Genomic DNA, 136,421 nt, shown 5'->3' with positions numbered 1-136,421 from the left:
AAACCACTGGTCAAACTGCCGAACTTACCTTAGACACCAACCGGTTCATTAGTTTTAATTTGATCAACTTAGTAAATAGGGTTCCACCGCATAGCCATGAATTAAGTCCATCTTGGTCTAGTTAAAGACATGGACCCATTCAACTACAACTATTGGAGTAGAGTCTAGAGTGTCTTTGACCTAATCTAATTTAATTTTTGATTAGATTTGACCAATTACTCTAATTTAGTCTATTTCTTTAAGCTAACCTTAGGTCTAACCCAATTATGGACCTAATCCATCTAACCCATTGACCCACAAGTTTATGCAATTGTCTTAGGTCTTAATTCATAATTCTAGACCAACTAGACAATACTTAATTCTTTTAATTAAGTATTTGGGCTGATGGGTCAGGGTTTGATATTTCAAAAATAATTTTTAAATTTGAAAGATTTTATTTTCTGTTCACCAAATGTGATGACTCATTTCACAAACAGATCAGCACATTTCATAAACAACAATCCTATTGCTAATAATAGAAAATAACTCAATCAAATAAATCATAAATATTCCTTTAGATCTAATCTAACACATTCATGATAAATTTCACAATTGAACCTTTACAATTAATTTTTTTTACTGCTTCATCTGCATGGGATATAATTATAGCGGCACCCCTACCGCCATAGGAAAACCCCATCGAATGGGAGGAAGGGCTTTTAAACCCTATTTTTCTCCTATGACCGGACGACCATGGCAACCAACCCAATTAGACTACTTGCTACTTGGATCAAGTATATCTAAATATACCAATTTCAAAATTTAAATTTTAAATTTTAAATTTCAAATTTTGAATTTTAAATTTCAAACAAATTTTAAATTTTAAATTTCAAATTTCAAATTTTTGAATTTGAAATTTGAAATTTTAAATTTTGAATTTCAAATTTGAAATTTTAATCAAATTTTAAATTTCAAATTTTAAATTTTTAAATTTTGAATTTTGAATTTCAAATTTCAAAATTCAAATTTTGAATTTCAAATTTTTGAATTTTGAATTTTGAACAAATTTTAAAATTTAAATTTTAAATTTTAAATTTTAAATTTTAAATTTAAACTTTTAGATTACAACTTAATCTACGCATGCAAATATATATCATATTTTAGAACCTTGCTCTAATACCATTTGTGGAAAAAACAGTGCAGGGGTAAAATGATAATTTTAAAACTTTTTCAAAATTACAATTTTACAGTGAAAATTATTAATTAATCTAATTAATTAACATAAATTAATCCTACATAAGGATCTAAATATGATATAATAGTATGCATTTAAATTTGAATTTGAATTCTCTATAGTAAATATTTTACTGTTATGTGTTCAGAACACATTACCTTTGTGCGGGTAGTTGATCGTCGCAATCTGATCACCATCGGAAGGGTCTGATCATTGCAATCTAGTCACACAGTGTGTCTGGCCTCTGTGGATCATCCACACAAATCTTTTAGTCTGATCGGCTCCTCATGAATGCTAGTTCGTTGCAGAGCCCTTTTGACGGCCGATGTTGATCGAACTCCTTCGATCTTGATCTACCGACTCTTCGGATGCTTTGAATCATCAGCAGATATACTTGGTGGGCTCACGACACTCGTAGCTCACCTTCTCACTCTCCGAACCCTAGGCCAAAACCCTAGGGTACTCACTGAAAAAACTTGCGCCCACTTTGTTTCTTTCTTTTCTCTCTTTTTCTTTTCTTTTCTCACGCAGGAAAGCTCTCTCACGCCACCCTTTTCTCACAGATGTCTTGTGTGCATGTCCTATCTTATCTCCTTTTTAAAATGATGTAAGACCACATCTTTGCAGCGATTTTATCGCGTGAGAGGATAAAGATAAGTGGTTGCTCATTTGAATTCAAATCGAATTTGAATTCAAATGCTAACCAACTCATTCCTATCCACTCTACGCATGAGAAGAGAGGGGCGTGGGCTCTCTTGTGCATAGAGAGTTTACACGAGAAACTCTTTCTCGTGTATAATAAGTGGTGCACAAGATGGATAAGGCAAGTTGGCGCATGGAGTTGGTTGCACCATTCAAATTCAAACTTCATTTGAATTTGAATGGCTAACCAACCATTTTTATCCAGATAAATGGTGCACAAGAGAGGGTGTGGGAAGGCTTCTACTTGGGAGAAAATTCACGAGAAGTTGTTTCTCATGAATTCAAATGGGCGCAGAGAAGTGAGGTGGCGCAGGGGGAAAAGGTCAAAGTGGTTTCAACCTAATTGAGCCAACCTAATCAAAATAGGTTAGGCACAATTAGACTAAGTTAAGCCCAACTAAATTAGGCTCAATAAAATTCTAATCAAATCAAAAATTGACTAAGTCCAACCCCTGATCAAATCAGGGACCAAACCACTTCGACGATTAGGTCAACACTTAACCTAATCGAGTCAAATCCGACTGAATCCAATTTAATTGGACTTGATCTAAAAATAATTACTCAATCAAATTGAGTTAATTAGCAATAAATCACTAATTAAATCTTTCATAAATATTGAATCAAAATCCGATGGATAATCGGGCATCAAAGTCCATCGATATGAAATCTTCATCAAAAAATCCCAAACCAGTGGAACTCTTGATCCCGGTACCCAAAATGTGTGGAACTCGTGATTAGAGAATCCTGATTCTCGATCACAGAGTTTCAGACATGTAGGACTCAAAGTTCACGAGCATTAGGACTCTTCACTAGCCATTAGATCAGATAGGAACCTCTAATGTGTGTGACCCCGCAAGTTCGAACCTAAGTCGGTAGCACAGAAATCAATTCCTGTACTAATCGAAGTGACCATCTAGTAATAGTACCTGATATCTGGATAGATCGAATAATCGCAATCGCAACACTCAGAACCTATATGAATATGGTTACTGTATAATTCATCCCTTTTGACCCCTGTGTTTAGGATGACTCAGGGTTAAACTTTCAACCCTGATTAGATCATCCGAATCGTGCTCAACTCAAACAGTTCTATGACTCCTCACTAGGACTACCCTGGTCAAGATTTTGCTAAATTAAAATATGACTGTACACAGCTCCAGAACTAGAGTGGTCAATCCCATCTTAACACACGCACCGACAAGTCAAGTACTTGACTACACCCAGCATCCTTCCATCACTGAATTAGAAATTCAGGTAGTCCAGTGCCTAAGTGCAGTGAGTTGCTTGCAAGTCACCGTGGTGGTCTCAGGTCGGAGCGATATTTATACCCATATCCCATCGGAGCAAATCTTGACAGTAAAAATTGCTCCGGAGTCGGTCACATTCAGTGTAGATGTACCCTTATATCTCACCTGTATGCCATACCAGTGTCTCCACACTCCTTGGTTAAAAGGACAAGCAACCCATATGGCATACAATGACCTATGCTTGATAAACGTTATCGTCCTTCGTAACAACGTATCATTTGATCACGAACAGGTTTAAGGACTAAATGACAAATCCTCCTTTGTCGAGTCTAAATAGTCCTAAGGACTTCACTACAACACAGGAGTTCATTAGAAGATGAAATAATTTGTGATGAAAAATATCAAAATAACTTTTATTAATTTATAATTCATATACTAATACAAAAAAGAGCACAACCATCAATAGGCTGACGATTGGCTTTGAGACACTATTCCCAACACCCAGGGCTCCAACCGAACTTTCCTAAGGAAAGAACAGATCTCCCTGATGGTTTTTGGGCCCTCTACGTGGATGGTTCCTCCAACCTGTCAGGCATGGGTGCGGGCTTGATCTTGATCAATCCGAAAAAAATTATCGTGAAGTATGCACGCGTTTCAAATTTTCTGCGATAAATAATAGAGCAGAATATTAAGCTCTAATTGCAGGACTAAAGATCGTCAAAGAATTAGAAGCAGATTGGCTCCAAGTCTACAGTGACTCTCAATTAGTGGTGGAACAAGTCAGCGAGAACTATGAAGCTCGAGAGGACAGTATGGTCAAGTATCTCGAAAAGGTAAAAGAGATCATCCCTGCCTTTGGCAGCTTTGACATTAAGCAGATTTCAAAAGCAAAAAATACCAGGGCCGATCTTCTCTCCAAGTTGGCTACACTGACTCCGGCTGAACTACCCAAGAAAGTCTTCTTTGAAGTTCTGAAGTATCCAAGTACGGAAGAATCGCAGCTTGTAATGGAGATCAGCCATGAACCCAACTGGATTGACCCACTAGTTGCATACCTCAAAGACAGGGTTCTTCCTCATGATGCAAAAGAAGCTCGGAAGCTTAGAAACCAGGCCTCCCGATATATCCTTTATGAGGGCAAGCTATACAAGAGGTTGTTGCTCCTAGATTGATTTTGATGATTACAAAGCAGATTGAAGGGATACCAATACTTTTATTTGAAAAAGTCTTTGTGCTCTTCAGGGGCAAAATTGTAATTTTACCAAAACTCTGATTTAATAGTATCATTTGGTAGAGCAAAAGATTTGTGATCTATTGGTAAAAATTTCATTATTTTTGGACTTGTATTTTTGAAGTTATGCATGTTTGAAATCCATGAGTCGACTCATGAGTCAGCTCATGGCACAATGAGCAGCTTGGCACGCTGGATTTTTGGCTTGGCATGGCCTGTGAGTCGACTCATGAGTCGACCCATAAGGCATGAGTCGACTTCTGCAGTTTTAGGCCAAAATTTCCAGAAACCCATTTTTGGTTGTTGCAACAGAGGTCGACTCATGAGTCGACCCCTGAGGCATGAGTCGACTCATGAGTCGACCCCTGCAACGGGATTTATCCGCAACGGCTAGTTTTTAACCCATTTTAGGTGCTTTTAATGCTCATTTAATGTGCTCTAACGGCTCTTTTTCTGCCTAGAATATTTTTCTCTATTTCTTAAAGCTATAAAAGGTTTCAAAAGGTGAAAAACAAGCAAGAGATTGAAAGGGATAAGCAAGACATTAAGAAGAGAAAGAAAGAGATTTGAAGAGCATTCAAGAGAGCATTCAAGAGCATTCAAAAGAGAGGGTTTCTCAAGCCTACTTTTCAGCCCTAATCAAGAGCTCATTTAAAGCCTTCAAGAAGCCAACAATCAAAGCTCACCAACTCCTCAAGCTCTCAATCAATTCCCATCCAACTTTGAGGAAATCCAAAAAGGGCTTCTTCACTTGAGTAAAGTGTATTTAAAGTTATATTCGCTCATTAAAGGAGCTTTTCTTGTACTTATTTGTGCTATAAACTGTTTTACTCTTTGTGAGTGATTGTTTTTGTTTTGGAGGGGTTTCAAAATAAGGGAAGGTTGATTCGAACCTAGAATCGGAGTGTATTGGGTTGGCTTGTACCCGAAAAACAAGTGGACTAGCTTGGGACAGCTAGTGTCGGAGTTTCCGACGTTTGTATTCGGGTTGAATACAAGTTTAGTGGATTGGAATTCCCAAGTAGGAGCTTGGAGAGTGGATGTAGGTGCAAGGTTGGCACCGAACCACTATAAATCCTTGTGTTTGTGGTGTGCATAATTGTTTCTCTTTAACTCTTCATTATTTCCTTGCATTCTTGCTTTAGGCAATTAATCTTGAACTAAGATTATTCTCCTCATTCATTTAGCTATCGACAAACATCTTTCATAAGTCATTAGTTAAGTTTAAAATTTTTATAAACCCAATTCACCCCCCCTCTTGGGTTGCATAGCTGGGCAACAAGTGGTATCAGAGCCCGGTGCTCTAGCCCTTCTTTGATCTAAACAATCAAAGAGCCAAAGATATATGGCAACCCATGTCGGTATTTCTCTAGCCGAGGGGCAATCCACCAACCGACCTCCACTTTTCAATGGGTCTAATTACACCTATTGGAAAGCTCGGATGAAAATATTCATTCAAGCACTCGACTATGATATATGGAGTATCATAGTGAACGGTCCTCACACACCCACTAAAATTATAGATGGTGAGGAGTCAACCAAACCCGAGAAAGAATGGGATGAGGTTGATAAGAAATTGGCACAATTAAATGCTAAAGCAATGAATGTACTTTATTGTGCTCTTGATGCTAACGAATTTAATCATTTCTACTTGTTCATTTGCTAAAGAAATATGGGATAGGTTAGAAGTAACCCATGAGGGAACAAATCAAGTAAAAGAGTCTAAAATAAACATGCTTGTGCATAAATATGAATTGTTTAAAATGGAGCATGATGAGTCCATAACTGCAATGTTTACTCGCTTTACTGATATAATTAATGGTTTGAAGAGTCTTGGCAAGTCCTATACTAACAGTGAGCTTGTAAGAAAGATTCTCAGGTCATTGCAAGAACTTGGGAAGCCAAGGTGACTGCCATCCAAGAAGCGAAGGACTTGAACACTCTACCTCTAGAAGAGCTTCTTGGATCCTTGATGACTCATGAGCTAAGCATGAAGCAACATCAAGAGGAAGAAATCAAAAAGAAAAGAACCATTGCCCTCAAATCCACAGCTCATCCTGATGAGAAAACTGATGACACTGAAGATGAAGAACAGGATGAAGAGATGGCACTCATCACCCGGAGATTCAAGAAATTTCTAAGAAAAAGGAAACAGGGGATGAGAAAGAGGCCATTCACAAAAGGGGAACAAAGCAAAGAGAAAAGATCAACCCCTTATCTGCTACGAGTGCAAGAAGCCAGGATATTTCAAATCCGAATGTCCACAACTGAAGAAAGGTCCCAAAAAGTTCAAGAAAAAGGCAATGATGGCCACATGGAGTGCGAGTGATGACTCAAGCTCCGATGAGGAAACCTCAACCGAACAAGCCAACCTGTGCCTTATGGCACACGAAAATGAGGTAATTTCTGAAACCCCTAGCGATTTACATTTGAAGAATTGATGAAGCATTCTATGATTTAGTTGATGAATTAAAGAAACTAGGGATGAAAAACAAAGAGCTGAAATTGAAAAATCAATCCTTAGTGAAACAAGCTGAAAACTTTTCAATTGAAAAATCCACCTTGCTTCAAGAAAATCAAAGCTTAAAGAATGAAATTGACAAGCTGAAACCTATAGTAGATAAGTTCACCTTAAGTTCAAACAAACTCAATATGATTCTTGATAATCAAAAAGCGTATATGATAAGGCTGGACTTGACTATAACCCCTTAAGAAATAAAAATTTTGAAAAATATTTATATAAATCTTTAAGTAACAAGTCTACCAATATTACTTGTTTCAAATTGGTAGAGTAGGACATAAGTCATACACTTGCTTCTTTGATAAATCTGCAAACTCAACTATAAAGAAAATATGGGTTCCAAAAGGAACCATTTTGACTAACCAAAAAGGATCCAAGAAAGCTTGGATACCTAAAACAAAAATTTGACTTTTGTTTGCAGGTGTGTCTAGCATCCCAAGAGGAAACAGGAAATGGTATCTTGACAGTGGATGCTCGAGACACATGACTGGTGATGAATCACATTCATCATGCTTGATGCTAAGGATGGAGGGATGGTCACCTTTGGAGATAATGGCAAAGGAAAGATCATCGGGATAGGTAACATTGGTATCACTCCCTCCAAATACATTGAAAATATTTTGTTAGTTAAAGGTTTAAAGCATAACTTACTTAGCATTAGTCAATTTTGTGATAAAGGGTATAAAGTTATTTTTGAATCATCTGTTTGCATTGTGACTAGTCCTATTAACGATGGCATTAAATTTATTGGACATAGACATGGCAATATTTATATGGTAGATTTAAATGATTTAGCCAAAATAGACATGCAATGCCTAGTATCCTTGAATGCTAAAGTTAATGAGACTAGTTGGCTTTGGCATCGTAGACTTGCACACATTAGCATGCATTCTCTTTCAAAATTAATTAAGAAAGAATTAGTTCTTGGCTTGCCTAAACTGAATTTTAGAAAAGATAGAATTTGTGATGCATGCCAACTAGGTAAACAAACTAGAGTTTCATTTAAATCCAAAAATATTGTTTCAACTTCTAGACCTTTAGAGCTTTTGCATATGGACTTATTTGGACCAACTAGAACAACTAGTCTAGGAGGAAAACGATATGGTTTTGTAATTATAGATGATTACTCTCGTTTTACTTGGATTTTCTTTTTGGCACACAAAGATGAAACTTTTCATATTTTCACTAAATTTTACCGAAAAGTCACCAATGAAAAAGGTTTTCAATTCAAAATATTAGAAGTGATCATGGAACTGAATTTGAAAATCAAGATTTTGAAAATTTTTGTGATGAAAATGGAATTGGCCATAACTTCTCTGCTCCTAAGACACCCCAACAAAATGGGGTAGTTGAAAGGAAAAACAGAACCTTAGAAGAAATGGCCCGTACCATGCTTTGTGAAAGCAACCTTCCAAGATATTTTTGGACGGAAGCAATTAACACAGCATGTTACATTTTAAATCGTGCTTTGATTAGACAAATTTTAAAGAAAACCCCCTATGAACTTTGGAAAGGAAGAAAATCAAATATTGCATATTTTCATGTTTTTGGTTGCCGATGTTTTGTATTAAATAATGGTAAAGAAAGACTTGGTAAATTTGATGCAAAATCAGATGAAGCAATCTTTCTAGGTTACTCCTCCACTAGTAAAGCTTTTAGAGTTTTTAACAAAAGAACTTTAGTAGTTGAGGAGTCCATACATGTTGTTTTTGATGAATCTAACGATCTTCCTTCAAGGAAGAATGAGGATGTTGATGATGCAGATCCTCTAATAGAAGGTATGAAGGAGATCACTCTGAAAGATTCAGCAACTCCAGAGAACGAGGAACAAGAAGACAAACAAGATGAGAGAGGTGAAAAATTCAAGAACAACCTCAAGGTACAAATGACCTACCCAAGGAATGGAGATATGTTCACAACCACCCTAAGGAGTTAATTATTGGTGATCCTATGCATGGGGTAAAAACTCGTTCTTCACTTAGAGATGTATTTAATCATTGTGCTTTTGTATCTCAACTTGAACCAAAAACTATTGAAGAAGCTGAAAATGATCATAATTGGATTAATGCAATGCAAGAGGAACTTAATCAATTTGAAAGGAATAATGTTTGGACCTTAGTATCAAGACCTAAAAATTATTCAATAATTGGCACAAAATGGGTCTTTAGGAACAAATTAGATGAGCATGGTAATGTAATTAGAAATAAAGCAAGACTGGTTGCTAAAGGATATAATCAAGAAGAAGGAATTGATTTTGATGAAACCTTTGCACCTGTTGCTAGATTAGAAGCCATTAGACTTCTACTTGCATATGCTTGCTTTATGAAATTCAAATTATTTCAAATGGATGTTAAAAGTATATTTTTAAATGGATATATTGCTGAAGAAGTATATGTAGAACAACCCCTGGATTTGAAAATCATGCTTTTTCTAATCATGTTTTTAAATTAAATAAAGCTTTATATGGATTAAAATAAGCACCTAGAGCTTGGTATGATAGGCTAAGCAAATTTTTACTAAATAATGATTTTTCAAGAGGCAATGTAGATACAACCCTCTTTATTAAAAGAAATCAAAATGATATGTTAATTATACAAATTTATGTTGATGACATAATTTTTGGGTCTACTAATGAATCTCTTTGTCAAGATTTTGCTAAGCTCATGTAGGGGGAGTTCGAGATGAGCATGATGGGAGAACTTACCTTCTTCCTCAGACTCCAAATCAAACAAACAAAAGAGGAAATCTCCATCACCCAAAGCAAGTACACCAAGGAACTGCTCAAAAGATTTGGAATGGAGAACTCCAAACCAATTAGCACACCAATGAGCCCCTCATGTAAGCTTGACAAGGATGATGATAGTAAATGTGTAGACTTAAAATACTATAGAGGTATGATTGGCTCATTATTATATTTAACTGCAAGTAGGCCTGATATTATGTTTAGTGTTTGTTTATGTGCTAGATATCAATCTAATCCTAAAGAATCTCATTTGAATGCTGTTAAAAGAATCCTTAGATACTTGAATGGTACTCAAACTCTAGGGTTATGGTACTCTAAGGACTCACTAATTGATTTATTAGGATTTTCAGATGCTGATTTTGCTGGATGTAAATTAGATAGAAAAAGCACAAGTGGAACTTGCCAATTTCTTGGAGTTAACCTAATCTCATGGTTTAGCAAGAAACAAAATTCGGTAGCACTGTCTACGGCTGAGGCCGAATACATTGCAGCCGGAAGTTGTTGTGCTCAAATCTTGTGGATTAAGCAACAACTCGAAGACTTTGGAATCAAACTTAATGAAACACCAATAAGATGTGACAACACAAGTGCCATAAATCTATCTAAAAATCCAATTCAACACTCAAGATCTAAACATATTGAAATAAGACATCATTTTATAAGAGAACATGTTCAAAACAAAAATATAATTCTTGAATATGTTTGCACTGAAAATCAATTAGCTGATATCTTTACAAAGGCTCTTAGTGAGGATAGATTCTGTGAAATTAGGAGAAATCTAAGAATTCTTGATCCATATGCCTAAATATTTCTCAAATTCTAAAGATTTGATGTCCAAAAAAAATTCTTTGAGATCAATTTCCATCATCTATCTTGGTCCCAAAAGCTCAAGTTTATCATTCTCAAAATTTGTCTTTGAGCAAAATTCCTTCTTCCAAAATTTCAAATTTTTCTGAAATTTATTCATATTTTTTCTGAATTTCTGAGTTTCATGAGTCGACCCCCTTGAGTCGACCCCGTGGCAAACTTGTAATTTCTGCAAACTTTCCACGAGCTCCTTCTTTTTATTTGGGATCCTGTTCGTGAGCCGACTCATCTCTTCGTCTTCCTCCCTCCAAAAATCGACATCTCCATTCCCATTCTCTCCAAAACCAAGGATCTAGCTCAAGGTTCTTCTCCCTTCTCCTCTCCACCATAAATCGCCACCTAGGAAAGGGGATTTTTGTGCTTTTTCCCTTTGATTGAAACGGTTGGAGCGTGCCCTAGCACTCCACCGTTCTTCTCAAATCTGCCTCTTCTCCCCACCAAAATCCCTCTTCATTCTTTTGTAATCCTTCTTCCACTCATCCACTTGATCCTCCAAGTCTCTCTGCCTGCTACTGTGGTGAGAATGGCTCCGAAGATGAAGCTCCCATAAAGAAGAAAGTCGGTCCGTGAGCTAGAAGAAAATGTCCGGAGAAAAAGGCAAGCTGCTCAGTCCTCCACTGCTCCCACTCCGGCTTCTGTGTCAGCTCAAGGTCCTTCTCAATCATCCCTAAGCCCCAGTAAGAACCCTCTATCTGATAGGAAAGTTGAAACCGGTAAAAATATGGATTTTTGGTTTTTTGAAAAAGAGGGTTTTACATTTGGAACAAAAATTAAGAACCAGGGATGGGGTTTCTACTGCTCCCTTAAGGAAGTCACTTTTGTAGACCTAGTCAGAGAATTCTATCAGAATCTACATTATGGAAATGGGTAAGTGACTTCAACAGTCAAGGATGTTGATATTTGTTTGGATCTTAGTATTTTGGGAGAAATACTACATTTGCCCAGTGAGGGTTACTCTTATATGGAACTCCCAGTAAAGGAAGAGGGGATCAGTGTTATTCTAGGGGGAATCTACACAGGGAGTTTGAATAAATTGGAAGCAAAGATTTTATCTATTGAGATGAGGATCCTACATCAGTTGGTGACGAAGCTCTTCTTCCCTAGGAGTGGTAGGCATGATCTACTTTCCAGCAGAGACATTTGTATTATGTTTCATGTTATCACTCAAACCCCCCTGAACCTCCCTGCACTAATGATAGAGGCCATGAGAGAGACATTGAACAGATCTAAGGCACATTTGCCTTTTGGTATGGCCCTTACTCGAGTTTTTAGGAGGTTTGGAGTTAGCTTTGAGGGGGAGGCATCTACTAAGCTCTCTCATGTAGACACCTTCAACCAACACACCCTGCACCGTATAGGTTTTACAAAGACTGATGGTGGTTGGATCAAGGGTTCTGAGGAGAGAGCTGAGGACAGAGTAGAAGACAGAGCTGAAGAAGAAGGTCCATCATCTCCTATCCATGACTTCAGGGCAGCTTCACTAGATATCCAGTTTATTCCAGATCCAGAGGCTGGCCCTTCAGAGTTCACCAGGAGGCCCACACCAGTACATCAGCCTGAGAGCAGTGCACCTTCTTCAGAGTTCAGACTGGCTGATGATCAGATCGAGCAGATATCACAGCATGTAGCTTCCTTACTATCTAGACAGTGGAGCACTTCTACATTTACACCAGGGGCCACTTCATCTAATCAGACTTTGACTTCCCACATCTCCACTGTGTTTCAGTTGATCTCAGATCAGTGTATCCGGATTCAGCAGCTTGAGGACACTGTTTGGAGACTGACTGGGAGAGTTCTTGACTTGCAGGGGCAAGTCCTAGCTTTGGCCCATCCTCAGCCACAGGAATCCACTATTGAGGTCATAGACCTTACTGCAGAGGCTGGCAGGCTCAGAGGTGCACTGGAGGGTGGATATGAGTTACTGAGGAGAGAGATCCGAGGCTCGAGTGAGCATGCATCCACTCAGTTCACTGCTCTACTTCAGTCTGTTTTCAGAGCACTGAACGTACTTGATTCCATCAGACTCACTCTTTCTATCCAGTCCTTGGCCTCGCAGCGTTCTCAGCCTCCCAGTTCATCTCGCTCACCTGCTCGTGCCAGAGGCAGACGGGGTAGAGGACGTTCTTCTGGTCGAGATCCATCAGCTCCTCATCCTATCTCTGATGACTCCGATCCTTCTAGTCATGATCTTTACTAGATCTTAGGTGTTAGTGTCTTGTTCTTTCTAGGATCTGTATTTTGGGGCCATGTAATGACATTAGCTAGTTGACTTTTATGTTATGGAATTTGTATTGAAACAATTATGGTTTTAATCATCTTTTGCTTATATATCTACTCTTTGTAATGATGTCAATCATCTTTTGGTTATATATCTTCTCTTTGTTGATGATTGCTGTTAATAATTGCTGTATTGAGGGGGAGCAAACATCAATGATTAGCACTAAAAGTATTAAAGAGAAAACGTATTCAAAAAAAGAGGGGGAGTTAACCATGTTTGATGATGTCAAAAAGGGGGAGAAATTAAAGAAAAAGCAACCCATCAAAAGCAAAACTACAAATTATGAGAAATTAAAAGCCAAAATTATACATTATTTGAGAAATATAATGAATGAATTGGAGAATTTAAAGAATAATATTAAAAGTAAAATTATTACATAACTTAAAAATACAATGAGTAAATTGCTTCTTTAAATATGCTCTGATTTGCTTTAAAAATTTAAATATGCTCTGATAAGCTTTAAAATCCTTACTTGCTCTGATACATCTTAAAAAATTTAACTTGCTCTGATATATCTTAAAATTCTTAACTTGCTCTGATACATTGTAAAATTCTTACTTGCTCTGATACATCTTAAATTTAAAATGCTCTGATACACTTTCCAAATTAACTCTTAGACATGCATTGGCACACCTAATTATTTTTGCTCTGATACTAAAATTAAAATCAAATGAGAATGAGCAAATTTTCAAGATACAGCTTGCTCTGATAACAAAAATAAATTTTCTGCTCTAACACTAACTTCACATAATCCAATGAGCAAATTTTCAAATCTTTAAGTAAATGGGCAAACTATTTATGCATATGACCATTTGTATCACATGCCAAAAGAATCAATACTCTTTTCAAGCATATGCACCTATAATGCATCCTTTTGAAATTCATGATTCACATAAATGCTTTTGTTCAAGTATTTTGTCATCATCAAAAAGGGGGAGATTGTTGCTCCTAGATTGATTTTGATGATTACAAAGCAGATTGAAGGAATACCAATACTTTTATTTGAAAAAGTCTTTGTGCTCTTCAAGGGCAAAATCATAATTTTACCAAAACCCTGATTTAATAGTATCATTTGGTAGAGCAAAAGATTTGTGATCTATTGGTGAAAATTTCATTGTTATTGGACTTGTATTTTTGAAGTTATGCATGTTTGAAATCCATGAGTCTACTCATGAGTCAGCTCATGGCACAATGAGCAGCTTGGCACGCTGAATTTTAGCTTGGCACGCTAGATTTTTGGCTTGGCACGGCCTGTGAGTCGACTCATGAGTCGACCCACAAGGCATGAGTCGACTCATGAGTCGACTTCTGCAGTTTTAGGCCAAAATTTCCAGAAACTCATTTTCTGGTTGTTGCAACAGAGGTCGACTCATGAGTCGACCTCTGAGGCATGAGTCGACTCATGAGTCGACCCCTGCGACGGGATTTGTCCGCAACGGCTAGTTTTTAACCCATTTTAGGTGCTTGTAATGCTCATTTAATGTGCTCTAACGGCTCTTTTTCTGCCTAGAATATTTTTCTCTATTTCTTAAAGCTATAAAAGGTTTCAAAAGGTGGAAAACAAGCAAGAGATTGAAAGGGATAAGCAAGACATTAAGAAGAGAAAGAAAGAGATTTGAAGAGCATTCAAGAGAGCATTCAAGAGCATTCAAAAGAGAGGGTTTCTCAAGCCTACTTTTCAGCCCTAATCAAGAGCTCATTTAAAGCCTTCAAGAAGCCAACAATCAAAGCTCACCAACTCCTCAAGCTCTCAATCAATTCCCATCCAACTTTGAGGAAATCCAAAAAGGGGCTTCTTCACTTGAGTAAAGTGTATTTAAAGTTATATTCGCTCATTAAAGGAGCTTTTCTTGTACTTATTTGTGCTATAAACTGTTTTACTCTTTGTGAGTGATTGTTTTTGTTTTGGAGGGGTTCCAAAATAAGGGAAGGTTGATCCGAACCTAGAATCGGAGTGTATTGGGTTGGCTTGTACCCGGAAAATAAGTGGACTAGCTTGGGACAGCTAGTGTCGGAGTTTCCGACGTTTGTATTCGGGTTGAACACAAGTTTAGTGGATTGAAATTTTCAAGTAGGAGCTTGGGGAGTGGATGTAGGTGCAAGGTTGGCACCGAACCACTATAAATCCTTGTGTTTGTGGTGTGCATAATTGTTTCTCTTTAACTCTTCATTATTTCCTTGCATTCTTGCTTTAGGCAATTAATCTAGAACTAAGGTTATTCTCCTCATTCATTTAGCTATCGACAAACATCTTTCATAAGTCATTAGTTAAGTTTAAAATTTTTATAAACCCAATTCACCCTCCCTCTTGGGTTGCATAGCTGGGCAACATGTTGGTAGCCATCTGAAGATACTGATAGCTGATATGATGTTAATATACTAATGGTATGATTTTGATATATTTTAATGCTCTCTCTATTTTTATTGTCAGACTGAGTGGTAGATTCATTTTTTTCCTTTTATCAAGGTTTGTACTTTGTAATCACTGTTAGAAAAATGCCTGATGGTATTGATAATCAATCCAATACTGTCAATTCCACATCCCACCAGATATAAATACTTTGCTTAACCTTATGCATCTTGAATGATGTGCTGAGGGGTATCTATCACAGCAAGTCAAAGTTCCATCCATTTTACAAAGCTTGCATTCATCATTACTTTCATCGGAAGTAATATTTAGCATCCGAATATAGTTCTACTTTTACTTTAGAGTTTGGAAGTCATATATTTGGTCCGACAGACATGGAATCAGGAGAGCCGACCTTGAATCAGGCAATCGACGTAGAATCAGGGGAGTAAATTCGAATGTCCCAACAATTGACCCCCACTCCCAAGTCTAAGGTGACTTGATGCGTCGGATGACGGAAGTCAGCGAATCTTCTGTTATGATTTTGAATCCCAATTTTATGGTCATTTCAGTTGATAATGAAAGAAATTTTTCTTTTGTTATCGGATCTTGGTCTGATTTTATAGCCTTTAGTTCGTAGTGAAAGAAATTTTTTTTGATGTTGGCTTTTTGGATGTGATCATCATTCGTCATAGATAACTATTGAATATTTTTGACTGATCAGAGTCAAGTTGATATATTCTTCCGACCGATCATAATCAAGTCGGCATATTATTCCGTCCAATTGTAGTCGAGTCGGTATATTATTCTGTCCGACCGTAGTTGAGTCGGCATATTATTCTGCTCAACCATGATTGAGTCGACGTATTGTTTCACTCAGCCATAACTGAGTTGACATATGTAGTTGTCCGACCTATGTCGATATGCAGACTCGTTCAATCGAAATTGGGTTGGCATATACATTGGATGATGAGTCATCGGTCAGACATCATATTTGTAGATAGCCGAATATCTCGAGCTGAAGCTCATATTTGTCGTCGAAGTGCATGGTTGTTGGATGAGCTATCTGAGTCATCATTTTTCTTTTGAGATGTGGATCCCCGAGTCAATCAGATAAAAACCGACTAATCAACATATAGATAGTTGAATATTCAATCAAAAATATTGTTCTGTTGAATCGGAATATAGTCTTCATTTGGAGGAACTCTATGAATCATAAATCACGATCGATTCATCATTTGGAGCTTTCCAAATCGTTGACCATGATCGATTCGTTGTTTGGAGGAGCTTTTCAAATCATCAATCATGATCGATTCATCATTTGGAGGAACTTTTCAAATCATCAATAATGATCGATTCATTGTTTGGTGGTGCTTTTCGAATCATCGATCGTGATCGATTCATCGTTTGGAGGAGCTTTTCAAATTGTCGATCATGATCGATTCGTTATTTGGAGGTATTTTTCAAATTATTGATCGCGATCGATTCATCGTTTGGAGGAGTTTTTCAAATCATCGATCATGATCGATTCATCATTTGGAGGAGCTTTTCAAATCATCTATCCCCTGAAGACTCGTCACTTAGTCACTTTATAGGACTTCCGCTTGTAGTTGTCTATGCACCGAGAATCTTCTCAGAAAGAGCACCCAAGAGTAGAACTTTCATTGGATGGAGGAAAAGAACATCATTGTTTCTCCTTATCAGCTTTGTGGGGGGGGGAGAATAGGTAGCGATTGACGCATTGAGAGTGATGGGCTTAGTGGTGTGGTCCATCCTGCTAATGAGACTGCCATCGAGATTGTGCCGCCATCGATTGTTAGCTGTGTCGAGATAGAGCAGTCGATGGTCGGCGACGTCGATTTGAGGGAACAATCGAAACTAGTGAGAGCTCTTTCGATTATTGCTAGAGGCTATGAACTATTCTCTGTTAGCATCTTTATTTGCTGTATGAAGGCAACGAATTACTGAGCATCCACAATGATGATCGGATGTGAAGAATTGAGCTCTGCCAGTGGAGGTAGGGGATCTTTCTGACGGAAAGATTACTGGGTGGAGCTGGTGGAAATATTCTGGGCTCTCATTTTCACCATGATAACTGAATCTTTGCCCCCTTACCTGGCATGCCAATCTATTACGATCAATCCCCTGAAGTGCCTAATATCGATGAAGAGCTACCTGCAAAAAAAAAATCTACTGGCCAGAATTGTGTCCGATGGAGACCCTCCGATGCTTAAGTCAGTAAAGAGTGGACGAACAGTAAGTTGAATATAGAAAATGACAAAGTGTTTGCCTAGAAGTGTCTTATCATTGTCTGTTCCCTTACATTTCCTTTATAGACGATTCAGGTATAACTGTCGAGCACGTGGTCCCACTTTTTATGATACTAAGAGATAGTTAACCATGATTATCGGACCATAATTATGAAGTTAGTGGGTCGTTTATGTCCATTAACAATCATGGTATGTAGTTTTACTCACGATTATAGTATCATGATTGTAAATTAGGCAATCGGTCATGAAGATACTGCTTCGATTATGACGGTCAGTTCGTCATGATGATCAGTTAGTCAATTGGCTATGATGGTCAGTCAGCCAGTCAGCTATGATGGTCAGTCAGTAGTCGGCCATGGCAGTCAGTAGTCGACTATGGCAGTCGGTCATGATGACTCTACTTCGGCTATGACGGTCAATTTTGAAAAAATCTCGAATTGATCGAAACTGTCAGAGATCAATAGCCAAAGTGGGGTCGGCTAAAATCCAATGTGGGGTCGGTAACTGACAGGAGAGGTCCGTGGGCGAGATAAGCCATCCTTTCTTGATACCAGTCGGAGATTCCTTGATGGTTTATGGTCGAGAGTGGATCGAAAACTGATGTAGTGTCGATAGCCGTCTAAAGATGCTGATAGTCGATAAGATGTTAGTGTACTGATGGTATGATTTTGATACATTTTAACACTCTCTCCATTATTATTATCAGACTGAGTGGCAGATTTGTTCTCCTCCTTTTATCAAGATTGGTACTTTGTGGTCACTATCAAGAAAATGCCTGATGGTGTTGATAATCAATAAAATATTGTCAGTTCCACATCCCATCAGATATAAATGCTTTGCTCAATTCTATTCATCTTGAATAATATGCTGAGGGGTATCCATCATAGCAAGTCAAAGTCCCATCTATTTTACAAAGCTTGCATTCATCATTACTTTCATCGAAAATAGCATCTGGCATCCAAATATGTTCTGCTTTTATTTTAGAGTTTGGAAGTCATATGCTTGGTTCGACGGGCGTGAAATCGAGAGAGTCGACCTTAAATCAGGTAGTCAACATAGAATTGGCTGAGTAATTCCGAATGTCCCAACACTAGGTTATGTGCTCAGGTAGAGAGTAGGATAAAAGCAATAATAGGTATAACATGGTTTGGTTAATCTAAAGCTCTCGTAATGCAAGAATTTTTAGCATTATTTTACTTCTTCTCTGCAATTGATCCGTCAGTTATCTCTTTTCTTATGGGATATCGATGAAGCTTTTTCTTCCAATTCCCAATCAAAGACCGGGGCAGCTTTCATGTGCCTTGGCACATTTCTTCACTTAATCTTCTTACTTGGTTGCCTCCTTCCTTTGGGAGATCGATGCTAAATTTTAATGCTGCTATGCAAGCTCAAGGAGTTGGTATTGCCTGTATTATAAGGGATGCTCATGGCACTGTATTACTTGCTCAAGGCTTGCACATCTCTCCCTATTTTGTGCCTTATGCAAAGCTCTTAGCAGCCTGGTTTGGTTTGAAAACAGCAGCTTAATTCTTTATAAATAAGGAGTTCATTGTATAAGGTGACTCCCTTGCAGTAGTTCATCGCATTACACATCCTACTTCATGTAAAATTGTAGAGCTTCCCATTTTCAAAGACATCATGCCTACTATTAGTCCGTTCCCAGCTTGCGATACTTCCCACATTTATTGGGAACAAAATCAAGCTACTAACTAGTTATCTAAACAAGCTGTTTTAAGTGACTACTCCTCCTCTTTGGGGGATTCGTTATCTTTTCACTTTGCATATATTCTGCAACACGATCAGATGCAAATGCCTCTTCATGGTCTCTATGTATTGCCATACCATTATAGATTTTCACCCTTTCAGCTACCTTGCTCCTATTGGTGCAATTGAAGGTGGTACATCTCCTGGAACATCTTTAGTGCATTAACCATTGGTACACTGTATGAGTTTCTCCCTTATTACACTATAATAGAAGCTTTGGGCCAGCAAATTCTTATGCTCTACATAAACTCTCTGGGTTTTCTAATCATCTTGATGGTTGTTAAGCTTCAGTTGCCATATTATGCTTCTCTGTTATGCAGTGCCATTGTTATTTATATTTTAGCACGTAGTTTTTGCCTTCAGTTATCTCCGCTGGCTACTCTATCACATGCTGAAACTATCTAACTGGCTTGGAAATATTTGGGTGTTAACAGTACTCTTATCTATTGATTATGCTTTTCAGTTCCAACAGAGGGCGTCGGGTTGCCTCCTCCAAAGGAGCACCTGTTGGCTTCAAACTATTCCTAATTACTTGTCTCTTGATTTTACTTCGCCTCACACTCCGGGTTCATTCTATGCATCCTTCATGAAGACGACAATGGCCTTTGCTAAGCTTATTCCCTTTCTTACATTCATTACATTGTTAGCAGGTACCGGTGGTTGCATCAACTTTTTCTCAACATGATCCTAGCTATTCCTAACTAGCTATTTTCTCAACTACAATGTCATTTTGGTGTTCTCTACTTTGTTTTGGCTTCTCGCTTTATTATGTCCCCTAGTTGAATCTTCAGCCAGTGCCAACTATTTGGGCCATCTACTGTTTCAGCGCTTCTGCTTTGTTATTTTTGCTCAATGTCAGTTTTGTACCATGATACATCGGCTGCATGCAGAAAAGATATCTATTTTGCCTCGCACTCTGCAACTTATAAGTGGCTGTTTATTTCATGGACATGTGTGCGGACTATTCTCTATCATGTATTTTGTCTTGCTCCCTGCATCCTTCTGATCTTTTCAGCTGGTGGCTATGTGTCTACCATTTCTTCTGCTTATGCACTGAAATGTTGGAATCTATTTCAGACTCTAGTCCAGTGCTATGTCATCACTTTATCATACGTCGCTATATTCTCAGATTGGGGATTACTGTTGTTCCATCTACAATACACTTTATGGTTGCCCCTGCCTGTTTTATCTTGTCTGTATTCTTCACTTTTGCTGTTGTACCTGTTGGAGGTTTGAGCTCCTTCTGTAATTGTTGATTTGTAAGGCTTCCTGTAGGGTTCTGGTTTTGGGTTTATATAGAAATTTTTTGTGCATTGTGGGTGATGTAAAAAATTCGATGTGAAATGTACCATTTTGTCCGATTGTTCTATATAGTCATCGCTTTCCAACATGCATTTAATATCTACAGGTTGATTTTTTCGTTTAAAAATTTTGTATAACAAAAATATTTCTACTTTTTGAAAAAAAATTATGACATCCTATGGCGTATTATAGTCCAAAATATCATAATATGATCTACAATATCATAATATAGAAAAAATATTTTTGTCCAACCACTTTTCAATGCGTATTTAATACTTACAGTTTTATTTTTTCGTTTAAAAATTTTGAATGACGAAAATATCTCTATCCTTTGAAAAAAATTATGACATCCTATGCATATTATGATATCATTTTATGGATAAAAATTATGATTTTCTGTATGCAGAATGTTATAATAATATGGATATGAGATATCATAATTTTATCAAAAAATATGGATATTTTCGTCGTACAAAATTTTTAAACGAAAAAATCGATATGTAGATATTAAATGTGCATTGGAAAGCGATGACTATGTGAACCAATCGGACAAGACAGTATGCTCTATGTCGGATTTTCTACACTACTTGTGGTGTACAAAAAATTTATCCTTCATTGTGTGACCTTTTATACTGTTCTCAATATAATTTCCTCAATTTTTTATTAAAAAATATATAAATTAGTTAAGTACGTCTCACCATCAAGATTTCTCTATCTTGTCCCAATTAGCATCCGTCATTAACGAGGCTGTCCATATTTGACCACGTGTTTTGGCTTTCCATTTGAGTATCATAGTCCGCTAAGCCCAGATAGGTCAAACCGTCTTGGCCAATGCCCGAATTGCTGACACCCATTCATGAACCCCAACCAGAGCACCCGCCGCAGCGGCCCCCGTTGACGCCAGCAATGCGCCAAAATGTTACGCAAGAATCCTTCTCCACGTCATCGACGAACCCACGGACGGTCCGGATCAAGATACGAGCTTACGTGGCAAGGATCTAAGTATTTTTCATAACATTTTCTATGGGACTATGCGCGTCGGACTAATGTCTGGAATGTTCTGGGATCGACGCTTTACCCATCCGAGACCGAGACCAAAACAAAAGCGTGTTCGCACGTGTCGATCACGTGACGAGGACGTGGACGAACTCGCTTCCTCCCTCCTTCCCCATCTCTCGAATTGCAATCACTATAAATAAAGAAACCCCCTGGTCTTCTCCTCTCGCGCTAGCCATCTCTCCTCCTGTCTCGGTTTTTTGGAGCCCTAGGCCGCCGATCGTCGCCGCCTTCTGCGCCGACACGCGGTGGCGCTGCCTCTCGGTACCGTTTTTCCGTTCCCTTCTTCCTTTGAATGGGTAGGTAGTGGGTGAGTGAGGAGGTTGGAGATGGAGGAAGGAACAGGATTTGAGACCTTGGCTGTCGAGATCTTCCTCGATTCTTAGGCTCGATATCATATATTCAACCTATTGAATAGATCTGGGTCTGGGTGGTGGTAGGGGATTTGTGGAATTCTGCAAGGCTTTTTTGCATACTTTAAGGCTAAAATGTTTGATTTTTATTTTCAGTTAAAGATCGTTGCAAGTAAGTGCAGCTGAATTGGAAGACAGAAAGGAAGGATTGAACGATTTGTTGGTGGATAATGGGTTCTGTTGGTGCTGCTTCTTCTTCTGTTGTTGGCCTCTGTCGCCCTCAGTAAGTTCTCAATATGTATCGTTGCTTTATGTTCTCTGTCTACTGATGGTGGTTTTCGTGTTTATTTTTGTGATTCCTAGGAATTAACAAGAGGGTGAATTTGATATTTTTCCCCCACCCTTTTCTTTGTGCTGATATAGATGTTTTAGCATTTCAGCAAGCAGAAAAATTTTGGAAAAAAAATGTATGTAGACTTAATGTTGACACAAAATCCCGTATGTTGTGATGAGTTTTCCCTCTAAAAGAAGCTGACTAATTTGGCCCTCCCTAAAATTTTGGCAAATTTTAAGCGACCATATTAGGAAACAAATCATCAACGAATCCTGACAAGTTCTGTATTTCTATCCGTCCCACATTCTCTCTGTCAATCTGTCTCTCAAGCATCTACATAAAATCACCCTCGACTCTCTCTTTCTCTCTCCATATTCAAAATTTAAGGTAATCCATGTGTTTCCTTTTGTTATAATAGAAGCTTTAACAAAATGGATTTGTTCTAATAAAAGCTGAAATCTGCAAAAAGGAAGCATCTTTTTGAATATGTAATCCTAAAAAGAAAAAAAAATCATAAGTGATCGCTTTCTAATCTAAAACATGTGAAACTTCACACATACAAGAAAAAAAGTACATATAATATGTGTTATGTGAAGGTTAGTATCTTCTTCATCTTCTCTTTTTGTTTCTTAAAATAATTTATTGTTTTAATTTTAAGAACTTTACATAAGTTGATTTTTGGTGCAAATACTTTTTATAAAATTATTATTTTTTAAATATCATAATCATGTATTATCTTTAAACTTTCAATTAATATTGTTGAATAGATTTTTCAAAACATAATGGAAGATAATATTCGACATTTTGAGCAGAGCTACTGATATAACAAAAATATGTAGTTTCTTAGTAATAAAATTTGATATACTAAAAAATTGTTGTCCTTATATTGGCACTCCCTCTCCCCAAAGAGAGATTTCCTGGCTCTGCCCCTGGTTGTCATGAGACTTGGCTGCTTTTACAGTGTCATTTTCCAATTTTATTTTTCCAGAGAAAGATGAAGCCTGAAGACAATAAGTAAGAATTTTAAAACTGAGTTTGTGAAAAACTGTCCATTTGGTTATGGTTATGCTCTTGATTCATTCTTTTGCGAAATCTTCAGTGCAATGGTAGGATTTCTTATCCTAGTTACTTGGTTGCTTGCATGAGAAGTATTGGCCCAAAATTTCCATAACTCTTGTACCAATATTGGTCTTTTATGTGAGTTGGGCCAGAACTTGTGGTGTGTTGGTGTGAGGCTGATTAGTTATGAAAATTTTAAAAAAATGCTCACTTTATGGAATGAAGTTTAACTCAATGCTTATGGTTGCTATCATATCAGTTATTGATGAATGAAGCCTGGTTGAGAGGATTTGCAATTATGCTATCACTGCAAAGAAGTTTTGATCATGCAATACCTACTCTTGGATTCCTATTCAGACATATACGTTGATAAATTATTTGTAATGGAGACTGCTCTTATTGTTCGACATGATTTTGTTAGTGTTAGTTTTAAGTTAGCCACTTATTTTTCAGTTTGATGCTTTTCTGTTAACTAAATGCATTTTTTGTAGTGCATGTAGCAACTTTGAGAAGTTCAGAAGGTTGCAATATAATCTATTTGCAACGTGCAAGAAGACTTCGAATTTTACATCAATTAGTTTGAGGAAAGCTTCATGTTTTGGTGTGAATGGAGATGCTGGTTTTGGTACTCTGCCGCTATCTAGTGATGGAGACATCCTCATGGGACAAAATACTTCAATTGGTGGGCAGGACCATCCATCTGCCAATACCATGCTTCAAGCACATGCTGTAAAACATGGAACAATTTCTGCAGATATGTCTCCTGCAATGGATGACTTTTCTGCTGATGATAATGAACCTGATTTAGACTGCCCTACAGAAGGTTTCTCTTCCATTTCAGAGGCAATTGAGGACATCCGTCAAGGCAAGGTTTGTCATTTTTGTCACATCAATTTTGCTTTGGATACTAATATTTTTCTTTTCTACTTCAATTCAATGCTGATGTAGTTAATTTTGCAGTTTGTGATTGTTGTGGATGATGAAGACCGAGAAAATGAGGGAGATCTTATAATGGCTGCATCTTTGGCAACACCAGAGGCTACGGCTTTTATAGTCAGGCATGGGACTGGAATTGTGTGTGTAAGCATGAAAGGAGAAGACCTTGAGAGGTTACAGCTTCCTCTGATGGTAACAAACAAAGAAAATGAGGAGAAGCTTTGCACGGCATTCACTGTTTCAGTGGTACGTTCTCTGTTTTCATTAATGAGATGAACAGATGATTCTTGTAATAAGAAAATTAACCTCAACTGAGAATGAGGAAAGGTAGTTGGATATTCCAGCAAGAAAGTAAGAATATTTTATTATAGAGTTCCCCTTGTTCAAGATTCCATGCAACCTTCTATGTAATTCTAAATTTTAATTTTGTTTGTTCTAAAAATTGAAGGAAGTTTGTTTAGATGCTAGTGACTTAAAAATTCTGTTGCTTTATAATATTATAATGTAGTGGTAGGTTTCAGGTATGTTAATTCACCTTTGTTCCTGTATAAGCTTTTGGTTCCAACAAAAACTAATTTATAGCATGAAAATGTTTGTGTTGTTGGCCTGCACTTACGATTCTTTCATTTTTTACGGAACTATCCTTTGCTTTCCACTTTTTTCCCACTATAACTATGTTGGATAAATACTACTAATATCCTAAGCAATTGTAATTGTTCAGTATTGACTAGGGATCTGGATATCCAAAGTGTATTTTGTTATTTGAATTTGCAAATGCAATTTAACTTTAATTGCCATATTCTCTTAATATACATAAGATCTATAACTTTGGAGGCAACTAGAGTCTAGGTTTTGGCATATTAGAGGTCCAATTGCTTAAATTGCTTGCTTTTGTTGTGTCTTGACTGATTGATATGAGCACATCTTATGTATTTCTTCCTTTGATATTTTCCCCAGTTATTGGATCTAATTGCTTACAATTTTTTTCCTAGGATGCTAAAGAGGGTACGACAACTGGGGTTTCTGCTAAAGATAGGGCAAAGACAATACTGGCTCTTGCATCTCCTACTTCACAGCCTGGAGACTTCAACCGCCCTGGTCATATTTTTCCTCTAAAGTACAGGGAGGGTGGCGTTCTAAAGAGAGCTGGACATACGGAAGCATCTGTTGATCTCGCCATGTTGGCTGGTTTACCTCCTGTTGCAGTTCTGTGTGAGATTGTTGATAATGATGATGGTTCCATGGCTAGGTTACCAAAGCTTCGTGAATTTGCAAGGAGGGAGAATCTGAAGATAATTTCAATTGCAGATTTAATTAGGTACATTATTTGCTAATGATTTGAAATTGCTGAGTTTACTATAAATTTCTTATTTCATCTACTGATAGATAAAGTCATCTTTACCCCTGAGGGTGCTATAGTCTGCTGCATGTCACAAATAACATAAAATGTTATCTTTGCATGTTTTTAGATGGTTGTCTGTTTTGATGTTGGAAAGTCATTATGACTGCGATATTACTATTCCTCTTAGAAAATGATGAAGGTTTAACATTTACCATTCAGCTGGAGTTCAATACATCACCAGCCATAACTGTAATGAATGGTCGAATTCTTCAATTCTTATTCACTAATTGATTCTAGTAAGAGCTATTTTTGTGTAGTGCCAGTTATTCTAAATTCTTTTCTCATTACTTGCATCAATAATAGCTTAGATCTTTCTTCTTGTTAATTTTTCAACAAAAACTTGACTCATTGTTGCACATGGCCATACACTTCTTTGAATGACATCGCATCACTTTGTTCACTGTTGGCAAATACTGTACTCTTTTTATTTTGTATATACCTTCCTAGTCTTACCACACGGTTGTCTCAAAATTCTCATTTTTGCCTGTCTCGTTGACCTGGGTGCTTCATGTTGTCCAACATTCTGATATGTACAGTTGCATTATAAATTGTCGTTTTATCAAATTTGGTTTGATTGGCAAGGCATGTCTCAGTCATGTGGCACCTTGGAAATACCAGTGACCCTGAGTAAGATTTCTCTTTTGAAGAAAAGTTGACTAGATTATCCAGTATGATAAATAATATGGAAAGTTCTAAATAGAAGGTCCTGTCTAACTTTATTACAGAAAAATGCTGAAAGGATTACATCAAGAATAATTTTGCATAATCCTTACTAAGCCTTGCCATGTTTGTGTTTCAGATAAAAATAACATATGAAAAGGCAGAAGCTAGGAAGGTAAGCAATTTCAATAAATGATCAAAATATAATAGGAGGAAATGCTCATAAGCTAGGTTTCTGTTTTGGATGAGACAAATTTTAATTTTGGCAGTTTTGACAGTTTTGGTAGTTTCAGCTGTTTCAGCCAAATAGGACAAAATCTGAACAATATCAGAAAAAGGGATTATAGTATAAAAGGACAAAAGAAACAGATCAACTGAATAACCATCATCATGAGGTACACTATATTTTAAGACCTTTAAATATGTCTTTTTGGCGGTTTGATGTCGAAATGAGACATATATAAGACGCATGCAAGTGTGTACAGAATTTTTTTTCACATAAATTAGTTAGTAATCTTGTTTCATATTATCTTAGTGTCATAACTTATCATTTTATTCATACAATTAAATAGAAAACTGAATATTTATAATGTTCAAGCCAATGTTTAAAGCCTTATCCACAGTGCCCTTATTGGTCAGAGAATGGGTTGTTGTGGTACAGAAATGGTACCATGCTGACACTTGGGATGCATTGGCATTCCATGCATACTTGGTGCCTATTGATTTGTTTTCCTTTCATTTTGACTCTCTCTCTCTCTCTCTCTCTCTCTCTCTCTCTCTCTCTCTCTTTTTCTTTCTTTTCCTCATTTTGTCTCCTTTCCCGTTTCTTTCTCTCTCCATTCAAAAACCAACAACAGAAAAAAGGAAAGAATAAAATACAGAGAGGGTGGGGTCCGGGTGCTTTTTCTGTGCATCCTGATTGGTGATGGTCCATACCAGCAAGTCAGTCCTGATCTTGCTTGTTTCCAATCAATAGCACAATCAAGACAGCCTTGTTGAAATGAACTGGGGTGCTGGATGTGTCCCAAGGTACCACAAAATTTCTTCTGAGACCAATATTAGCAGTAGTTCTAAATGGTCACAAACTTTAAGAACAACTTTTGGATTCAGAAGGAATAAAAAAATAACAAAAGGTTAATGTAAATTGCTTATGTGTATAATATGTTTATTCAATGAGACAATTTCAGCAAAAACTCCGGAACCAACTGCAATTTTGATTTTTTTGACCAAAACTGAAAAGTTCTGATTTTGGTTCAAGTTTGGTAGAAAATTTAAACCGTGAGAGTCTTCTTTCCTTTTGAAAGTAAATTCATGTTTATTTATTTAATGATAATATATTCTGCGGATCTACCTTGGGTATAGTTTTGATGTTCACATAGCTATCTGTGAACGGTGCACCCTACATTCTTAGAGATCACGGACTCGTGGGGAAAAAAAAGATTTACCATCCATGCTTCAGCATGTTTTGAATTGTTCCCGAGCATTATTTTTTATCAACTCAATTCTGTTATGATTCTCCTCTTTGGAGTAAGATGTCTTTTGAACCTGAGGTGTGGAGATTTAGTTAACCCGTCAGTCTTGACTGCGATGCTATAATAGATGGGTGTTACTATCCTGGAACATGACACACTCTTGAAGTTTCCTTTTAGTCCTGTCTTTTGCCATTAAACAAGTGCTGACATCAACTAATATGGCAGATATAGAAGAAAAAGAGACAAGTTGGTGGAACGGGCTTCTGTTGCACGTTTGCCCCTAAAGTGGGGTTCTGTTCGGGCCTACTGTTACAGATCATTGCTTGATGGGATGGAGCATATTGCTATGGTTAAAGTAAGTATCCTTGTACAGCGGAAATAGTCAAAATTACATATTATCCATGTGTCGTTTCCTGAGTGTATCCTGATCATTGATCACTAAAAGTAGATGCTAGAATTGGTTCTGAAAGCAAATTTATCTTTTACGGGTGACTTAATTATATTAAGTCCTCATCCCTCATCTATTAGATGCTTATTTAAAGCTACCATTTTTATTTCTTATGTTGTATTTTGATTATTTACATTTTTTTTGTGTTCATAATGTTAACAGGGTGATATTGGAGATGGTCAGGATATCCTAGTGAGGGTGCATTCTGAGTGCCTTACGGGGGACATATTTGGATCAGCCAGATGTGATTGTGGAAATCAGCTGGCCCTGGCAATGGAGATGATTGAGAAGGCTGGGAGAGGTGTATTAGTTTATCTTCGCGGACATGAAGGAAGGGGTATTGGCTTGGGTCACAAGCTTCGTGCATACAACTTACAGGATGATGGGCGTGATACTGTTGAAGCTAATGAGGAATTAGGATTGCCTGTGGATTCACGGGAATATGGTATTGGTGCCCAGGTAAGGTGATAACTACTAAGGTTTTTGAGTGTGAAAATAACTTAGGTCTTGACAATTATTTTTGAAGGAAAATATGTACAAATAGCTTATTTTATGCCTTGAAAGTATTAGATGCCACATCAGCCTCTTCCTTTTTTATTTTACTTAATTATTTCCATCAATTCATTTCTTCTGTCATTCATTCTATGCATTTTTATCAAGATCCACAAAGTCAATATCAGGAACTGTACTGTTATATTATCAGTTCGGTACCAATATGGTCAGTACGATATGCACCCTGTACTGACATAGATTCCAACAATTTTTTTTCTCACTCCTAACTATGGTACCACTGGAAACCAGGTAATATGGGATGGTTCGGCTCAATTTAGATCAATACAGATCAATTAGGCTCACATGGCCAACTGAACCTCGGTACTGTGCAGGTACCTTACTGGTACACTACAGTAGAGGTGGTACGAGTCAGTATGGCTCAATATGACAGACCTTGATCTTTATAATTTCAGTTGTTTGGTAAATATTTAATTGAAATTATCACCCCATCCTTTAGATCGTTGTTGTTTCATCTCTTTAGTAAACCATTCATTTATTCTTGTCGTATCTTCCTCCAAATTTGGAAAAAAAAAAACGTAAGTTAATTGGATGATGATTTTTTATGTGAATATGTTAAGAGTGGATGTTCTCCCTCTTACTTTAGGAGGTGTTCAGAAGTTGATGTGTTGTGGTAAATGGATTGCTGACTTTGCTATTATAGAGCAATACTGCTTGTCTGTTTCTGCTTCCTGACCGCATCATCAAGGTAACAAATACCTAGTCTGGAGGAGTTATACCTGGATTGTTGGCTCCTCTTAGTGCTTGCATGGTGCCAAGCAGATGCAAGTATTCATAATTTGGAAATTTCAATTTTTTCATGACCTATTCCCAATCATGTAGGGCATTCAGGATTATGGCAAGTCCCAATTCCTGTCCTTTTAACATTATTGGTAAACCTATATTTCACTGAAAAGGAATTTCTTTTCTTCTAATTTTTCTTTTCCTCCTTTATTATTCATGTTTCTTCTACTTCGTCATCTGTATGTCCTCCCTTCATTTCTGGAACTTTTGCATCTCCTACTTTTGTTTCTTCTATTCCTACCAAAATTTTCCTGACTTTCTTCCTTGGCACATCACAATTCATTGTCATATTAAGTGTCAGTATGATTTTATTTTTTCCAATGTTGTTCAGAAGCGATTATTCGAATAGGGTTATATGGTTTGAGTATTCCATGCTGGAGATTGATTTGATGTTTCGGGACATTGCTGATTGTCTTGTTAATACCATCAGTGTTCTGATTATTCAAGTCTCGCTAATATCCATATCAGTTTTGTGGTGATACATTTACCATGTTTGATTTTTCCCATAGCTATCAGTTTAAATTTTCTGAAATAAATTCTTTTTTCACAGATATTACGGGATCTAGGTGTTCGGACAATGAAACTGATGACAAACAACCCTGCAAAGTATACTGGGCTTAAAGGATATGGTTTAAGCGTGGCAGGCAGGGTTCCCTTGTTAACTCCAATAACCAAGGATAATCGAAGATACTTGGAGACAAAGAGGATTAAAATGGGCCATATCTATGGTTCTGAATTCAATGGTTGCCTCACCGGTTGGGTTGACAGTACTCGTAGCAATGGACAACATCCGGCCTCCTAAATTGCGTCGGTTGGAACTGAAGTCAATGTTGAATTTATTGACCAACAAAATAAACTTTTGAGTGAAAAGACTTGACGGAATTTTTTCCCCTCACGTTGCATTTGTTTGGTTTTGGATTTACTGATGTTATTCCAAAATTTGATGCAGACAACCATTCAGTAGTGTATTCTTGCATGAAACTTATGTTGACTTGCATTTATCTGCAGTCTAGTTTCTTCTTGTTGCTGATGTAGATAGGTTACAGTGAAGTTATTCTTTTCACCAAAGCAAGTTGGTCGAACATACATTACCATATAGCTGCATGGTTTAATAATTTCTTGTGATTTCATCATGTACAACAAGACATGCTAGACAGTTACAAATAAAATATGTTCTTTCTTCTCTACTTTTTGTTATTTATGGTAAACTTTGATTTGTTTAATTTTACCAAAATCTCTCTCTCTCTCTCTCTCACGCACGCGCACACACCCGTTGCTTCGCGATATTGGCAAATGCTGGTAACAACGTAGGAAGAAAGGATGGCTTTACAGCATTATTTGTCTGCCATCAACATGAAATTCGCTTGCTAAGAAATTGAAATTCGCTTGCTAGGAAATTGATGATAACCTCCTCCTGAATGAAAGCTGGGTTGGATTTCAACTCTGGGTCCTTCAAATACCTAGCAGAGCCTTTGCGCCGATAACATTTTTGTTCTTTCTTTTTCTTCCCTTCTAAGCATCTCCTTCGAAGTCTGGACGATCTTCCTGCAAACTTATGCGGGGTCAAGGGTTGACAACACCATCCGTGACAGGTACATCTGAGTGTAGAATTTGCCCTTCGCTTGTTACTGTGCCCAGACGGCCAGACCCGGTCATGGTAGGCAGCAGTATGACATGGGGAAGAACTGGGACGTACCGTATCACGTAAATATGATTGACTATAGCTCTGTAGGATCTCTTAATCTTGAGTTTCAAATTTTTAGAGCTGAAGAGGGAAAGAAGGGGAATGAGTGCCTACCTAGCTTTATTACTGCAAGAAGGTATATGATTAAGCTATTCAGTTGTGGGACAACTTGATGTCTTCTTGGTTCTCAACCATAAATTTGCACCTAGGATACCTTTATCTCAACCTCCAGCTGAAAGCAAGTTCAGGCATGCAAGATGACTGCAAGGCGCAAGCAATTCGAAAGCACCCAAATTTGTGATGGAAAGTGTTGGGGAATACCCACCCACCGACCGACCGACGATCGGAGGGACCGACCGACCGACCGACGGCCGGAGGGACCGACCGGCCAACTAACAGCCGACAACCGACTGAGGATATGTCGGTCGGACATACTTTTTCCGACCGACTGAACCTAGAAGTCTGTTGGCCGACTCACGCAAGACTCGCCGACCAACAGAGGGGCCCGACGCCACTCAGCTGGCCACCGACCTAGGGTCGGTCGACTCCTCCGATCGTCGTACAGCCGCCAAAGGTTGTCAGTTCTGACAGCAACATGCGGCACGGCCACCTAGGGGCATTGTCCCGCCGAGGGCATTGTCAACCCTAGCGATTTGACAGCCCCACGGCGACATGACACTTTCACGGCGACTCTGACAGTCTACAGTGAGTTGACAATTCCTCAGTTGTCCGCGCCATTAATGACGGCGCCATACCGTGCTCCACTATATAAATCGGGGAAGGCAACAGTGCAAGGGATCCCCCCACTTCTCGACTTCGAATCCACAGGCTCGCTCCTCTCCCTCTCTCTCTCGATTGAGCTCTCTGTCTTTATTTCACTGTTGCCCAGTCACCTCTCTGACTTGACCGTCGGAGGGTCCCCGCCGGAGCCGCCTTCGGTCAGTGTGGACTTCCCTTTTTTGCAAGCGCACGTTCCCCGGCGATCAGACGGCGAGGCGATTGGCCGCAACAGATTGGCGCGCCAGGTAGGGGGAACGATGACGAAGACAAGAGCCCAACGATCGAGGATCACCGGGTCGGCGAGGTGCTCTTCCCAACGGGAAGAGGCCTCCCCGCCACCCTCAGCGGCGGAGCCCAGCTCTCCACACCCCGCGGTGACCACGGAGGCGCAGATCGCGGCCATCGTACGGCAGATGACCGTACTGACGGATGCGGTCAAGAGCCTCCAGCAACAACCGGCGGCCCATCCGATGCCCTCCAGGAGCAGCCGCCGACGCCCGCAACAGCGCTCCCACGGAGAGGAGGAGGGACGACCATGGCGCGATGACCGACGGTCCCAGCAGCCCTCTCCTTCCCTGCTGGAACGGGCGAGGAAGGAGAAGCGACTGCGAACGCCGTTCGCCTCCCTGTCGGAATCTTTCGGAGACTCCACTCCTGGGGTTTTCCAGCACCGACGGACAGACGACTACGAGCGCCGGTTCGATGAAATCGACCGCCGGCTCGCGCAGTTGCAGGTGGACGGCCAGAAGTCTTCGAATGACGTCGACTTCCAAACCGCCCAGCCTCTCTCCCGACTAGTTCTCGACGAACCGATTCCCAGTCAGTTCAAGATGCCACACGTGGAGCCATACGACGGCTCCACCGACCCGATCGACCACCTTGAGAGCTACAAAGCTCTCATGACGATCCAAGGGGCAACCGACGCTCTTTTTTGCATCGGCTTCCCCACCACACTCCGCAAGGCTGCCAGGGCCTGGTACTCCGATCTCCGATCGAGAAGTATCCACTCCTTCGGACAGCTCGAGCACTCATTCGTGGCCCACTTCAGCACCAGTCGGAAGCCGCCGCGAACGTCGGACAGCCTTTTCTCCCTTAAACAGGGGGAAAGTGAGACGCTCCGACACTTCGTGGTGCGATTCAACACGGCCACGCTTGAGGTCCGGGACCTCAACGAAGACATGGCTATCTCAGCCATGAAGCGGGGGCTGAGGGCGTCCCGATTTACCTACTCTCTGGACAAGACCCTCCTCCGGACGTACGCCGAGCTACTGGAGCGCGCTTACAAGTATATGCGTGCGGATGAATGGGCCTCCGACCGACGCTTGACCGAACCTAGAGGCCCGAAGGAGAAGCGGAGGAAAGGTCGGGAACCCGCCGAACCCAGCAGGCCCCCGACCGATAGTCGGGTCTCGCCACCCCAACGAATCCAAAAGTCACCCCGGCAACAGACTCCAAGGCCGGCACATCCCAGGTACGATTCCTACACTCCTCTCTCCGCTCCTCGTGCACAGATTCTAATGGAGATCGAGGGGGAAGAATACCTGCGACGGCCTCCGCCTCTGAAGGCAAAAGGCCTCGACCGTCGGAAGTACTACCGATTTCACCGAGGCCACGGCCACAACACCGAGCAGTGCATCCAGCTTAAGGATGAGATCGAAGCTCTCATCCGCCGGGGGTATCTCGGTAAATTTCGGAAGAACCCGCCGACCCAACCAGTTGCCGATCGACGACCCCGACCGACTGAAGAGGCGGCGACTAATCAGCCGACGGCCGGAGTCATCAACATGATCTCCAAGCGGCTGGGCCCGGGGACGTTTGCGGGAGGAGAGCCGACGAAAAAGCCACGCCCGGACGACGTAATCACTTTTACGGAGGAAGACGTTCGGGGCATCCAAACTCCCCACGACGATGCTGTTGTTGTTTCGACAACAATAGCGAATTATGATGTAAAAAGAATTTTTGTTGATAATGGAAGTTCGATAAATATTTTGTTTTACTCGACCTTCTCCCGGATGCAACTGTCAACCGACCGACTTAAGAGGGTCTCTATGCCCTTGATCGGCTTTGCCGGGGATGCTGTCACGATGGAAGGAGAAATTACCCTGCCTATGACGGCCGGCACCGAACCGCGACAAAGCACGGTCCACTTAGCTTTTGCAGTCGTCCAAGTGCCTTCGGCCTACAACGCCATACTTGGACGACCCGGACTAAACGTCCTCAAGGCAATCATCTCGACGTACCATCTCCTCGTTCGGTTTCCGACCAAAAATGGGGTCAGGGAGATGCGCGGGGATCAACAGCTCGCCCGACGATGCTTCCAGATCTCCGCTCAAAACGACGAGTTGGGGGCTCCCTGACGATCGACAAACTGGACCAACGGGAGGAGGAAAAACGGGGTTCACCGACCGAGCAGCTCGTATCGATCCCGATAGCAAAAAATCCTGACCGGAAGGTTTGGGTCGGATCTCAATTGTCCGACCCCGAACGACGACGATTGACGGAGCTGCTGGCGGCCAATGCCGACATATTTGCTTGGTCGGCAGCCGATATGTCGGGCATCCCCCTAGAGACAATAACCCGCCGACTCAACATCGACCCGACGATGAGGTCGGTGAGGCAGAAGAAAAGGTCCTTCGCTCCAGAGAGGCAGAGGGCCATCGACGAAGAAGTAGACAAGCTACTCGAAGCGGGCTTCATCCGAGAATCCACGTATCCCGATTGGCTCGCCAATGTTGTCATGGTCAAAAAAGCCAACGGAAAGTGGAGGATTTGCATCGACTATACCGACCTCAACCGAGCCTGCCCAAAAGATAGCTTTCCACTTCCAAAGATCGACCAGCTGGTGGACGCGACGTTCGGATTTCGACTGCTCAGTTTCATGGACGCCTTCGTCGGATACAACCAGATCCGGATGGCGCTTGAAGACGAGGAGCACATCGCCTTCGTGATTCCCAAGGGCCTCTACTGTTATCGGATGATGCCCTTCGGACTGAAGAACGCCGGCGCCACCTACCAGCGACTCGTCAATAAGGTCTTTAAAGACCAGATCGGGCGCAACATGGAGGTGTACGTGGACGACATGCTGGTGAAAAGTACGCAGATCCCGAATCATGTTTAGGATCTCGAGGAGACCTTCCGCACTCTACGACGACACCGAATGAAGCTCAATCCGACCAAGTGCGCTTTTGGGGTGACCTTAGGGAAGTTCCTCGGATTCCTCGTTTCTCAGAGAGGGATTGAGGCCAACCCTGAGAAAATAAAGGCGATCCTCGACATGCGTCATCCGAACACCAAGAAGGAGGTCCAACAGTTGAATGAAAAAATCGTCGCTCTTAGCCGATTCATTTCTCGATCAGCTGAAAGGTGCCTCCCGTTTTTCAAAACTTTGCGCCAGGCAAATGATTTTTCTTGGTCGGATGAGTGCCAACGGGCCTTCGAAGACCTGAAGAAGTACTTGGCTTCCCCGCCGCTGCTCGTAAAGCCACAGGTCGGGGAGACCTTGTATCTCTACTTGGCCACATCTTCTGAGGCGGTCAGTTCGGTGCTCGTCCGAGAAAACGAGAACCGAACCCATCAGCCTATCTATTACATCAGCAAGGTGCTCCACGGCGCCGAAGCCAGATATTCGGAGACGAAAAAGATGATTTTCACCCTGACCGTCTCCGCACAACGACTCCGTCCATACTTCCAGGCTCATGCCATAGTGGTTCTCACCAACCAGCCCCTGAGGGCGATATTGCGCCGACCGGATACATCTGGACGACTGGCAAAGTGGGCGATGAAGCTCAGCGAGTTCGACATTCAGTACCGACCGTGCCCTGCCTTGAAGGCTCAGGTCTTGGCCGACTTCATCGCCGAGTGCCCGACAACCGACCAAGGGTCGGGAGCTGCGGACCCGAGACGAGACGCGGTCTCCGAGCCAGATCCGGTCTCCACCTGGGTACTGCACATCGACGGAGCTTCAAACGCTCAGGGGAGCGGTGCTGGGCTCCTGCTCACGAATTCGGATGGGGTGGTCACCGAGTATGCCCTCCGATTCGACTTCAAGGCCTCCAACAACCAAGCCGAGTACGAAGCACTCCTCGCTGGCTTGAGGATGGCGAGGGAACTGGGCGTCGACAGCCTCCGGACATTCTCCGACTCTCAGCTGATCGTGGGGCAGGTCAGGGATGAATTCGAGGCGCGAGATCCGACCATGGTCAAATACCTTCAGAAAGTGAAGGACCTCGTGGCACGCCTCAGGTATTTTAAAATTTCCCACATCCCTAGGTCGGAGAACGCCCGTGCCGACTCACTCTCCAGACTGACGACTTCGGCCTTCGACTCTTTGGGTCGGACGTTCGTGGAGAACCTCGAGCGGCCGAGCATCGACCAAGTCGAAGAAGTACAGCAACTAACGGCCGAACCGACCTAGATGGACCCGATCGTTCGGTATTTGACCGACGGGATCGGCCCCGAGGATCCCGCGGAGGCCAAGCGGCTCCGATGGTCGGCCTCCCAATATGTGATCATGGACGGCCGACTCTACAAGAGGTCGTTCTCGCTCCCCTTGCTTAGGTGCTTGGGACCGACCGACGCCGACTATACTCTCCGAGAGGTGCACGAAGGGATCTGCGGGAATCACTTGGGGGGCAAGTCCCTGACCTACAAAGTCCTGCGACAGGGTTACTACTGGCCCACCATGAGGAAGGACGCGGCCGAGTTGGTTCGGAGGTGTGAACCTTGTCAGAAGTACGCCAATATTCAACACCAATCGGCCAGCCAAATCGCTCCTATTGTTGCTCCATGGCCCTTCGCTCAGTGGGGGGTCGATATTCTCGGCCCTTTTCCTCCAGCATCAGATCAAAGAAAGTTTATAGTTGTCGCCATCGACTACTTCACCAAGTGGATGGAGGCCGAACCCTTGGCGCAGATCACCGAGCGGAAGATGGAGGACTTTATCCAAAAATCCATCATCTTCAGGTTCGGATTGCCGCATACTATCATCACCGACAATGGGCGGCAATTCGACAACCAAGACTTCCGAGACTTCTGTGCAAGGTTCCACATCACGCACCGACTGACTTCAGTCGGGCACCCACAGTCCAACGGCGAAGTCGAGGTGACCAACCGGACCTTACTCCACGGACTCAAAATCCGACTGAATGAAGCCAAAGGCCTCTGGGTCGACGAGCTAGGCTCCGTCCTGTGGGCTTACCGAACGACCCCACGCGTTCCGACCGGGGAGTCGCCTTTCAGCTTGACCTATAGGACGGAGGCTATGATCCCACTCGAGGTTGGACTGCCGTCTTCAAGGGTCGAGCGGTATCAAGAGCCGGACAACTCCGATTGTCGGAGGGCCGACCTAGACCTCCTCCCAGAACTGCGAAACGAGGCTCAAATTCGTATGGCTTCGTACCGACAGAAGGTTGCTCGGTATTACAATGCCAAGGTCAGACCAAAGCTCTTCAGGCCTGGCGACTTGGTCCTGAGGAAGGCAGAGGTCTCGAAGCCCCTGGACCAGGGGAAGCTGGCTCCGAACTGGGAAGGGCCTTACAAGGTAGCAGACACCTATGGTCCGAGAGCCTACCGACTGGAGACCCTTGAAGGGAAACCCATCCCCCGAACGTGGAACGCCGACAACCTGAAATTGTACTACCAATGAGCTCTGTACTTGACCAATCGGAATACAAATCCAATTTGAAATCTCGGAGTTTTAACTCTTCGACTAACGATCGGCGCTCGCCAAGGTCAAGCCCCGACATGTCGACTTGGACTTGGTATCTGCCTGAAACCGACGACCCTACCGTCGGTGACGCATCGGACTCTTACAAGGACCGATGCATCCACATGGACGGGAGCTACACTCCTTCGATGACACATCGGACTCTTACAAGGACCGATGCATCTATATTGACGGGAGTTGACACTCCTACGGTCGAACTTTCGGGCCAGACCATCGGCTAACACGCCGATCGGGCCCCGACCAAAGAAAGGCGAAGTGCCTGCGCGACCGACGTCGCGACTCCCGACCGAGCTACGGCCGGTCGAAGGATATTCAGCTTACCACCGTCTATCGCACAATGCGACCTCAGTCGCATTCATGATTCACCGACCGGGCTACGGCCAGTCGAAAGATATTCGGCTTACCACCGTATATCGCGAGGCGCAGTAAGTATACCCAACACAAGGGTATCGGGGTCCGACTTATCGGTGCTCCCTCGATCGAATGCGCCGGACGACATTCGACTGAACGCGTCAGAGGGGACCCGACTACCGAACCTTTACCACGGTCGGTGGGCTCCCGACTCAACAGACGCGCCTGACTGACGACCTTGACTATCAAAGGCCGATCCAAAGTCGGGACTTACTCTACCTTCGTGGCGGCACGAGTTGCCGAACGTCCTAACCCACCTATATGAGTTAGTGACTTACATGAGTTAGCGACTTACGAAGATATTCAACAATACACAAGAAAAAGACCGAGCAGAAGAAAAAGTAAAGGAAGTTTTCATTCAAAGTCAAAAGGAAGTTTACAAAGTCGGGTCGAAGCCCGATTACAAGTATTCCAAAAAAGGAAAAGACAAAAGAAACAAAAGTCGGCAACGCCCGATCATCCCTCCGAGTCGATCTCCTCGACCGACGGAAGATCGGGGATAACTGGTGTGTCAACCACGATCGGCGCTGGGTCGACGGCCGAAGCAGGACCGTCGGTCGGCGGGGGATTGGCAGTCGGTGCCACTTGCTCCGAGACGGCTTCCTCCGCCACGACAACGCCTCCCGATGGCTGGTCGGCCATCTCCTCGGTGGCTTGCTCCTTGGCCCCCGGCGGGACGATACCGCTGAGGTCCAGCTCCGGGTACAAGGCATGGACTGCGTCCCGACCGTCCTCGTACCCCACCCGGTACGACGTGAAGCCGGACTCCAGCATCTCCTCCCGGTATTGATCGGTGGCACGGAAGTCCTCCACCGCCCAGCTTGCCGACTCCTTCGCCGACCTTGCTTCCTCCTCCGCCCGACCGAGCGAGTCCTTTGCCGACTCTGCTTCTGCCTTCGCTATGTCGGCGTCAGCCTGGGTGATCGATAGATCCTCCTCGGCTTTGGCGAGCTTCTCTAGGCTGACCCGAAGCTGCTCGCGCTTGCCTTCAAGTTTGGCGGCAACGCCATCCCGCTCGCGCCGCAGACGATGCACGGTCCGACCCTTGCGTTTGGCTTCTTTTTTGGCCGACCTTAGCTCGGACCCGAGCCGGGAGACTTCGTCCACCAACTTGGCCTCCCGGTCGGCCGACTGCTTCAAGTGGTCGACCAACATTGCCCGGTCGGCTTCGGCCGCCGCCGACCTTTCCTTCCAAGCCGCCCGGACGGTCCCGAACCTCCGGTATCCGGCTTCAAGCTCCGACATGGTGTAGATCAGCTGCCGACGCAAGTGTTTCGTCAGGAAAACAAATTGATGAAAACACTAAGGAAAAAGGATGCGGAACAAGACTTACCTCGACCATGGTCGGGTAGAACGACGACAGCATCTCGGTCACTTGCCGAGACCTCAACGCCTCCACATCGGCCGGGAGGAGGATTCCCTGGCACAGCCTCCTCGCCAGGTTGTGGTCGGCCAACGCCGACGCCCCTTCGGAGAACTGTGCGCTGGGCGGCACCGTTCGACTCCCCGACCTTGTTTCGTCCGCGGGGTCCATCGGGGCCTTCCCCCGATCGACCGCCCCGACCAACGGAACCGGCAGCGAGGGGATGCTCGAGGTTGAACCGGCACCCCCCGTTGCGGCCACAGACGCCGCCGGATGATGTTCGATTTCCCGAACGTCATCTGGCTCCACCGCCGCCGGTGAGGCCGCCGATGTTCCTTCGGCCGCTTCTTCCACCGGCCTCTCCTCCGCATGCGCTGCCGGAGCCGCGAGCGCTATCACTGGCTCCGATTGGTCGGTCGCCGATGCTTCGACGGTCGGCGCCGCTGGAGTAGGCTTCTTCGGAGGATGCGAAGGTCCTACCCCCGATGCCGGTCTCTTCCTTGTTTCCAATTGCCGGATCTCGACGTCGGTCGGCCGCATTCTTGGAGGTGTCCCTGCGATACCGACAGATGTGTTAATCAAAGAGCCGGACAAAGGGCCGAATGAAAAAAGGACCGGGAGATCGGGCGATACCTAGTCGGGGGATCAAGCTCAAGCCGGCGTCATAGAGAGCTTGTTCGGTAACAATCTTCCTCTGCTTCGGGACCGACATATCTTTGAGTCGGTGGAAGTCCTCCCGGTCGTCCGCCTCCACCCGGCTGTTGTCATTTGCCTCGGTTCGGGGCACGCCCCAGTGCGAAGGGAAGCCCTAAGGAGATGGAGATGATACAAAGAAAAACTGGTTCTTCCACCCATGGATGGACGATGGAAGATCAGTGATGAAAGAAAGATCCTTCCGGGGGTTGAAGAGCCACCACCCTCGGGCCTTAGGGTGGGGTCGGAGCACAAAGAATGCCCGAAAGAGCGAAATACGAGGGTTGGTCGGCAAAAGCTGACACAACAGCGCGAAGCTGATTATCAGTCGGACAGAGTTCGGCGTCAATTGCGCCGGACAAAGTCCGTAATAATTCAGCAGATTCCGGACGAACTCCGGAATCGGGAGACGAAGACCCGCGCGAAGGTCTTCGACATACAACGCCAGTTGGCCAGGCGGAGGGTTGTTAACCCGACCGCCGGCCCCTGGGGCGGAGAGTTGAAACTGCTCCGGGATGCGATACTGCTCCCGAAGCCGATCAACGTTCGGCCCCGAAAGTGAGGAAACCTCAACTTCCGGAGTCGACCGGGAGTCGTCGGTCGGATTTCCCGATCGAGCTCCCCGAGTCGGATTTCCGGCCATTACACCGGAACCGAACAAGAAGAGGAAGAAGCGAAGAGGAAGAAGCGAAGAGGAAGAAGAAGCAAAGAGGAAGAAGAAGAAGAGGAAGGGAAGACCACGAACCGGCAATGAACCCTTCTGGAAGCTGGAGGAGAGGCTCTGCCCGCGACGACTGAGAAATCGCCCGGACAGAGTTTCTGCAGCAAAACGTCGATAGTGAGGTCCTGGGTCCGGATGGTTCTATATATATAGGACCGTCCGACGGCCGAGATGCCTCCGCGCTGACCGAAGACTCACGGATGTGCGACACGTGGCGGCCTCCGGGCGGCCTGATGATTCGGCGCGCCCATCCCGGGACGGCCGCACCGCCCTCATTAAATGCGAGGGGCGCCGGCCCAACCACCTCCGACACGTGGCAAACGGGGCCGCGGTTCCGCATTAAAGCGTCCGCGCCGATTCGCGTTCCCGATGGGATGCCTGACAGCGCCCCCCGCTCCCAGAATCGGCGCTGGGTGACGGTCTGCGTTCCCCAGAAGCCGCCGGATATCCGATCGCCTGACACCGAATCGTCCGGCACCCGACCTCCTGACGCCGACGTGACGTCTGACGACGACAAGATGGGACGTCTGACACCTGACGCCGACGTGACACCTGACACCGACTAGACGTCTGACGTCAGCAAATCGCTCGACATTCATGGGACGCCTAACGTCGTATCAACCCGCGGTACGGTCGGAATTTGGCATACGACGAATCCACTCCTTTTCGCCCGGGATTGCTGCCCAACTAAAAGCATCGGCCAGCTCACCGTCCGACTCAGGAGTGGAGGGGGGCAACTATTGGAGAATACCCACCGACCGACCGACCAACGATCGGAGGGACCGATCGACCGACTAACGGCCGGAGGGACCGACCGACCGACCGATGGCCGGAGGGACCGACCGACCGATGGCCGGAGGGACCGACCGACCGACCGATGGCCGGAGGGACCGACCGACCGATGGCCGGAGGGACCGACCGACCGACCGACGGTCGGAGGGACCGACCGATCGACCGATGGTCGGAGGGACCGACCGACCGACTGACGGCCGGAGGGACCGACCGGCCAACTAACGGCCCACAACCGACTGAGGATATATCGGTCGGGCATACTTTTCCCGACCGACTGAACCTAGAAGTCTGTTGGCTGACTCACGCAAGACTCGCCGACCAACAGAGGGGCCCGACGCCACTCAGCTGGCCACCGACCTAGGGTCGGTCGACTCCTCCGATCGCCGTACAGCCGCCAAAGCTTGTCAGTTCTGACAGCAACATGCGGCACGGCCACCTAGGGGCATTGTCCCGCCGAGGGCATTGTCAACCCTAGCGATTTGACAGCCCCACGGCGACATGACACTTTCACGGCGACTCTGACAGTCTACAGTGAGTTGACAATTCCTCAGTTGTCCGCGCCATTAATGACGGCGCCATACCGTGCTCCACTATATAAATCGGGGAAGGCAACAGTGCAAGGGATCCCCCCACTTCTCGACTTCGAATCCACAGGCTCGCTCCTCTCCCTCTCTCTCTCTCTCTCGATTGAGCTCTCTGTCTTCATTTCACTGTTGCCCAGTCACCTCTCTGACTTGACCGTCGGAGGGTCTCCGCTGGAGCCGCCTCCGATCAGTGTGGACTTCCCTTTTTTGCAGACGCACGTTCTCCGACGATCAGACGGCGAGGCGATTGGCCGCAACAGAAAGAAACAAAACTTGACAGATAGACGTGCAATGGAACTACTTTTATTTTCAAACTGCTTCTCATTTATACAGTTCTTTGCTTTGACAAAAAGAAAAAGAACCTTGATGAATTTCCTACCATGGCAGCATATTAGCAACAAAATATTTGCTGCCATCTACGTTTTCATGAAGAATTTTGCTTTCAGAACTCATCTGGAATGGATTGATGAGTTGCCAAGCTGTCAGAAACAAGTTTAAAAGGTTGGTCTTGCACTTGCCCCTAATTATGGGATGACGTGAAGGGGGCACAGGGCAGAGATGTCAACACCAGCAACCTCCATGGCATTGCAAACCCACTTAAGGACATCACCCTAGGGAAACTGTAACAAATTACCAACAACAATCATCCAAAGTTGATGGGGAATAAAAGGATAAGTAGAAACAAGAATCATGAAGTTCGGCATCATTCTTGAGTTTTGTGGAGGGCCTGATGTTGCCTTCTAATTTTAGATGGCATCATTAGGAGTATGAACATGTATCAAGATCCTCAAAGTTAAGAGTGATGGAAATATTTAATAAGGTGAAACATGGGCTGAGTTTCCTCAAAATACTAACCAATCTGTGTGTGTTCTTTCTCTACAGGGGTTGGGGGAGGGTGGGAGGGAACTTACCGTGGGAACCATCCCCCAACTATTGACATGTGGAGGTCCCTGCTAAGCTGCAATTAAAGAACATTAGAAGCCGAAGTTTCTGATCACTGAAGTCCAGAATAGATGTAACAGGACAACTTGCCACTTTACCCTCATCGTGAATGACAAATTATGGAAGTTTTCTCTCCTTAAGATTAGTCTAGTAAAAGAGTTTTTTTTAATGATTTTGATCGAGCTTAATGAAGTATTTTAATTTACGATCGTTGGACAGTATACTGGCATCCATCTTAATCAAATTCAGATATCATTAAATTTGATCATTCATAATTTGTATTGAATAATTTATAGATTAGTTTAATTATGATTTGATTAAAACATATTGCTCGGACCAATCAAGATATCGGATAACATCGTCTGATCAGTCATACTTCATCTTATTAATTTTTTTTTCTCTGATATTTTTTCTCTACGTGATTAATGAATCCAGTGAACTCGCTCTATCGCTTTGAATTTGAGTTGATAGGTAGACAGACTTCAAACCATCCTATTAATTGGACAATATGTTTGCACCACTCAAGTCTTTATTGAAGATTACAGGATCTTGTCTTTATTGGAATTTATGGAATTCTTGTACGTTAAATGAGTCTTATTGAATAAAGTTACTTGATCGAGTTAATTTTTGATTGTTGAATGACATTTTGACTTCCACTTTGGTTCTTGTATTTGATTATCCTTGATCTATATTGAACTACCTATTTCCTAACCTAATCTTGATCGATGAAGTTGTTATAATCATACTGATCTGGACTATTAGATGTAACTATCTGTTTTCTATCTTTCCATAGTTATTCATGTCCTTCCTAATTATTGGATTCAATTCTGTATAGGGTGTGATTGTTTTGATCAGAAAATATTCAGTGGTGGATTCTGCAATATGATCTATTTATTGAAGATTTGAAATAAAACTTTTAAAATTATTTAGATCTTGTCAAAGTACGTATGAGATAAGCAACGAACCTTTTTTTTTGAGATATTTTATGATTTATTTTAAAAATAAATAATTAGTATTTGATTTGTATGTGATTTATGAAATTGTATTTTGAATTCAAAGTAATTTAAAAATTTAAGATTTCTAGAATATTATAGAATATGCATATGTTGACTTAAATTATGATATATATATTATCTTACAAAAGATATTTTTGTATATATCGGATTTGAGCTTTCAATTTAACTATGTTTTGAACATTGCTAATGAAGATTGTGCATTAATTCTTTGGATCCTACCAATGCAGGTTATGCATTGTTCTTTAGACCTTGCTAATAAAAGTTATACATTTGTTCTTTGAATTCTACTAATGGAAGTTATGAGTTGGTATTCTAATTGAGCTCACTATTTCTGTTCTAACTTCGTCATAAAGTATAAGTGTAGTTATAGTTAAAGTTGTTGAGTTATATGCGATTTGTTCTAAATTAAATTTATAATTATATATATGAGTATTTAAAAATATATAATTTACTTAAATTAAGATGAACTATATTCTCATTTTTTTTCATGATATTTATTTTCGAATATTATATTTTATGATAATATTTAAAATATCTAGTTGAGATATTTATTATTTATTCGACTATTCGAGCTCATTATCTCTTTCTTCTTGTCAGATTCAGATTTTTAATTGCGGTCGTTGGTATTGCTTTGAAAATGAATTTAAAGATAATAGTCGATAGTGCCAACTGAATTTAAGTATAGATTTATTATTATATTTTATAAAATTATTAATTGAAATTTAATTGATGTAAGATATTTTGAATATTATTAAAATTTTATAAAAAATTAAAATTAATTTTAATTAATTAAATTTTATTTATTATTAATTCTATCACGATGCATTGATATTGTGTTTTAAATGCTCTGTATATTTACGAGGAGAGTTTGCGGATCCTTGGACTTACGATTTTGGATCAGGGCACTGCAAAAACTATACCAATTCTCAGGTGCTCTGCACGTGCATGAATTACTTCGACCCTGGTTTAATTAAAGTGGTGGACTGCCGGTCGGATAATTCAGCCGGAGACGCTGTCCGAGCGGTTGGTGTGGACTCATGAAACACCTTTCGATCGTTCGTTTATTCGTCACCACAAGTTTTTCCGACAATATAAACCCTATCCCCCCTCTCGATTTCTCCATCGTCTTCTTCCCCTCCCTCGGATGCTTGCGCACTCCACGCGCAAATAACGTCAGCGAGTATACGGCGATGAGCGTGGCCTCGCTGCCTATTCTTCCTTGCCGGCCCCACTAGGAGACGACGATGGCGACGACGTCTCACCACCTCGCGCACCGGTCCTCCCACGGCTTCCCTCGCGGCGGCGAGTGTCGGGCGATGGGGAGAGTCGCGGGATCGATCACCAGGTAATTCCTCTTAGTTTTCCCTTTTAAATCATCCATTTCGTGTTTTTTTTTTTTTTTAAATAAATTTTACTGTTGGATTACCGATTTCTTGATACTTTTCTTTTTTTTTTTAAATATTTTTTATACGCTTTTTCAATAAATTTCTGTATTTTGATGTTTTTACTGCTCATCCGATTGAAAAAGTGTTTGAATAGGCGATAACTAATTTTGTAAACGATGATTCAGTATGCCATAGTTTTAATGTCTTATCGTGTTATTTCCCACTATTATTGCCGTAATAATGGAAGATAACGGTTTAGGACAGGAGCTGTTATGATGGGTATCTAGTGACCTATGGCTTGTTAAAGTCCAGTACAATTAGATGGATTCTATGCATCAGATATTCTAACATTCTACCTGAAGGAAAGTCAAGTTCAAAGTGAAATTAGCAACTTGTTGGAAATTTGTCGAGGGAAATGCTTTTTCCTGAAAATGGACTTACAGAAGGGTTTCATTGTGATTAATGAAAACATGCAAATGCGAAGTTTTAATCACATTCTTGTTTTCTACGCAACTATGTGCACACATTATCACCTAACAGTGTATTCTTTATCTGATATAATGTATATCAAATGGTACATAATTCATCTGGCTACTCATTCATTAGCTTTGGGTTTGCAGAACTTCAACTATTTACGTGCCACATAAAGCTGTAGATGTTAATTTTACTGGTAACAGCATGGTGGATCTAAACCAGTATGTATGCTGTCATCATTTTTCCAAGAAAAAGTGCCGTTTAAGGCAGGTGCTGTTGGAATTTACAAAACATAGGCCGCTCGTTCATAAAGCCTTCGTTCATAAAGCCAGAAGGATGAGACACACTACTCTACTAGCTTCTACTGATGATGGTGTAACAGTAAATGGAACCCCGCAAGCCAGTTCTAGCAACGATGTGGAGGAAATGAGAGTTAAATTGGATGAGTCTTTACAGGGTGAAGATCTTAGCAGCCGACTTGTTCAGTCCATACATGATTCAGCAAGGGCTATTGAGCTGGCCATTCAAGAACAGAGCTCATTAACAAAAGACTCTTGGTTCCCAAAAGCATGGCTTGGGCTGGACAAAAATGCATGGGTTAAGACACTATCTTATCAGGTCAGCACTATAACATTATTCAGAATCTTTGTGTTTGTGATCATTATTTTTGCATACATATAGTAATACTACTATTGTGCTACATAAAGATTAAGAAAAGGCAGTTGAGGTCCATATTTACTGAGAACTGCCTCTTCAATGTGGGTTAGTTACTTCATTCCTAGTAACATGATGATCATAAATCAAGATTTTGCCACCAAAATCATCTTCTTACTTATTGGTCCTTTATATCATCTGCAAAATTATGCAATTTTTAGCTTTGCCATTAGATGTATGTCAGCAGATTTTTGGCATCTTGCAATTTTTACTGACTACAAATGAATTAATAATGCTCTCTTTGTGCACAACTCCCTTTGTTCCAGCATTAGTAGATCTCAATTACTTATCAAAATCAATAAATAAGGATACCATTCTCTTTGATCTGGTTAATTCTTCATTATGATTTCAGACATGCATGTGTGACAGATGCGCTGTAAAATTAGGAACACTTGGACATGCTCTCTTGCATCTATAAGAACTAAATATCAGAGAAAAGTCATAGGAACTAAGCATCAAACATTTTAAACCTATCCTAGAATGGTAACATGGTGCCAACCTGTAAATTATTCACCACCTACTTTTTTATTCTGACTGCTGCATGCCATTCGTCCCATGCTAGTTCCTTTTTGTTTCTCAATTCACTGTCCTTTTTTTCTGATAGTTTTTATTTAGTGACATTCTCCACTTTGTGCCTTCTCATATTTATGTGTTCTGTATTAAGATAACAAATCAAAATATATTGCGCACAAGATCAATGCTCTCTATCTCTTTTTTGCAAAGTTTGCACAGTGATGAGGTATGATTTTTTTCATCATTTATGTTGTTGATTTATTGACCACAATTGAGTGAGAGAAAACCTTTCTTTATGACATTCTAGGTACTTGCATGTAAATGCCGAAAATTGATCCATCTTCTCTACTGATAATTTTAGTACTTTTAATGCTTTCAATCAAGGTTCACCGTTTCGCTACCGGATCTTGTACTAGTAAAATCCCACTATAGTGTCGGTACGCGGTATGGTATCTTACGGTAGTATCGGTATGGGGTGGTACGGCATACCAATATGGTACAGTACGCGCTATATCGGATGGTATGGGGTGGTATGATGAACCATGCCTCTAGATATTATTGTTATAGTCTAGATCCTTGCTCAAGCAACCTTTGGTTGAAAGATATGATAATGTACCATAAATATTGGTCAATAATATCAGAAAGTAATCATAATGATACTTTCTCTTTCCGATGAGCCTACATGAAGGAATGATTTTGACCCTCTATTTAGCTTTGCATAGTTCTACAGACTCATACTGCCCAGGGTTCATTCTATTGCTGTGTGATATCCCTGGATGGTTATTGCTGCATTTGGAGTTCCAGATGAAACATATATGGTGGTTGACGTTTAAATTCCCTTGAATAGAAGTGCAGTTATATTTATGTAGTTGTAGTGGGAAAACTATATTAAAAGTAAGTTGCCATCATGATTGGTGATAGAGGTGCCTTAAGAAAATTATTTTCCCCATTTAACTGTTCAAAATAATGAGAGATAGATTTGACTTTGACCCTCTATTTTACACTCAATATAGATGTAGCGCCAATGAGCACATTTGGTGTAAGCTATGTATGATCAGTTCAGTTATGAACTTTGAAAGATAGGTGAAGGCTTCAAAAGCCGATGGAGTTTATAACCATTTTGAATAAAACAAAGTGAATGTTGGCATTGTTTTAGTAGGAAAATTAATGGAAAGAAGGGTGCTATGAGATTTGAAGATAGAGGCCCCTTGAATGTCTTTTTCTCCTCCCACAATTGACTGTATGAAATAATGAGGAGATAGACTATAAGACATTTGTAGAGGAAATAAACCCTGGGTGGGGAAGGGAGAGATGTTCCATGTAATGTTTCTATGACAAATTTCTAATGATACAGAAGGGAAATTTTAGTTGGAAAATAATTTGTCAAATTTGCATGTATGACCAATGATCTAACAAATATGGTATAAGCATATTAGGTCAATGCTACATATATGCAACTTCATGGGCAAATAAGATTTAAGTACATTTGGCCTAATAATGGTCCTAGTCACAAGTAGAGTGGCAAAAATCTAGGTCCAAGTGGAAGACGAATTAGACAAGAGCTTATAGTTTTTTCTCTAACCTAGATTTCAGCATGGACAATTATATGTTTGAAATCAAACATGGCTCTAATTTGGACAACCTGGATGTAACCTTGTTTGACCAAATTTTAACATAATCGGTGAAATTATGTACAATTATAAAGTCCTCTTTGTGTAAAACATTATGTAGAAAGATTCTAATTTATTTAGTCCTCTACAACAAGATTTTAAAGCTCCAGTATACTAGCCCATAGTAGTTGATGACCTGTTGGGTCAGATGGTCAAGCAAACTATCCTGAATTGAACCAAGGCTCCCCAAACTGGCCTTGAACCGACTTCATATTTCTTGTTACCAGGTTTAAAGGTGTTTTGTCACTTTTTTGGTTTTGAAATTGGCTTGTACCTTGTGTCAATATGGTATGCGAGGTCTGCTTGATCGGTATCGAGACTCATACTGGCTGGTGACCAATTCGGTATGATACCAATACGCATTGTATTGAGTTGGTGTATATTGAACTATGGAGAGGGAGATGGGAAGAGGGAGAAGGAGACGGAGGAAGATAGAGAGGAGGGAGGGAGAGAGAGGGCGGAGAGAGGCTTATGGAGAGGGGAGAGGGGAAGGAGAAAGAGGAGAAGAGAGAGAGAGGGGGGGAGAGTGAGAAGAGCGGGCTCATAGAGAGAGGGAAGTGGGAGAAGGAGAGGGAGGGAGGAGAGGTAGAGGGCTTAGAGAGGGGGAAGAGGGAAGGAGGGAGGGAGGGAGGGAGGGAGAGGGAGGGGGGCTCACAGAGAGGGGGGAGAGGGAGAAGGAGATTGAGGAGGAGGAGAGAGAGGGAGGGAGGGAAAGAAAGAGGGAGATAGAGGGGGGGGCTTACCTCGGCATTAGTTAGCATCGAAGAGGGGGGACAACAAGTGAGTGAGATGAGTGACTGAGTGAGCAAGAAGAGAGAGCGAGTGCTATCTCGAAGAATTGGCCGAATTTAGGAGATGGGGTTAGAAGCCGAATCAACCCACCAAATTGTCCCGATTTGGTGTCGGTTCGATTAGGTATAGGCCGAACCACCTGTTTCGGGTCGTTTCGGTGAATGCTTGGTGGCATATATTGTATTAGGTAGTACGTGATAGAGGCCATAATGTGAGACTTGAAACCTTGATATATGCTAAAGATACATAGTTTTTGTATGGTTTTAATTTTTCAACAGGGACCCAACCTGGATGCATTTGAAGGTGCTCTATGATAGAGATCTGGATCTTCCAATTTGTGGATCCAGATCCAACCTGGTTTCTCAACTGATTTTACAGCCCTATGGTGAGAAATTGGATTGTCCAAATTTGCAAACCGAGACCCAACCTGGTTTTAGGTTCTGGCACTTTTTTTTTTTTGTCTGGACCTGATTTAAGACAATGGTCATATGGTCATACCTTTCAGACCTTTTCCTTTTGGGATCAGACATGGGTTGGACAAAATATTGCCACCCTAGCCATAAACCCAATAGCGATTTCAATGACGTGAGAGAGGTAGAGTTCATCATAAGCACTGCTTCTGTATTATGTAGCCTACATGACACCAAACATGCTTTAATGGATCAAGACAGATTGAATAAGGAGAAATACTTAGTTGGTGTGAATTCTTTCTAATTATAGAGATTAAAATTAAAAAAAAATTGATGATGGAAGAAATCCTGAAAGAATACTATCTGTTGATTGTTTCCTAATTATTCTTTCACAAGTCTAGCTGCAATCAGTTAGATATTGTGATTTTGGCTGTGTACATAATTTTTGATTTCTTCGATTCCATACAAAAGTCAATCAAAACTTCATTATTCTGTACTCAACTATGATATTGCTGACTAATTGACAAATATCAACAGAATACACAATAATATAATTTTTCCTATGAGCTTATATTAAAATATGCTTGGTATGCATGATAGAAGAAGGAAGCATGAAAAAAAGGCAAAAGGGAGAATGCTCTACGGTTAAAATATATTAATATGTAATGATTGTCTTTGGTTAGTAAAGAAGTGGGGACTCAGAGGTTGATTATCGTTGGAGGAAATACAAAAGTATTTCTGTCTTATAACATACCTCAAGCTACATTTGAACTGTGTCATGGATTAACAAAATTATTCCGTAAAGTGAGAATGAATCAAACATTTAATTCCAAAGAGAAAATAGAAAGAGTGCCTTATTAGCAAAAACAAAAATAATGGAAAAATAGATGCCCGCACCATGATGTGAGCAATCTTCTTTGTCTGCTGAGGACATGTGTTTGTGTTGCAGGGTATAATGGCTGTAATTTCTTTCTGTCGCATGTTGTAGCATGAACCTGGAACCTAAGATTTCTGACTTCTCAGTGTAGTTTTTTTTTCCTTCCTGCTTGATTCTGCTATGGTGATTGGATGATGAGCCTTGAATCTGTAATATGAACCCAAAAAATTGAAGGATCTCTATTGTATCTCAAGGAATTTTTGTTATCTTAAATTCGAATGAACTGTAATGCCCTTTAGCCTCTCAAGTGCTCAAGCATATTCTTCTGTGAAATGATTGTCAGTTCCTGTTATCAATTCTTACAAAGACTTCTATCTTGATATATGTCTGCACGAAAATATGTTAAGGTCTTTTTTTGCTCATTCTGAGCTACCTTGAACATTTTTTACTGTAAGATGCTTTGTATTCTCTTGCTGTGGATCATATCTGGAGAATCCTGATAGTGGTTTTACTTCTCAATCTCTGGAATGGCAATGATGCAAGAATTTAGAAATATGTTCACTTTGTACACTTGCTTTTCTGTTTAAGGGAAATGGGAATTTTTCTATGGTTCTTCTTTATTTGAGGGAAATGGAAATTTTCTATGGTCATTAATCCTGAATGCTAATACGAGTTGGCCATTTTATACTGTCTATAATTCATTCTCGGCCATTCTGGAGTTTGACAAACTATTTCTTTCCAGGCTGCTGTGTATTCTTTATTGCAAGCAGCTATTGAGATTTCATCACGAGGAGATGGAAGGGAGAGACATGTTAATGTTTTGGTGGAAAGAAGGTTGATAACTCTTCTAAGTTCTGATTTAACCTTTTTTAATCTTTTTTAATACTTCTTATGCCTTCTCTATCTGTCTCATTCTGAACTTTCATTGCAGATTTGATAGCTGATAATTACTAGTGGTTTGTATCTTAAACCTGTTGTGATGGTTGCCCACTCATATTTTGGAAACTGTTGGTAGAGTTGAATTTGTTGATTTACATCATCATCACCATTTATGACCTAAAGATTTTGCAGATCTAATGCTTGGTTACTAACAATGATAATGTTAATTCCCTGTATTCTAATTATTTTATTGCAGTTCTTTATTCGGATTTTGATAGGTGATAACCTGTGTAGCAGATTTCCTTTGCATGAAAATGTTTTGTGGATCACAATGCAAACATATGATCACCATCAAGTTCTTCTTTTGGTTAATATTGTATAACATGGACTTGACATTGAGGTCATATAGAATATATGCTTCTGTATTTGGTATATTTTTGTGTTGCTCTATGCTGTTGCTTGTGAAACTTCCTATACCTGTGTTATATTGGTGAATAACTAGAACTATATTGGGAGATCAGATTGTGATGCATACTAGCAATTCCTATCCCAACATATTGGTGCAGTATTCTGGTGTATGGGGCAACACATATAGGCATGAATGATTTTATGCTCTTTTCTATATATCATTTTTCACTTATTTTATCATTTATGCATGTTAAGTACTCCATTAAATTGGAGATGGTATCTTCAGATAATTGTAACTTCCCTTTAACATCTCTTATTGTTTTGTTGATCTAATACAGTGTCAGTTCGTTTTGATGCGATATATTTTTTAGTGGTTAAAGTTTTAATGTCTAAAACATATCAACTTTATCAAACAAAGAAGTAAAATGTTGTCTATGTGCAAGATGAGGTTCCTATTATATTCTTTGCATTCATCCAATATTGTTATCTTTGACTGTCTTGCATATCATTCCATGTTGATGCATGTCAGCTGCTGACTGATTCTGATTGAGCATTTCTTTTGTCTTGGCCCTTGACCAGCATTGGCACCATATGTGAATAGAATTTAGATGGCTCCGATGCTATATGATTAGTGATTTTTTTTCATATAAATGATAATCATGCAACCACTTTTTGCTTGGTGCATACTTCCCTCCTTTAAACAGAGAATTGATTTTGAACCTTCTGGTGTGTTTCTTGCCAATGAGGGCAGCAAACAAGCGGCCCACAGGGAAGAGATTCTCAAAAGAAAGATACATGAGAATAGAAATATAATTTTTTTCTTATAACAAACTAAAAGGCTATTGTTGGTAATAGTAAATAAATGAAAGAGGAATACGAAGGATGCACATGGGCAGGGGAAGAAAGATTTCTATTAAGAAAAATGTGACAACTTCTGATGCTATGTTCAGCCAAACTAAAATCCTCAAGGTTAAAGAATAGTGTAGGATACTCTAATCCTTGCTTTAATTTTTAATTTTTAAATCTTATAAATATTCTTTATGCTGCCCCATATCCTCTTTTCCCATGTTTTCTTGCTATAACTTAGGGATATTGTATGCTGAATTGCTGATAAATCTAGCATGGAAGTATCTTCATATCCTGAATTTTCATATGGCTGGTGTAACTCAAAAGTTGGTTGGGTTCCCTTTTAGCAAATGCATAGTCATTTGGGTGTGGCAGTGAGGAGAAAACGATGTCCATAACATCTATTTTGATGTTCTGCAAACTTGAATGCTCTTCATTGGGTCCTATTGTGATGTTTGACCTTGATCAAAAGAAAGAAATGACACTATATTACATGAATTAGGTTGCTCATAATTGGTCTTAGTAAGTTTCTTGCTCTTTAATTTCTTATTTTTGGCACCTTTTTTGTTAACTTTCTTGCCCTCACTGATATAGCTTGATAATCTATGTGCTTAAATGCAGTTTATTGCGACTGTGTTCTCCATTAGAGAGCATAATCCGAGATGAATTATCTAGCAAATTACCTGTAGCTTATGAATGGTTTTGGTCCCATCAACATCCAATGGTTGTCGCCACGTTTGTAAATCTTTTCGAAAGGGACCACCACTTCAATGCTGCGATAACATCGTATGTCCATTTTTTTCATTTACACAGTTTGCTTTAAGTTAAATTTATGGGCATTAAACTGCTGATTTTAACAAATACAACCCATTTCTTACCTTTAGATACTGGAACCGGGAATCATCAGGTTCAGACACCATGAACGACCTATCAATAATCATGCTTGCTCTGAGCTGTGTAGCTGCTGTCACAAAGCTTGGATCAGCAAAGGTTTCTTGTTCACAGTTCTTCTCAATGGTGCCAGATATTACTGGTAGATTGATGGACATGCTTCTTGATTTTCTCCCAATAAAGAAAGCATATTATTCTGTTAAAGATATTGGTCTACACCGAGAATTTCTTTTCCATTTTGGTCCTCGAGCTGCTGTAGGAAAATTTAAAAATGATCAGGCAGTTGAAGAGATAGCATTTTGGGTTGATCTTTTACAGAAACAGTTACAGCGGGCTATTGACCGGGAAAGAATATGGTCCAGACTGACCACATGTGAAAGTATTGAGGTTAGAAACTGTAAGACCCCTTTCAATGTATAATGCATCGCACAGCACTTACCTTCATTTCTGATGTACAATATTTGCACGCAGTGATTCTGTACAAATACTTGCATTCCAGGTTGCTATCATGATTCTTGATTGAATTTCTTAGTTCTAGAAATATCTTTGATCATTTGAATGAATTCATTCTTATAATGAATTGCAGTCCTTCATCACCACTTCTCTAATATAAATCAAAGCTTCCATTCTTTGATAATTAATTGAGTATTACAGAATTAAGGGTATTTTTTGATTAAAAAACTATTTTAGATTGGTCATTGTTTTAGAAGACGCTAGGTGCCAGATGGGCAGCCAGAAGATTGCCTAGCATATAGATGTGATGCGGATGCCTAGGATTCAAATGGACTGTAAATCTGAAAATAACCAAAAGAAGTATAATATAAGGGCAAGCGATAACTAGAACTTGTATATATTATCCTTGTATCAATCTCATTCATGCTCATATATTGATACAACCAATCAATTTTATATATCCATTTATTATATTTTTAATCCTCTTTTTTCTTTTTTTTTTTCTTTTTAACTTTGTATTTGGAGATGAAGTTGAAAAATAAAAAGATATTGGGTTGTCCGGTATCAGCACTCCATAGATGGCAATTGCTCGACCAGTAGTACTGGCAGGTTTAACCACCTCTACTAGTGGCACTGGTAGCAGCACCAATTACTGCTGTCAACAGTAGTTTTTGCAGTAATTCTTCTTGCCATTGGCAGTCCTACTAGCAACAACAACCATGGCATGTCCCATATGGAACCACTAAACTCTAGGCCGGCTACTGCCCCTCAAAAATTAGGAAAAGACAAAAGAGATGGCTAGGAGCAAGGTTTTAAATATCAGTATTGAACCTTGTACCATTTTTTTATCGAAATAGTATCAACATGATATCGATAATGATTATACGTACCAAAATTGTTATAATTGAAAGAATGAAAAATTATCGGTATGCGTTAGTACAGTGGTAGGTACCGTTGGAAAGATTTTAAATCTCATCAGATGGGGTTGTCATAGTTTTTTCATGGAATGGGGCCATCCTAAATGTTTTGTGGAACTAGCCTATCCTGGTTTTTCTGTGGAATAGGATGTGTTGCTGTCCTGATCCACTTTGACACTTGGGATGGGGATGTTATAGGATGCACTGATCAGGATGTTAGGACGATGGTGGGATGGTCCTATCCCCCAACATAGGATGGTACCCTATCCTGGCATTCCTTAGGATGTCCCACCGAAATTTGAAACCATGATTGTCAATTCAATAGATCAATAGGGTTTTGATATCCTGACACCTAAACCTATGTTCTTGTTGGAATGATACAATAACAATGTTATTCTCCCTTTACTGTTCCGGCAGATTTTTAATCCATGGGTGGGAATGGGAAGAAGAAAGGAAGAGAGAAAGAGCCTACTGTGATGGTCGACCTTCCTTTTGATTGCCGACCACCACATGACTCTTGGGTTTTGCTTTTAGGGCTTGATCTTAAAGCCTTATCAATTGGGATAAGGGAAGGACAAATAGATGAATTGCGCATTAGGTTAATGGATGCTGGTAAGGTTTGTCGAACCGGTTCTGGTGGGTGTATCGGCGGGTGACGGTTTGGCATGGTATGGGTCCATACTTCATACCATGCTGTTTTGGGACATTTCAAACTTCTTTTTTTTTATTTTCAAGTTTTGAATTGAAGTTAGCATATGGTTTGCAGAGTTCACCAAAGGAAAGGCGGCATATGGTTTGCCCACTTCGTTCCCCTTCTCCCATGTTCCACAGAGGATGGAGAGAGAGAGAGAGAGGGAGGGAAGGAGAGGACAGGTGGGTGGAACTTATTGGAGGGCAGATCTATGTGAGGGGAGTGGGGTGTGAGGCGATGTTCATGAGTGGGGAAGTGCGGAATTGAATCATGAGGAGGAGAGTGTGGAATCAAGTCTTGAGGGGGGATGGGAGCACCGTAATTGAGTCAGGAGGGGGAAGAGGGGGTCGACACCCTGAACCAACTGATTTGGCAAGGTTTGACAAACCTTGATACTAGCTTGCTTAAAACTAAATTGGCTGATGCATTGTGCATAGGTCCCCATCTTTTGTTGATGCCTTATGCATAAACAAGCACCTAGTTTCCTACCTTTTGCTAGGTTGCTGACCTGGCCCACCTAGGCCCAAGTGAGGTGCTTGGAGGTCTCATTTGCCTAAGGTGGGTACCCAGTCTGCTTTTTAGGACCATGGGTTTGCTTTAAAACTAATCATGTTTAGATTGCACATTCACAATTTTCTTGTGGATTTTAATATTAATTAATAATTAGTTATTATTACTTTTCCAACATATTATGTAAACACTTGACATGGGTGCGAAGTGTCTATGTCCTTGAATGTTTGGCATAACAACCTCCAAAAATTCCAAGAGGACAGTTACACATAGTTGTGTTTACGTGTTTTGATGCTTATTCAAAAAAAGAAAAGCTTAACAAGGGGAGGAAAATTATAGATGATATTTACAAATAAATAATGGAATAACCATGAGTTTGCAAGTTGGTTAATCTATTCACTAGGTTCATTTAAAGTTACTTAAAATATGTTGAGATACTAAATTGACAATTAATTGAGATACATTGTTATTTAAAATATAATGGCATTTTGCTTAATGTGTTTATATTAGTTGTGATAACTTTACATTAAAAAATACAGCATTTATATGAAAAACATAAGAACACTTTGTTTGAAGTGCCCACAAAACCTTGATAACTTGTTTTAAAAATATAGGGACACTTCACTTGAAGTGTCTACCATTTAAAACTAAGAATCCCTGGCTTGACACTCTAATTAAAAATGCCAAGTGTTAGTCACTTTTGCTAATGTTATTACTCAACAGGATGCTTCAAAGCAAGGAAGGCTGAACCATCCGGTTCGAGCGTACGAAATAGTACCAACGGTGGAGCGGGATGGTCCGGCCTTCAAAATGAGACCGACAATGAAGTGGGGGAGGGAAAAGGAAAGAAAGGAAAAGAGAGAGAGAAGGGGAAGCAAGGAAGGAGAGAGGGGGAAATGACCTTCGGAGGCCATTGGAGGGCCGGTGAGGCCATTGTTGCCACTGCCGAGGTGGTGGGCCTTGTCTTTCATTCGACACACTTGGGGGAGAGGAGAAGGAAAGAGAGGAAAAGAGAGAGAGAAGGAGAGAAGGAAAGGGAGAGGGTGAAATGGCCTTCGGAGGTTGCGAGAGGCGCTGCGGAGGCCATGGACTTCCGTTTGATCAAAATAGAGGCTTCGACCCCATTTCTTGTTTTAATTTTCACCAACTTCATCCGATACATTGAAAAAAGAAACGGAGACTCCCCGTTTCGATCGAATGGAGGCCATTTCGCCCTCCCCCTTTCCTTTCCTCCCCTTCCCTCTCTTTTTTTCCCTCTCTTTCCTTCTCCCTCTTGCTTTCTCTGTTGTGTTAGTTTGGCCTAGGCATAGAACAATCCAATGGCGTACTGAATTGTACTGTTGGCTGACTAGTCCGGGGTCCGCTACTGACATGGCGAACCTTGTTCAAATTGTGGGTCATGTCATGTTGCGCCACATCCAAGTATCAAAAAATATCAATACTCTTGGACAAATGGAGGGTCCAGGTAACACAGTTTACCAGAAATCATAGTTCGTAACTTCGTATGTTGTGTTATAATTTTATCTAAATATTTCTTTGGTTAGTCTTAATGTAAATTAAGCTTTTTATGAAGGACCAACCAAATTAGAATCTTTCAATTGTTATGTGATAAAGATGGGCAGGATAAAGGGTAAAAATATGTGTATAGAATATTGCAGTAACTTATGTTGTTCATATATGTTTTTTGAAAGGATTTGAAGCATTTAGATATGCAAATCAAACTCCTATTCAAGGTTTGTCGAACCGATGCTGGGGCTTGTTCTAGCTAGTGATCAATTTAGTACTGTTTGGGTCCTTAACTGTACTATGCCTGAGCATTTTTTCAGGGGGGGGCACAGAAGGAGAGGGAGGAGAGAGAGTGAGGGAGGGAGAGGGAGAGAGGTAGAGGAGCTTTGAGTCATTAATGGAGAGCTTTGAGAGCTCTCGAATCTAGTGATAGGGATTGGGAAATGGGGGGGATCACTTGTTGTCGTCATACATTGTCTTCATCGATGGACATCTTGGATCAGGTTTAGGGCTTCAAACAGAGCGAGTGATCGAGGCTTTGAAGTCGAATAGGGCCTACCTTTTATGATTTGTTTTGATTGACTGAACCGTGTTGGTAATCTACTGATCTGGCATGGCACGACTCAAACCAATCGGTTGGTTTGGTACAATTTTAGTGCGGCTAGTTCGGCAATACTTGCTCCTATTGTTAAGCACTTAAGTATCTTTTTGTTTTAGTAAACTAGAAACTAGTGCATGTCATGGGAGTAAGATTGTAAGTTCCAGCAGGATGGGCGGCATCCTAGCTATTCCGTGCCATTCCTGTGAGAAATAGGACTGGGACAAGGTTGGGACTCTGAAACTCATTTATGTAGGGGGAGAAGAAAGGAAAGATGAACAAAAGAAAAAGTGAAAGGAAACAAGAAGAAAAAAAAGGAAAGGAAGGAAGAGAGAAGAAAAAGAATAAAAAGAAAGATGGAAGAAAGGAAAAGAAAAGAAAGAACAGAGAAAAGAAAGTGATTTGAAAAGAAAGAAGAAAAAATAGAAAGAAAAGAAGGTAAGAAAAAAGGGAGAAAAGAAGGAAGAAGGGAAAGACTTGAGACTGTTGATAATCAGAATTGCTTGTATATCTTTCATGTTACAAGAGGCTCTATATATAAAGCAATAAAAGTCTAGGTACAATAAACCTTTTGATCTCCTAATGATATATTTTCTAAACAAGATTTGATATATTTTTTATTTAGGATTATACAGATATCTCGAATCAATTACAATAGAAAATAAAACAATGACAAATATCTCTTACTCTAGATATGGAAATACATCAATTAAAATTCTTGATTTGTAGACACAAATCAATGGATATCAATCAACACTCTCCCTCGAGCTGGTACGTATATGTCATATGCATCAAGCTTGTTACATATGTATGTTACCCTCGGACTTCGAAGTAATTTGGTGAAGATATCTGCTAGCTGATTGTTAGAATTCACAAACGAGATAGTGATTTCTTTAGAGATGATCTTTTTTCGGATGAAATGGCAATCAATCTCTATATGTTTAGTCCGCTCATGGAAGACTGGATTGGAAACAATGTCCAAAGTTGCTTGATTATCACAAATGAGTTTCATAGAGCCTACCTTGCAAAACTTCAATTCTTGAAGCAGTTGTCTCAACCATATAAGTTGACATGTTGTAAGGGCCATAGCTCAATATTCTGCTTCTGCATTTGATTTGGTAACCACATTTTGTTTTTTGTTTTTTTATGAGATGAGATTGCCCCCAATAAGAACGCAGTATTTAGAAGTCGATCTTCTATCACCAGGAGATCCTGCCCAATCTGCATCTGTCTATGCAATAATGTCTTTGTGGCCTTTATTTTCATAAATCAACCCTCTTTCGGGAGAACCCTTAATATATCTTAAGATCCAAACCATTACATCGCAATGACTGTCACAAGGAGAGTTAAGAAACTGATTTACAACGCTAACAACGAAGGATATGTCTGGTCTGATCATGGTAAGGTAATTTAATTTTTTCACCAATTCCCGATATTTGCCTGGGTCTGAACAGGGCTCCTTCTGATCTGGTAGAAGTTTCAAATTTGGATCCATAGGAGTATTGATTAATTTACAATCTAGCATCCCAGTCTCTTCCAGAATGTCAAGGGCATACTTGCTTTGAGAGATGGCGATGTCTATTTTTGATTGGACTACTTCAATCCCAAGGAAGTACTGCAACCGGTCCAAGTCCTTAGTTTGGAAGTGTTGAAACAAGTGCTGCTTTAGGCCTTTGATACTGTCATGATCATCACCTGTAATGACAATATCATCCACATAGACCATAAGATAGATGCATAGATTAGAGGACGAATGTTTATAAAATACAGAGTGATCTGCCTCACTACGGATCATGCCAAATTGTTGTATAACTTTACTAAATCTTCCAAACCATACTCGAGGAGACTGCTTAAGGTCATATATCAATTTGTGTATAACCTGCAAATCAGACTCATCTCTCCCTGAGCAACAAACCCAGATGGTTGCTCCATATAAACTTCCTCCTCCAAGGCACCATGTAGAAAGGCATTTTTGATGTCCAACTGATATAAAGGCTAATGGTTCATGGCAGTCATTGATAAGAAGAGCTAGACGAACGCCATCTTAGCAACAGGAGAGAATGTGCCTCCATAATCAAGATCAAAGATCTGAGTATAGCCCTTAGCCACAAGATATGCTTTCAAACGATTCACCTATCCATTAGGGCCCACTTTAATAGTAAATATTCATCAACAATCAACTGTAGATTTTTCAGAAAGGAAAGGAATAAGAGTCCATGTGTTCTTGGATTCCAAGGTTGCCATCTCATCAATCATTGTCTGACGTCATCCTGAATGGAAAAGTGCTTCTGGGATAGTTTTAGGAATAGAAACGAAAGATAAGGCAAAAACAAAGGCATAATGGGATGAAGATAAACGATGATAGCTCAAAAAATTATAAATAGGATGAGGATTACGAGTAGAGCATATACCTTTATGGAGAGCTACAGGTCAGTCAGTGGAATGCTCGGGTAGGCCCGAGACAGGTGGAGATGCTGGAGCAGGAAATGAATCACCTGAATTTTGAGTGAGAACAGTCTCCAAAATCTCAGATTGTGGTCGACGCTGATAAGTGATAAGTGGATATGGTGAGGAATGTATCGGCTGAGCAGGTGGAGCAAGAGGTTCGGAAAAAACAGAGACTGGCAAACCATGGTAGGAAATCGGTAAGAGCTGAGAGATGGATTTAGGCTCCATCGGTGAGCTGAAATAAGGTGTGTCCTTAAAGAATATAATATCTGCAGATATGTAAAATCGATGTGTGGAAGGAGAATAACACTGATATCCCTTCTGAACCCGAGAGTAACCAAGAAAAATGCATTTAATAGCACGGACAGGCAGTTTATCAAGATCTGGAGAAAGATCATGCACAAAACAGGTAGAACCAAAAGCACGAGGGGGAACAATATAAAGAGGGTCCGTAAAAAATAAAAGAGAATGAGGTACTTGGTTATTTAAAACAGATGATGGCCTTCGATTTATCAAGTAACCAGCGGTGAGGAAAGCATCACCCCAAAACTTTAAGGGTGCATTAGCATATAACAAAAGAGTACGAGCTGTCTCAATAATATGATGATGTTTTTTTCTGCTATGCCATTTTATTGTGGAGTATGTAGACAGGTGGATTGATGAATCATGCCATCAGATGCCATGAACGAATTGAAGGAAGCAGAAAAATACTCTTTTGCATTATCACCACGCAAAATGCGAATAGGGTGTCTAAACTGAGTTTGAATTTCATTGCAAAAGTTTTGAAAAATAGTAAACAATTCTGAATGATCTTTCATTAAGAATTTTCAAGTACACCTTGAAAAATCATCAATGAAAGTAACAAAGTATCTATATCTTAAGATAGAACTGACACGACTAGGACCCCAAACATCAGAATGAACGATATCAAAAGAAGATTCTGCTCGATTATTTACCTTGTTTGAAAAGGATGCCCGAATATATTTTTCAAGCTGACATCTTACACTTTAAAGACTGCAAATGAGAGAGATGAGGGATCATCTTTCTTAGCTTATTTAGACTCGGATGACCCAGACGACGGTGAAGGAGACTCTGTGACAGCACATATGGTAGAGGATGGAGGCTGGAGATAATAAAGTCCTTGTGATTCAGATCTTATGTCAATCGTCTGTTCCGTACTCCGATCCTGTATAAGAAAAGAATCAGCAGTAAAGATTATAGAGTAGTCAAGAGTGCGAGTAAGTTGACTAATAGAAATTAAATTAAAAGGGCCAACTTGGTATAAAAAGAATAGAATTTAAGAATAAAGAAGGGAGAGGTGTAGCTTAACCAATGCCAGTGGCTTTAACTTTAGAGCCATTGGCGAGGGTGATGTAATGTGGTGTCTTGGGAGATGATAATTTTGAGAAAAGAAAAGGATTACCAGCCATGTGATCAGAAGCATCAGATTTCAAAATTCAAGATCCATCAGACAAAGAATGGCAGAGGTAAACCGTAGAATCATCAGTATGGACAATAGTAGCTAAAGATGAAGCTTGTTGGGCTGCTTTAAATTGAAGATACTTCATGTATTCATGTCTGATAAAACATTCTGGTTGTCACTCTCAATATCCGGTGCCTGAGATTGTATCACATTAGCTGACTTCTCTGAAAAACTATGCAAAGAATAGCACCAGTCTCAAGTATGGCCCAAGCGATTATAAAAGGAACATTGAGGGTGATTACTAGATCCATGGCCCCCTTTACCACCACCACGACTATGGCCTCAGCCTCTACGTTCAGTCGTGTTAGAGACAAAGGAAACAAGGCCCTTCTTCAAATCTGATGTGGAAGCCATGAGCGAATGATTTTACTGAATAGATCTGACGATGAGATGATGACCAAAAATAGGGACAGAATGGTAAAAACTAAAACAGGGGCAGGAACGTAAGGAGGGGACAGAGACATTGTTACCGGGGTTTGCTGGAAAGATACACGGCAAGGAGATCCGGCTGACTATAAGCTTTTCAATGGAGGACAGTGGGTCCACGGGATTCTGACAAAGGCTCTGATACCAATTTAAGACTGTTGATAATCAGAATTGCTTATATATCTTTCATGTTACAAGAGGCTCTATATATAGAGCAATAAAGGTCCAGGTACAATGAATCTATTGATCTCCTAATGATATATTTTCTAAACAGGATTTGATATATTTTCTGTTTAGGAGTATACAGATTTCTCGAATCAATTACAATAAGAAACAAAACAATGACAAATATCTCCTACTCTAGATATGGAAATACATAAATTAAAATCCCTGATTTGTAGACACAAATCAAGGGATATAGGGATATCAATCAACAGAAAGAAAGAAGAAAAAGAAAGAAAGGAAAACAGAAATAAAGAAAGAAAAAGAAAGGAAAGGAAAGGAGAAAAGGGGAGAGAAACAGAAGGTACCTACGACTATGAGATTCTTGGCCAGAAGAGCCACCAGGATGAGGTGGGACAGTTGGGCTTCCCATTCCACGGAGAAATCGGGAGACACTCATTCCAAGAGATTTAAAACTTTGCATGGGAGTGTATCATACTTCGATTTGAAATAGCACTACTCTATCAGGATATACTAGGCACATTTGGTTTTTTACACCATACATCATATTTATAGAGTTATTATTCTTTCATTTATTGCTTTCGGGATGTTATTTTGTCTTAATGGCCTTACCTAGATTTTATAGGGCACCAGGACATCTAATGAATATATGCATTCACTTTTTTTTTTAGTCAATTGAGCAAGAGACGTTCATTGCTATTCACAGCATTAGAGGGTGGTGATTCATTTGTCGAGCTCTTTGTCTTCCAACCTTATACTATTCTAATATTAAATGCATCTATGTTTCAATTTTGTGTTTTTTTCAGTACACAATTTTGTATAACTTAACTCGTTTATTAAATTTTGTATAACTTAAATGTTTTAGTACACATCCTTCACAAGTTCACAAATTAACATTTGTTTACAAAATAACATTTATTTACCAGCTCATAAAATCTAAAAGCAAGATCGTAACTGCATTTCTGAAACTTTTATCCTGACATGCTGAAAGATTTTTATGCACATTGCATGGACTAAATCAGTATACCACTCAAATTCGATTTATTCTTCCTTTTCCAGACCCTTTAAAACTACTAACATTCAGTGTGAACTTGTTAGAAATTGTTGCAAGTTGCAAACATTGTTTCACTCAAGATTCACAATACTGGTTTTGGTACTCATATCGGTCCCATGTTGGTACCAGGTATTGACTCACTACTGGGATGATATGGTACTCTTGGTACGGGATGGTTCAGTCCGATATGGTGAACCATGATTGCACCATATCTACCTCTTTTAAGTGTTTCTTTATTATGAAAATTATTTGTATCATTTCTACCCCATCCTTCCTCTGATCACATTATTTTTCAATGTGCTGATTTGCTGCCGAAACACTTTCTTCTTTTTTTGTCTTCACTTTCCTACTTTTGATGCTGCCATCTTTGATCTGCATTGATTTCTTATTTTGGATTTTGTCAGCAAATACTTTAATATGCTGATGCTGTAATTTACTACATGAACTAACACTGGTTGTCAGTAGTTATTTTTGTTGAATATATACTTTTTTAATATTTTTATGTTACATAACTTTTTGTAAGATGGTTCTCTTAATGCATGCATGACTTGTTGTAATCCGTTTCATGTACTATTAAACACATTAATTTATTGCTTTCCATGTTTTTTAAGTATTTTTCTAGATGTGCGTGTCCTATTATTTTGTGCATCTTGAAGCAGATCTTTTGTGCTTTGCTACAGGTTTTGGAAAAGGATTTGGCAATCTTTGGATTTTTTATTGCCTTAGGCAGAAGCACACAATCCTTTTTATTGTCAAATGGTGTCACAATCATGGATGACCCCATTGAAAGTGTCATAAGGTGTGCCCATGCAATGTGAATTTCCTTCCAATCTCAAACCTATGAATTTTTATAGTCTATATCAAAGTTCTAACGGAGAAGGAGGTGATTCTTCATATATAACACTGCTTGTATTCAATTGAATTTTGCTATTTCAGGTATCTTATTGGGGGCAGTGTGCTTTATTATCCACAACTATCGTCCATTAGTTCTTATCAGCTTTATGTGGAGGTCTGCATGAAAATAAGCATCGTCATCAAGCAGATTAATTTATTTGTTTTTTAAAATTCTTATTATTCAATTATGTAATATGCTTTCTTGGGATCCATAGGTAGTCTGTGAAGAGTTAGAGTGGCTTCCCTTCTATCAAAGAAGTTTATCTAGTCTAACGCTTGATGATAAGGGTAAAAGAGATGGAAGTCCTAGAGAGGAAGCTATTACTCGATCATTAAATGTGTGTTCTTACTGGATGACAAGCTTTATTAAGTACAGTAAATGGCTTGAGAATCCATCAAACATAAAAGCAGCAAGGTTCCTTTCTAGAGGGTACGTGAATATGGGTCCTAAATGATCCATTTGTCATTCCCTTTTTTCTGTATCTAATACAAGCATTATTTATTGGTAAAACATATGGATCACACTTATCAGCTATATACTTATATGTCTATTGTTTGTTTTAGACACGCCCTGCTGAATAAATGTATCAAAGAGCATGGTGTAGTAAAGTAAGTTCTACAAGGCCAAGCCACAATTATCTTTCTTTATTTCATTCTACATGATGTAAATGCATTAAAAGTACACTTCTGTTCTCTTTGTTGTTAATGATGCTCTGCAGAGATAAAAAGGAAAAGGAGGTTGTGGAGCATCAAGGTTCATGTGGATCTGAAAGAAACTCCTCAGTGGAGCCAGAGCTAGATTCTTTTGATAAGGTATCCCTCATTTTTTTGATTTGAGAAAAACTTTTGGAATGACATTATTTTAAGTGTTTTTTTAATCAAATTTATTTACTGAACTACATGCGATCTTTCAAGTGGATATGCTTGTTATACTTTCTGTAGTATGTACCTAGATTCTGATGTGATTATTCAAGTTGGATGGGGGAGGGACATGCTTGATTCCACTTTGAGCATTGATGAAGATGATGAAATAGCTGGTTGTTCAAAAAAAGTTACCTAACTGTTTGCTAGAAATGATTGACATATTGCATTGATGGAAGATGTAATTCTAAATTGGAATGCCGGGCAAAGAAGATCCACATAGCCAGACTTGCATAGTTTGGATAAGGCTCGATATTTCTGGTAGTGTGCAGTGTCATGGGCATATATTAGATGGATAAGTTGACATAGGATGAGGAGATCCATACCTCAATGAAACCATGATCTAGTACAGGAACTATCTTGCTTTAAACATTGAGAGAAGATGCTTTTGGGACCATGAAAAATGATAGATAATTGTTAAAGCTTATGGTTACATCAGCTGGGGCAAACTTGAAGGCCCATACATTGGAATTTGTATCATAGGAAATTGGTAATTGGTAGGTTGATGCATACATTGGACAACTTTTGGACTATATGGACACGAACTAATTGAAAAATGCAAGATGTCAATAAGCTCACGAGCGTCCAGCTTAGCTTGTCCCTGCATGTTAATCCAAAAGAAGGCTCCATCAAAGATAGCATAGTTGGGATTTGGATTTAAACTGCAGCTTTGCATTCGACATCAGATTTACTTTACAATCCATCTTGAATTCCATCCACGGAGTTTGGATGAGTAAGATATGGCTAAAAAAGTTTTGTCATCTTAGTGTCGGACTTCATACTAGTACCATGCTGGTACAGTGTTGGTACATATGGTACAAGGTTGTTTTAGTGTACCAAGACTTGGTATACCCAATCCGCGTATCGAGTCTTGGGTTGGTACTGGTGCGGTACAATGCACCTGATTGGTGCAGCAAACCTTGGCTGAAATAGTAACGAGTTTTCATACTGAAAGTTACTGGTGAACTTGCTAATAAGTACAATTTGGCCATTCTATAGCTTGTATGAAGCAAGGACAAATTTATGCTACTTTTTATGCTATATTTCTTATATTTCTTTATGAGGAAATGTTGTTAGTCAAGTTAGAAGTTGTGTAGGCATGAAAAAACTATTTTTTCTTGTTTTATAAGATTTTGTCATTATAACTGAATCTACACGAATTAAATCATAAGGCTTTGAGTAGGAACCTACACTATGGATATCCCTTAGCTGTTCTCAATCACACAGCGATAACATATAGTCACTAGTTCAATGTTTGGGAATAAATTGACATAGTTGAGAAGTTTGGAAGTCAGAAAAAAAATCTGATAAATTTGGAAAAAAATCAGAACAAGTTCACAGCATATTTTGAAAAAGATAAAAATATTTATAAAGGCATGCATATATATATATATATATATATATATATATATATATATATATATATATATATAGTGAGAAAATAAAATAGATAACATGAAGGGGTTTTTTTCTTTTTTCTTTTCATTTCCTTTTATAAAAGAAAGAATGTTAAGATCTAAACAAATACTAAATCCCAAGTCCCAAGTCCCAAGTCAACATGCTAATACCCGTTCCCCGGTCCCTTACACTTGTGGTCTGCCATAGCACTTTAAGGACTGTGGCTGTACATTTGTTTATGCGCTTTGGCAATGTTCATTTAGTATACAAATAAAAAATTAATTTCATGCAATGTTCACCATACCAGTGCCTTTTGCCTTGTACTGGGCATACTGTATTGTATTGCTACCAAAACAAGACTCTACAGAGGGCATACCGAGCCTTCATTCACTAAACCGACCCTCGCAGCAGGTGGACTGACACTTGACCAGCATGGTATAGGTACGGATGCAATACTGAGATTGTGAACCTTATTTTTGTATATCTCCACAAATTTAAAGTGATATTTATGATGCATTTGTGAATGGATGGAAAATTCACATGATTAGGTCAACTTGCTGGATATGAATGGATGGAAAATTCAGATGATTATGTCAACTTGTGAATGGACGGAAAATTCACATGATTAGGTCAACTTGTTGGATATGAATTATTCATGATTTTTTGAAATATTCAGTAAATCTTGTGTCTATGCATTACCATACTCTACTCTTGACTACATATTTAGTATTTTTGTCTTTGCATGATGGATTTTATGTGAGCTTTGGTGAATTTTGGAGCAACCTTGGTGGACTTTGGAGATAGTTTGATGATGATATTGTGGATATAGGTGGAGATAGGTTGCATCAGGTCAGGTTGAAGATGGGTTTAGATAGAGATACTTAAGCATAATGGCTGACCTGAATCCAACCGTTTTAAATTTTAATACAGTGTTGTAAATTCAAAACCAAATTGGATCCATTTATCAAATAGATTGCTTGACCTGAGCTGTGTAACTTGTTTAATAAACAGGTGATGTCAGCTTGATTACTCAACATGAAGCACCTGAAATTAAATCCCTAAACTCTACAAATTGCAGAAAGCTATACACTCTAGAAGATTGCTGTGGACCTTGGTATGGGAACTACACCACCAAGGAGAAGGAATGTTATCATGCCGTCCTAATTCTCAAAAACCAGAAACACCTAAACCAAACCCTAACCCTCATCCCGTTCTTTGTGTGGCACAAGGGCCACAATGGTGGGCCAGCGCATTGCCTGTTCAACTCATCCCAATTTTGGACTTCCTGGGCCAAATCTTTGTTGGATTGGACAAAGATATTGCTTGAAACCCATGGCAAGTCAAAGCTTGGGCTGGTATTTTGCACACCCACATGGTTTGGCCTGACTTGATCGGCATATGATGTTGATATGCAATTATGCATGCTTGTGAAAACAAAGAACTACTTGTGTGTAATAGGAACAAATTGCAGCATAGGAAGAAGGAATTTTCGGCAAAACTTGCATATTTAATCTTATGGATAAAAGACTACTCATGAAGTGTCTTTAAAAAAAAAAAACTAAAATCAAGAAAAAAACATTTTTATGGTCAAATGGGTTGGAGTACTTTATGTTGTGCTTGCACTTCCGGGCTTATTATTCTTCTACAAAAAATCTTGCTTGGCTTGTTCATACTTCAAACTATTACTTAGACAAAGGTTTGCTGAATGGGTATCGGATGCCGTACCGGCCAGTGATTGGTTCTATACGATATGGGTTCGTATCATGCTGTGATAGAGTTTATTGAAATAGGGGAGAGAGAGAGAGAGAGGAAGGGAGAGGGAGAAGGGGGAGAGGAAGGCGGATAGAGAGGCCCCATCGATGGTGAGCTTTGAGAAAAGAGGGAGGGAGAGTGAGAAGGAGAGGGAGGGGGAGAGAGAGGGGGCAAAGAGACTAGATCCATCGACAGGGAGCTTCGAGAGCTCCGAATCTGGTGATAAGATACTGAGAGGGAGAGAAAGATTGGATCCGTTGACGAGAAGCTTCAAAAGCTCTAGATTCGGCAACGGAGACCCCGAGAGAGAGAGTTACCGGATCAATCATCTATAGGGATGAGGGCTTCGCTGTGACGACAGCTTCAAACGAGGGAGAGAGAGAGACTCATTTATATGATGTTTTGAAGGGTGAATCATGCCGATAACCAACCAGTCTAGTTTTGGTATGCCCCAAACATGTTGGTTTGGCATGGTTTGGTTCTTGCTTAGACTAGCTTGGTCTCAGCTTACTAATCCGTATGCTAAGCTTGGGTTGGAGAATATTATGTCAGAGTGGGCTGTGTTGAGCTTGGGCCATGCCTTTTGGATTGTAGGACTAGGCCTAAAATCGCCTTTCCTAGTCCATGCTGCTTAATGTGTAGTTATGCATCCCTAATCATATCATATGCTAAGAATTAACATGATACTGTAGCCTGCGAATTCTTCCTTGAAAGTTTCCTTGTATAAGCACACAGGTGCTTTTGAGTTAAATTAGTTTAGTATCGTTAGATCATTTGTGCATGTAGACGATTTACTAGACTATATCTTGGTAACAAGGTTTCTTATTCGTTTGACCTCAAATTTCAGTTGATTTTCTAGAATTATTTTTCAATAATATTTTTCTAATGTTGTTTGTTTGATAATATAACACTTATACTTAATATGGGACTTGTTTATAATCATTCTTTAGCAGTCACAAGTGCCCTTTTTCTTAATGTAGACTTCTGTAATTTAAAACTTTGATTTTTTAATGGGTCAAAAACAATGTTTATATATTATCTATAGTTCTCACTAGAAATCAACTAGATATAGCCTATATGTGAAAAGTCAAGTTCTCTTTCTTCTTTTTTCTCAACATGCTGGTTGTACACCTCTAAAAGATGCCACATATATTCTCACGATTAGGATTCGTCAAATCAGGCCAAGTCGGGCGATTGGGGGCGTGCGAAACTGTATCAACGGCTAACCGATGCTGTTTGGGCGTCTGATTCGGAATGCTGGCGAAAACGGAGCAAGAGAGAAGGAAAGAAAGGAAGAGAGAGAGGAGGGGACTCAAGAGAGGTAAGGGGAGGAAAAGTCCGGATGTGGCTAGCGGTGGCCCGGCTAGGCCATTGGAGGGCCGCCGAGGCCTTTGGAGCTCTACGGTCCTCTGCGAGATGGGAGAAGAAACAGAGATAGAGGGGGAAGGAAGGGAAGAGGACAGAGGAGAAGGCAACGGGGTGGCCGCCATGGCGGTCGGATCGTGCAAAATCTCCCGTAGTCACCACGGGTTCGAAACAGAGGTTTACCAGCTTCACTATTTATCTTTTTTTTAAAAAAAATATGTTGAAACAGGGGCATCTCCTTGTTTCGAACCCACAGCGATTGTGGGGAGTTTTTGGGCCATCCAGCATAGCCACATGGCGGCCCTTCAATGGCCTCCCCGCCACCTTCCCCTTCCTCTTGCCTCTCTCCCCCCCTTTATCTTTCTCTCTCCTCTCATTTTTTTTTGTAGAAGATCATAGAGCCTGGGAGGCCTTGGCAGCCCTTCGGTGGCCATTGTTGGCATCTCCGCCAGCCTCCATTTCCCTCCCTCCCCCCTCTCTCTTTCTCTCTCTTTTCCTCTCCGGTTCATCTTTTGTCTCCGTGTTGGTTCGGACCTGATATGGTTCTGTATGGAGACGTACTGACTTATATCGCCAGCTAGACGGCATAGGATTCGATTCTGAGTCGATGATCCTTGCTTGGGATGGTGCGCTCAAAAGTATTAGCATGAGCCAATATGCTTGCCTGTTAGTCATGGAAATTGAGAGTAATCTAGATGCCAAGGATAAGGATTTTCTTGAAACATCATAGTGTGCTCATTGCATAGCAATATATCTTTACATGCTAGTACTTGTTGAATGTTCAAAAGATGCAGTACATGTTACATGTAAATCCTGGTCTAGTAAGGTTACATACACGATGTCTAACCCTTCTTGGTCATGAATGAAATTGACCACTGATATTCATGGATAGGTATCAGTATCACCATGGTTTGCAATATAGGTATCGCGATTTAGAAGTGTTGGTTTCAATAGCAATACCTATATCATGCTGGTACAGCATTGGTATGGGTCACTTATTGGTACCAACACTCTGTGCGCTACTCTGTATCAAGTGTTGGTTTGCTACCAGTATTGTATGGTATGCCTGGTACTAGGCAAAATGGTTTGGTATGGCAAACCATGGGTACCACAGTAGGTGCTATATTTTATATAATTGTCAAAAAGACAAGAAGAGTCTTGACAGGTAAATTGGAATTATTAAGAAAGACTTGAGATCATATAATGTTCTAATGAAACTAAGAAAAATGATAAGATAAAGCCTCTTTATAGAATGATAACTAGTTTTGCTTGGTACATGTAGAGATAGATGAAGATGTTATGCAATAGAATTGGAGATGAACAGATGAAATTAAAAGTGTATCGAGGTTGTTATGTGCTTTCCTCATGCTTTTGAGCCTTCCACAACACTTTAAGCACTGATATAAGACACTAATAAGGAACTCATATCTTCATGGGCTTTACTGTCCAGAAACAAATGAGTGGATTTCCATTAGAATTCTAAGCCCTAGAATAATATGCTTCCTTATATTTAACTCCATTCCTTCATAGCCATAACTTGTTTGTAGCACCCATATGAAAATATGCACAAAATGTCCTAAGGGGGTTGTAAAACAAACCACAATGACTGCTGAGCTTATTGGGAAGAATTATTCTTATGTTTTAAACCGTAAACTTCATTGCCTCTAAAATTTCATTGGTCCTTCTGAAACTATCATTAGGATGTTTTATTGTGTAGATTCAGCTACATTTAACAATGTGTTTTCCTCTTGGAGGAACAGAGTCCAAATTTTCATGTTAACAGACAGCTTCAATTTCTTATAGCATGCTACTCTCCCAACATTCTGGACGTTTTTCTGACAATGTTTTCGAGAACCAAACAGTTCTAAATGACTCTTCATCAAATAAAACCATGTCATCTTGGAGAAATTGTTAATAAATATATAAAGCACCCAAGGACCACCTAACATAGGTTCCTGCCCACCAAAATGATGAGCAGGGCCTTCTTTTACCTTTTAGCAAGATGGCTAAGGGTGTAAATGTGTCTCTTCTTTATCATGCGATCATTCTTATATTCACCAAAAGCAATTGTTAAGGGCCCATGAGATGACAACATTGGAGTTTGAGACAAGCACCTTAAAAGAAGGTTTGAAGAGGAATTGTGTTACAAGATAAAGCAATTTGAATGCAGTTAAATTAGTTTTGATGTATGCGCTGTTAACTGTGATGGACCTTGAAGAGGAATGCAAAGATGATGTTGATGAGGTGCAAGATATGTTATGATGATTTGGAGGATTTCGGGAATACTGCAATACGCATGCTGTTTATCAGTTTGATGCCATACCATAATGATCTGTGCCTACCAGCAAGTTGCCAGTACAGGTACATGTGCCAGTACTCAAAACCCTTGGCTTTAAGTTTGGGCCTTAGCAAGTTGCTGACTTCGAGATGCAGAAAGGAGCCTCAATCCAGGAGAAAGAGCTGGCAGGGGCATGCAATGGCATGGGATGATGCCTCAATTAGGAATGAACGCTGAAGAACCTTCATGAGGCCTGCCTGATGGTTAATGACAGTCTATATCATTTTGAAAATTTTCACTTTCTTAAATATTGGGAAACATTGCTTCACTTTGTTGCTGCTAATTGCTTCTCTTGCTGCTTGCTACTTCTACTGAATAGATTGACAAGTCACAAGTATGCTTTATTTATTTATAAAACTCTGTTGTTACTTTCACGTTGTTTAAGATAATTATTTTTGACAAATATAAGTTACTTGTGACTGCATATTGATTGATTGGAACTTGTTATGTACTTTTGGGTCCAAAATCCAGTTGATTCCTGCTTGCAGGCACTTGAAAGTGTTGAGGAAGCTTTGAATAGATTAGAGGACTTACTTCAGGAATTACATCTTTCCAATGCAAACCCTGGGACGGAACATTTAAAAGCTGCCTGTTCTGACCTCGAGAAAATAAGAAAGCTTAAGAAAGAGGCTGAATTTCTTGAAGCATCTTTCAGAGCAAAGGCAGCCTCACTAGAACAGGTATCTTCTTAATGGCTTCTCATATTAATGTATAGGTCAACAGCATATATTTGAAGTGTCCACTTAGAAAATGACTGCAAGTCTTTTGATTTGGGTGATTTATTTCTAGAGTTGCTGTGCTATTTGCATTTGTTAATCATATACCGGCAGCTTGACTCCATGCATAGTGTTCTAAATTCTGCAGATGTGCATCCTTCATAAAATAAAAATCGTTTAAAAGTTTACCATTGCATCGCATGTGTGTCTGTGTTCTTGACAGAAGAAAACACTTTCTAAAACAGAGGCAGTTTTCGTCAATCTTTCTCTGTATATATATCAGTTATGACTTTCTACTCTGAATTATTTACTGGAAAAAAATTCAGGACTAGAAAATGATGTGAAGATTCTTGCTTTGGGTACCAAACAAATATAGTTAGACCAGTGACAGCACATATCTCTAGCATATGAGTTGGCTTCCTTTCTTTGGTGCATGAAGCATCACTTTTTAGCCCTTTTCTTTTTTGTTATATATATATATATATATATTTATATATAAAATTCAAGTTCCCATGTGATTGTTGGTTTTTATATTTACCTTCTTATTTTATTAGCAGCAAAATTGCTGAGTCTGCTGCATGTTATGTCTCCTAACAAGTCCCTATTGTTGAACTAGGGTGATGCTGATGAACACTCACTGTCTTCTGCCAGTGAGCAGGAACAGATTAAGAAGACTGGAAAAGTTTCTAATACAAGTGAAAAGGTTCAGAACCCTGTAGAAAAGTGAGTTCTTTAATGTGGACTTATTGCTGATTATAATGTTTTCTTAATGGTAGATGCTACATGCCTGATCTATATATAAATATTGTAAAAAAATTTCAATCCCATGCAGTGGTTGCAATATATAGTCCTACTTTTGTTGTTCAACTTTGACCCCAAGTTCTTTTATCAGGGTGGTTCGTAAACCTCGTGGTTTTTGGAGTTTGCTGGTACGGAATTCCACCCAGAAAAATGAGCCTGGACGGTCAATGAAGGATCAAAATGTATGGAACTTCTTAATTTACTTTGCTTCGTTGTTGCTTTCTATTTTCAGATATTTTTGTTGGAGTATCAATTTAATATTAATTGATAAATGTGGATTATCACATGACCGAATGTCACATGAAACAACAAATGACTTGTACTCAAGCACTGATGGATATTGTTATAGCTTCTTTCCAAAATATGTTCACTTCATTACAAATGTCAACATTGTTTTTTTCCATGTTGAACTGCAGCAATTCTAATTTGTATTGTAAATTTTTCCATATACCATAATTTTGTTTGGCTAATTGGACCCTTACCATGAATAAAATCTAACATACATACATACATACATACATACATATATATATATATATATATATATATATATATATATATATATATATATATATATATTAAAACAGAGGCTTCTGCTGGGCAGAACCTCCGTTTGACACGTGGAGATTTGGAAAAAGGGCAGAGAGCAGCGTGTGACATAGCGCGACCCAGGCTTCGGTCTTTGGGGCGAGCGGGTTGGTGGGGCCCGCATCAACCAGCTGTCAAAGGGGTGGGATTTTCGTCACTCTCTCCCTCCTCTGTTCTAGGGTTTGGCTTGCCCCCAAGAGCAGTGCTTTCGTCCATATCTCTTCGAGTCTGATTTGTCGATGGTCACAGCCTCCTCATTGATTGCACTAGGAGGAACCAAGCGTCTATCCTATACGATTTCGCCGTTCTTGATTGTCTCGAGAAGCTGCGATCCCGGACCGGCGACCATGAGAACTGTCTCGCGGTGCGTTGGGGCTTGCCAATTGTTAAAATGTGGAGGGAAGCTAACCGGCAGTCGCCCCAACATCTCTTGGAATCTTGACCCATTGATCTACTGGTTGGATCGCTGTCTGATCTCTGGTCGCACTCTCGATGAGAAAGGAAGCAAGGAGTCTCAAGACGGTAGAGTTGGAATGTTGAAGAGCGCGAGCACTCAGCTTGCAGGAGAAATTCCGTTCTCCGATCGTAGTCGGATGGATGTGATGAGAAAGAGCAGCTCCTTTGCACGCATGAGCTATTTTTTATCGGATTCTTCTCCACCGATTGGGAACAAACTTTTAAGACACTTGGGATATATTTCCATCTATTTAATGCATGGAAAGTAATGGCTGTTTGTGGATTAGAAAGGACATGTCCTATGTCCCATCAGTTGTCACGTATGACAAATGCAATAGACCTGCTGTCTGCCGCCAGCAGGGATACCATTAAAGGGCCATGGAAGGCTTTTTAGACCTCAATATATCTAACATCTCAGACTAAAATATATTTATAAAATCAAAACTCAAATATAAATTCAATTGAAAGTGTATGAAGCATTAGACATCGAAAAGGTTAGATATCATATCTATATAAAAATTAGATATATATATATATATATATATATATATATATATATATATATATATATATATAATCAAAACTCAAATATAAATTCAATCGAAAGTGTATGAAGCATTAGACATCGAAATGGTTAGATATCATATCTATATAAAACAAGGTATGCTGAACCGGTACCGTCGGCCGTTTCGGCCGGCCGACGGTACGGTTCGATATGGTTTCATACCGTACCAAATCGACGATCCGAACCGGAAGAAAAAAAGAGAGAAATAGAGAAAAATAGAGAGAGAGAAAGAGGAAGAAAAAAAAGAGAGAGGGGAAGGAGCCGGCGGGGCCGCCGGATGTCCTCCGACTGGCCGCCGGACGGCCTCCGACTGGCCTCCGATTGGGCGCAGTCCACGCGCGCGGCGCCGCAGGCATGAAACAGGGGCATCGCCCTTGTTTCGCAATTTTTTTTAAAAAACATGATTTTAAGTGAAGTCAGCAAACGATTTGCCAGCTTCACGATTTTTATTTTTTTTAAAAAAAAATTCTTAAGTCGGCAACCCAGTTGCTAACTTCATAAGTTTAAAATAAAAAAAAAAAGAAAAAATCAAAACAGACGTCGTCTGTTTCAAAAAAGAAGAAGGGGCGGAGCCCCTCCGGGGCTCTGCCCGCTCGACTGCCCTCAAGCCGTCGGCGTCGGCTCGCCGGCCACCGGGATGGGCTCCGCCCGTTCGACTGCCCTCAAGCCGTCGGCGTCGGCTCGCCGGCCACCGGGAGCCTCGCAACGCAGGCACCGTCCGTCCGATAGGTTCTTCGCCCCCCTCCGAGCGTTCTCTCTCTCTTTTTTGCTCTCTTGAAAGTCCTATCGGGCGATACGGGGCTCAGAAGCCCTCCGACTGCCGTAGTCGGCCACCGTCGGCCTCCGGCGGCTCCCACCTTCCTCCCTCCCCTCCTCTCTCTCTCTTTCTCCTTTTTTTTTTCTTCGGTACCGTCGGTGTACCGATTTTACCGATCGAATCGTGTCGGTTCCCCGCCGGTCCGGTACGAGATGGGGTGTACCAGCCGGTTTGACACGGTATGACAAACCTTGATATAAAAATTATAAATAAATAAATAAATATATATATATATATTAAAATGATGGTATCTGTGTTGATCAAGCCTCCATCCACCATATATTTTCAGAAAAAATTCTTATTTTTGAAAAAAATATGATTGACTCATGTTCGTAAATTATTTGACAAATGGTTAGTTAGAGGTATGGGAGGAGAGGATCGAAGGAGAAGAAGGAGAGATAGAAGGATTTAAAAATGGCTAAAGATAAAAATAATAAAAAATGATGGGTTTAGGAAGAAGCTTCGTGAAATCGGAATCGTCGAATCTTCATAAGATTTATCCGATAACTCATAATGCACGCTATGCACAAAATATATTTTTTAATTATTTTACTATTTTCAAAATATATATAGAATAGATATAATAAAATAGATAAATAAAATTAAATATTATTTTAAAAAAAATCACATTCCATGCATCACATGGGGTTCTAAGCTAGTTTAACATATATTGTTGTACTCTTTCAATACATCAACAATATATCATCTGCAAATAGCATATAAGATGAAACATCCTCCTGAAAGATGTAAGAAAACATACATGTAAAGGAGAAGATGTGAGAGATTGTGTAGGAATGGGAAGGCAGAAAGGAGAACAATGTGGGGTACAAATCTTGGCATGTGTGTCCTATTAGATATTATTCTACATTTCCACCATAGCTCCTATTAAGCCTAGGTACACCAAAACTAATACGTATTATAGAAATGCAATGAAATATTGAAATCAATTCTTATTCCCCTCAAGCTTTATCTATGGAGAAATCATCCTATTAAGCAAGTTTGGGTACAAATCTTTGTATTTATGGTCTATTAGGTATGATTCTATCATAGCTCCTATTGAGCCTAGGTACATCAAAAACTAACTGATGTATATGATCAGACTGCCACAAAATCAATTCTTAGTACTACTCTCAAGCTTTATAGATGGAGAAAGACACAAGGTGCGGTTGTGAACTTTGACAATAACCTACCTACTTGAATCATTGTTGGACAGCTTTCTTTAACTTTTTCATGTATGAAATGACAGTAAACCTCCATAAAATTTGTATCCTTATGAAAAGTTAGAATATCAGCAATATGGCTAGCTGCTTCATTGTCGCATAAAATTGTAGAGGACTGCCGAGTTATCTATGTCTTTTTTGTTATTTGATTTTCTAAAATGGTCATTTGAGATGATCCCTAGAACTCTTATTGTTTTTATTTATAAAACTAGGTGATAAACAATGAATCCAAGAATTTTTGAAGACAGTCCCTCATATTTAGATCTATAGATTGATAACATGGGGCCTCTTATATGCTTGAAAGCTGAAATAGATAGATTTGTTTGTTGCATGAGACTCATGTTAAAGGATCAACGGGCTAATTACAATTTTCTGCACTTGTGGGACTATATTCTGATCATTAATGAGGATTGTGTATTGTGTTTACAAAGATGGTCACTGTATTACATTAAATGATGGTTGCAGAAAAAATTGACTTGCAGTTCACAATTCAGAAAGGGCAAAGTGAAGTCATCAAGGTCGTGTTTCTTATTGGTCAAAGTTGTTTGAATAAAAACTCATTATTTTACCCTGATAGTAGCATTTATCTGTCGCTAGGGTAACCTCACATTTTAAGAAATTTTAATGGCCTTTGAGCCCTCAAAGGAATAAACTAATGCTAATTTAAGTTTTAGAATATTTTATATTAATAGAAGTTGAAGGGGATGATGACTTACTGAGCTAGAAAGATGTGCAAAATTTGTAGGTCTAATCAGACTAAAACAAGTGTAATTTTTGGAAAGTTGGTTCAGTATATTTGGTTAACTAGCATTCAAAGATCACCGAACTAGTAGCAGAGGCTGTGTTGGCCAGCGATGGGTCTGGTATGACATTGGTACATATTGTACTGATCTGATGTGCATGAACTAGGGAGAGGGAGAGGGGAGAGGGAAGAGGGAGAAGGAGAGAGAGGGGCACACGGCGAGTGGGAGGGGGAGAAGGAGAGGGAGGAAGAGAGAGGGTGGGAGGGGGAGAGCGAGAAGGGGTTTTATGGAGATAGGGAGAGGGAGAAGGTGACGGAAGAAGAGAGAGAGAAAGGGCTTATGGAGAGGGAGGAGGGGAGAGAGAGAGAAGGGGGGCTTGCTTCACCGACGGCAGCCAAAACCCTTGAACGGTGTTGATTGGTGTCAAAGAGGAGAGAGTGCGAGCGAATGAGCTAGGGCAGCAAGCGAGCAAGGGAGAGAATCCATCAAGGGGGGAGTTTTATAACCCAAACCGACATGCGTTGCCGAATAGTCTCGATTTTGGAGTTGGTTCCGTTTGAACCACCCAATTTAGATTGGTTAGGTGATCCTTGCTTGCGTTCATTTTTTTCTGTTTTTAAGTTGGTCAATGGTACGACCTCGACTTAGTATCTCTTGAGTGAAGTATGCTTAGTCGCTGCAATACTATTTAGGGCTTGTTTGGATGTCTAGGATTTATAATCTTAGGTTAAAATTTATGATGGGATGTAGGTTTTGATCCTATTGGATTATACATAAAATTTTATTGGGAGAAAAATCATGTATAACTAATCCTATCCTACATTTCGATGATAAATTAGGATTTCCTTCCCTTCTTCCTCTTTCCCTCCTCTCTCTACCCTTTTTTTACCAAAGTAATAAACTTATTATTATCAAAATATCATATTAATCGCTATAATTATAAAATAATTTATATCGAGAAAAAGCTAACATATCTTTGTGTCTTTGAAATTTAAAATTAAAATCCGTTCAGATTTGGGATGAATTTGAAATTTGCCCCTCTGATACCCGCTACTCAAACCCGATTATTTATATTTTATAAATTTTTATAATATATATATATATATATATATATAAAATAAGAAGATATATGGATTTGAACTCCAAATCTTTAGATCGCATAACCCCTACCTTAACCTATAAACCACAATTCACATCTACTCCTAAATTGATTGATAATATATTTATACCATTGAAACTATTATATATAAATACCCAACAAGAAACCCCTATTTGGGTGCTCTAAGCTGTCCACTCGACTGAGACTTTGAGGACGTAAGAAACAGAGGAAAAACTGGGGGAAAACATCGTAAAAATCAACAAAAACATAGGAAAGATGGAAAAAAATTAAAAGGTAAGACCTTTTCCCACATAGATTGGTCATTTTTTTCGTTTCACTTCTTTTTCTTTTCATTTCATTCTCTTTTTAAGAGATTTGTGGCGAAGGAGAGCACCTAAGGGAGATTGGAGGGGTTTCTTAGGTTCTTGGGGGGCAAGGAGGTGGAGGGCAAGGGGGAGGGAGAGGAGGAGGCGGAGGAGGGTGAGGAAGGAGGGGGGCCAGAAGGGCAATTGGAGAGGTGGAGGAGGCAGAAGAGGGGGAGGGTGGCGGTGTGGGAGGGGGACGAGATGGCACGGGCAAAGAGGGGTTGGAGATGATGGGGGTGTGAGGCTGACAATCGTAGGGAAAAAAAATGACCTCAGGTGTTGTTTTTTCCTATGGGATTAGCCATTTCCCATTGTTCTTTTATCCCATAGTTAAAGCATCCAAACAGTGCTTAGGAAAGGAAATGGGATTTTTATCCATAGGATTCCCAAATCCTATAGGATTTGGGCCAATCCTATCCTTTCCAAACAGGCCCTTAAAGGAGGAAAAATATTGGGTCTTGTCGAAATATAAGGGCCAAAAGTTTAAAGATCAGCTTGCACAATATTATTGTAAAACTAAACTTAAACAATGCTACACTCTAAATTTCTAGAATTGTTTAGGTAGGGTAATAATTGCTATTTTATCATTTTCTAAAATATAAATTTATTTGTACTTTGTTTGAGTGTAATTATCTGAATTGGGAGAACCATCATATCAGCAAACATTTTTCCTGCTTTCTTTTTTCAAAAATATATTTCTATAAGATATGCTGTTTTCCCTTTAAAGTTTGTGTTTCTACTCTACTGAACTAGCTGAAAATTGGTAATAGCTTTATATGTGGTTTAAATGATCCATGTTGGCATGCCATAAGATCATTTAATTCCCTGTAGGTTCAGACTTGGGTTCTTGAAATGTATGTCTCTTCTTCATAAGAACGAGTTCTGTGCAGGTTGCTATTGCTGCAGTGGATAATCAAGACCTCGAATTAAATGAGATTCGCCGCTTTGAACTTTTGAGGAATGAGCTGATTGAGCTTGAAAAGAGAGTTCAAAGAAGTACAAATGACAGTCAGAATGAGGAGGTATCTCTGCTATGTCCATTTAACAAACTTTTTCATTTAGAGTTATTTTATCATACTCTTTCTCGGACCTGGAGTTTCCCTCTACTGAATCTTTCTGCATATTCTGTCAGGAGGCTGATCATATCGATGACAAAGACAAGCTTGCACCTGTGGCAGCAAACAAGTTGTTAGTCAAGGCACCAAAGAAAGATAATGTCATTGCCAAATCAATGGAGAAGATCAAGGAAACTACCACGGTAGAACTCTATTTTTGAGTATCGAGCTTTACCAGCTGGTATGGGGCATACTGTACCAACCAAGCATAGTATTGAACTATTGATACAATTATGCCTAGGTACCAACACATGGTACAGCCTTACAGGTGTAGTACCAATGCATGGTACAGGTGTTGTGTCAACTCCAACATTGTGCCATGATAATAATTTACTGGTACTGGACCTGATTCCAAGACATAAGCCCTTGCCTATGATAATTGATTTGACTTACATTCGATCGACAAATATAGATATATGCAAATATGTCACGCGACTTGCACTGCACTATTGTCTTGGACTTGCATCTCTTAACCATGCCAGCACAACTATAGCATGTGTTGGTAATTTAATGATAATGCCAAATAGGGTAAAGAAGAATTTATCTTCATAAGGGCATGTTAGTGAATTGTGTTTTTGCAAATCTTTCATTGTAATCAATATGTAGTGTTACCAATTTGCTATTGTCATGTAACTTCCACGTATTGACTAGGTTGTCAACACTGAGCCTCTAAATTGCATGAGTTGAACCTCATTGTTTTATGTGTATTCTTTTTTGCAATCCCATGTATTTCAGTTTCTATTCGATTTTTATAAAAAAAGGAAGTTTTTGCTTTGGATTGATGAAATGTTCCATTCATTGTTTTCTATGTTCAGGATGTGTGGCAAGGAACTCAGCTGTTGGCCGTAGATGTTGCAGCTGCTATGGTTTTGCTAAAAAGAGCACTCACTGGAGATGAACTTGCAGAAAAGGAGAAGAAAGCTCTCCAAAGAACTTTAACAGACTTGGCATCTGTTGTTCCAATTGGATTTCTCATGCTTCTTCCTGTAAGTCTGACATCATAATATTTTTCTACTCTAGATATGTTTGTCAATTAACATGTTAATACATCCTCTATTTTTGTACAAGCATGTACATACTATTTGGAGACCAACACTTTGCTGTTAAAAGATTATTGGTGTGATCGGCAACACTTTGGAGTTCGGATCAAGGTTTGCAATCTTGGTACTAGAACCCATATCAATATCATGCTGGTAGTGTTGGTATGCCCGTTATGGGGGTTGGTTGGGCATCTAGAGACTCGGTACACCATACACCCCTTGCACGGATTCTTGATTTAGTATCGTTATGCATGGGGTAGTAGGCACTGGTACAGTGAACCTTGTTCTGAAAGTTTCTACTGCTAGAGAATTATTCTAAGGCGTTTCAAAACTAAAATTTATTGAAGATGCCAGGTATTCCTTTTTTCTAAGCCCATCCAAATTGAATTTTAGTTCATTGTATAAGCTGGTTTCATATTTACACTAGCAATTAATGAGACCTCAATCGTCCACTGGATAAATCTGCTGGTTGTTATAGGCAATATCATTGACAGTCATTTTTACTAGTGTGTCATCCCTGTTACTGTTAAAGGTTTTTAACATCAACGGTTGTATGAGAGAGGACCATGTTTAACACTTGCTGGTGATCATAGAAAAAGAAGTTTTTTTTAAAAAAAAATAAAATGTCGTGTTTATGTCGATGGTAAAGCCTGTTCTATATTTCATAATATTATGAAGTGATTATTATCAGATTTTGTTCATACACTGGATCAATCATGGATTTAAGTGCTAGTCAGCATGAATGACATGATACAGTGCCAGTGTCTTATCATCTTGTGGCACTCATATGGTACAAACAACGTGCTCTACTTGGCATGTTGCATCACAAGTGCATACTAGTTGTGCTAAGAACTACCATAGAACAGAGTGGCTTAGTATAAATCAACGATATGCTGTATTAACTAACTAATTGACTCTAAAGCTTGGGCTGATAGGGAAAGAATCAAAATATCAAGCTTAACTTGCAGCCTAGATCATGCACATGGAGACTAGACCAGGGACGACAGCCAGAGAAATTGAATTAATAACCAGGAGGTGATTTAAACTTGTGACCTCCAGTAAACTTGAGCTTTGATACCATGTTAACTAATTTACATGAAAAGCTTAAGCCTGGTATACATGTCGACCCTATCCTTGTCAGCTAAAGATTTTGGGTTGGTCAATTGATTAGCTAACATGGTAAGTTGCTGGAAGCCATGAGTTTGAATCCGTTAATTATCCCTAGTTGTCTGTTATCCTGTATCCTGATTTTTTTTGTTTGTCATCATGAGTGATTTTTCTCAACTCAGTTATCTCTCCACATTCATAGTCTAGGCTACATGTGAAGTGAGGGGATGTGAAGCCTCATATGTTCCCTGTTACCTTTCCAGTCAACAACCATCATGCCTTTGGTACGTGAGACTCTAAATCAAGGTACCCTGGACCGGTACCGAATGGCATGCCGATGCCGGCCCAGTACGGTATGGTACCGGTACCGTACCGTACCAACACATGGTATGCCAAAGCATACTGGTTCGGTACCGGTATACAATTTTTTTTTCGATTTTTATTTTATTTTTTGGATGTTGAAGTTAATAATTGATAAATACAATCTCAAAATGGCATTATATTGCATATTATTGACATATTTGGGTTCAATTTGGAGTTATGTAGCGGTACAAAGACTCTTAATCCAAAATTTCAAACATATATTTATTTACATTATATTTCAACTATGTCATCTTAAAACTAAAGAAAAAATATATAAAATATGCATTAAAATGTATTTAAATATTTAAGTACAAAGCGCAATAACTGATATACGAATCTCAAGATGTACTCTGAATTTAATTTCTTGTCGAGTGTCTGTGATGCTCGTATATGTCTGGATCATTAACATAATCTGGAGGGATATCAGTCCAACCCTCTAGCCAAGCTGCACCGTACTCTCGAATATTCATCCCATAAGGCATCCTCTCTGGATTGTAAGACATCTCAGACCTCTCATAAAATTCTGATTTTGAGAAGTATTCTCGAGATGATGGTACGGCTGTGGAGGAGCCCATCCAAATATGCCAGTAGCAAAATCTGATCCGTAAGATGCTCTAGGCTGCATAGAGTAGTAACCGCTAGACGATGCCTCGGATGCACCATATGCATATGGATTATAAGGTGGCTGCGGATAATAGGATCCATAATGCAAGGATGATGCAGATACATCCATGGACCCTACTCTATGTGCAAGATCGTCTGCAACTGCATCATGTGCTGGACGACCTTTAGGAGCCCGTCATCTATATGAAATCGGCTCCCCACGGTCTCTACCGACTCGTCCACCATGATCCCTATCCTGTGTGACATGTGTAAACTGAGACTCATCGGTGAATCGAATGTTACCCGGTGGCTGTCTCATAAACAGTGGTCTCCTGTCCTCCAGTTTCTTCCTGATCATCAGATCCATGACTACCACTACCAGTATCATCATCACTCTCTTTGGTGTCCGTATCTGAACCAGATAGCTCCTGTACTCTCGAGAGTGGTGCACGTACAACTGTCTTTTTCTTTCCCCCCTTGTGCCCCTTTGTGATTGAAATTTTTGTGATTGGGAAGATGGATGCCTTCTTGCTGGCTGTCGGGAGGATCGTCTATACATCTCTCGCTCGAATCTCTGAGAAGATGTATCGGACAGCGAGTCATGTGATGAATGAATCCTTTGTGTCCCCTCAGGCTGTGACTGATCAGCTGGAACCCTATGTGGAATATTTTTTTCTGCCCATTGCCCTGGATCCACCCTGATCTCCCTCGCCACCACACTGGCTGGTCGTAGAGGGGATCCCGGCTCATCAAGCTCTGGCTCCTGCTGCTGACTTGCAAGCCATCCGATGATCGGATCGTCGTTCTTGTCGGCATAATCATTCAGTATCAGATCAGTGTACTTCAACTGAATTTCCTCCTGAATGCATTTTAGCCTCAACCTCAGATTGTAGTGAACATATACAAAATTGTCGAGACATTTTTGTGTCAGACGATTTCTCTGTTTGCTGCGGATAAGGGCGAAAGTGGACCAATTACGCTCACAACCACTAGCAGAGACCGTCTGAGAAAGACTACGGACAGCCATATGTCTCAAATTTTCTGCTGACGTTCCAAAATGAATCCACCATTCAGCTGCAAAAGCAAAATTATATAGCAAATTTGATGATATTATTAAGCAAAATTACATATCAATCTATGTTGCTCATTATTGATATGTAATTTACCTGGATTCATCTGCTTTTTGCTTACAACAACTGATGAAACTCCAAAACTGTCTGATCCCTCTCTAAACTGTTTCGTTGGAAACAAAATATATTTATTATTTATAAATATATCTGATCGAATTCAGTTGAATAATTACATCTGTTTTAAACTAGCATACCTCTTGCAGATACAACGACGTGATTTCTGGATCGGGTACTATCTTATATATGACATTGCGAAGAGCAGCAAGAAACTCGCTGTCCATATCTATCCTCGGAATGGTATACTGAAATCTCGGATTCAAGTAATAAGCTGCAGATAAATTTCAAGACTAATTAAGCATACTTTTATTTTCATGCTTCGAAAAAATATTTTAAAACATTCTTGAATCCAAACTTACGAGCTAGATGTAAATCTCTACCCATCTGATAGTTCCAACGACGCTCAATGATGTTAATGAATTCTTGAGCATGCTTGGGATCATTCTCACTGATCTATTTCTTTGTCCTCTCCATCATGTAATATAGGAAGTCCATCTGGGGGTATCTCTCGCTGTCCATAGCGCGAAGCACCTCATATAAAGGTTTGATAGCCTTCACTACTTTCTCAGCCTGCTGTCAAAATAACTGACCCATCATCAAGTTCTCCACATGACTTCTATCAGTGCCGGTCCTCGCATATCTGCTCTCCTGCCACTCGGCACTGACAAACATCTGACGTAGGGCTGCTTTCTTCTGAAGAACACTATCAAGTGCTATGTAGTTGATAGCAAATTGTGTGATATCTGGTCGTAAGAGCTCTCCCCCAGTATACGTCCGCATCAATGAAAGAACCCATGTGTGGTTGTAGATAAATCTAGTAATGGTCTGGACAATCTCCACTACCTGCTGCACCCTGCAAATCTTTTCAATATCCATCAATATAAGATCAATGCAATGTGCAGCACATGGGGTCCAGTATATCTGCGGTCGCTGCTCCATCAGTAACTCTTCGGCAGTCTTATATTGTGGTCCATTATCTGTGATGACCTGCACGACATGCTGCTCACCCACTGAATCAATCACCTCTTTCATCAGACCAAAGATATATATGGCATCGTGCATCTTATCTGAAGCATCAATTGATTTGTGAAAAATATTTTTCCATCACAGTATGTCAAAAAATTAATGATGCTCCGTCTAGTAGGACCTGTCCAACCATCACACATCACTGTCAGACCGTATGTAGGTCATTTATTTTTGTAAGAAGCATTCCATCTCTGCAGATCCTCCTTGTTGCTGTCAAGAAGCTGACCATAGATATCCTTAGGTCCTGGAGGATCTACACCCTGGCCGGCAGCCTCTATAGCTGAAATAGCAAATCGATAGTAAGGATTAGCTGCTGCATTTGCTGGAATATGGCTGAAATGAAACCATGATCCAATAGCTTGCCACATATCCTTCTTCTTATCTTTTTTCAGCATACTGTCAATTCTCTACTGCTTTGAATCCTTGCTGGACAAAGCATGTGGATCCAAATCCTGAATGCTGGCTTCTGCTGGAATATCTCTGGAGGACCTCCTCTTACTGCCAAAAGCTCCCAACAAAGAAGACATGCTGCGTCTGCTCCCTCTACCATCAGGCTCTCTGACTGAGGTAGTCCTTCTTAACTCGAATTCTCCCCCATCAGTTGCTGATCCAGATCTTAATTCGTAGCATGATGGTCCGAATCGCTTTCTGTACCGGGCCATCTCCTCCTGTCGGTACTGATCCACCACGCTCGCCTGAATAACAGCCTCAATCTGTGCCTCCTCATCTGGAGCAGAAGTCTCTTCTGACTTTCTAGAGTGATAAGTAGGTGGCTCTGCAGCTCGACGATCTACTTCGGTCTTTTTCTACTTTGTCCTTTTCTTCGCTGCTTTCGAATCAACAAAGTATTTTTTCATCAATTGTCGGACCTCTTGCGGATATTTCCGACACATGAACACATCAGGATAACCACCAGTTAGGTGCTGCTTCAGCTTAGTCACCCCTCCTTGAACTCTGTGTTGTACTATTTGCATCTCCAATGATGCCGAGCCGAGAGCATCTCACCATGATCCCAACTGATGTCACGCTCTAGATCTTTCTTCTTACTCATTTCTGCAGGTATAACAAAATACTAATTATTTCGAATTAACTGTAATATAACACTAATTATATATATTTTTTATTTAATAATATTTTTTACTATTTAAATATTTATAAAAAAAATTAAAAAAATCTCAAGTTAGATTCAAATATTTCAATTGTTTTGAATCATTCTAAACATTATTCTCAATTTCAAAACTAACTCTGATTTTTTATTTTTTTAATAATTTTTATATAAATAAATATATACTATAAAATAGCTGATTAATTAAAGTGAACGAACGTCATGCTCTAAATTTTTTTTTATAAGTATATGCAAGTATAACAAAACATGATAGTTTAATGATAATTAAAATAATTATATATAATTTTAAAATAATTTTAATAATTATTTTAAAACTTATAAATTCAAAATAAATATGTTATATGCTTCAAATAATATTTTTAAATTAACTAAAATATAACAGTATTTTTATATATTTTTTATTTTATAATTAATATTTTTATTTAAATAATTTAAAAATATTTTTTAATTTCAAATATTTAAAAAAAAATTGAGATTAGATTTAAGTAGCTTGAATCATTCTGAATATGATTTCCAAACTTTGATTTTTTTTCTTAAATTTAATTTTTTATTAATTTTTAAATGAATAAATATATAAAAATATTTTAAAAATATATAATTAACGAAAATTAACAATTCTAGTGTCATCGTGTACATCTTCCAAAGATCTATCACATATAATTAAATCATACCAAAATCATAAGATTTTGGCATGATTTTTTTCTATTTTCATTTTACCTCATTTTTATCCTATTTCTAACAATAAAAATAAAAAAAAAATATTTACTAACAAAATAACAGATTATCTTACCTCTGGCCAAAGATCAACCTCTTCCCAAATCACTCCTCCAATTTCATGAAATTTTGCCTTCTTTTCTAATTTTTTGGAGGTTTCAATGAAACCGTTGAGACCAAGGTTGCCCACGGCCACGGGTGTTCTCTGAGAACTCTCAGAGAACACCAATAAGCACCAGGCCCTCCTCCCATGTGAAGTGGGCCATGTCCATTTCTCTCCCCCTTCCCTAAGCATCAGGCCCTTCCCCCATGTGAAGTGGGCCACGCTCATTTCTCTCCCCCTCCCCACCCCCAACCACGTGAAAAGGCCCCCACCATCCCCCCCTCCCCCATGTGAAATGGTCCTCCGGATGGTACGATTCGGTTCATTTCGAACCGGCGACGAACCGAGCTATACCGCTCGGTTCCGGGCGGTATGGGCCCGAACCGCACCGAACCGAGCGGTATAGCTTGGTTCGGGGTCGTTTTTCAAAAAACAGATTCGAACCGGACCGGTAAGGGACCGGTCCGGCTCGGTACGCCCCGTACCGGGCGGTCCGGCCCGGTACGCCCCGTACCGGGCGGTCCGGCCCGGTACGGCAAATCTTGCTCTAAATATTGAGAAAATGAAGAATCCATGATTCAAAATTTTCCTTCATTCACTCGTGAACTGGGCTTACTAGGTGGAGAAGTTCTAAAGAATTCCTAAGCATTCTATATGAATACTGGAAAGGGTTTTATCTGAGGTTGTAAAATGTTGTTTTCCAATGTCTTGTTAGTCTATGGGTAAGAAATGAAAAATGGAGAAGATTTTCATGTGATATATCAAACATATATTGGTATTAGCACTGAAGAACAGCCAGTGTGGTCCAAAATGCACCAAGTTCCAACTGACTTTGCTTCCCACCGTACCATGTCACATTGCAGCTAGGGACTCCAGAGTCCAGGCATTATTTCTTTGAGAATTAAAGTTGCAAGTTGCAACATAGTTTGTGCACAGCCATTTGATTTTTATATTGTGCTTAGATTAACATGTTTACTTAGATCTGATTTATTATTTTGAATGAAGTTAGAAAAGAAGTTCTTGAAAAATGATTTTACATGAATTCTTGATTGATAAAACAATCAAATCTGCAACCGGGAGGAGGAATCCTCAAGCACAATGCCGCATATATGAACAAGGAAATAAATAGAAAACAAGAAAACTTCTATTAATTGCTTTAATCTCTGAAAATACAGTAACATGTTGTGTTATAAATCACTAACTAGCATAATATTTCACCACCATATTTGGTGTAGGTTTCCTATTCTATATTTTCCCAGATGGATAAAGATCTTAATTACATCTGCCTGGAGAAGCTGGGACATCACTATTAGATACAGTTTTTTTCTTTTTTTGGGTTGGGGGGGGTGCGTGTTAAATCTTGCCCCCTCACTGTTGGATCATCCAACCATTTCTAGTCATTGTTTACATCTCCATCCTTGATTATCCGCATTGTTGATCATCCTTTTTTCATCTCATTGATGCTTGGCAAGGTTGGCTATCTCAATACCGGACTCTATACCGGTACTATCCTATTATGGTGTCAGTATGTGGTTTGGTTCGATAAGAGATACCGTATCAGCACTACTGGTATGAAACACTGCATCGGTAGCATCGGTACGGTGTGGTACGCTCTATACTAAGTGGTATGGTAGACCATGTTTGTCATCATGATGTATGTTTGTTACCATGTCCATGACCATCAGCTCTGCTAGTTTGCCACTAAGTCATTGGCTCTTTATGCCATGATGTAATATAAACTAATAATGAAAATGTCCTGTGAATATGTAATTAGATGTGGGACTATATTTGCCAACATGGATGTCAATTGTACTACAGGAATTGGAAAAGCTTGCAGTAACACTAGTGGTTGCCCTTATTAAGAATGGCTGGTTGAATGCAAATTCATAAACCTGACTTAAATAACAGGACCAGCCTTGATAGGTATGGTTACAGAATTTAATATTTTCTCGTTTTAGTTCTGTTACTTCTGTAGCTTATCCTTGTGCCTAGGAGGTGAATTCAGTTCCTTGCTAAGCTTTGTCTTCTTTCCTCTTTCTCTAGTCTCATTCAAATCTTGGGGAATTTTAGAGGTTCAATCCTTGGTTGCTTAGTTTATATTGTGATAAATAAGGTTCATACTTCATACCATTGAGAGACATTTTTAAGTTTTTCGGTAGGCCTCTGTCTGGTTTGTTTTTGCACTGACAGAATTCACTACCAATTCTTAGGGGGTTGTTATGTTGACTGCTATATAAAGAAATGTTGGTTCTCCAATGAAGCCTTCTCTATGCAGTTTTGTACCCTATAGCCAATGCTATTTTCATGGGAAAAAGCTCTGGTAAGAATGACAAAACTGTATTGAAAAATGCTTGGAAGTCGAGATACAATCAAATCTAAGGTTGATCATGAAGAATGCCAAATACTCAAACCCATGAGTTATGGGAGGGTCGCCAATCTGAAAGTTCACGTGGATCATAGAAATGGACTCAAAGAAAAGGAAATTAGCAAAGAGCTTGAGAAGATTCATTGCAAAATCCTCCAAGAGCATAGCAGCTTGCTTTGTGTTTAGAAATGTGAGGTTCATCGCAAAAACAAAAGAAAAAAAAAAGTAAAAGAATAAAAAATTTCAGCACCTATAGGGTTTTTATCAGTTGTATGCACCAACACATAATTTTTTTTTTGAGATCTTGTAAGTAGAGAATATGCTTGGATTTCCTTATGTTAAAGTGTGGTGTGTGGACCCTTACTCTTGTGAGTAGTTGTTTGGAGGCCCTTTTATCAAAGCCTAAGGCAGGGCAGCTAATTTCCTTTCTTGAAGCCATAGCTGCCCATCTAAGAGGTGTTTGCAGGGAATGGTATGTGAATAGGAATTAGGGAACAAATTGTTTGGAAATGTTTCTAAAGCAGGATCTGAGCAATATTTGTGTAAAGCATGAGGAGAACTTATGGCACATGCGTTTAACAACCATGGGATGTTACCTGTCATTCCTCTAGTTATTTCCTGAATATTTGCCACGTCTCCTACAGGTTAGCTTTAACTATAGTGAGCTAGGTTTCCTAATCTGTTCCCTGTTTTCAGTAAACTGAAATTAAAGCAATTTACAAATAAGCTATCATGAAACTTTATGTTAGAATTCAAAACAGGGTCCTGCAGCTGTGATGAAAATTAGTGGGCCTCTAAAAATAGTGCTTGATCTATCATGGTATTCGGTGTATACCCTTGTTTCAGCCTTTCAGGCCTTTAAAAGGGGTTTATAACTCAAAACCATTTCGAAAAATTCTATACATAAGAAATAAAAATGCCTGGTTAAATTAACAAAATCCAAATTCTGTTACCAAGAAGAGTTGGGGTTAGAAAATCAACTGCTTTACCAAGGAGAGTTTTTCAGTTCATCTGCACATCCAATTAGAAGGTCTTGAGTCCTGATGCACCTTCAGAACCTTGTGGTGCTACCTCCATTAGTTTGTCAACCTGATTCCTCTATTATATTAGCTTCCAGTTTGCTATTATGTTAATTTAATCAAGAGCTCTCTAATACCCAGCTAAGCATCTTCTTGATCTTCAATTCCATGCATTTGTTAGTCATTTAAATAATTTGGGTCATGCTAAATTTCAAACTCCCTCTTGGTGGTCCACTTTCATGGAAGGTCAAGCATTAAGCATCTTTTCTTTGAATCTTTGTTGATTGTAGACATAGCATTTCTTTCTCAGATATAGAGGTAATGCTGCATTATCTTTGAATGGAGGGGTTTCTCATACATTTTACTTGGTGTTTTGGCCTTATTTGCTGTAGTACTCCCGCATCTGTTAGGCCTTGGATGAGGGGTAAATATCTTTGTTATTTCGTTCACATGTTATCAAGCTATACTCATCTAGCATGCTCATCTTCATTAGTCGCAACCACAACTCACTGTTTGCTTCATATGTTTGGGTGTGTTTCTGCTACTCATTCCTCCGTAAGACTAAAGTAGGTTGGTCAGGCTAGCACTTGCTAAAGCCACACAATGAAGTTGGAAATAGGCTCAGGAATCCTGGTACTTGGACAATTGGCTTACCGGTAATGTTGTATCATGACTGGAATTTTGAGGCAAGTTACCAGTCTTAAGGCCTGTTTTATTTTTATGTCATTCTGCTTGATTTTGGCGCATTCGACTTGCCAAATATGCAAGTTTACGAACATTGTGAGTTTATGAATGTGCTTCCTTTCATTGTACATCAATACTCTCTCGACCATCCTAAGGGATTTGGCCTAAATTGAAAGACCAGCCTCAAACAAAGAAAGGACATTTGAAGTATTTCTGAGGTAGCAGAAAAACTGTTTCTTGTATTTCTTCACTGGCTACCATTTGGCTTCCCTAGTGTACGAGGTACATAGTGTTACCAGCTGGTTTTATCATAAGTGCATGAGTTCATGTTTGCCCTTTAGAAAGACATAATAGGGCAATGCTAATGAGCTAGCATCTTAGAACTGCTGTTTATAATGTGCATCCAAATCATAAGATGAATCAATCTTCAAATTATTGTTTGTTTTTTCAATAGTTTGGTGCATGGTGCTCAAGCATTGCCATTCCAGAGTATGAGTTGGCTAGCTTGACTCAAGCTGTTGTGATTTCTAGCCAGTGCAGGCTCTGCCTTAATTGTTAATAAAAAATAGTGTGCTTACCATCTTTTTCCCCTGATGTTTAGGTTACCGCCGTTGGGCATGCAGCTATGCTTGCTTTCATTCAAAGATATGTACCTGCTCTGGTATGTTCCTGTTATGAACTACATTATCAACTCCAAATGTTTGTGCTTTACACTTGGCTGATTTGTGAAATGATGCTCTTTTCCTCTGGCAGATTCCATCCACATATGCACCAGAGAGGTTAGATCTCCTGAGACAGCTTGAGAAAGTGAAGGAAATGGAAGGAACTGAGATGAACTCCGATGAGATGACTGAGGGAGTTAGCGAGACCAGCAGCAATACAGAGTAGTTTCACTTGTCAGTGTAAATCTCTCGTATCTTTGACCCACTGCTGGCCTCTACTTTGCTAAACTGTCCTCATCTCTACTACCCTAATGCAAACTACTGAACTGCCTGTCCATGAAGCTACAGGCCTGTGCTTCTGTCAACATGCAGAAGGCCTCCTGAACCTCACTGCTCTCCCTACTTCAATAACCATTCCCATCTTTTAACGTATACACCTCACTTACCCTAGGGAGAGAAGCAAAAAAAGTACATTTTCCTAAATCTGGAGGGCAGTTACCAAGTTACACGATAGATAAATATGTTTTCTTAACAAAGGCCAAGATTTCAACTGTGTTCATATTTCATCTGGTGTTCATCACAAACATCCCAGTTCATGTGCTTGAAACATACTCTAACTCTTGTTGATTATATGTTTATTTGTTTCCAGATGGTTGCTGTGAAGCTCATTCAGTATACTACTAAAGTAGCACACAAGTGTCTACAGATCTGCATGAAAGATATTTACAAACTAGGCTCCCTGTGAATCAAAGAGTAGCTTATTTTCTATAATCTGCTTGATTCATTGACTGCGACCTTGAGCTTTTTAACCATATGCTAAAATGAACAGGTTATCTGCAGTCCGTTACAAATTCTGTGGTTGGTATCCAATGCTGTAATCACTGGGCATTCTGTGTTGCAACAAAATATTGTCATATAAATGTCATGATCTTGGAACTTGTACATAGATTGAATTGTATATATTGCAATTTTGCTTTCCATTTTCTGATGTGCACTTTATATGAGCAGTAAGATGGTTAAGTTCAATTCTACCAAAAAAAAAAAAAGATAAGCGCAAGTGGTAAATGGAAGCGCTAGGAGAAGTATACTGATTTGTATGGTTAAAACAATGTTTTTTTTTTAGTCTCCTGCCCTAACCTGCTCCCATCTCCAAATGGTCATTAAATTTTGATGGTAATGGACGGGATGGGTGATCTAACTTTGAAATTTACTAGGATCGTGCAAAAACTTTAAGAGAGTGATTCGTTGTTAGCACACCACATTTCCATGTTATTTTTCATAAGATTGGCCTAAGTAACATGAAACTTTCCATTCAGATATGTTAAAGATTTAGGAAGAAAGTAGAATGGTAAGAAAGTAGTCCTACGTTTGGCTTGTACGAATCAAACAGAACAAGAAGGGAATAGGAATTGTAGGCAGGCAACGGGAATCACAATTGATGTTCCACTGTTTTGGTGTGACGAAGAAATACATGAGAAGAATTTTGGTGTGACGAAGGAATGCATGAGAAGAAATGGTAATCTGCTGCTGACATGTAGTTTAGTAGTTATACGTTAAAATGTCTTGTTTACCTATTTTAATTTTTGTTATTTTCTTTGATTATTTTCAAACTATGATTTTCTGATACTATTTATTTTCAGTCTTCTATTTTAATCATTTTTATTTAATATTTTCTATCTTAATTTAATATTATTTCATTAAACTTATTAGTCCTATTTTATTCTTATTTGTAATTTTTAATTAACATATTTTATTATATTTTCATTTTATATTTTCAGTATTTTGTGATGTATTCAATGCTCTGGATTTTCCTAAGTTTTTATTTTATGTTCTTATTTTAATATGTCAATTAAATTGACCTTCTAATATTTAACTAATATATTTTTATTTTTAGTTGGTATTATTTAACAATTTGTATCTATATTTTTATATTTTTTTTGTGTAACATGCATTTTTTTGCACAATTCTTACTTGTTAGTATAATATATGGTAAGCCATTAATTAACAATTAATACAATATTAGAATCCTTGTTCCTAGATATTTTATTTTTTTAACATATAATGCTATTTAGTTAGATGTTAGTTATACTATTTTTTATTCTATACCATAATTATCAATAATAATCTTATATAGAATATATTATTTATTGCTATTTTATATCATAAATATTATTAATCAGGTGATTCAAATCATTTTTCGAAAACATCATTCATTTCCATCCGCATTGGAATGACCATTTCTCATATTTAAAATGGAATTACTATTCTTTCAATTGAAGAAGTCATGTTTCCAAAGAAATGTGATTCTTGAGCTTATTGCCGGGTACAATGGGCCAGAGCTGGAATTCTCATCTCATTGGCACTCATTTCAATTTTCCAGTAAAACAAACATTGCGTAGTCTAATAAAATCCCACAAGTACATAAGTTTCTCCCTATCACAATGGACGTGCATCATAACCTTTGGATAAACTCTACAGCCAACCCTTCTAAGTTAAAAGATGAGAAGCGGCCATCTACGGAAATAAAAGAGAGTAGTTGTATCACCACATTCCTCTAATCACAAAATATGAAAAAAATTGAGTGGTATATATATATATATCTTTTCTTTTGTTTGGGGGGTTTGATTCCTTACTTCTTATTGCGGAACTCAGCCCGTCACGTGAGATATTGTCCGCTCTAATCCATAGGCCTCACTATTTTGCCTCTTCAAAGATGTCTTATGTGGGAATGATTTTTTCTTCCTTATAAGTGCGAGTCTCCCTTTACAATCCATATGGGACTAATGATGCCTTCTATATTATTAGAACCACAGCAGAGCCCCCACTCAAAGGAGACTCTGATTATGTACAGTCAAAAGAGCCCTACAGTCAGCTAAGGTGTACCTTAGCTCCAGAGAATTGAGGTAGACCTCGATCTTTTTCTGACGCGCTATTGTTGTGGACAAAAGCTCGATCCGTCGTGTGAGGTATTGTCTATTCTGTCTCATGGGTCTTATGATTTTGTTTCTTAAAAGATGCCTTACGTAGAAAAGATTTTTTTTTCTTTATAAGTGCGAGTTCTCTTTTAATTTATAATCAATATGAGACTAATGATGTCCTTCACATTTTTAGAACTATAATCAATATGGGTCCCTCTATGTATATGGTACAGAGGTATCCACCAAATTTTTAAACTCTTTTTGAATGCCGAAAATGATTATTCAACTGCAAAGGGATGGTGCTGGGGCTTTGTTGTTTACAGTAGATGGAGGCGAAAGGGGTAGAAGTTAGAAACAAATAGATGGCCTACTTTTCCCTTCATCTTGATGCCTCATTGCTCTCTCTCCTTTATTCCATTACTTCCGCGTTGCCTCGTTGTTTGGCAGCATCTTATTCTATAGACAACTTATTCTAGCATCTAAACAAGCTTTAAGGCATGTTCGGAAATTGGAATACTTTGTTGATCCAATAAGGTGTCATCAAGGAGAATTTCTATTGAAACAATATGACAGAGAGGAGTTACTGGAATCGGGGTAGCATTTGCATTAGTAATCCCCCCTTAGTCTTCTATAATAACATTAATCTCTTTGGAAGTGAGATCTTTGATCTTTTAAATATTGGGCTGAGGAGAATAAAATTAGGGGTGGTAATTAGGTCGGATCGGATCATAAACGGATTGAGTCATAAACGGATCGGATCAGAAAATCATCAATCCAAATCCGACCTGTTTATTAAACGGATCAAAAATTCAAATCTGAACCCGACCTGTTTATTAAACAGATAATCCAATCCGATCAGTTTAATCTATTTATTAAATAGGTCAAATTAAGTTAAATGGATTAAACAGGTTAAACAAGTTAAATAGGTTAAACAGATCGAGTTAAATGAATTAGAAACAGGTTAAACAGATTTTAAACAGGTTAAACGGATTTTAAATGGGTTAAACAGGTTTAACTGATCGGGTTAAATGGATCAGAAATAGGTTAAATAAGTTATCTGACTCAACCCGATCTGAATATTAAATCAGTTAAATGGATCAGATATCTAAAATCCAAATCTGATCCACTTATTAAACGGATTGATCCGTTTATGACCCAAACTCATTTAGCCTAAATCCAAACAAGTTTATAGCGGGTCGAACATGGATCAGATTGACGGATTGGATCATATTTTACCAACCCTAGATAGAATGGTTGCCCGACTCTTTTTAACACTTATTTTCTTGCACCTCTCTAAATTAGGGTTCTCCGTCATCATCCCTTATCAACTGTATAACATATTCTAGCATCCAAATAGAGGCTTAGGTCCTGTTACAATGCTTGGGTAACATATTGCATATTTTCCATTGAGATTAATGTTGACCGGTAGAGATGCAGAGAGAAAAGCTTAACTATAGGAGCTTCGGAGTATGCTATCTCTTTTATGAATTTGTTAATAGATATTTTGATCATTAAAAAAATTTATTTAAATCAAAACGGTTTTCCAGCATTAACATTTTTTAGGAAAACTTCAAAATAGAGCTTTTTTTAAATAAATTTTTTCAATTTTTTGACAAAGATAAAACAGCTTTCTGATTTTTTTTATCAAATATTACTGTACCATTTAAATATACTTTTGGAGGATCAGAAAGTGCTTTCTGACACTCCAAAAGCTTAGCCAAATAGAGCCTAAATAGGGGTACAAATGCATTTGGATAGATCGGGTCATAAGTGACCCCAACTTAATTAGATTCCTTATTTGGGTTCTAATGTTGGACCTAAGCCCAACCTAATGGAAGATTGGATTAAGTCGGGTCAGGTTCAAATCTAACTTTTTTTTATCTATAAGATCATTCGAGTTGGATTGAATATATGTATAACCTGATCCTAATCCAAAAATTTGAGTTTAGATAGAATCCATGTTGGGTCGAAGTTGGATCTGAATCATCATATCAAGTTTTAAAGTAAAAGAGTTAAATTTGGATAAAAGAAAATCTTAGTTTCACCACAAGACATGAATCTCTCTTTGGAAGCATGTTATTGTACATTTAGCATGATAATTTTTTCCAATAAGGCTCTAAAAAAATTAAAAAGAGTCTTAAAAATTGAGCATTCCCAATGAATTGTACAAACTATTATTTTAAAGATATCTGATAGGTTGGAATAAAGCATGGATGGTATGCCAAGTGAGTCATAGTATTGATCTAGATTCTAAAAGCCAAACTTCTCTTCCAAGGATATTGCTCAATTATCTGGTTTGCCAAACACATCCTTTATGTAATGTGAATAAAATCAGATCAAGAAGCTTGGGTTGGATGGATGATGATACATTTTATTACAAACCAATTAATTGATGAGGGATGCCACCATCATATGGGACTAATCTCGGGAGAGTAGATTATAGTTGGTAGACTGGTTTAATAACCCCCTATCTCGGGTTAATGGATATATCAGGTTTGGATTTGGTTTGGTCAGGCAATAGATCAGAAGATCCAAATTAAACCCATATAACAATCGGATCATATCAAAACTCAATAAATCTAGACTCGACAAAAAATATGAAACGAATCTAGATTTGGAACCCAACCTAGCCTTATGGGTTCTTAAATGCGATCTAAGCGAGTCAGGTCGGCTAGGTCATAGGTCAAACTGACCCATTTGTAGCTTTACTATTAACTAATATTTGAAACCCTGTGGTTGAAATTTTATTGCAACTAAAGTTGCATTGCAACACTAGTTGCAATAATTAGTTTGCAAGAAAGATCACTTGTTTGCTTAGGAGAGAAGTTTGGAGAAAAGAGGAGTGTCTTTGTTGCGGCCAACTCCCTCATCATTTATCGTCGGAAACGAAAATCTGCAAAATAACATCAACACTGACCAGAGTTATCTCCGATGGAGACCCTTCGATACTTAAGTCGGAGAGAAAATTTGATGAATAGGAGTTGAATGTAAGTAGTAGTAGAGTTTTGGCCTAGAGTTGGCTTACCAGCCCCATTTTTTTATCTTCTTTTATAGATGAGATTTTCATAATCGTCGGACGTAGTCTCATATTTTATGGTGCTAAATCATCGGATCATAATCATATAGTGGATCATTAATTTTCACTGATTGCACCGTGATATGCAGTCGGTAACCGTTCATGATGGTTATGGTATATCTGAGTTGACTGACCGACCATATATCGGTAGAACCGACCATATGTCGGTAGAAGCCATGAGCGACCGTCGGTTAGTAGTTCTGTTATGTTAATGGTCTAAGTCATCCACTGTCGATCGGTAGTAGTCAAATCATTAGTGGGTTAGCTGGTAATAGATCGGTGCGGTTCGCTTAGTTGGTCGATGAAGAGTCAGAACCGCATAATCAATCGATGTAGAGTCGGTCGGGGTTGTATGTCTGGTCGATCGGTTGTTGTTGAGTAGTGTCGGTCTACTTGATCGATGTTCGATCGATAGTCGCTTTCAGGGTCATGTCTGTTTGTGGGACCAGAATCGGATGTCGGTCGGTCTGTGCTGGAGATCAGTCGATTTACGGAGGTCGATCGATTTATCCCAATAATTGTCCCCCCACTTTTGAGTCCAGTGGTGAGTCACCGCGTGCATCGCCATATGGTCAGTTGTCTTGGATGAAAGGAGTTATTGTTTGTCATGTCGAATCCTGATAATGCCACCACATTCTCTAGAGTACGGTCGATCAACCATTTTATCGTCTTTGAGCTGTCGCATCAACAGGAAGATTTGGTGTCAGGCATCCTTTGCGGAAGGTGAGCTGGCGCCAGACGTTATATCGGAAAGGCAAACTGGTGTCGTGCGATTTGATTCTGGCATGTAGATTTTCACCACATGTCGAGATGTTATTAGGTCGGAGCTGTACACATAGATGGAGGTGACGTGGTTTAATCTGGTGCAGGTGCATCGAACTGTCGGGTCGATGATGGGTCTAGATGCTACTATGTGTCATCATCCAGCATGGTCTCGATCTGACTGCTGTCATTCGGGCCATTGGGCGTTTCTCTATATAAAGGATTGCTGTTAGCCAGGTATCCATCCCTCATTTTGTCTCTTCTGGTGGGAGAGTTCTACTAGAGAGCTACTTTCGTGCGAAAATATTTCTTATCCTTTTCTCTTTGAGTTTCTTTGGATTTTTGATAGTTCTTCCAATGGGTGAGATTCCTACAGGGGGTGGTTGGTCAGAGGTTCCGGCCAACGACTCCCTGTCGGGCTCGAGAGTTTTCTTGTTCTCAGATCCGATTATTAGTCGGTTTCGAAAGCGGCATTGCGCTTCAGATCGATGTCAGCTTTTCACTTCTGGTGCCGATGGTGGGGTCAACGATCCGTTACCGTATATCCTGCATCCCCATCTCAGTTGCACGATCCAGATCATCTTTGGCGGTAAATGAAAATCTGAAGCCCTCCTTTAGGTCTTATACGAGGTGGGTGTGGTTGTCGACCAGGTGAGACCCTCTCTGTTCCTGTACGAGTGGGTCAAACTGTTGATGTGGTTGGTCGAGCAATGTGATCGATCAATCATCTTCACAGCTCAACTCGAATCGTATCGTCTCCTGAGCTAAAAGGTAGAGTTTGTCGAAGAAGCTGATTTAAGGTGGGCCTGTCGATTCTTCAGTGGAGCGAAGGGTGGTGATGAAGATTAGTCAGCATTTTCTTTAGTTTTTCTTTATGTAAAGAAAGATGTAATCGGACTTTAGTCTAATTTTATAATCTCTCTTTTTTGATAATGAAAGAAGTATTTCTATTCTGAAATGCTCTTCTGTACCGTTGAGTCTGCAATGTCTGTTTGTAAAATAATCTCTGAATGTAGATCGTAGATCCGATCATTTCGCAGACTTTGTAGAATCTGCTAATCGTATAGTTTCAGACGTATTTAGTTAGGATAATGATAGTAAGTCGAATATCCATTATCCAAAGCTTGATCGGATTTATACGTCATATTGTTTGATAATCGATGACAAACCAAATATCCTTCGACTGGCCGTGGTCATGTCGATATAATTTCAATCCGACTTTGATCATCTTGATATTTTATCTTTTTTAGTTGATTCTAAGTCAGCAAATTGGCCAGCTGCTTCAATGGAGAGCTGACTATGAGGGCAGCATGGCTTTTGTGGAGAAAGTTTCCATCGTCGGTGCTGGCCTCCAGTTGTAGTCGATAAGTCGATTCTGTAAGGAAACCAAAATATAGTCGGTGTCGAGATAGTCTATCTTCTGACTTTTACAGTGAAAGTCAAAGTATATTCGATGTCGAGATGGTCGATTTTCTGACTTTTACAGTGAAAATCGAAATATATTTGATGTTGAGATAGTCGATCTTCTGACTTTTACGGTGAAAATTGAAGTATATTCGATGTCGAGATAGTCGATCCTCTGACTTTTATAGTGAAAGTCGAAGTATATTCGGTGTCAAGATAGTCGATCCTCTGATTTTTATAGTGAAATCCTGCATACTTAATGTCGCTTTAAAATCATAGTCGGGATATCGATTTTTGCAAGAGGACCAAAATATAGTCGACACGAAAGTAGTTGATTCTCCGAGTAGTAGCATTTGGAAGAAAGTCGAGCAGAATAAAATATCCATCATGCTTTTATTAACTAATTGTCAAAACAACAACAGTATCATCATGAGGAGTTTGAATTTTTTGAACATCCTCTTTTGAAAAAATTATTACATTGAGTTGTTGTCATTTCACCGACTCTTCTTCAAGAGTTATTCCTCAGTTTAGTCATCCGAAAATCATATTGATGACTCCTGCAGTCGACTGATTATTTACAGCTTTCTCAGTCGTCTGGGGCCGTCGGTTGGCTGGAGGTTGAGTCGACGGATCCCTCCGATATTTTTTGAGATAGCCTCATCGTATCAAAGCCTTTATCTCATCCCTGAGCTGGATGCATTGTTTGGTGTCGTGACTGTGGTCACGATAAAACCGATAATACTTTTTTCGATCATAAATTCTCGATGGTGCTTCATCGATGGGGGGTGTCGTAGATATCATGCTCCTTCGATCTCCATGAAGATCTATGCATGAGTAGAAAGAGGGATATAGGAGTCATACCTGTTATATGTCGGTCTTGGACTCCGTTGTTGGGGTGAGACTCGCTTATTAGATGGGGGCCTACTTGATTCGACTGGAGCCCCACTCTTCTTTTGCTTCTTCTTCTGATTTTTGCCTTCTGTTTGGCGTTGGTCAGAAGCTCCTTCATCTGCATGCATGTATTTGTACGTGCGCTTCAAGAGTTCAGCATATGTTCGAGAGAGAGTCTTATCCAGTGAATACGTCAATCGTGATTCTCTCAGATCTCTTTTCATGATTGATATGGCCATATCTTCATTGAGATCCTTGATCTCGAGCGTGGCCGCATTGAATCGGACCATAAAATCCTGGAGTGTTTCGGTCTCTCCTTTTTTAATCAAGAAGAGACTATTCGAGGTTCGCGACGGCCTCGACTGGTGTTGAAGTGGACCACAAAAGAATATTCTAGCTGTCCGAAAGAATATATGCTTTTCGACTGAAGCCCGGAGTATCAGGCTCGAGTAACTTTTCGAAGAGTTGCCGGAAAGTCGATGCATAAGAAGGCGTTGGTCGCCTCCTGAATCATCATGAGAGCTTTATAGCTCTCAAGGTGGTCGATCGGATTGGTGGATCAGTCGTATGGCTCCACATGAGGTATCTTGAACTGAGATGGGATCGGTTGGTCCAAGACATGCCGAGAAAGTAGCTAGGCGGTGTGGAAGTCGTAGTCATTGGAGGACTTCCGACCTTCCACTTGAAGCTGAGTGAGTTGGCGATTGATCTCCTGAAATTTACATTCATAATCATCGAATCGCTGTTGGAAAACTTCGGGGGTTGAACATCCTGATGAGTTAGAGGGAGAAGCAAATGGTGTTCGCGGCTACTTTCCTTTCCTTGTTCGATCCAACTGAGAAGGAGAGGGGCACCATGAATGGTGGATGGCGCGTTGAGAGTGCCATGAGTGCCGCTGCTTATCCCGATGAGAGAGCCAAAATGATCGCTTTGGTGAAGGAGACTGCTGTGGATGACGGTGGTTATGCCTGGATGGCACCGAATGTGCCATTGGTTGCTCTGTTGGAGGCTATGGTGGCTGGATCTGCTGCTACTGGAGGCTTCTGACCGTATTCATAAGAATATTCATCTGCTGTATGAATGCAGCGATCTGAACATCTGTGGTGATCACGAGATGTGAAGAACTAGGCTCTGCTACTGGAGGAGGGGGAAGAACCTCTTTCCGATGGAAAGAGTGCCTCACCGATCTGGTTGCTATTGATTATTGAGCTCTAATTTTTGTCATTGCGAGTTATCTTTTTTCCTATCTGATGCGCCAATCTGTTGCGGCCAACTCCCTCATTGTTTGTCGTCGGGAACGAGAACCTACAAAATAATATCCACACTGATCAAAGTTATCTCTGACGGAGACCCTCCGATACTTAAGTCAGAGAGAAAAGTTGGTGAACAAGAGTTGAATGTAAGTAGTAGCAGAGTTTTGGCCCAGAGTTGGCTTACCAGCCCTGTTTCCCTTATCTCCTTTTATAGATGAAGTTTTCGTAACTGTCGGATGTGGTCTCATATTTTATGACGCAAAATCATCAAGCCATAATTATGTAGTGGATCATTAATTTTCACTGATTGCATCGTGATATGTAGTCGGTAACCGTTCATGACAGTTATGGTATATCTGAGTTGATTGACCGACCACATATCGATAGAACCGACCATATATCGGCAGAAGCCATGAGCGACCGTTGGCTAGTAGTTCTGTTATGCTAATGGTCTAAGTCATCCGCTGTCGATCAGTAGTAGTCGAATCATTAGTCGGTCAGCCGGCAATAGGTGGTGCGGTTCGCTCAGTTGGTCGATGAAGAGTCAGAACCGTATAATCAACCGATGTAGAGTCAGTCGGGGTTGTATGTCTGGTTGGTCGGCTGTTGTTGAGTAGTGTCGGCCTGCTTGATCGATGTTCGATCGGTAGTCACTTTCAAGATCATGTCTGTTTGTGGGGCCAGAGTCGGATGTCGATCGGTCTGTGCTGGAGATCAATCAATTTATGGGGATCGATCAGTTTATCCCAACAATCTCTAATAGATATTCTATTGAATAACTTGTGATTAGATACTAGGCTGGAGTACTCAATGTACAAGGAGATGAGGGTGTTTTGGATGTAGAAGTTGGCTTCATAGCACCAGTTGCAAGGGCTTGGGCATGTAATTGAGGACCTATAGAGAGGGAATGCATGGTCGAGTGAGTCTTAAAGGAGGCAAAAAAAGTGGAGGGGGCAGAGGTGGTTGGAGTTGGTGGAGGTAGAGTGGAAGAAGATGGTGTTGGGAATAGTGTCCCAAAGCCAATCGTCAGCCTGTTGACGGTTGTGCTTCTTTTTGTATTAGTACATGAATTATAAATAAATAAAAATTATTTTGATATTTTTTCATCACAAATGTTTCATCTTCTAATGAACTCCTGTGTTGTGGTGAAGTTCTTAGGACTATTTAGACTCGACAAAGGAGGATTTGTCGCTTAGTCCTTAAACATGTTCGCGACCAAATGATACGTTGTTACCAAGGACGACAACGTTTATCGAGCATAGGTCGTTGTGTGCCATATGGGTTGGTTGTCCTCATAACCAAAGAGTGTGGAGACACTGGTATGGCATACAGGTGAGATGTAATGGTACATCTGCACTGAACGTGACCAACTACGGAGCTATTTCTGCTGTCAAGATTTGCTCCGATGGGATATGGGTATAAATGTCCCTCCGACCTGAGACCGCCACGGTGACTTGCAAGCAACTCACTGTACTTAGGCACTGGACTACCTGAATTTCTAATTCAGTGATGGAAGGTTGCTGGGTGTAGTCAAGTACTTGACTTGTCGGTGCGTGTGTCAAGATGGGATTGACCACTCCAGTTTAGGAGCTGTGTACAGTCGTGTTTCAATTTAGCAAAATCTTGGCCAGGGTAGTCCTAGTGAGGAGTCATAGGACTAATTGAGTTGAGCACGATTCGGATGATATCATCAGGGTTCACAGTTTAACCCTGAGTCGTCCTAAACACAGGGGTCAAAAGGGATGAATTATACGGTAACCATATTCACGTAGATTCTGAATGTTGCGATTACGATTATTCGACCTATCCGGTCATCGGATACCATTGCTAGATGGTCACTTCGATTAGTACAGAAATTGGTTCCTGTGCTACCGGTTTAGGTTCGAACCTGCGGGGTCACACACATTAGAGGTTCCTTTCTGATCTGATGGCTGATTATGAGTCTTATCTATCTGGGACTCTATGATTGAGAATTAGGATTCTCTAATCATGAGTTTCACACATTTTGGGTACCGGGGTCAAAATTTTGAATTTCAAATTTTGAATTTAAAATTTGAACTCTTTGATCAGGATTTCATATCGATGGTCTCTGATGCCTGATTGCCCATCGGATTTGGACTCAATATTTATGAGAAGTTTAATTAGTGATTTAATCACTAATTAACTCAATTTGATTGAGTAATTATTTTTGGATCAAGTCCAATTGAATTAGATTCAGTTTGGATTGACCCGATTAGGTTAAATGTTGACCTAATCGCTAAGGTGGTTTAGTCTCTGATTTGATCAAGGGTTAGGTTTAGTTAATTCCTGATTTGATTAAGATTTTATTGAGCCTAATTAAGCCTAATTATGTTAGGTTTAATCTGGTCTAATTGTGCTTGACCTATTTTAAACTAGGTTGGCTCAATTTGAATCAAACCACCTTGTTTTAAATTTCCTGCGACACCCAACTTCCTTGCACCCATTTGAATTCACGAGAAGAAACTTCTCGTGAAATTTTTCTCACGCAAAACCCTTCCCCACACCCTCATTTGTGCACCATATGGATGGATAAAATAATTAGTTAGCCATTCAAATTCAAAGCATGTTTGAATTTGAATGGATAACTTATCACTTGCCCTTTCATCCTTATCCATTTTGTGCGCCACATTACTTACACGAGAAAAGGTTTCTCGTGAAACATTTTCTACACACAAAGAACCACGCCCCTTCTCTTCTCACACCTAAAAGGATAGGGATAAGTTGGTTTTCGTTTGAATTCAAATTTGATTTGAATTCAAATGTGTAACCTCTTGTCTTTATCCTCTCACGCGGATAAGATACGTTCGACGTTGGTTTAAAAAGAGGAGAAAGGTGGGATGTGTGTAGAAATTTTAGGAGAGAAATTTTGGGGCATGAGGAAGGCTTCTGCACAAGGTGAAGGCCCAAAACCTTCTGAGAGAAAAAGAAAGAAAAGAGAGAAAATTGGGCGCAGGATTTTTGGTGTGTACCCTAGGGTTTCTACCTAGGGTTTCTACCTAGGGTTCGGGAAGTGAGATTGGTGTGCCATGAGTGTCGTGAGTCCACCAAATTTTAGGAAGAGATCCATCAGCCTCTCAAGCAATTGTGCAGATGATCCAGAGCATCTGAGAAGTCGGCACACATCGATCGAAGGAGTTCGATCAACATCTGCCATTAAAAGGGTGAAATCACGAACTAGCATTCGTGCGGAGCTGATCAGACGGGAGCTTCGTGTGGATGATCCGCAGAGGCCAGATATTTGTGTGGCTGTGATGTGACGATCAGAGCCCCCCGACGGTGATCAGATTGCGGTGATCGACTACCCGCAAAAGGTGATATGTTCTGAACACAGTACTGTAAAACGTTTACTGATTCAAATTTGAATTTCAAATTTAAATGCATGCTGTTGTATCATATTTAGATCCTAGTGTAGGGTTAATTAGTATTAATTAATGAGATTAATTAATAATTTTACTGTAAAATAGTAATTTTGAAAAAGTTTTAAAATTACCATTTTGCCCCTGCACTAAATTTTCGCTTCAGATGGTAGCACAAAGAAGTTCAAGGTAGAGGAGGTGGTGTGGTCCATTTAAAGATGATGGGGGCTGATGACCACATCGAGGCTGATGGAAAAGAGGGACTTAAGAATTGGGTAGGGGAGGAGATAAAAAGAGGAGGAAAGACTTGTTGCAATGAAGTTTGAGATGGAGGAGGCAATTGTGAGCCTCCAATAGGTTGGTGGGAGCTGATGGTGGCATTTGAGAGGGGGGCGAGGAGGGACTTGAAAGTGGTGGAAGGAGAAGGGTGAAAGGAAAAGAGTAGGAGATTATTTTTTTAAAAAATAATTGAGACATCTACCCAAATGGTTAAAACTCGTCTCACAATAATTTTGACTGCAAGTCAATCAATTGCATAATAATCTAGAGTCGCAATCTAACAAACAAGTCAATTTATTGTGTAGTTTGAGTCATAAGTATCAAAGTAAGCAGTATGATCTATACTTGTAACTTGAGCTGCATGTGGCATCACTTATAAAATTCCAAATAGTCTTTAGTTGTCTTAAAATTTAGTTACGGAGCATTTATTCCCTGGACATCCCACAATTCAAACAAACAAGTGCTTTACCTAATTAATTTAAAAAAAATTATTTACAAAAATAACTAAATTTTTAACTAATTTACCAAATTAATACAAACAGGATAAAACGTCATTTTGAATGGCGTTTTATGATGGCCATATCACCCACCTTTTTTCTCCATTTTCTATGTAGACGATCAAAAAAAAAATTAAAATCACCAAATCAAATGGTATTTTTTAAAAATCATAATTTTAAGAAATTATAATTTTAAATTTTTAAAAAATAAAAATTTTAATTTTAATTCAAATAAAAATCATCATTTCAAATTACAATCTCCATTTCAAATTAATTTTTTTAAAAGAATATCATAAAATAAAAAAAAATTGAAAAAAATAAAAATTATAATTTTAAAAATAAAAATTTTTATTTTAATTCAAATAAAAAATATCATTTCAAATTATTTTTTTATTTAAAATTAAATTTTTAAAAAAAGTCCCAAAAAATCTTAAAAATTAAAAAAATAAAAAATATCATAAAATAAGAAAATAATGACAAAGAAATGAGAAAAAAATAAAAATTATAATTTTGAATGAATTTTAAAAAATAAAAATTCTAATTTTAATTCAAATAAAAAACATCATTTCAAATTATTTTTTCCATTTAAAATTTATTTTTTAAAAAATATCCCAAAAAAATCTTAAAAAATTAAAAAAAATAAAAAGTGCTATAAAAAAGAAAAAAAATTATAATTTTAAATTTTAAAAAAAATTAAAATTTTAATTTTAATTAAAATAAAAAAATATCATTTCAAATTACTTTCCCCATTTCAATTAATTTATTTAAAAAATATTCCAAACAAATGAAAAAAATACCTAAAAAATATCATAAAAACAAAAAAATGGTAAAAATAAGAAAAAATTAAATTTATAATTTTAAATTATAAAAAAATAAAAATAAAAATTTGAATTTGAATTCAAAAAATAAAAGAAATATAAAATCACATAAAAAGTGAAAAAATAGGAAAAAATGAGAAAAAAATAAAAATTATAAATTAAAATTTAAAAAAATAAAAATTTTAACTTTAATTCAAATAAAAAATATCATTTCAAATTACTTTCTCCATTTCAAATTATTTTTTTAAAAAAATATCTGAAAAAAAAAAAATTGGTGTAAAAAAATAAAAAATACCATAAAAAAGGGAAACAAATTGAATTAAAAAAAAATAAAAATTATAATTCTAATTCAAAAATAAAAATTATAATTTTGAATTTAAAAAAATAAAAATTATAATTATAATTCAAATAAAAAACATCATTTCAAATTACTAAATTAATTTAAAATTAATTTTTTAAAAGATATTCCAAATAAAGGAAAAAAATACCTAAAAAAATGCCAAAAAGGGTAAAAATGGGAGAAAATTAAAATAAATATTTTTAATTATAAAAAATTTAATTTAAATTTCAAAAAATAAAAAAATGCCATAAAATAAGGGAATAAAAGGGAAAAATGGTAAAAAAATAAAAATTATAATTATAAATTAAAAAAATTACTTTAATTCAAATAAAAAATTATCATTTCAAATTACTATCCTCATTTTAAATTAATTTTTTATTAAAAAATCACATAAAAATAACTAAAAAATTAAGAATATCATAAAAAAGAGAAAAAATAAAAAAAATGAAAGAAAATTTTAAAAGGAATGGCATTTTTGAACCATGAAACTCAAAAAAAAATCTCTCTCTCCCTTTTCTCCCTCTTCTCCGGTATTTTTTTGACGTTTTCTCCTCTCCGACGGTACGGCGGCGAGCTCCCGACGGCGGTGAGCTTCCTCCACTCTCTTTCCTCTTTCTCTCTCTCTCCCTCTTTTTTCTTGGCCCACCGGCGATAGACGGTCGGTGGTGGGCCCGCACACCCCCCTCGGTTGGTCCGTCAGTGGGCCACCGGCGGCCGCCCCACCCCTCCCCTTCCCTTGGCCGGCTCCCTCTCTCTTTCCTCTTCCTCTCTTTTTCCTTCTTCTCTCCCTCTTCCTCTCTCTCTCTCCCTCTTTTTCCTTGGCCTGCCGGCGACAGACGGCCGACGGCGGGCCCGCGCACCCCCCCGATTGGTCCGTCGGTGGGCCACCGACGGCCGCCCCGCCCCTCCCCTTCCCTTGGTCAGCCCCCTCTCTCTTTCCTCTTCCTCTCTCTCCCTCTTCTCTCCCTCTTCCTCTCTCTCCGGTGGCGGGCCCTGCGGTGGGCCCGTGCAGCCCTGCGGTGCCCTTCTATTTCGATCTTTTTATTTTTTATTTTTATCTCATTATTTTTTATTTTTTATTTTTATCTCATTAGATTCAGATTTATTTTAAAATTTGATTCGATCCTAATTTAAAAATTTTAAAATATATTATATTTTATGAAAACGTAGACCTGTCAGTTGATCAATGTAGGATATTCTACGATATCCGTATAAAATATATATTTGATTATATATTTTTATACGAATACCATAAAATATATACATTGGTCAATTGATTGTTTAGTTTGGACAGTTTGAGAATTGTATTTAATTCTATAGGTAATTACATTATTCGAATGATATGCGGAGGGTTCGAGAGAAATTTCAGACAATATTTTTCTTAAGTTCTCCTCACACATTTTCAGTCGTATGGGGAGAACTAAGGAAAATATTGTCGAAATTTTTTTCGATCCCTTTTACGTATCGTTTGATTAATGTAATTAACCTATAGAATTAATGCAATTTCTGAATGGGATAGGACTATCTGTACCTATTTGTTGATGATATGATGTATTTATTATGTAAATCTTTTGAAATAATAAAATAATTAGTAATACTAATTCTTTTAATTTTGATTTTGTCATAGATTTCTCTAAAAAAATGGCAGTACTCGAGTTCGTGTACTATTGTATTATGATGGCATAATACAGAATGACAAAACTGGTATGCAGTACAGTCACCCTGCAAACTGGATGATTAGAGTATCTTCATCATTATCACGTCAAAAATTATTGGATCATTTATATAACAGTATTCTTGTAGACAAAGAAAAATATGAAATAAAATTGAAATAAAAATCTTCTAATCTGTCGGAACAGTTAATGCAGAGCAAGTATATCTTAGTTCCAATTGATGACGATGAAGATGTCAAAAAAATGCTGATCTTTCCTTTGAAATATTCAGAATGTCGATTTTTAGAATTATATATTGAAAAGAAAGATATATCGAGCTTTAGATACTATAGTTGGCTTTTAACTCAAGCGGACAATAATGTTGAGTCTTCCTCACCTTTCGTAACTCCTATGGTGCAAACCGATAGTGTTGAGGCCATATTCGCAAAACAACATTCTACTACTATCGGTCCTAGTTGTCCAATTATTCAGAGTCCTATGGTGACTTCTCCTTGATCTTTTGCTATGGTGACTTCTCCTTTGCTAGAAGTAGTGGTAAGTGCGGGAAACGACACTCATATAAGGAACGATGACTGGATAGTCGGTGGAATAAATTCTGATAATCTAGGTTTTAAGTCAGATGAAAGCGGAGATGAAGACTATTGGATGGATGAGGACAGTAGCAGTAATGATGATGATGGTGAAGATGAGAATGATGATAAAGATGTTCAGCCTAATATTAATATGGGAGAACCTCAACCTCATTTGCACGAACCCCTATAATTTTTTAACGATATAAATTTAGATGTTGGTGGTTGTGTTAGTGCTGGTCGAAGATTGAACTCTGACTATCAGTTTTGAAACTCCTCGATGACTGAATTTTCTAAAGTCTAATGTTTGAGAGTAAAGATTATGTAAGGAGAGCTATTGATCTTTATCACATTATGAAGCATTGGACATACAATGTAGTTCAGTCGCATTCAAAATTATGGTCCATACGATGTGCATCATCAGATAATATTTAAAATTGTAAATGGAGACTTCGTGCTGCATTGTTGAAAAAATATGGATATTTTCAAATCACAAAATATGAGGATTCTCATAGTTGTTTGTTTACGGAGTTGAGTCGAGACCAAAAATATGTCAGTGGAAGGATGATTGGCACACTAGTCTGACATATTGTTGAGAAAGATCTCGATGTTAAAGTTGAAGCTATTGTGGCAACCGTTAATGATCAATTTCAATATACAGTGTCATACAAGAAAGCATGGTGTGGAAAGCAGAATGCATTGGTTGATATTTATGGAGAATGAGAGCTGTCTTATGCTAAATTATCCTAATATATGGCTGCATTTCAACATGCAAATCCCGGTACAGTTGTTTCATAGAATTTTTTTCAAACTATGAATTTCAATGTCCGAGTTTTAAATTATATTTTCTGGGCTTTCAAACCATTCATCCAGGATTTTACACACTGCCGTCCTGTAATCAGCATTGATGGCACACACTTGTATGGAAAGTTTAAAGGTAAGATATTAATTGCAACAGGAATTAATACAAAGAATGAGATATTTTCATTAGCATATGCAATTATGGATGAGGAGATGACTGCAAGTTGGAGTTGATTTCTTTTCCAGCTCAGAACACATATCGTCAAAGATAGAAATGAAATATGCTTAATTTCTGATAGGCATCCAGGTATATTAAATGCCATCGCAGATGAGTCTATTGGATGGAGTCCACCACGTGCCTATCATCGATACTGCTTAAGACATATCTGCAGTAATTTCAACACTCATTTTAAAAATATACAGTTGAAAAGAGCAGTATGGCAAGCAGGAAGCACTTATCAAGTTTGCAAGTTCAACTTTATCATGGATAGGATCAGAACAGTGAATGAAGAGGCTTGGAGCTGGTTGTCCGAGATAAAAAAGGAGAAGTGGATGTTGGCACATGATGATGGTCTGCGCTATGGTGTCTTAACTATAAATTTATCGGAGGTTTTTAACAGTATTTTATGAGGAGCTAGAAAATGCCAATTACAGTTTGTGTTCCAATGATATTTTATTATCTTGTGAAATACTTCAATACGAGGCATGTCCAAGCCGTGAGATATATAGAGGAAAATTCAAATAATCTTTTTACTCCTCATGTTGCAATTAAGATTGCTGAAGATCAAGTTAAAGCTAACCAGCACCGAATAACATCATTCAACCTTCAAAGAGGCATATATGAAGTACTTATGAGGAGAGTAAGCGCAGGATTACAAGGTGGAGAAAATTTTCATACTGTTACTTTAGCTGAAAGAAAATATTCTAGTGAAAAGTGAAGCATGTACAAATATCCATGTTCACATGTTTTAGCTGTGTGTCAAGAAATTACTGTATATTTTAGTAATTTTGTGGATGATGTATATACAATTGCAGCATATATGAATGCTTGGAGCGGTGACTTTAATCCATTACCACATAAAGATTATTAGATGCATACACGTATGTTCAAATATATTTCTAATCATCATCGTTTGAGATCCAAGAAGAAAGATAGACCAAAGTCAACAAGACTACGAAATGAGATGGATAATAGGCAAATAAGAAGTAAGAACCACTATGACATTTGTAAGGAACAGGATCATGACCGTTGTCGCTGTCCTTGGATACTTCAACACACTTCAACTTCAAGCAGTGAAAGAAATTAAAGGCTCCGAAGATGTATTTTCATCATTGTTTTATGTATTTCTGTGAGATTGTATTTAAATATACGTGTTTAATATCCAGAGATGAACTGAATTTTGTGTTTAAGTTGTATTGTGTGACAATATTGTGTTTAAAATATATTTCTTAAAAAATGAATGGCTATCATATTTCTTATTTTTTAATACACTTGTGATAATATCATTATTTTAGATTCATTAGCGTATTATAGCTTACGATCTGCGACATCTCGATCTTCGAGACTGCAGTATTTTTACATTGTAGGAGCACCAGCGATCACAGACTATTTTAGATGGTGGCATAAGTATTCCAATCATACTTACTATTTAATTTTTTTTTTAAAAATTATATACATTATCTAATTATTATATTTTATTGTAGGAGCCCAGACACCTTCGTCTACGACGATCCGATGCTGACTTCTGGAGGACAGAGGGCATCCCACATAGAGTGCTGGATTATTTACGATATCTTGGATTCTATGGAGTATATCGGATTGATCGTATACAGATGGATGTTGGTCTTATTACTGTTTTGTTTGAGAGATGGCGTCTAGAGACACACACATTTCATCTTCTATTTGGTGAGGCGACCATCACTTTATAGGATGTCAGCATCCTTACTGGACTACCAGTTGATGGCGATCTAGTTACCGGAGTTGATCCCACGCTTATCATTCCGGAGTGGCAGGCTTTGTGCTTGCGATTGCTAGGGTTTGAGCCCGACGTCCAATTTTTCGATCATTCACGACTCAGGATTGAGTGTTTGGATGATCGTTATCGATATTTTCATATTGCGGATGATGCACCAGAGGAGATGGTGCAGCAATATGTTAGGGGTTAGGTGCTGCGGTTGTTAGGTAGTATCCTGTTATCCGATACTTCATCGAATAAGATGAAGTTGATATTTTTGCCATTATTAGAGGATTTAGACTTCGCTTGTAGACTCAGTTGGGGCAGTGCAGTATTAGCTTGTCTGTACAGAGCTATGTGTCAGGGTTCTTATACTGATCAGAGCGAGATTGGTGGTTATCTTGTATTATTACAGTTATGTAAATTAAAAATTTTTATTTTTAATATTCAATTATAGTTCACATTGGGTATATCATGTATGATTTTTTTTTAAATTTACAGATTTGGGTATAGGAGCGTATGCCGACTATCAATCCATTACGACGACAGTTGCTCGAGATGCCATCAGAGTAGCATGATCCTGATGTTCTATTCAGACTAGACGGACTATTGGGATATAGGTATAAAAATATTACTTTTTTTACTTGAAACTTACTATTTTAAATCTGATAAAATTTATTTAACATGAGTAAATTATGAAACAGATGGAACGTTGCATTCACATATCGACGAGAGTGGCACGAGTTTATAGGTACCAGTTGGATACATTAGTTGATACATATAGATGGATAAATTTAATTTTTTTATAAATATCATTTTATAGTATTCATTATCTATTAAAATTTTAGCTGACTAATTTTTTTTATTTTAATTCTATCAGTTTTTATGAGAGCCATATACAGACGAGATTTGGCTATATTGCCGCAAATGTGTACAATTGGACATGACATATGGACTGCTAGGGTGCCACTTATTTATTTTGATGTGGTAGAGTAGCATCTTTTCGATCATGTCCTGCGGTAATTTGGTCAGATTCAGAGCATCCCAGAGTAATTTGATACCAGCCAAGGACTTCATCGTATTGATCGACGAGGGAGAGCTCGTATTGACTGGTGTATCAGATATGCAGAGTACATCGATATTTGGGATGCACGTCGAGATCATATAATTCATAGTGATCCTATTTTGAGAGGCCGTTCATATACCGAAGACTACATGGCTTAGTTTTTTAGCATTACAGCGAGTCATTGGATAGTCTCGGTATGCAGTTTTCGGATACGAGGGCGAGAATTCTGCTGTGCGTCTTTTGGTAAGACTGTGAAAATTAGTTTATTTGTTTGTGTTATATTTTTGTTTTATATTTTACAGTATATAGACTATTTTATTTTTATTTTGTAAACTAATTTTATGTCGGATCTTGTGTTGGATGCTCGTCGTGCTTTATCTACGACTGATGAGGACGAACGGATTCGGATACTGCATGAGATAGAGAGAACAAGTTCTGGAATATTGATGGCGATTGGTGTTGATCCATATAGCTATGCGCCTTGGTATGAAGTAGCTGATGTGTCAGATATGAGATATATGCCGTCACAATATGTTCCATATATGCCATCATCGCATATTCCGTAGATGTCATCACTAGATGCTGCATAGATGGCACTGCCTTTTGATCCACAGATGGCAGCGCCTTCTTCTTCCTACATCCCTCAGATGACATCATCGGGTACTAGTTGGCCACATGAGTATGATACTTTCTTTTTAGGTCCATCCATGTATCTAGATGAGAGGGTTAAGCGGGTCGCTCAGTCCATAGATGATCCGACAGCATCAGTTATTCCTGAGCAGCATGACCAGCAGACCTCCTCCACTGATATAGGGGAGGAGCCATCATAGCAGAAGCAGCCATTGAGGACATTCCTAAGAAGGTCCAAGCGACCACAGGCACCACGACGTCCTTGTGGGACTTAGTCTTTTTTAAATTTGTACTTAGTATTTTTGAAACTTTTATTGTACTATTTTTTGTACACTTGATATTTTTATTCTATTTAATATTATTAATTATTAATTTTATTTTATATTATTTAATTTTAAATGATCGGATATTATGCTTTGTGGATATGGATACACATACTCTAATGTATCTCAGAACATTAGGAAAGAAAAAGTTACGCTAAAAGGGCTATAAAAATTATAACGTAAATAATAATAATAATATATCAGATAATTTAGTTATATTTCTTAAAATATCTAAAATTAAGTTAAGTCAAACAAGTCGGTGGGGAACCATCAAAATTCAAACCGATATATGAGATGAATCAGACCGCATTGGTACATCTCGATCTAGTATGGGCACGAAAAGCTACGTACGGTGCAATATGAGAAAAAAAATTAATTAATTTAAAATAAAGAAAGTAATTTGAAATAATATTTTTTATTTGAATTAAAATTAAAATTTTTATTTTTTTAAATTTAAAATTATAATTATAATTTTTTCTCATTTTTTTCTCATTTTTATGGTATTTTTTATTTTTTTAATTTTTTAAGATTTTTTTGAGATATTTTTTAAAAAAATTAATTTTAAATGAGAAAAATAATTTAAAATTATATTTTTTATTTGAATTAAAATTGAATTTTTATTTTTCAAAATTTAAAATTATAATTTTTATTTTTTTCTCACTTTTTTCTTCTTTGTTTAAAATATTTTCAAAAAAAATTAATTTAAAATAAAGAAAGTAATTTGAAATAATGTTTTTTATTTTAATTAAAATTAAAAATTTTATTTTTTTAAATTTAAAATTATAATTTTTCTTTTTTTATTTTTTTATGGCACTTTTTATTTTTTTATTTTTTATTTTTTTTGAAATATTTTTTTAAAAAAATTAATTTGAAATGGGGAAAGTAATTTGAAATGATGTTTTTTATTTTAATTAAAATTAAAATTTTTATTTTTTAAATTTAAAATTATAATTTTTATTTTTTTCTCATTTCGTTCTCATTTTTTCTTTTTTATAATATTTTTTACTTTTTTAATTTTTTAAAATTTTTTTTGATATATTTTTTAAAAAATTAATTTTAAATGGAGAAAATAATTTAAAATGATATTTTTTATTTGAATTAAAATTAGAATTTTTATTTTTTAAAATTTATTCAAAATTATAATTTTTATTTTTTTCTCAATTTTTTCTTCTTTTATGATATTTTTTAAAAAAATAATTTGAAACGGAGATTGTAATTTGAAATGATGATTTTTATTTGAATTAAAATTAAAATTTTTATTTTCTTAAACTTTAGAATTATAATTTTTATTTTTTTCAATTTTTTTAATGGTATTTTTTATTTTTTTACACTAATTTTTTTTCAGATATTTTTTAAAAAGATAATTTGAAATGGAAATACTAATTTGAAATGATGATTTTAATTTTAATCAAAATTATAATTTTTATTTTTTTATAAATTTAAAATTATAATTTTTATTTTTTTATTATTTTTTTTGGAAAAAATTAAAATTTTCAAATAAAATGATATTTTTTAAAACACCATTTGATTTGATGATTTTATTTTTATTTTTATTTTTTTCATTCATACAGAAAATAGGTGGAATAGGATGGTGATGTGGACATCAAAAAACGTCATTTTGAATGACGTTTTATCCTGTTTATATCATTTTGATAAATAAGTTAAAAATTAGATTATTTTTATAAATAATTTTTTTTAAATTAATTAGGTAAAGTACTCTCAAACGAACCCTTAATTACCTTTAATTTTTTTTTTTTTAGTTGGATGATATGACATTTGATATTTGAATATATCTCGACAGTTTAAATCCAATCACAATATCCCATGCACAATGGCGATATAGATGCATGTGCATCCATCTATTTAAGTTTTCAACTTTTCACTGCCATCGTTACTTCCTTTCCTTCCTTTCTAGGCATGCATTTTTCTCCCATAGCTTCTCAAGAGAGAATTTAGCAGACAACATGCTTTCCGCTTAGTTTTCAATGCTTTTGTTTGATGATTCTAGAATTTAGCCAGAAGTATCATCTACCACAATCACTCAAACGAGTACAAAGCAGAAGAGCTTCCTTAAAGCTTCACATTATCTGTTTTTTTTTGGTAAAAAGCTGCATATTATCTGTTTGAACCAGCCTTGCCTGACATCTGATGGTGAGAAGGCCAGCGCAAAGATACAAATTTCCTTACCTAAGCTGCACTCCATGTATCCCACTTCAAGGTCGTGAACTCTTCTTTTCGTTTTTTCCCGGCCACGTACGCCCTCCGGAAGCCGAGATGCTCGTGAAACGGTGAGATCTGGTTGACTTAATAGCCATATATAAGATAGTATAAAGTAAATTATCCTAACCTCTCTTGTTGAGATAATTACGCGACCCCATCCAACAATTCGAATGTATATATAACCTCCACATCAAGTATAAAAAATTAAAATTAAAAAAATAAATTATAAAATATTTTAATTTTTTTGAAAAATTAAATAATAATAATAATATTAATAAAAATTATCAGATATATTGATAATTTATTTAACAAAAAAATTATTCAATGAAGTCATGTATTGATGTATATAGTAAAAGTTAGATAGTAATTTTACTATGATATTTTTTATAATATTTTATTATAAAAAATATTATAAATATTATATATTATAATTTTATATTTTTTAAAAAATATTATTTTATTTTTTTTCTTTCTTTTTCATGGTTCCTCCACTAGTCTCCCTCCTTCTGCTTCTCCATGCCCATGCTCACTTTCCGATGCCATCTCGACTGCTTCGAATGGTCCTCTACCCACAACTCTTTCTTCTCAGCTTTCGGTCCGCGGCTCCTCCATCTCCCTCCATCAGTGACTTCTTTGCATCTCGTGCTCACCCACGGCTTGTCCATCCCTCCATCCGCCCGTGGTCCCCTCCCCTTCACCCAAAGTGCCTGTCGATCCTCTGCCCTCGATCCACAACCTCCTACCCCCACCTCCCTCGGTGCCCTCTGCACGCACCCGCATTCCCCCCTCCCATATTCTCGCAGCTTCCGTGTGTTGTTCGCGCCCTTCGTGCACTCACGGGTTCTCCACCCACGATCACCCCTCCACTGGCGATCGCGGCTCCTTCACCCACGGCTCCTTCGTCTTTGCTGGTTAGAAAAAAATTTTGAAAAAAAATTTAATTTAATTATAAAAATTATTATCAATTTAATATTAAAATATTTTTGATTTTTAAAATATTTATCAATTATATATATAAATATTTTAATTTATTAAAATCCGGATGATATATCTTTCATCTAACCGTCGGAAATATATAAATAATAAAAGGTTGAAATATTTTTTGAAAGAGGGTAACAAAATTTTAAAAATATAAATTTTTAAGATTTTGTATAGAATATGTAATTATCTCAAATTTTGGGGGAGATCACTGTAATTTAATTTATTAAAAGAAATTTATTTATGTGTGAGGTTAAAAAACCACAACCGCACGCGTGTCCACACAGCCCACGTGGGTTGTCACGTTTAGCAAGGCAAACCACTCCGCCACCCGTCCTCCTGGGGCCGGTCTCGGAATCCGATCCCCTTTTTTGTACGTCAGAATATAATCCTTCGCTCATTCTTTTCTTCTCTCTTTTGGGCTCTTTTTCTTTCTCTCTCTCTTTTTCTTTCTTTCATGGAATCTCTTCTTTTCCCAGTCCTAGGCCAAGGAATAAAGGCTTCGCCGGGGTTCGGTTCCAGTACTAGAAGCGATGCTCGACTGCTCGCATCCGCGGCTTTTCTCTCCGGGCCTTCGGCGCTTCGTTATTCGCCTCCATTCCGATTCGAAATGGGGTAACGTTTTCCGGTTTCTGTCTTTTCCTCTGTTCGAATTAATTTATTCTGGATTTTTTGATGGGACTTTGGATCTGTACTTGGATTCTGATTCTTTTGAATTGGTTCTGTGGGTGTTTTTCTTTTTCTCTTTTTGAAGGAAATGATGGGCGACCAATCTAATTTATAACTCCGTGGGGTGTTGGAGTTATATGGATTTGCTTGTGTTTTATTTGAATCTCTGAACCCATTTGGTTTTAGTCCTGCCTAGAATCGGATAGTGTTCCTATATCTTATGACCGAGTATTTTCAAGATTTTAGCCTTCTGAAGGAGTATGGGTCTTCACAAGGTTAGAGAGAACTGAAACATAGGGTTCTGACCGAGCAATTTGCAGCTTTAAAAGAGAAATGTGATGACAGACGGTGATTTGGAGTAAGGCTTAGATGTGCTGGAGTGAATGGATGTTGGTGTACAGTTGAAGTCAACGATTTAAGTACCATTTATATTGCTCTGTGGTGGTTATACTGGATCGTACTGGTATCGTCACACCTAGCGTACATAATGTGCTACCGACATTTTACCTCTACTCTACAATGCTGGCACCAAGAGGTGTACGGTGTACTGTATCGATACCGTAGTGTAGCATATTGGTGTATACCTGTACATGGTACTGCACCTTTATTTTACTATGCTGGCACCAACAGGTGCGCCAAGTGTAGTTACAGTACTTAATTATGTCAGGCCATACTGCATTGGGAAGGTATTGGTATAGGTATAGGCATTGATACTTCATCCGCTGGTTGAAATTTTGTATGCCTCTTGGAATATGCTGTTTTTTGGTTACCATGATACGGTGTTTATTTTGAGCGATGTGAATGATTGAGGCATTTGCTGGTAAATTGGTTGACTAAGCGGACTTTTCACTTGAACAACTCAAGACAGAACTTGGTGGAGTAGCATATTTGCTGGGTGACTTGCATTGGAATTGGTCAAACATTCTCGGTTATTGAGAGAAAGAAGCAAAACCTCGCTCTCTGTGTGTGTGTGTGTCTGTGTGTTTTTTCTTTTCTTTTCGTTTTTTTGGGGTGGGGAGGTAGGGGGGGCGGGGAGAGGATGTTTCATGTTGATCTTTCTGCCAAATGCCAAACATGACGGAAGCTGGTAGTATAATTCTCAGGTAATTAAAATATAACATGACAATTAAACAACAATTATCGCTTGGAGCTGTCAAACTCATTTTAGATGGCATCAGATGATCATAATGCTGATGACATTGGCATCAGGAAGAATATTTTTGAGTATACATTCTCTTTTATATTGGAAACTATTTGATGGCAGTCAGTTTCAAATTTTATATTAGTATGTAGCTCTTTCAACCATAATGGTTTATAAACTATGAACAACTAAGTAAACAAAATGTGGCTCTGTATCAAAACATTTTCTCTTATTTTGGAACCATATTGTTTTTTGGTTCATTGTATTGATCAAGGTGCTGAATACACAAGTAGGAATAAGACATATCATGTCTATGTCAAACATACAAATTTGTGACACAATTGGATATAGGACATATTTGAGAGTCTGTTGCTGCAATGGAAGAAGATCTGAACTAATGACCTATTAGACATTATGGTGTAGAGCCAAAGGATCGAGACAACCTATAGGGAGTTTGGTATGAATTAGTCATTCTGGATCCCTTCATGAGTCTAGAAGAGATGCTTGGTGCCCCTTCTTATGATGCCTGATTCCACGTATATTGTAGTCGATTTTTTCAGTTTGACACCCTATTACTTTTATTGATTGACATAAAAAAAGTAGAAGTAGACTGTAATGCTATGCACATGTAAGGGTGTTTGACTTTTTTTCTTATAGCTTTTGTTTGGATAAGTAAATTAGTGTCCCTTCCTGAATTTGGAAAACTGGTTGATTTGTATTGAATTGAAGGTGAAATGGCTTATAGGTGTCGGGGTATTTACCACCCAAACTGCTAGACCTAGGTTGAGTGGTTGGGCGTGGCTTGAGCTTCGTTTGCCTCGAACAAACTCATTCAAATGAGAACCAAGAGCTATGCCCAAGTATCTTTGAGGATGGGATTTTATGTCCACTCTCTTCTTCTTTTCCACTATTTGAAGGTAGAAGAAAGAGGAAGGGGGACAATGCTTAGGGTTGATTTTGTGTTGAATCATCCCTCAAATTTGCAATTTTGGAACTGGAAATTCCTTCTAGTTGGGCAATGGTGTTGCTAAAACCTTTTTTGTAACTCACTAAAAATCTAATCAAAATATTGTATTTAATTGGAAAAATCAAAGGAAAACTCTATTAAAATTTTAATAGAACTTGTTTGCTCTTTAAATTTATTCTTAGAACATGAAATTAATATTAAACAAATTTGGGTGTTGTGGATTGAACCTCGAAATCTGCAAATAAAACTAATGTAAATCTGAAAACAACCAAGAAAAATGGTGCTTTTTTGGCTGATTTTCGGATATGTTATTAAGAGAGCATTGATCTACATCCCCACCTCAATAATTATTTTAGCTTTCAATATATTGAATTATTTTTCATAAAAATTAATTTTTAGATAATATTAAGCTACAATTTTTTTGGAGAAATGGTTTCATGCATGGAATGCCGAACCAATCCGAACGGGACAGTTCGGAGCGTACCAAATTGTACAGTCAGTTTGTTAGTGCGGTTTGGGCATTCGATTCAGAATGCCGGTGAAAATGAAGCAAGAGAGAAGGAAAGAGAGGAAGAGAGAGGGGGACAAAAGGAGAGGAAAAGTGTTAGGGATGCATTTGTGGGGCAAACTTATCAGCATCGAGTCAGGAAGAAGGGCGCAGATACTGTGCATGGGAAGGAGGGAATTATGCCAGCACAGCAGGAGGTTAAGTTGGTTTTAGATTTTGCTGTATCAGGATTTGGTCAAGGATTCTGCTCAAGGCGAACTACTTGCTTATGTTTCAAATAAAGACTTGCTGAGCTATCTTGTTGTTACGCTCAGAAGTCCTATTCCTATGGGATTGTGTTATATTTTAATTTCATTGTATTCATGTCTATTTAAAGCCTCAGTTGATGAATAAGACATTCAAGTAGAATTTTCTTCAAAAATAGAAAGCACAAGGTTTGTGGGGTTCCCTCAGACAAGCCCCCACCCACTCTCACGGTAGGTTCCACAAAGAAAGGGCGTAACATTAACAAGGCAAAATCATCCATTTCGGAGGAAGATTATCCCGTTCGTCATCCCTTAACGCGATCCTTGGCCCGTTCCCATAACATCTTGGTATCAGAGCAAGGCGTTATGGGAGAACTCATCAACAATCAAGATCGGCTGGAGGTCCTCCTCCAACGAATGGAGCAATGAATGGAGCAGCGAATGGAGGCCCAACGACAACAGTCTGATGCCCGAATGGAAGAATTAGCCCACCATCTATTAGAGATGCAGAAGAAGAATACTCTCGATCCCCACATTGGGTATGACACAGGGAGTAGTAATAGTTAGCATGCCCTCGTCACCAAGCTGAGGAACGACAGGGTGTAAATCTCATTCCTAGGTATGCCAAACTAGATTTTCCTACTTATGATGGTTCTGATGACCCTTTGGGATGGCTTAATTGTTGTGAATAGTTTTTCGGAGTCAACGGACTAATGAAGCTGATAAGGTTGGGCTGGTTGCATTTCACATGTCTGGGAACGCTCAGCTTTGGTTTTATTATCGAATTGAGCTCGAAGAACCTGATCTATCTTGGGACACGTTTAAAAGCTACTGCCATATGAGGTTTGGTCCACCGCTCCGGAGCAACCCTCTGGGCGAATTGGTCAATCTCAAACAGACTGATTCGGTGGATGACTACGAATAGCAGTTTCAAGCCTTACTCGCCTGAGCCACCACGGTGCAACCAAACCAGCAAGTTGATTTGTTTACTGTCGGGCTGTCAGAGGGACTAAAAGTAGACGTGGAACTTCAAAACCCACCCAATTTAGTTACTGCCATGAGCTTAGCAAGGGCATTTGAGAGGAGACATCAAGGGGGCACCACCGGGAGTAGCAGGCGGATTTCATCGACCTGGTCTGTGGAGAGGTCGGGATCATTTGCAGCCCCTGCCTCGTCTCGCATGACCAAACCCCCACATAGTGCGGCAACAAGCAGCGTTAGGAGCACCCCAGCACCGTTCTTCAAGAGACACACGGTCGGAGATGGCGGAACGCCGTGCAAAAGGTTTGTGCTTTAACTGTGATGAACCTTACTCTTTTGGTCACCAATGCAAAAGACTTTTTTGGCTCAAGATGGAAGATTGGCCCGAGAATGAAGGAGTTGAGGAACAAGCGGAAGAAAAGGAGCCCGAATTTTCTCTTCATGCCATCTCTAAGAAGCATCATTCTCACACCATGCCGCTAAGGGCTAGAGTTGGAGGCTGGCCACTATTGGTTCTGGTCGACTCGGGTAGCATTACACAACTTCATCAGTGAAGTAGCGTTTCACCGGCCTAAATTTGCCTTTGCAGCGTCATGAAGGACTGCAAGTCTTGGTGGTTAATGGTGAAAAAATCCCAAGCAAGGGACTTGTGTAGAGAAGTTTCCCTTCAAGTTGAATCTGACTCAATTGTGGCAGATTTGTATGTCATACCGTTGGGAGGCTTTGATCTTGTCCTAAGGGTCAAGTGGCTGGAAACCCTAGGGCCATATTATGGGACTTCTCTTCTCTGACTATGATTTTCCAAGTTGTAGGGAGGCATCTCATGTTGCATGGGAATCAGTCTCAAGGAGGACCAAAGGTGCTGACTATGCAGAAAGAGCCAGAGACATTATCTCAGCTAGGGGAGCTTGTAACCGAGTTTTCTGATCTTTTAAGGAGCCCACAGATTTGCCCCCAATTCGGAACTGCGACCATCAAATTTGTTTGCTCCCAGGAACCAGTCCGGTGGTGGTTCGGCCTTATCGATATCCGCACCTTCAAAAAGATGAGATTGATAAGCAATGTGACACCATGCTTCGGCAAGGGATCATTCAGCCTAGCCGATCACCATTTTCCTCTCCCATGCTGTTGGTACCAAAATGGGATGGAACATTGCGATTTTGCATAGATTACTGAGAGCTTAATGCCCGTACAGTGAAAGATAAATTCTCAATTTCCGTGGTGGGGGAGCTTCTTGATGAACTTCATGGTGCTAGGTACTTTTCCAAGTTGGACCTTCGTTCTGGGTGTCATCAAGTGCGAATGGACAAGGCGGATGTGGAGAAGACTGCTTTCAGGACACCATGGGCATTTCGAATTCCTGGTTATGCCATTTGGCTTAACAAATGCCTTGTCAACATTTCAGGCCCTTATGAATGAGGTATTCCAGCAATACCTTCGCAAGTTCATTTTGTTGTTTTTTTGATGACATTTTGGTTTACAGCAAGTCATGGGAAGAGCACCTCCATCACCTGCGAATTGTCTTTGAGCTGTTGTGAAGTCATCACCTCTTTCTCAAAAAATCAAAATGTTCATTTGGAGAGCCACAAGTTGCTTACCTTGGACATGTGATCACCGAAGCTGGGGTGTCCATGGATAAAGAGAAGGTCCAAGCAATCTTGGAATGGCCTACACCGCATTCAGTTAAGGCTTTAAGGGGGTTTCTGGGCCTTGCGGGTTACTACCGCAAATTTGTGAAGGGATATGGCACCATCGCAGCTCCTCTGGCTGCATTGTTGCGCAAAAATTCATTCCAGTGAAGCGAAGCCATGGCAGCTGCATTTCAGTCCTTGAAGACAGCCTTGACAAAAGCTCTAGTCTTAAGGTTACCTGACTTCTTCGATAACTTTGTTGTTGAGTGTGATGCTTCAGGTGGCAGTGTAGGGGCGGTTTTCAAAAGGGCAGCCAGTGGCCTTGTATGGCAGGAAACTAGCGGACCGGCATCACAAGCTGGCAGCGGATGAGTGGGAATTGATTGGGCTAGCCATGGCTATGCAACATTGGAGGCCTTATCTTTGGGGTCGGTCCTTCGTCGTTAAAACTGACCATTATAGCCTTAAATACTTGCTAGAGCGGCATCTTACAACTCCTTCACAGCAGCATTGGGTGAGCAAGCTTCTAGGCTTTGATTTCTGGGTGGATTACCAGGCGGGTCTTCTCAACAAGGCTGCGGATGCTCTTTCACGACGCGACACTGAGCTGGAGCAATGCTGTGCCCTATCCATGTCGGTCGTCCCTTTGTTCGATTCGGTGCGGGAAGAGGTGGAAGCCACAGAGTCTTTGAAGATGCTGAGGGATCGCATTTTGCAGGGCCAAGAGGAGGGTCCCTGGTTGGTGCACGAGGGCCTTGTTTACTCAGGGATCGTGTCTATTTATTTTCTTCATCACCTTTGATATCTTCTGTTTTGGCGGTAGCACATGATGGAGCCCATGAAGAGATTCAAAAGATGCTCCAAAGGGCTCAACAGGACTTTTATTGGCATGGGATGAAGTCCACGGTTAGAGAATATGTGGTAGCTTATTCGGTTTGTCAAAGGAACAAGGTGGAGCTTCTGCATCCTGCAGGTTTGCTACAGCCTCTGGATAACCCTCATCATATTTGATCTAATATTTCCATAGATTTTATTGATGGTCTTCCGAAGTCAGGAGGCAAAACAGTGCTCTTTGTGGTGGTTGATAGGTTCTCCAAATATGTCCATTTCATCCATTAGCTCACCCGTACACAGCTACCTCGGTTGTGCATGTCTTTTTCTCTAAAATTTTTCGGTTGCATGGCCTCCCTGAGTCTATTGTGAGTGATTGGGATGTGGTCTTTACAAGCCATTTTTGACGAGAGTTGTTCCATTTGTTCCAAGATAACTCTCTCCTCTACTTATTATCCTTAGACAGATGGGCAAACTGAGGTGGTCAATCGCACCGTCGAAATGTATCTGCGATGCTTGGTTGGTGACAAGCCAAGGCGATGGGTGGATTGGATTCCATGGGCTGAATACTGTTATAACATCTTGTTCCACTCTTCTCTCTGCAGTACACCATTCCGAGTGGTCTATGGAAGGGATCCACCTCGACTTCTTTCTTACGTCTCTGGATCCTCTAAAGTTGATGCTATGGATCAGGCTCTCCAGGATCGTGATGAGGTGCTGCAACTCATTCGGGGAATGCCTTCAGCAAGCCCAACACCGTATGAAGGTTCAGTATGACAAGGGGAGGCAAGACCTTAGTTTTGCTTTAGGTGCATGGGTTTGGTTGCGTTTGCAACCTTACAGGCAAATGTCAATTGCGGGTCTCAGAAGAACCAAGCTCACTCCAAGGTATTTTGGTCCTTACCAAGTTCTCCATTTGGTGGGATCAGTCACATACCAGCTAGCTCTACCACCCAATGCCAAGCTTCATGACATTTTTCATGTCTCCCTTCTCCAGCCATACCATGGTGATCCTCCTACTTCCACACCTCCCTTACCTTCCATAGTTGATCGCCGTGTGACTCCACAGCTTGCCTCCATTTTGTGTGCCCAATTGAACTGTGGACATTGGGAAGTACTGGTTCTTGGGCAGGGCTACCCAGAGACTGATGCTACGTGGGAATCTGTATCTTCATTCTGGGCTGCCTATCCTTCCTTTGAGCTTGAGGACAAGCTCTTTGTCCAAGCGGGGAGTGATGTTAGGGTCCTAGGGATGCATTTGTGGGGCAAACTTATCAGCGTAGAGTTAGGAAGAAGGCCGTAGATATCGTGCATGGGAAGGAGGGAATTATGCCAGCACAGCAGGAGGTTAAGTTGGTTCTGAATTTTGCTGCATGAAGATCTGATCAAGGATTCTGCTCGAGGCGAACTACTTATGTTTCAAATAAAGACTTTATTGAGCTGTCTTGTTGTTATGCTCAGAAGTCCTATTCCTATGGGATTGTGTTACATTTCAATTTCGTTGTATTCATGTCTATTTAAAACCTCAGTTGATGGATAAAACATTCAAGTAGAATTTTCTTCAAAAAAAGAAAGCATGAGGTTTGTGGGGTTCCCTCAAATGAGCGTCCATCCACTCTCATGATAGGTTCTGCAAAGAAAGGACATAACATTAACAAGGCAAAATCATCCACTTTGGAGGATGATTTTCTCGTTCGTCATCCCTTAACGCGATTCTTGGCCCGTTCCCATAACAAAAAGGTTGGTGGTGGCCTACCAAGGCCATCGAAGCCTTTGAGGCTTCGCTCTCCTTCGTGAGAGAAGGATAGAGAGAGATAAAGAGGGGGAGGGAGAGGAATGAACTGAGGGAATGTGATGGGGTTGATTTTTGCCGTTCGGGGGCCTTAGTAGCCCTCCGATGGCCTTCCTGTCACCTTTCCCTTGATCTATTCCTCTTCCTCCTCCATCTCTCTCTATCTCTCTCTCTATTTTTCTCTCGTAGAGAAGGCTGGAGCCCTGAAGGCCTTTGCGGCCCTTCGAGGGTCTTTATGGCCCTTCGGTGGCCATCATTGGCGTCTTTGCCGGCCTCCCTTTCCTTTCCTTCCTCTCTCTCCCTCTCCCCTTTCTCTCTTTTCCTCTTTGGTTCTCCCTTTCTCCTGCATTTGTTTTCGTATCGGTTCAAGTCTGGTACGGTCCAGTACAGGCACATACCAACCTGTATCGCCAACTGACTGGTACGAGTCCAGTTTTGAGTTGGCGAACATTGGTTTTTTGTCCGTGCTAGTGATGTGCATATTCAACAAAAAATTGGATCATGATGGATGTGACTTATCCATGCTCCGTTTCACCTAAGTCTGAAATTAGTGTAAATTTCAAGTCAACCTGATGAAAGCACCTCTTTTTAGGTTGATTTTTTTATCTGTTGTGTGCATGAGACCAATCTACAGAAGATCTTAAAAATTAATTTAAAAATTACTTTGAATTTAGAGATATGATAATTTGAATTAATTATTTAAAAATTAAAGATTAGTATTTGAAAAAAGTACAAGTATATTTTTATGTAATTAAACACCATTTATGGAGATAGATAAATGCGTTCACAAAACCTTTTTGACCAGTTATCTACATTGTAATTAAAATTGTGATAGTGTTTGTAGATGTTATTTGATCACACAACATAAGGTGAATGCACTAATGAAACATGTGTGTAATTCATGGTTTGCCTTACCGGCATGTACCATCTTGTACTGTGTGTGTTATACCATACCATACTGGTACCGAACCGGGATTTAGTATGTCGAATCAACCCCAGTATTGGACATATTGATGCTGCACCAACATGGTACCATATGGGTTTAAGTACTGAGACAATGAACCTTGCTGTAATGAATTTGCTCTTCAAGCCTTGGTATAAAGTTATATATCAAGAAAATGGTGCTACTGATTTTGACATGCATAGAAGACCATGACTAGGTCAAACAACTCAAAAACAGCTTTAAGACTAGAAACATTATAAGAATGTGAAACCAGATTTTGAAAGCCAGATAAGTCCATAGCAAGGATGTGGGGCCATATCTCTTTGTATACGGCTCAGCTCAGCTCCCTTTGTTGGTACGGTCATTGGATTGGTGCATACTGTACAAACCAGGCCTTGTCTCCTGATGATGTGAACCTTGATTCCTTCACATCCCTTTGTTTGGCATCCTCTTGAGTCTTGAGTCCTGATGCAGCAATCCTGATGTAAAGGCTTTGTCCATGAAAAGATAGTACTCATGAAATGGTGGATCAAATTGAGATTATGACAAAGGAGTGTAACTCTTTCATGCTGCTAACTAGGTCTATGAGTTCCTCATGATTTTCATTTTGCATTAAAGGGTTGTAACAATAAGAAATATTTTTCTAGGTCAATTATTTTATGTGCTTTTACTTTTTGGTTTTCTGGTCTCTTGCTAGCCTACAAGAGAGATGATGTTGTGAAGAAAGGAAAGATATTTCGTCATAAAAATCAGAATGAACAAAAGTCCTCAATCCACTAGCTTGGAACTCTGCAGCTCACCCAGAGCTATAAGGCTGGGATAAATTGTTTCAGATAACTGTTTGCAATGATATTTAAAACAATAATGGTTTCTCCATTCTGAGGGACAACATGCTTCCATGTGGCCATCAGTGTTGTTTGAAAACCTGAAACTATGCCCACTCTTTAGGTAAATATGCTTGGTGTCTGTTTTTGGACAGTCATGCAAACCTTACCTATGGTGGTTCTAGTAGGTTTGTAATTCTCACAAGTTGCTTACAGTCAGTAGTTCCTTTGTAATTACAATGCATGGTGGTAATGAAGTTGTTTCTATAGTTTATGCTTTAATACATTGATGCCTCTGCAACAGAATACCCTCATTCTTGGATATGTCTTTTGCTTTATTTCCTTCTCTGTGTTGAAATGTTCCAACTTATTTCCTTTGCATTCGAATGTTCCAGCAAGTTGATGTTTCTTTTTTGATATGCCCTTTGGTTTCTTCTTACATTTGGCAAATGGCAACATGCTGGAATATCTTGTCTAGAAGTATTTTTTTTGGGATTTTATCTTGTGTTTTATTTAATGCTATGCAGAGTGAGATTGAGCAAAGCAGCTTCCAGGTGGCGAAGAAAATTCGGCAAGGCATCTCTCTCTCCCCCTTCTCTTCAATAACTATTTGTTGATTAAATCTTATTTTCCAACTCATTTGGAAAGAGAATTCTTGACATAGTTAAGACGAAGAGATCCTGTTGAGCGTACAACCAGAAATGTGTATGACCAACATGTTCAAGAAAGTATGGTGAAGGTATGATGAGTTTATTGGCTTCTTTCTGGTTAATTTTTCCCTTTGTTTGTTTTTGAAGTCTCCTCATTATCTCACCTTTTTTTTGCAATCACTGTACACATTTTTGATGCTATCAGGATCTTGATTGTGCTTATGGTGATCACTTCTTCTGAGATGCTATTTCTAGGCATTGCAGTTTTGGATATACTAACTACAGATACTAGATCTGAACATATGTCGTGTCCAGACAATGGTTGACATCTTTTGATAACCGAAGAAAGAAAAGAGATTGGTAAATGAGAATGAAACAGTCTGATTAATTATTTGATACGTAGAAGCATTGGACTCTATCTCTTCTCATCAGAGGAGATAAGGCATGTCTGATTAATTTTTTCCTCTTCATGCCAGTGATGGCTTCAGTGTTCGGACCCAGCCACATGAGGCTGGACTCCAAACCTAAACGGATATAATACTATTCTAGCATATTGTACTTATAAACTATCAAACACAATCTTGATGGTAAAAAATTATGACACACTCTCATCTTTCCAATATTGTAACAAGGACATAATTGATATGAGTAATTTGAGTAGAGTACTTTGTAAATGAAGCAGAACCAACTTCATCACATATCTCTTCTCATCTCCATGATCCTTGAAGTATGATTATTCAACAACTATGAGGATTTTAAAGTCAAAAGCATCACTTATTTAACTATCGGAAATAGGGCTTTGCATCTCTCTCTCTCTCTCTCTCTCTCTCTCTCTCTCTCTCTATATATATATATATATATATATATATATATATATATATATATATATATATATTATATATATATATATATATATATATATATATATATATACACGTACATATATATATATTTATATATTTCTTTATTTGATACTTGCAATGGAGTAGATTCAACTTGTTTTTCATTGCAGTGAAGTGCGAGAAATATTTCTGGAATAGAAGGGTCCTCCTTGAACCTATCCTAATCAATGAAAAAGCTTAGATGGAGGTTTTAGTAATTGTACAGAGGTAAATTGTAGGCACCATGGACTGGTTCTGCGACATATCATGGTGTTATGCCATTTTGGCTGAATATGCATACCCATGTTCAAATGATAACATGGTGCATATTGTATGACAATGATATGGTCTGACATTTCTAAACCTTCCCAAATTGTGGATAGATCAGATAATCTTGTAATTATGTCTAAATTTTATGACTTTCATATTTCTATTGGAAAAGCATGGTGTGCAATATCTGTAATAATGGCATGCATCATTGGTAATGCTTCACTTATTTATGTATAAGTCGTCGAACTATGAAATGCAAGAGCACTTCTATTTACGTCTAAGAAATAATATTTAGCATGCTAATTTTATGCTGGACTGTTTCTAAGACCGTTATCATAGTGCCACAATAGGAAAAAGCTTCCCCAGTTTTGGAAAGTGGCATTCCATTGAAATATTCTCCTGGCAAGGCTTTCCCTCTTGGAGCATCAAAAGTTGAGGATGGAATAAATTTTGCTCTTTTTTCTCAACATGCTTCTTCAGTCATACTTTGCTTGTCAGTTCCAAAGAGGTAGCAATTCCACATGCTTATTTTTCAAAAAAAATTATGCTCTTTCTATATCTGCTTTTGAGAATCCCAATAAGTTTCTTTCACTATACAAATTTTATTTACTTAAAAAATGCTGAATTTATGCTGTTTATGTATTAAATGCTAGAGTATGATATAGGAAAATTATCAGTCTATCGAAACATCAGCTGCATGTGAAGATCCAAAGGCTTGGGCTTGCTTAACATAGTCAGATTTTACATGCTTTTGTTACATGACATTCTTTTCCTCCCCCACCTTTAATCAATGTTCTCTGTGTTTTTTTTTTCATTTCCATAACTTTCATGATTAACAGTACATTGATCTAATAAATGAACTTCCAATTTTACCTTGAATGGCCTTGTTATCTATGTTCTTGGGATGTAACAGAGAACTAGTTGAGATGATTTCATTTTAGTTTTGTGTTTGAAATAATATTATACTGAGATTGAGTAGGAGAAATGGCGTGGCAACTATGGGCAACCAGGTGAATGAAATTAAAGGGCTTGAGAAGAAAACATTTAATTGTTGCAAGAAGGAAGGTGTGAACCATTCATGTTAACAACTTGCATATCCTGAAAGTAAAGCAAACACTCCTTCATACTGAATATGACTATCTAAATCATTGAAATGGCTGCAGAAATGACTTTACCTCACTGAGTTAAAGATGGAATGTGGCTTAGACAATGAAAAGCTTTTAAAGATGAAAGACCTTATTGAGTTAAAAAAAAAATTGGTACCACTTTGTGCAAGCTCAAGCTAAAAGACAATTGAACATCACTGGCTTAATATCTGCATTCATGCATGATTCATCTCATTAAATCTTAATGGTGCATGCTTGTATTTGGACAATATTTAGTTTTTTACGAAAATTGTCATATGGACACTGTATCTCTAAATTTCATTCTTTTTTGGTTTGTTAATTAATTGCGAATTACACTACATGCTGGAACAAGCAGCCAGCTCTGTCCATGTACACAAAATCTAAGAGCTGTCAGGGAAATTCACGATCCCAAAAGTTCGCTTCCTCATGTGATGCCCCAAAAGGAGTGAGCTAGTCCACGAATTGGGTTGCCTCCTTATACACACACGAATACCCCTATAAGAAGTGAAAAAGTCTAAACAGTAAATAACTTCCCACAGCATCAATGCATTTGGTGTTATTGTGGAAATCTGAGTGTGTGATTAAGCCAGTCAATCACCATGATGGTATTCCCCTCGAGCTAGTTGTGGAAGCTAGTATAACGTTATATGTCCACTGGACACCTTGCCAGGCTGGTCGGAGCTTAGCAAGAGGCTCGGAGACACTGCAGATACAAACTGCGGCAACAACGTGCTTTTTCCTTGAATGATTCCACAAAAGGAAACTAATATTGATCAAGAAGTTGAGCATCAAAATTCATTTTCTATATGTAGTGAGTGGGGTACCCTACTAAAATGGAAGAGTTTTGGGTTATGCTTGGTTGCTTATGGTGCAAGGATAATCTAGTGCGCTAGCATTGTGGATAATAGATAAAGTTAAGAAAGACATGGATTAAACTAAAGATATTAAGCACAACAAAATTTCATTCAGGTGGATTAGATAAATTTTTGGCAAGATGTCCCTATAGTGGCAATGAATTCACCAACGAGGATGATGGTTCTCAAAGCAAGAAGCCACGGTGAAGGAGCTTGACTAGAGTGGAAGACCTCATTTCGGGTCTGCTAGTTAAGGAAACTCACATATACGATAGCAACTTGACATCTAATCTAGGTTTGCCATATCGCTATCCTAGTACCAGTGCGTGCCAACCGTATAGCGACGCTTGGTATACTGAACTGGGTATTGTATTGGGCATGCCAACACTATAATAGGATTGTACCGATATGAGGTTTGGTACCGAGATTGCGAACCTTGCATTTAACCTTATTAAGATGGCATTGGTATTGAGAGAGGTCGGTGATGAGCTTTGACAATGACATCCCTTGACATTCAGAGCCCAACAAGGTGTTGGTATAATGTCAAACTTGATGCACTCTTCATTGATGTCCTCTTCTTGTGTGTGGCCGAGAATGCATGATGGACTTGACAAGAGGCCATGTTGCACTAGAAAGGAGCGCATCAAAGGTGATGCCCAGTAGCTTTCCACCAAAACATGGCTATGCATGGATGAATAGGTTGCTTCCACACCCATGCATAGGGCTTTGAAGAAGCTACATCATCTGAGGTTTAGAGAAAACTCTGAAGTTGGTGGACAAATAACTCATTATCCTTGGATCCCAGATAACCGATTTAGCTAGTCCCTCATGGGAATGGGTCGTTGGAAATGTGATGGACCACAAGAGCAGGGAAATGCTGGGAAAATAGGTTGGCATGCCACCAATGGTCGGTTGTCCAAAGATCTCGAACCCACAAGTGTATCTGGTCAAGCTCATCACTGCAAGAGGGCTACTATTGGAGTGGGACTGTAGATTAATTGGGTTCAGCTAACACCGAATCCTAGACACCAGACCCACAAGCCAATGAAGGTGAGGCAAGATGTCATCCTTGATGTGATAGAGAGCTTTCCATATCCAAGAAGACTTTGGGGGTGATTGTATATGAGTGATCACAAGTTGTCAATGCAATATTTGTCGTAGGCAATGGTTAACCAATGATTTGGCTACTGGAAAAACTTGAGAGACAAATTTACCTAATATTTCCCAGTTGCAAAGCCAAAGATTTGTGATGCCTAGTCCACTGTGATGTGGCATGCACACATCATTGCCAAGCCACAAGATGAAGTTTCCTTGTGCTTGGGTCCTGCTTCATGAAAATGACCGCATATCTGCCTCTATATGATCCAGTAAATAAACAAGATCCTAGTTGTAAGACAAAGGCATGAAGAGACCAGTTGTTATTGGCTGAAGCAAGGTGACCCTACCTGCTATTGATAAAGCACACCACACCCAACCTTCATACCTATGCCTCACACATGATAATAGCTCAAAATCCCTGGCCAAAAGTCTCTTACCAGATATGGGACCCCAAGGTAGGTCCAAGTCTTCATATGATATGGCACTTCAAGGAGCTTCTAGAATCGTTGGTGATGTTGCGGATGATAGTAGGAGAACTGTACCATTAATTGAGGGTGAGCCTTTGGATCCAAAAACCAATCACAAATGCTGGATTGGTCCTCTCCTAAACACAAGACCCAGCCCTCTATTTGTTACACTAGGTGAAGTGGGCCCAGAAACCCTAGATTGATGAGGCCATTGGACAGCATGAACATCTGCTCTAGCTTCATATTTTTGATGATTCATGCATGCCATCTGGTTGCAATGTCATAGCTTGAACCATGAATTTGCACATTTACCATACACATGTTCATAACAAATAACAATATAGTCATAAGTTAGTTGGCCTTGCTTCATTTTTAGTTTTGGTTCTCGGCATGACTGGTGAATGAATTTTAGCAATCACCAATTATAGCTGTATATACAAATTTAAATTACTAGCATTTACTCTTTACTCTTTGGTGCCTTTTTTTTTGATTCCTTTTTTACTTTGCTTTTGAAAAATGTCCTCTTATGATCCAAGATTCCAAATTGCTCGAACTTTGTTGCCTTGATATCTTGAGTACTCATTGGCTTAGGCAAAATGTCGGTGAATATGGAGGCATGGTTGAAGTTGCATTGGATCCTCATAAGAACAAGACTGGTGACATATGGCATGTATGCGTGGAGGTAGTGACATCAAGGCATTATTTGAAAATTAGTACAAGTCAATAGCATAAATTCTTTTACTTATTGGTTGATTTGCACTATTTTCATTCTCTATTCTGTTCATCTATCATCAAGTCATGGTGGCCAAGCATAGCTATCTGATTATTGAATGTGGTTGACAGCTGGTAAAAAACATAGTTATCTTCATACGAACTTCTATTTTATGCATTCCTAAATGGTTATAAAGTCCAGAATTATTATTTTTGAATTACGTTATATTTTATATTTTTGGAGTTATCCTTCTTCCTTAATAGTGCGTGATGGTGTTTATTGGAGCATTGGAAAAGGTCAAAGTAATTGTAATATTGTAGTATTTGTCACTGTATGCTTGCTATGTTTATTAACTTATTTATGCTACTCAGGAGATCTGCAGTGCATATTGTATGCTGATCAGTTGTAATTTTTTTTTTACTGTTATCTAAGTGGGTGATGTAACTGAAAT

General features: G+C 39.1%; 4 protein-coding genes across 14 annotated transcripts in view; all 4 read left to right on the top strand.

Moving 5' to 3' along the window:
- Window positions 1-21,615: 21,615 nt before the first annotated feature.
- On the top strand, window positions 21,616-30,745 carry LOC105060549 (probable bifunctional riboflavin biosynthesis protein RIBA 1, chloroplastic). Of its 2 annotated transcripts, none has more exons than XM_019845810.2 (8): window positions 21,616-21,805; window positions 22,051-22,177; window positions 23,788-24,157; window positions 24,248-24,469; window positions 25,216-25,541; window positions 27,983-28,112; window positions 28,368-28,664; window positions 30,109-30,745. In XM_019845810.2, exons 2-8 carry the CDS (start codon window positions 22,125-22,127, stop codon window positions 30,358-30,360), a joined length of 1,650 nt encoding a protein of 549 aa, XP_019701369.1. In that variant the 5' UTR covers window positions 21,616-21,805; window positions 22,051-22,124; the 3' UTR covers window positions 30,361-30,745. The 2 variants fall into 2 exon arrangements, with proteins under 2 accessions (XP_019701369.1, XP_010942615.1); XM_010944313.3 differs by having other exon boundaries at window positions 23,779-24,157.
- A 14,522-nt stretch (window positions 30,746-45,267) lies between these two features.
- LOC105060550 (uncharacterized) lies at window positions 45,268-94,529 on the top strand. Of its 5 annotated transcripts, none has more exons than XR_012136172.1 (19): window positions 45,268-45,614; window positions 46,275-46,746; window positions 51,847-51,938; window positions 53,859-54,023; window positions 54,122-54,515; window positions 65,078-65,211; window positions 65,334-65,406; window positions 65,507-65,721; window positions 65,856-65,900; window positions 66,011-66,104; window positions 73,554-73,745; window positions 74,398-74,504; window positions 74,674-74,764; window positions 81,326-81,457; window positions 81,568-81,693; window positions 82,366-82,536; window positions 82,619-82,701; window positions 93,489-93,548; window positions 93,641-93,718. XR_012136172.1 is itself a non-coding variant. In XM_073247306.1 (19 exons), the coding sequence occupies exons 1-18, from the start codon at window positions 45,514-45,516 to the stop codon at window positions 93,773-93,775; spliced, it is 2,799 nt and encodes a 932-aa protein (XP_073103407.1). In that variant the 5' UTR covers window positions 45,270-45,513; the 3' UTR covers window positions 93,776-93,783; window positions 94,199-94,529. The 5 variants fall into 5 exon arrangements, 4 of the variants coding, with proteins under 4 accessions (XP_073103409.1, XP_073103407.1, XP_073103406.1 ...); XM_073247306.1 differs by lacking the exon at window positions 82,619-82,701 and adding an exon at window positions 94,199-94,529 and having other exon boundaries at window positions 45,270-45,614; window positions 93,641-93,783; XM_073247305.1 differs by lacking the exon at window positions 82,619-82,701 and adding an exon at window positions 94,199-94,529 and having other exon boundaries at window positions 45,270-45,614; window positions 93,641-93,789.
- A 25,246-nt stretch (window positions 94,530-119,775) lies between these two features.
- The window catches only part of LOC140853319 (isoamylase 3, chloroplastic-like), an 18,913-nt gene continuing 2,267 nt past the window's right edge, over window positions 119,776-136,421 (top strand). The window contains exons 1-5 of the mRNA XM_073247792.1: window positions 119,776-119,994; window positions 130,439-130,487; window positions 130,576-130,650; window positions 132,063-132,220; window positions 135,850-135,940. Of these exons, the coding sequence (XP_073103893.1) occupies window positions 119,837-119,994; window positions 130,439-130,487; window positions 130,576-130,650; window positions 132,063-132,220; window positions 135,850-135,940 (531 nt within the window). The 5' untranslated portion in view covers window positions 119,776-119,836. The remainder of the gene's footprint in view (window positions 119,995-130,438; window positions 130,488-130,575; window positions 130,651-132,062; window positions 132,221-135,849; window positions 135,941-136,421) is intronic.
- On the top strand, window positions 125,062-127,926 carry LOC140853344 (uncharacterized). Of its 6 annotated transcripts, none has more exons than XM_073247852.1 (3): window positions 125,062-125,310; window positions 125,374-126,494; window positions 126,958-127,926. In XM_073247852.1, exons 2-3 carry the CDS (start codon window positions 126,137-126,139, stop codon window positions 127,653-127,655), a joined length of 1,056 nt encoding a protein of 351 aa, XP_073103953.1. In that variant the 5' UTR covers window positions 125,062-125,310; window positions 125,374-126,136; the 3' UTR covers window positions 127,656-127,926. The 6 variants fall into 6 exon arrangements, with proteins under 6 accessions (XP_073103953.1, XP_073103955.1, XP_073103952.1 ...); XM_073247854.1 differs by having other exon boundaries at window positions 125,062-125,949; window positions 126,078-126,494; XM_073247851.1 differs by having other exon boundaries at window positions 125,062-125,949; window positions 126,030-126,494.

The sequence above is a fragment of the Elaeis guineensis genome, chromosome 13 (assembly GCF_000442705.2).
Source record: "Elaeis guineensis isolate ETL-2024a chromosome 13, EG11, whole genome shotgun sequence".
Taxonomy (NCBI): domain Eukaryota; kingdom Viridiplantae; phylum Streptophyta; class Magnoliopsida; order Arecales; family Arecaceae; genus Elaeis; species Elaeis guineensis.
The sequence above is the reverse complement of the archived record's forward strand: the minus strand, read 5'-3'. Positions and strand labels throughout refer to the sequence as shown.

Bases quoted from the DNA above. Each gene is read 5' to 3' on its own strand.
- LOC105060550 (XM_073247306.1), top strand. From the start codon at position 45,514: ATGGCGACGACGTCTCACCACCTCGCGCACCGGTCCTCCCACGGCTTC. The intron at 66,105-73,553 runs GTATCCCTCATT...TCCTGCTTGCAG, and splicing joins AGCTAGATTCTTTTGATAAG to GCACTTGAAAGTGTTGAGGA. The intron at 93,549-93,640 runs GTATGTTCCTGT...TTCCTCTGGCAG, and splicing joins AAAGATATGTACCTGCTCTG to ATTCCATCCACATATGCACC.
- LOC105060549 (XM_010944313.3), top strand. From the start codon at position 22,125: ATGGGTTCTGTTGGTGCTGCTTCTTCTTCTGTTGTTGGCCTCTGTCGC. The intron at 24,158-24,247 runs GTTTGTCATTTT...TTAATTTTGCAG, and splicing joins AGGACATCCGTCAAGGCAAG to TTTGTGATTGTTGTGGATGA. The intron at 25,542-27,982 runs GTACATTATTTG...CTAATATGGCAG, and splicing joins TCAATTGCAGATTTAATTAG to ATATAGAAGAAAAAGAGACA.
- LOC140853344 (XM_073247852.1), top strand. From the start codon at position 126,137: ATGCTGTGCCCTATCCATGTCGGTCGTCCCTTTGTTCGATTCGGTGCG. The intron at 126,495-126,957 runs GTTTGCTACAGC...TTCTCTCTGCAG, and splicing joins GGAGCTTCTGCATCCTGCAG to TACACCATTCCGAGTGGTCT.